The sequence below is a fragment of the Anabrus simplex genome, chromosome 3 (genome assembly GCF_040414725.1).
Source record: "Anabrus simplex isolate iqAnaSimp1 chromosome 3, ASM4041472v1, whole genome shotgun sequence".
Lineage (NCBI taxonomy): Eukaryota > Metazoa > Arthropoda > Insecta > Orthoptera > Tettigoniidae > Anabrus > Anabrus simplex.
Genome location: NC_090267.1, coordinates 90,705,675 through 90,831,340, shown reverse-complemented (window position 1 = coordinate 90,831,340; position 125,666 = coordinate 90,705,675). Strand labels below are relative to the sequence as shown.

Genomic DNA, 125,666 nt, shown 5'->3' with positions numbered 1-125,666 from the left:
TAGAAAGTCGTCGGTTGAATTGTTTTTTATGTGGGTCGTTGTGAGCAGCAGTCTTGGGAAAGGGGAGCATTAAGAATGTGTGTAATGCAAACCCTTCATCTCCAACTAATACGTGAGGGACTGGCAAGTTCATCCCTGGTAGAGGCTTTGCAAGCAGAATTGTTTTTCCAACAAGGAAATCACTGTAAAAGGACGAGTTTTCAAAAATACCATGGTCACTCAGCCTCCCGTAGGTGCCAATATCCACTACTAGGAATTTGTATAAGGGGTCGACTATAGCCAGAAGAACTATGGAAAAATATTGTTTATAGCAGAAGTAATTTGAACCTCTGTTGGGTGGACATTTTCTTTTTACATGGTTTCCCGTCGATGCTCCCTACACAATTCGGAAAGTTCCACATTTCTCGAAATCCGGTCTCAGCTCGTTTCCACGTTTCGGCGGTTGGCGTAGGTAGGTATAAGGGCTGAAATACATTCCAAATTTCTTTGAAGACTTCCTTTATAATTGTTGAGACAGTTGAACGCCCAATTCGAAAGGAAAACGGTAGGAATCGCCGGTTGCCAAATACCTGAAACAAAAAGCTCTGTATCAAAAGCGGCAAAATATAAGATAAATCGTCAGGAAACGACGGAAGTCAATCAATGATTAAATAGTAAAAGTTTTAAGTAGGGTCTTGTCTGCTCTCCACCAAATTAAATGAAAACAAAACATGCAATCAATTGATAAAACAAAAACCCAAGAACTTCAATGCGGGTTTGAGGGTCCCCTAACTTGCGACTGAGATAGTTTATTTATTTTGGAAATACAACTTTACAAATGTGACGAAAAATGAATTAGCCTATTGCAATGTTATCCACTTTTCCATTGTTTCAGGAGATTCCGTAAAAAACAAGTGGAGAAATCTGAGAGACTGCTACATCAAATATAAAAAGCTGGATAAAGGAAGTACTGGTTCTGCTGCATATCCTAAATATAAAAAATGGTCATGGAGCAGCCACCTGCAGTTCCTGGATGATTCATTAGTAAGGCCTTCAGCAAAATCGAATGTTCCATCCCAAAACCCAACATCAGAAATCGGGGCTATGGAAGTTCCCCAAACGAATAGTGCAGCCTCTTCAGGGAGTAATGTTCCTGTGACTGAGGAACAGCAATCACTGTCCACACAAACGTCGCAATCCCCAAACAGGAAGAAAAATTCTAAAGAGCACAGTGATGACGTCAAACAACTAATAAATTATTTTGATACGAAAAACTCCTCAAAACGTCAACCTGATGAAATAGATAATCTTTTCATGAGCTACGCTGCAACATTTAAACGTTTTTCGCCGAGGAGGCAGGTTAAACTGAAAACACAGTTAGCTGAGCTATTTGGTAAGGCTGAACTGGAAGAAATCGATGAACATTATTCATATTCTTCAAGTACTTCATGTTGGAGTTCACTCGGCCCAGATGAAAGATTCTATCGTGATTACAGCAGCAGCAGCAGCAGAGATACCAGTTCAACGATTGGTAGGTGCTCCAATGGTCAGAGCACTTCTGCGGCTACAGAACAACCTGTTTGTACGGAACAATTTTAACCGCAGGAAACTGATCCTCCTACATCAACAATGATCGGAAATCTAAATACAAGAGACATATACGAAGGTGGAGCTAATTGTTTTGCTCAGCAATAAACTGCAAACCCTCTTACTTGACGTCAGCTTTGTTAGCTTGCCAATTTAAACATTCCATTTTATGACATGAGACAAAATATTTGTAATTTTTATCATTAACAATTCATAATAAATTTTGTTCATAAGGTATATTCTAATCATTTTAAATAACTTACCTTAAACAAATTGCCAGCCTTTCTCTTGCAGGAATAGGCCTCCTCCAGTTTGTTGTGAATTTCTTTATAGTCGTTCCAGTAGATAGTATAACATTTCGAAACACTCACGAGACATTCTAAAGTAAGTAAAAAATCTATCTTCAAAACTCTCTAATTCTTGACATAATCTGTGATATTCGCCTAATTGCTCTCGTTGAAAATTTACTTCGTGAATCCATTTCCGCTTCTTATTCTTTCTCATAAGGACAAATAATGCTAATATTTCCTCTTCTTTAAGAAGACCACATATTTGAATATGTTTCTCTTCTGACAAAACGCAAGTAGCCTTTCTAGCTGTCCGCATGCTTTAGTAGGCCGCATTGTGTGTGACATCTCCGGATCGCAGACCGCACTGGGTTTTACGACGTCCTGCCCGTGGTCGCAGCCCGCATTCTGTGTGCCAAGGCCTTTAGAATGAAGTATTGGATTCCTCACGCCAGGACAACTGTCAAAGGTGTCATTCGCAAACGTGTGGCATGTTACAGGTTCAAGGCCGAGAGCTCATCGCAATTGATGGGCCAGCTGCCTGCTGAAAGAGTTAAGCCCACTCGTCCTTTCCTATACAGCGGTGTAGACTTTGCAGGACCCTTCTTCATTAAACAAGGTTCTCCACGTAGTAACAGGAGAGTAAAATGTTACGTTGCACTTTTGGTCTGCTTAGCCACCAAGGCCATTTACTTGGAACTTGTAAGCAATTTAACCACCGAAGCCTTCATTGCTGCCTTAAGGAGAATGATAGCCCGGAGAGGAAAGGTACTTCAACTTCACAGTGACAATGGTTCATCATTCATCGGAGCCAGAAATCAACTTCGAGAACTTCACAAATTATTCCAATCAGAGCAACACCAACGTGAGATTGATAATGTTGGAATCCAAGAAGGATTTACCTGAAAATTCATTCCTCCACGAGCACCAAATTTCGGAGGTCTTTGGAAAGCTGGGGTGAAATCTATGAAATTTCATCTTACTAGAATTACCAAGCACGCTCACTTGACTTTCGAAGAAATGACTACTCTTCTCTGTCAGATTAAATCCATTTTAAATTCACGTCCAATCACTCTCCTGAACAATGACCCAAATGACACCTCCTATCTTTCACCTGGACATTTCCTGATACGAGAACCCATGATGGCCATACCTGAACCAGACCTAACCTTATCAAATACTTCAAGGCTTTCCAGGTGGAATCATCTTCAAAAAATGAAGGGACATTTTTGGAACAGGTGGTCATCCGACTATCTGGGCAGCTTGTAGCAGCGCATGAGATGGAGGTCAGTACAGCCCAGTGTATCTACAGGAACTGTTGTCCTAATTAAGGAGGACAACATTCCACCATTGGACTGGAGATTAGGCATCATTGAGCAAACATTCCCAGGCAAGGACGGGTTGGTGAGAGTCGTTGATGTCCGTACACCCACAGGAGTTTATAGGAGACCTGTGTGCAAATTATGCCCACTCCCAATTGACTAATGACCTCAGGGTAGTGTGTCTTAAATATTTTCTTGTGTATTTGTGCATATGTATTTATCTTTCCCTTGACAGCTTTTTGAGACAGAACTCAAAGCATTACTTTTTTATTTTTCAGGGTATTTAATTTCATTGTTATTGCATTTAATTTGTAACATGTGAGCACATTTTAAGTGGGCCGGTAGGTTACTGCACATATCGCATTAACAATTATATTTAAGTCATTTTATAACTAATTTGTGTTTTAACTTAGCAATATTGTAGTATTTTATTTATATTTGTTGAAATTGTGTATAGAGGGCAGCACTTCGCTTCCGGGACTTTTTTCGGGCGCGAGTGACCGACCAGGGACAAAGAGAAGCGCGTCAGACATGCCGCGAGTAACAAGTGGAGACAACAGTCTCATAAAATAATTGCACAACAGTGCTAACATTTCAAGTGCAGCCAAACCATTGGCACAAAAACAATTACGTCTTCAAGTGTAAAGAATATTTCTAGTGTTAATTTGTGTCCGTATGTACCTCATGTGTAAATATTTAATTGTATATGTACAAGAAGTACTTACAGTACTAGTGTGTTTTTTAGTTCACGTACATCTGAATAAATAAGTGACTTGTGTGCTCTTTATGTTTTATATGCTGTGTTTTCTTAATAACAGTTAAGTGGTCCTCCGAAAGTGTACTTTATTTTTTATATGTGGTTATCATACGCGACCACCAGAGGTAAGGTTAGATCGGAAACAAAACAACAGTTTCATCTCGGTCAAACACATATCGCATCCCATTGCGTCTTAATTTTCCTTTTTATCAAAATTCTCTTGTATCTTAAGTTTTCCTTTTAATCTTGCGACGACTCTAGAAATTTAAAAACCCGTATCAATGTGTTACTTTAAATTATGTGGCTCCGTGCGAATCGATTACGAATCAGTATACGCGTACGTATACTATTACATAAAATGAACACTGGACAATCAGATGAAGAATATTTCTAAAACTTTACAAGTATTCAATGTTGTGTTTGGGATTTCATTTCGCATTTCATTTTTTTTTATTAATGAACGTTTTAATGTCCAGTCTTTCTTCAGATTTTGAGATAATGTTAATGTCATCTTTATTTTTGGTTTTCTTGCCTTATATTATTATGATTCGGGGATATTTTGTGAATAAATTCATCCTACCCCATATTATTGTTTCTCATTCAAGTTATACCTCCATTTTCCTGTCATTTACTTATATTTAAGTGAGAAACTTCGACTTTTAGCCTGGCCCATCGACAACCAACCCACTCTCTGCCCAACCCTGAGTTAGTCGGATGTTTATACAGGAATGGAGGCATCGTCCTAGAGGGTAAATACCCCTGGGTACGGTACAAAATTGATACAAGAATTGGAAATAATTCAAAGGAAAGCAGCACGATTTGTTGTGGGTGTTTTCGAACAAAGGTGTAGTGTTACGAAAATGTTACAAACTTTGAGCTGTGGAGATTTGGGAGTAAGGAGACGAGATGCTCGACTGTGTTGTATATTTCGAGCTATCAGTGGAGAATTCGTGTGGAATGATTTTAGTGGACGAATAAGCTTCAGTGGTGTTTTTAAAAGTAGGAAAGAAGTATGAAGATGAAGTTGGAATTCAAGAGGAAATTAAAGGCAAATATTCGTTTATAGGAGGAGGAGTTAGGCATTGGAATAATTTACCAACCGAAATGTTCAATAAATTTCCAAATTCTTTGTAATTTTTTAGAAAAGGCTAGCATAACATGCAGATCAGTGGTGATTGATTGATTGATTGATTGATTGATTGATTGATTGATTGATTGATTGATTGATTGATTGATTGATTGATTGATTGATTGATTGATTGATTGATTGATTGATTGATTGATTGATTGATTGATCAGTGGCATATGCTGGGCTCAAGATGTGGGCTACCTCTAGACTTAGGCTACCCCTTTTCGATGGTTGGTTTAGTGAACGTCAAGCCTTCAGCGTTTTGAGCTGCAGCCAATAGCGAACGGAGAAGCCAGTTGTGTTGTGAAATATGCTTCACGAGCTTCTGACCTGGCCTCTGCTGGTGCCAGTTCTCAACCCCTGGTCAGTGGATATGGTAGCCTAAGGTTTAGCAAATTAAAGTCCGGCTTTGTGGCTAAATGGATAGAACCTTACTTTTGTCCGATTGCACCGGATCAATTTTCAGAATCAACCACCTCATACTGTTAATTCCTCTGGCTTGGGGACTGGGTATTTATGACGTCTTCCCCATTCATTTTATCCAAATTAGGAGACCACCAGCCCTACACAGATGCCATGCACTATTATTATTATTATTATTATTATTATTATTATTATTATTATTATTATTATTATTATTATTATTATTGTTACGGAGTATTGTGGATGTGCAGAGGTGAAAGAAGGTGCTGGGGCGAACAGGTCTCAAAAAAATACGAAATTAAAATTAAGATAAAATTTAACAAGGTTATATTTTCTTTTCAAGATCAATAAATAACAATAAAAACAGGTACTCAGTAGCCTAGCAAGAATTCGAGAGAGTACAATTACAGTGTTCACACAATTCTTGAGCTATAAGCCCAACCTTATGATATACAAGATTCAACAAAGGGGCAGAAGACCCCAATCATGCTCAGGAGCTTTTGCTCCCAATTATACAGTAAAGCCTCCTCGAGGCACGCAGAAACAAATTTCAAGAAAGAGCGACCCGCTCTTAAGTTAAAGCCTATCAAAGGCCACACCAAACTCCACGTTCAAGCTGTCCTCCAAGGACATATGGCACCCGTCCACCTCCCGAGTCCCAGACTAGCATTATCTCAGGGGTGTCGGTTCATTATTTAAGTCATCAAGTATAAATATAGAGGCATCAGTGAACACGGTAATGAACGGAGCAATTAAAATTAAAATCGGGAAAGCTCGATTGTCCACTTGAATTTAAGGACTCCATGATAGGATTAGGAAGTGACTGTTAACTTTAAAAAGGGTCTCATCTAACTACAATAAAAAGATTATGAGAATGGTTTCCTTTGAAATAATTGCCAGAAGGAGCAGTTTATTACGCCATCCGACGTACGAAACTTTGATACATTTGGCAATGATATTTAAATTTCCACACATGTTACATAAATAAATCACTTGCTATACCGCAAGTGGTATCAATATGTTGCTGGGTTGCTTCTGAAAGAAATTACAAGTGGAGTATAACTTATGGATCGATTCCATTTGAATCGAACCGTTGTTCAAGGATATAGCTTCCTTCTATCGGGAGCCCGAGCATAACCCATGTTACGGTCGGCTTCTCGATTTAACTAAGATGACGTACCCCGGCTATATAGATTTTTCTGAGACCGGTACTCGGACTGGGTAAAGTTTCTCGTGAATTACGAAAAATGGATTACACGGACAGTTCCTATCTTACGATGTCCAGCTGATGCCATACCACTGAATTAGCATTTATATTTTATTTACACATGATCTGAAATGTTACAAAGTAGCCTCAGTAGACTACTGCCACAGATGAGATAACGAGAAGCGGTGGGAAATACCGTGCCGATGACCTCCACTCGCATCGCGAGCGAAGTAAACAAACACACCAAGTATTACTGTAACTCGTCCCGTGCGGAAACCGTACAATAACGAGGTAACAAATGACTATAATATTTATTATTCTTATTATTCAAACTACTCGAATAGAGGGATGTTGTCACCACTTATTTAATCCACTATCGTCAGAATATTCGTTTTTCCACGAAATTATCATCCTTGAAATTATTATTATTATTATTATTTTTATTATTATTATTATTATTATTATTATTATTATTATTATTATTATTATTATTATTATTCTCAACGGTTCCTGGCACTGCCACGTTTGATTAATATCGTCATTATTATGCGGGACGCAAGCACAAATGGTTATTACTGTTATTATTATTAGTATATCCCTCTGATGGTTATTATTATTATTAATGAATAGGTGACTCCAGATTTTTTAATTATTATTATTAACGTCACTCAAGATCTTATTATTATTATTAATGTCACTCAAGAGTATTATTATTATTAATGAACCGGTCACTTCCGCCAAAAATGCATTAGGATATCGTTCGCGATTACAATTATTTCACTGATCAACCAACGACATCATTACTGTTATTATTATGACAATTATTATTAATCTGACCGCGACGATTTGACATCGTCCTAACATTGTTACTATTATTATCGGTTGCATGTTCTCATTTAGATTCCCGTTTAACATCTTTATCAACGCTCATTTAATCAAGGCGGTCCAATTCTTTATCTGCAATATTTATTATTATTATTATTATCACGGCATCATGATTGTCATCACTCGTCATTACAATGATTACAATATACGATCATTTATGTGGAATCTGAACTCTCATTATCCTTAGATCCGTAGTATCTCAACGAATAGCGGTGCAGTCTATTTATTTCGTACATGCTGTCACGGGTTCGAATTCTACCCGCTGCGTAACTCAGTATCTCTCCGTGACACTGCCCGAACATTTTACACTCATTTCAATATCCTAGGTGTCTCTCGTACGGAATTTATATCCCTTTCTATCTCAATATTCCTTGATTCATTTATTTCCCACAGAATTATCAACTGACTTATTTATTCTCTTCTGACATCGTACGACCTTTTATTATCTGACTGTAGATTCTTTAACATTTTTATCTCATTTTGATCTACGCCTTAATTCATTCTCCACAAATAATTGTAACATTTTGAAATTATATTTACCCATATTTGACAATCATGGTTTCGTAACATTAGTCCTACGTGTTCCGGCTACTGAATTGCAAATTTAAGACACGACGTTTATTCGTAAAGAAAAATATTGGACCGTAATTTAAACCACACGTTCATTAACATGTACGGATTATTAGCACCGATCTACATTTCAATATTATTAATTTATCAAGTTAAATTACCACACACTTTAATTCCGAATTAAAAACGACCTCCCGTCATTAAATGATTTTCGACAAACTCAACACCCGATCACTTAAATTTTATTATTACGCACTGCTCACTAAAATTCCAATATCTCATGAATTATTATTATTATTATTATTATTATTATTATTATTATTATTATTATTATTATCGCTTCTCACAAATTTAACAACTTTACTTTGGCATGACAAGGCTGGACTTTCCTTCAATGTCATTACATTACTCGTCAAACTGACAAACACAAAAGCACATATCGGGTCTATTTGACTATGATAACAAAATCAAATGTAAATAAAAAAATATTCTTGACTACAAAGAAAATATGAATGCATGCATGACTTAACGTACTACCCTATATCTACAAAATGTAAACCCACAACAAACTGAATACATAAAAAGACCCGATTATTTACATTGTTATTATTTAATACTGTCCGTGCTACAAATTTAGGATGGGGTCGTTAAGCGACTCATCTTGTTACAGAAGGTAACCAAGTCTAACCAAATTATTCCCATTTTTCCAATCACGCTAACATTTCCCAAATATTATCTACATTTTAGTATTCATCTTAGTTATCGGTAATCCATTGCAGCTTGGCAGATGAGAGGCTCCTTTCGGCCCCTCTCCGCCGTATTACTCCTCCATTCTTGATGGCGTAGTTCCACAAATGATTTCCTGGCACACTACCATTTTTATACTAATACCTTAATTATCACAATACTTCACCATTGACAATGTTAACACTGAAAACTTGACTTTTATAAACAAATTAATACCCTAGACCCAAAAATTTAATATTTTACACTGTTTTAAGCTTCGTCCAATTACCGCACAATGGACATGGACACGTACGACGGTGTGTCGAATTTTACGCCCGTCGCGATTTATGTCGTCCGACGCGATACGCCTGTTTCATACGGCCCTCTTGAAGTGTTCATGATAACGGTTCGATCCTCCTAAGTACAGGCTATTATTCTCTCAAAGTACTGTTCGTCACACAGTATGTTATTTACGTACTTATTGCGGTGCAATTTATATTACTCACTCTTACAATGCAATTAATTGACTTCACTATGAAATTTATAACTGGCAAACACTGTCTTAAGTTAACTACTTTCAGTTCATGTTGCTTGAGCGCGATCACATTTTATAAGTACTGGCGGATGCTCGCGCCATTAAATGTTGAGTTACTGTACGCCCGACGGATTTGAAGTCAGCTGCGAACGACGGTTCAGCTCCAGAGATTCATTTCAAGTTTGGTGGAGAGTATCCCTTGTCCCATATATATGGATGAAGCTTTCCCTCGCGGATTCATTGACGTCATACCCATGAGGGAGGGGGTGGATTTTTAATATCGGCACTTGCACTCCGAATTGGACGTTAAAATTTATATCAAATTAATCCACTCCTCTAGCTTATTTGCTGGATTAAATATGAACTCCTGGCGATCATAGATTTAGGAGATACGGGTGGATTTAGCTCCTCACATTTCGCGCCGTTGAAAGCGTCCCTTACAACGTGGTCTTCGTCCAGCCAATGACATGCAAGCTGTCTGGTTTCCAAGAAATCCAGCCTTCAATTTATTTAATTTGCCAATAATTATTGATTATTTTTCCATGCGTGACATCTAATAAATTCATTACATTGCTCCGTGTACTCACAATAATTTATTACTGATTACTTTTGAAGTTACGAGAATATCTCATCCATCATCTCTTAAGATGGTATCCCTGAGTCTCCATCTAAATTTTCGTGATTGGCCTATAAGTGGTCACGTGATTTAAGTTTCCACATGCGATAACCTAGGCTAGCGAATGTCCTCGCAACCACTGTACTTTTCCATGACGTCACGGAAATTTCCGTCCGCCAAAAATATCCCAGCGCACTACTCATGTTGCAAGATCCCTTTGTGTCAAACTACCCCCTTCTCTTTCTGACCAAGACTTATTTGTGGACTTGTATTTTTCCTGGTCGCCAACTAATGGGGTCCCCTGCTGTGAAGTAGCTAAATGTTGTTGTGTCGAGCTAATCCGTCAGGCTCCAGTCTGTCGTGTTCCTTCGCTCATATTTCAACACTACACAGATGAAATATTTTCAACTACAATTCTGTATTTCAATAAATACCCTTCATAAATCAAATCATGATTGACTTTGGGCCTAAGTCACTCGGGTTCAATATACACAGGGGTAAAAATACTCAACCTACTGAGGCCTATTCAGTGAAGAAACAGAAATATGACATGGCCTCCACAATACCAACTTGAGAGGAGGCGAAACTGCACTCCAAATACGCCTTATTAAAACCTACTTGGCGCTAGGCCTCGAATGCAAGGGCTAATCCCATACTAAAGAGGTGACTTATAGAAGGAGACAATTTACATTACGTTAAGGAAGAAACGGTTGAGAAAATAAGTTCACCTCAACGCAATATGAGTGGGAGCTCGAGAGGGTTAAGCACTCTCTATCCCAATATGTAGTTTAAAAGGATAGAATTGATACCAAGTGTCTTTACATTTTAGGGGAAAGTTTCATGGTAAAAGGCTTCCGACCTGCAACGAGAGTTAAACTGCTGAGCTAGCAAGAAAAGAAGTTATTAAAAGGCCATTACCTGGTGGTTGAACTGCTGCCCGAAGAAAGAGGCGCTTCCCGCCCCCTGCTACGTACTTTACACACTGATAGATGTTACTGAAGTGGCCCGGAGACCCGAAAATCAGCAGTTTATATACCCTCGTGGAAAGTTCGAGGCGTTTCAGGAATGAGAACACCCGCCCATAAGCATTTTATTGGATAATGGCAAAAACTACTACACTAGACGAAAAAGAAACACCTTATTGGTGGAAAATTAATTACAGAAATTCCTTATTGGTCAAATTCAAAACTGGCGGAAAGAAAGGGTTAATATTGCCAACTTAAACAATGACTGAAAGAAATTTAACAAAGAACAAACTTATGATCCCAAAATTTCTCCAAAAACACAGTTCTTTCACTTCGCACTAGGGTGCATAATTGTAGGCCTTCAGTAGTGCCATCTAGAAGAGAATGTCCACACTTCTTGCTACAGATAAAACAAAAACGAATCGAAACTGACATAGTTCAGAACACTTCAAAATTTATAGTAATGACATCTTCTGAGAAATCGTTGAATTAATATGGAAGTTAAAGTTCAGGCTTCCTCCAGTAGAGGTGTTTTAACTGGCGCAAAGTTTGAATTAGCGGCGTGGAGGTGTACCACCCGGTACAATTATTATTATTATTATTATTATTATTATTATTATTATTATTATTATTATTGTTATTATTATTATTGTACCGGGCGGTACACCTCTACGACGAAAGTTCAAATCTTGCGCCAATTGAAACTTCTCTACTGGAGAAACCCGGAACTTTAACAACTGAACTAACTATACTGGTTATCAAAAGATGTCACTGTGTGTTTTTGATTTGCTTTTGTTTTTCGGTGATCAAGAAGTGTGGACATTCTCTAACAGATGTCTCTACCAAAAGCTATGATAACGCACTCTGGTGTAAAGGAATGAAGCTTCTTGGAGAAATGTTGTATTCATAAGTTCTGTATTTACTAAATTTGGTTCCGTCTTTTGTGGGTTGGCAATATTAAGTTTTCTTTCCGCCTGTTTTGAATTTAACCAATCCTAAATTTCTGTAATTAATTTCCCACCAATAAGGTGTTTCTTCATTGCCTTGTGTATAAGTTTTTGCTGTCAACCAATAAAAATTGAGTGGGTGTGTCTACTCATTCCTGAAAGGTCTTGAATTTTCCACGAGGGTATAAAAACTGCTGGTTTTCTTGTCTCCGGGCCACTTCTGTAACATCTAGCTTAGTGTGTGGATATGTAGCAGGGGGCGGGAAGCGCCCCGTTCTTCAGGCAGCAGCTCTTCATCAAGGTAATGGCCTCTTAACATCTTTATTCCTTGCTAGCTCAGCAATTTAACTCCCGGGGAAGGTTCGAAACCTTTAATACGTAACCTATATCTTTAAAAATGTAAGCCTTTTCAATCCTTGTAAAAAAAAACTTCACATAACTTGAACTGTAATTCGGGGTAGAGAGTGTTTTACCCTCTCGAGCTCCCCTTCATTTGAAATCGAGGTGACTACGTTTTCATAACCGTTTCTTCTCTTCCTTAATGTATTAAAGTTTTCTCATACGAGTCACCTCCCTAGCTTGGGATTAGCCCCTCTGTATCGGCCTAGAGCCACTTAGGTTTTAAAATGTATATTTAGGAGTGCAAGTTCACGCCTCCAGTCCTTTCTGTACTTTGGGCCAGTAACTTAACCTGTTGTTTTTTTCTTTCTTTTTCTTCATGCGAAGGCCCTGTAGGTTGGGTACAAGATACCCCTGTGTGCCTTGAGGGCAGTTAGAAGTAAGTTTGTTGTGGCCTTGTAAAATTGAGAGCAGGTCAGCTCTTTCTGGTATTTTGGAAGGTGCCTCTAGGAGGCTTGACATTACTAAGCGGGAGCAAGAGTTCCATGTAATTAAGGGTTTTCTGCCCTTTGGTATTTTGTGGTTGTGAGCTGAGAGCTCAAGGATTGACGAATTTGGGCTCGTAGCCCAGAATTTGTAAAGACCCCTTAACTTGTGCCTTCTTTGTCAAGCTGCATTGTACCTGATTTTCTTTGTTATTTCCCCTAGTGGAAACTGGTCAAATTTTTCTCTAATTTTGGACTTCTTGATCGTGTACCTTATTTAACTGGTTGTTATTTGTTGTACGCTCAAAATTCTATGTCACCATTGTTAAGTTTTGAAAATATAACCTTTGATGAAATTTTAATTCATCTTTCGAACTTGTAGTTAGACCCATTCAAGCCCGCACCTTCTTTCACCTCTGACTTCCACGGATAACTGCGTAACAAGTGGTAGCAGAGCGTGGTTGAATGGGTCTCAATTTAGCCCCTATTGACGGCTAAACATTTCTTTGATTCGAACTCTAACAATTTTCTCCGTCGCTGGAATTTTTCGATTTTTCTAAATTTGTAAAGTGTCTGTCATCATGCCCGGCCCTCGCGATGTCCTCCATTGCGGCTATTTGCGCAAGGAGGAATTAATCTATGAATTAACAATTAGAAATGTTCAGTCTGGAGGCACGGTTGCGGCCGATATCACTAAGCTTAAAGATTCTCTTGATTTGCCGATTACCACCCCAACTTTGGGAGAGAAAGAGATTGATGACTCTCTCCCCACGATCACTGACAATACTACTGAGCTAGCATCCGTAGTTAGTTGTTTTGAAGGAGGGGATCCATCCCCAAATCAACTCAAAAGAGTACAGGCCAGATTGTACCATTTTTCTAATAGAGTTAACGATCTGTTGTCTCTAAAGCTGAATGACATTCAAGGGAAGGAGGCTGGTGCTCTTCTCGAAAACCTTTCTAAATTGTCCAGTAAGGTTACCCTATTGTTAACTGGAGCTGTAACCCCCAAAACCGACCAACCCACTCTGGTAAACGTAGTTAGCGAGGAAGACACTTCTAAAGGAGGAGAAAATAGGAAATCTGCAGGATCTCAACAAACCTCTGCCCCATTAGACAATGAATCCAAACGTCGTACCTCGTTGAATAATGCACCTTCTGGAACAGCTTCTCCGCCACTTAGGCCTCTACCTACTATGTCACCTGGCTTCAGCAGTTTGCCCCAACCTTTAGCAATGTTGCTCAGAGGTATTTCGAAGTTCTCTGTCAATTCCACCAGTGATGTTATTGTTTTTCTAAGATTTTTTGTTGAGTTTCAGGATCACGCTCAAAATTCTATGTCACCATTGTTAAGTTTTGAAAATATAACCTTTGTTGAAATTTTAATTCATCTTTCCAACTTGTAGTTAGACCCATTCCAGCCCGCACCTTCTTTCACCTCTGACTTCCACGGATAACTCCGTAACAATTATTATTATTATTATTATTATTATTATTATTATTATTATTATTATTATTATTATTATTATTAAATACAAATGCTGAATTTTATAGCGGTTGTACCCATCGTTCACTGGTTTAATAGCTTCCTCGGGAGATCAGTGATGGCGTTTGACCTATGATCACGGGTTCGATTTCAACCAACAAAAGCGAACCTGAAAGACTGCATTTCATTTTAGCAGTTGTACCTTGTAACGGTTCAAATCCCTTTACAAGATGATATCTGTATTTTTATTATTTTATTATTTTATCTGTATTTTATTATTATTATTATTATTATTATTTCCGTATTATTATGTTATCTGTGATATTGTTACTATTATTGTAATTATCCGTTTTATTCAATTCGATTTTGCAATTGCCTGTTGCTTGCAAGATTGTACTTAGATGTATGCATATATACGTATGTGTAGTATAACACTCAATACCTGTACAGTGAGAATTGTTGTATATATCAGAGATTGGGTGTGACGTTGGTGCATTGTGCAATATTGTTGGCGATTCTGCCAAGTCATCGCCACTCCATGGCTATGTCATCGTATTTATTTAGATATGCGCGCACGGACTCAGTCGCCGCGGGGCTATTTCACCACTGGATGTAATATCTGTCGCGTAGGTGGGAGTATGTCATTGTTATTTCTGGAGATTACGTAGTTGTGTCAACCAACGTCTATATAAGGGGGATGCATATTGTAGCGTCAGTCATTACTTATACGGATGCAGTACAGTGAAGTAGTCTACTAGATCAAGAGGCCTTAGGTGGTCAGTCAACCAGTGTGAACGAGAGATGGTGAAGACTCAGTGAGCCATTATTGGTCATTGAGAGAGTGAGACCAAATGGTTGGTCCGTCACTTAGTGGAAGACGCGGACGCAAGGCTTACCAAGGAGTCAGAGAGGGCAACCCTGGACCTGCCAAGAGGTCATACCATATTGACTTACAAAGAAGTCAGATGATATGGAGAAGAAGCAGTCGCAAGGATGTATCACCACGTTAGGCGTGACACATCTACAGTAAACACCAGAGCAATGGATTACGTCGTAATTACACTCAAAGTGTTGAAGGTACAGTCAAGTGAATCAGTGAGGGAAATATTTCGTATAAATTGTTAAATGTCCGGTCAAGAAGAATTCAAATTCATGCCTAGTTTCTTTCAGTTGCAATGTCATAATTTCATATTCTCATCTGTTTTATCGCAACAAGACTCACTATTTTTGATATATATTTTAAAGAATATATATTGTTCTATCAAACGAATTCATAGTTTCATTTCATTGACAGTAAAATATCTTAACCTCACAATTAATGGGGAAACCGAACGCCAATCTCCATTTCCCAGAACTTATATGGTATGTTGTCAAAAGTAAGCTTATTACCCCACACCCTAGAGATAGTCAAGAGTCTCATTCTATTATTGCTGTACTGAGTAGCAGCTGGCGCCCTTCAAAGAACGTATGTGTAAGTAAGCAGGTAACAAGTAAGTGTGAGTACAAGGTTCAACAAGTGTGTAATTTATTTAATGAATGTTAATTTTCAGATTTTCCATTTTAAATGAAGATATTCAGATTATCAATATAAATTCAGATTAATATGTTTCAAAAGTTAGTCAGCAAGTTAGGAAAGTTTCAATTTGGCGCCCAACGTGGGGCACGAAGAAATTCAGAATTTGTTCTGAATGACAGCATATCATAGGTTCATTTTGGGAGGAGTATGCAAATTTAAGCCAACGGAATTATTACCGGTAAATGTTAGGAGTGTAACTTTGTGATATATATTTGTATTTTGGGGATATGTCAAGGGATTTGAAGAGGGAAATTAATTTGAGATCGCGTACTATCACTAGTGAACCAAAGATGGACAAGGAAGACAATAACAAGTCATGTGACGACGAGGTCATTGCTTCTGCGGACATCCAAGGTGAGATTGAAAAGACGGAGCAGGTGAGCACGATGGAATTTTCTGAGATAATTCAGGAAAGTGCAGAAATTGAGAAGCATACTGAAACTCAAAAAGAAATCGCGGGGGGACTGAACCAAGATATTTTAAATTTGCTGATGGCCAGATTTACCGAGTTCAGTAATGAAAATAAGAAGCTCAGTGAAAATAGTCAGAAATGTATGGAGGAAAATATTAAAGAGATGAAAGAATTAATTAGTACTAATAATGAAAATTTTAATAAACATATTAACTCTGTGAGTAGCAAAATGGATCAATTAATTAGCAGCAATAACCAAAATTGTAATGCGATCATTAGTAATATAGATACTAAGATATTAGAGATAAATAATCAAACATCTAAATTAGAATCTAAGTTAGAAAATAAGCTAAATGAAGAGTGTGTTGAAATTGAAGGTGAAATGGAGTCGAGTCGGAGCGATCTTCATACTCAAATTGAGCATGTCAAAGGAACTTGTACAGAGAATATCAAAGAATTAAGTGATAAAAGTTCGAGTAATCGGGAAGAAATTCATGAGGTAGTTGAGAAGAGATTGGACAAGATTTGCAATGCAGTTGGGGAAGATACGAGGGAACAGATTAGTAGAAATGAACAAATTGAAAGCAAACTTGTGGAAGTCAGTGAACTGCGGAACGAACAGGAAACGCTATCACAGCAGGTGAGAAAGAGAGAGGAAGAATTGCAGGAAGACGTGAGAATAGTGGAAGAGAATGCTGAGAGAGCAGCGGAAGAAGAAGAAGAAGTTGTGAACTGCCAGGGAGAGATACGGCAGAAAGGTACAAGTGAGACTGCGAGAGAAGTGGTAATAGCGAGTGGTTTGTTCAGTAGGGATTGTGATTTAAACAAGTTTTCTGGAAAACAGTTTAATTCGATAGAATTTGTAAAAGTAGTTGAGAAAAGATTTGCACGTAAGTTGAGGAATAATGCTATTGAATGGGAATATGTGTTGGAGATTTTGTCTAATGTTTTCATTGGTGAAAGTAAAATATGTTTTCGAGTGTACTGGGATAATATGTCTAATTGGGGAGAATTTAGAGAAAATTTCATTGACAGGCTTTGGAAGGAATATGTGCAAGGGCGCGCGCGAGAGAGAGAGCGCATGATGTCTGGGGAAAGTGGTATTGTAGAGAGAAGGGGGAAAATGTTAGCCGTGTATCAGAGGAGAGGGGGTGATTATGATCCGCAGAGGATTAATAGTTGTGCTGATGGTGATAGTGATCAGAGGAGTAATCAGAGAGAATCTGAAGATGGGAGGCGTACGGATTTGAGTTATCAGAGGGATTATGATAAGCCGAATATGAAGGTTATCAAGGTGTCGTTATCGAGCCAGAGTACTTCAGATTCACAGGGAATCGGGTAAATTAAGTGAACAGTCCAAAGGTAGAAGATGAACTGGTATTTCGTATAAGTAGTTATGTAGTGAAAGTAGATTTAAGAGTAGTGTGATTGTGACCTAAGGAATGTTAAGTGAGATATTTAAGTAGTGCCGTAGTCGTAGATCATGCAGTAATTAATGGTAGCAGTAAGTTAGACGTAAGAAGTGTTCTGGTAAGTGATGTAAGTACTTATAATACTGAGAATATGATGTAAGTAGTGAGATAGTAACTCCGATGACGGAAATTGTGATATGAAGAAAGTAAGTGAAGGTACTATTAAATATTTTAACAGCCGTTGGGTAAGTCACTGTGAGTAAATAAAATGATAGCAGTACCAATCATAATTGAAGATATATGTAAGTTTCATCTATGCGTTGTACCAAAACTTGTGTATTCAGTTGTTTTAGGAGCTGACTTGGTTGCAAATCACGGAAGTAGAGTAGACTTTAATTTAGGTAGTGTGTGTTTGTTCTATGAGGAAACTAGGAAAGAAGGACGTGTTAATTATGATGGTCTGAGGTAAGTGTTTGGTAACGTGTGTTCTTTAACGATATATGAGAGGTAAGATGAAGGTGTTCCTAGTGAGAGGAAATGTGTTGGGTGTGTTACGTGCCTGTACGACCAGTATCCGAGGGATAGTCGGTATGAGGCAGTGACGTGAGGTAATTTGAGTGAATTACAGGAGTAATTGTGTTCGATGTTAGGTAAGCATCGAGATGTATTTAGTGGTAAGTGAGGAAGAACACGTATATGAACACAAATTTGTTGTACATGACCATTCATCATTTGTGGGAGGTAAGTACCCCATTCAACTTAAAAATGCTAGTGAAGACTAAGAACAAATAAACATTATGCTGGATTACGGAATATTTGAACCATCTTGTAGCCATAGTATTGATCCTTGAATTATTGTTGCCAGAAGGATGTGATTTATTGAGATATGTAAGTTAATAAGGGCAAAATTGATTCAGTTTGAGTGACAGAGTGCTACTCAGAGTTCCATTCCCATCATCTGCAGAGGCAGGAAATATGTCTAAATTCTTTCTTTTGTATCAGGGGTATTTCACTATTGTGAACCGTATCGGGGAGTGTGCATATTCTTATAAAGATCAGGAAGGGAAGATTGTCGGTATTTATAGTATAATCAATGTAAAGAAGTACTTCACGTGAGATTTGTTGAGGTAATAATAAGATGATTAAATTTTTGTAAGAAACTGGCAAAATAAAACTAACATCTGCGATTTGCGTGTGAACCAAGTGTCGTATTGGTGTATTGGAAGAATAAGTGCTACATTGTCATGTACTGTGTGACAAAAAAAACGGAGAACAGGACATTGGACAGTTAACTGCGATAACAATATGCGAGAACAGTTCTCATATAAGTGATATTTCACAAAAAGTTTTGATATGTTAAAAAAAAAGAAGAATGTAGTGTAATCATTTAAAATTATTTGTATGTGTCAAATTGAGTGCTATGCTCTTGTGAATTGTATGAGAATGGGACACTGAACAGTTATCTACGATGGCAATGTGCGAGAAAAATTCTCATATGTGATGTATTATAAAATGTATGGATGTTGAAAAAGAAAATTATTGTTGTATACTCATTTAAAGTGTTTATATGTGTCAGTGTTATATATAATTTTGTTCATAAATCAATCGATTCTTTGTTCTTCGATTTATTTATGAGGGAGGCGAATTGTAACGGTTCAAATCCCGTTACAAGATGATATCTGTATTTTTATTATTTTATTATTTTATCTGTATTTTATTATTATTATTATTATTATTATTATTATTACTATTATTATTATTTCCGTATTATTATGTTATCTGTGATATTGTTACTATTATTGTAATTATCCGTTTTATTCAATTCGATTTTGCAATTGCCTGTTGCTTGCAAGATTGTACTTAGATGTATGCATATATACGTATGTGTAGTATAACACTCAATACCTGTACAGTGAGAATTGTTGTATATATCAGAGATTGGGTGTGACGTTGGTGCATTGTGCAATATTGTTGGCGATTCTACCAAGTCGTCGCCACTCCATGGCTATGTCATCGTATTTATTTAGATATGCGCGCACGGACTCAGTCGCCGTGGGACTATTTCACCACTGGATGTAATATCTGTCGCGTAGGTGGGAGTATGTCATTGTTATTTATGGAGATTACGTAGTTGTGTCAACCAACGTCTATATAAGGGGGATGCATATTGTAGCGTCAGTCATTACTTATACGGATGCAGTACAGTGAAGTAGTCTACTAGATCAAGAGGCCTTAGGTGGTCAGTCAACCAGTGTGAACGAGAGATGGTGAAGACTCAGTGAGCCATTATTGGTCATTGAGAGAGTGAGACCAAATGGTTGGTCCGTCACTTAGTGGAAGACGCGGACGCAAGGCTTACCAAGGAGTCAGAGAGGGCAACCCTGGACCTGCCAAGAGGTCATACCATATTGACTTACAAAGAAGTCAGATGATATGGAGAAGAAGCAGTCGCAAGGATGTATCACCACGTTAGGCGTGACACATCTACAGTAAACACCAGAGCAATGGATTACGTCGTAATTACACTCAAAGTGTTGAAGGTACAGTCAAGTGAATCAGTGAGGGAAATATTTCGTATAAATTGTTAAATGTCCGGTCAAGAAGAATTCAAATTCATGCCTAGTTTCTTTCAGTTGCAATGTCATAATTTCATATTCTCATCTGTTTTATCGCAACAAGACTCACTATTTTTGATATATATTTTAAAGAATATATATTGTTCTATCAAACGAATTCATAGTTTCATTTCATTGACAGTAAAATATCTTAACCTCACAATTAATGGGGAAACCGAACGTCAATCTCCTTTTCCCAGAACTTATATGGTATGTTGTCAAAAGTAAGCTTATTACCCCACACCCTAGAGATAGTCAAGAGTCTCATTCTATTATTGCTGTACTGAGTGGCAGCTGGCGCCCTTCAAAGAACGTATGTGTAAGTAAGCAGGTAACAAGTAAGTGTGAGTACAAGGTTCGACAAGTGTGTAATTTATTTAATGAATGTTAATTTTCAGATTTTCCATTTTAAATGAAGATATTCAGATTATCAATATAAATTCAGATTAATATGTTTCAAAAGTTAGTCAGAAAGTTAGGAAAGTTTCAACCTATAAAAATAAAACTATATCGCTCCTATAACAGCTGCCCTGCAGTGTCTCCTACAAGGATGTAGAAGGAAACAGGAGTGAAATATCAGTACTCTGTTATCTATATGATTCAGTCAGCAGTATGAGATGAGGAAGTATATACGATGAGTAACACATGGTTGATAGCAGTGGCGATCTGACGGACCGAAGCCTAGCACACCTATCCCCCTCTCGGTCCTAGTTCCTATCCGATATACAGCAGCAAGTCGCTAAGGGATGAGAGGGGAGAGGGACGAGAGTCTCGGCTGCGATATCAGTCTCCGATGCTTAGCTTTCAGAAATACGTGCGACGTTTTTTCTCACTGCTTTCAAGTTTTGAAAATGGAACAATGTGTCAGATGCTCACATTATAATCTGCCTTGGACTTCCATCGTTCTCAATAATTGAGGTTTGGGCTTCACCGATAGCCATGGTGGCCCTCTGTATACGCCACTCCTGAAAACCGTGAAAGTAGTTAGTGGGACGTAAAGCAAATAACATTATTAATATTAATTAATATCGGTGCGAAATTTGGCAAAAGTAGATATTGTTGATATGTTTCGCCATCCTTCCACCATTAGTAGAAACGTTCAGGCAAAGGCACATGAAATGCGAAGTGAAGTAATGCCTCTGATTATTTCTGCCATGCACGACAAATGATGGCTTGGCTACTTTTGATATGTGTACTGACCGTATCCATTATCTGACTCTGATTATGCAGCGTATAGACAGGGAGTGGAAGCTGTTCAGTAATGTGCTTTTTACTACAAAATTTCCAGATACAAAGAAAACAAGTGAAAGTATAATTGAGGAAGTTTACGAGTTAAATATTCCAAAGTGTAGCCTAATTATAAAGACATAAAACATAAAGAAAGCTTTTGAAAATCACAGACGTCTGCCTTATGCTGTTCACTGCATAAATAAAGTACATGGGCACGTATTTGATGAGATGAGATTCCTTATCGAAGATGCTCCAGTATGTGCAAACACAATAAACGCCGAAAAGGTTATGTGAGGTATCTGAACAAAAAATTCGGTCATGCTGCCCAGCTTCAAAATACGATACACCGAGAAGTAATTACGAGGTGGAATAGTCTCTATACGATGTTACAGTCTGTTTTTAAACAGTATGATTTTATGGAGTGAACAGCACAAGGCAGTCGTCTATGATTTTCAAAAGCTTTCATTATGTTTGATCAGCAGTATGTTTTTAAGCAGTATGTTGCGAAATCATAAGGTCTTCCATAAGTTAGATGGCCTCAGTTATGAGATTTCAGAACAAATGCTAGCTTTCCTTAAACCAATCACAAATGACCTGGGACATGAAACAGCACCAACAGTTTACTCAATACTCTTGTGGTTCCATAAATTGCGGCAGCACTGCTCAGTCAGTGAATCAGACTATGAGGTATTTATTAATGGTTGACTTCTGCAGTTTGTTACTGAAGTAATATGCATATAGTCTTTGCATCAATATTATGTTGAACCTTTGATATTACATCCAGGAAATCCGTAAGATACAAGCTCTTAAGTAAAATAGAAAAGGAAATGTCGTATGGCTTTTAGTGCCGTGAGGTGTCCGAGGACTTCGGCTCGCCAGGTGCAGGTCCTTCGATTTGACACCCGTAGGTGACCTACGCTTCGCGATAAGGATGAACTGATGATGAAGACAACACATACACCCAGACACCATGACAGGGTAATTAACCAATTATGGTTAACATTCCTGACCCTGCCGGTAATCGAACCCTGGACCCCTGTCACCAAAGGTAAGCACACTATATATTTAGCCATGGAGCCGGACATCTCTTAAGTGAAAAGGTACATATCTCAACTCTACTAAAAATAGTCACATTACTAGGCCTCCGCTTTGCCACCTAAAAATGTTAGAAGAAGATGACAGGAAGGCCGTAATGGACGCATCTGTGTAACAGATCTGTGTACCAGATTCGTAATATAAGTTGCGTCCGTCTCTGTGGTGTAGTGATTAGTGTGATTAGATGCCACCCCAGAGGCTACGAAATTTGAAAAGTGGTACGAAGGATGGAACGGATTCCATTCAGCCTCGAGAGTTCAACTGAGTAGCGAGGATTCGATTCACACCTCAGCCATCCTCGAAGTGGTTATCCGTTGTTTCCCACTCCCCCTCCAGGCAAATGGCCGAATGGTAGCTAACTTAAGGCCACGGCCGTTTCCTTCCCTCTTCCTTGCCTATCCCTTCCAAACGTCTTATCCCCCTCAAGGTTCCTGTTCAACATAGTCAGCATAGGGTAAACGGATTAAGAAAGAAAATATAATTTGCTATGTGTAGTTACTTAAGTAATTGTATCCCAAAATCCACCAAACACCTTGTTTAGTTAAAATGAGAAGTACCGGTAACTAAACAAGATGTTTTGTCTCTCTGTAGATCCTTCATGTTGCACTGTGCATGCATCGACCAGTCTACAAGAGCCTCCGAAAAAAGAACAATTCATTTTGTGAATAAGCGACGTCTGAGCTACTGGTGACGGAGTAGAGATGTACTGCGATATGAATGCTAGTGAAGATGACGACGACCTACTGCGCTGGTGGTAGGAGCATGAAATCAGTCTGCCCATTCTGTCAGTAATTGCTAGACGTACGTTGTGCATTCCAGCAAGCAGCGAAAGAAACTTTAGTAAGCTGGAGTGCTTTTTACGAGTCGAAGGTATCAGCTAGACCCAGACTTGTTAATAATTAATAATAATCGTAACAATAAATAATTATCTTCCAATTCATTCCAAATTTTGAGCAAAGAGGATTTTTTCCATTAATTATGAGGTTTACATTTAACTTTATGTGTTATAATGCAATTAATTTGCACAGTTTATACACAATGTCTTTGGTATGGCTAGTGGCGAAATATATGGTTTATGCATTAATGATGTGTATTTAGTTCCCGTATATAGAGCGGTAAAGTTTGCTAGCCAGAAGAAATACACGTAGCAGCGCGTGAAATCCATTAACCATTTCTCCCAGTATTGTGTAGAAACATAGTATAAAAATACGAGTTTAATTATTGACATGCTCCTGCCCAGTCATGAGTCCACGATTGACGCAAAAGCGTAATGTTTCGAGTGATAAAGGTTCGCGAGACAAAGAGCAGAGTACGGCTAAGCAAGGACGGAGGGAGGCGAGCATTTCTTCCTGTGAGTCAGATAGCACGGGAAGGAGCGAATATCAAGCGGCATGCTCGAGCGAACATAACTGGCCTCGCCTCTGAGAAGCAAATTCGGTCATAGCCATACTCGGCAAATATGAACCGAGCATAGAACGTGTTTTGCACGACACTATCACCTATACGGCGTCAAATCAAAAGACCTGCGCCAGGCATCATCGGAGGCCACACGCCATTACAGAAAATCAACGTAAGAAAAGTAACACGCATATACACATAATATGGAGGATACTACGCACTGACAACCCAAGGTTAGTCTGACAACCGATGTCAGTGAACATAATAACAACGTGCGATAATGCACCTGCTATGACGATATCGAGGCTGTTAATTACATTTTTTATTTTCAGTTTTTACAAGTTGCTTTACGTCACACCGATACAGGTAGGTCTTATGGCGACGATGAGATAGGAAAGACCTTAATTAAGATATAGCTCCAGCTTGTTCTTTCTTTCTTTCTATCTTAGTCAGTTCATCGTCCAGGGTTGGTTTCTCCCTCGGAATCAGCGACAGATCACACCTCTCCCGCCTCAAGGGCAGTGTCTTGGAGCGTGAAGCTTTTAGTCAGCGGATACAAATGGCGAGGAGGACCAGAACTTCGCCCAAGTGGCCTCACCTGCTGTTCTGAACAGAGACCTTGTGGGGAACGTAAAGGTTGAAACGGGTAGGCAAGGAAGAGGGAAGGAAGTGATCGTGCCTTAAGTTAGGTACCATCCCGGCATTTGCCTCGAAAAGAAATGGGAAACAACGGAAAGGCTCTTGGAGGATGGCTGGGGTGGGAATCGATCCCCCTCTACTCAGTTGACCTCCCAAGGCTGAGTGGACCCCGTTCCAGTCTTCGTACCACTTTTCAAATTTCGTGGCAGAGAAGGAAATCGAACCCGGGTCTCCTGGGGTGACAGCTAATTACACTAACCACTACACAACAGAGTCGGACGTTGAAAGTTGTACCGATGTAAAATTGTAGGAACTCCTCTATCATATCGCCGTGGTTTGACATTGAATGGAGCTTAGAGCGACAAATGAGGAACTATTTTCATTATTTTGGGTTATTCGGGAGCCTAGAAAGAAAAAGAAGAAATGTTGTTAAAAGTGAACATGAAAGTAGGCGTTTAAACCCGCTGAAGATGGTTCCAATGAATCAGATCATATCCTGGTAAAATGTAAAATAAATGCATTTCCATCGTATAATAGTGTAAAGTAGTTTAAAAGTGTACTGAATAGGTGGAATATTATAACGATTCTGTTTTAGAAGTCAGTAAGGAATTATCATGAAGTTTACTATATGTGTAATGTAACGTACCTAATTCTAGTATCTCTGCGTCACCTACCGAGCCATCTGATGAGCTTCCACTGTTCACAGAGAGGATCAACCTCTGCATTACGTCGTCCAGAATTCCTTCCTTACTCTGCACGTGCTCACCTCTCAGCTGCAACATGTTCACTTAAACTGTAATTTTTATTGTTGTGGGCAACGAAACCTTCGACCTGAGCCCAAATGAGCTCAGAAGGTTTGAAATAGCGGTGGTATGGTGGCGGCCGTAATACACTCTGCCCATGCTTTTGCGGCATCTCAACAAATGAGGTTTGACTTGCTTCACAACTTCCAGGAGCTCAGCCTATTTCAGTATCTTTCCTACGAAGCCATTTCATAATCTCAGAAAGTAATAGTGGAGGTGGAAGTGAGTATTATCTTAAGAATCAATACAACTAGTAAAGGCAAAGCCATCTCCGTATAAGCCATGAAGGCTCTGTGAGAGGTGGAAGGTAAAGGGTTCCACTATACGTAACCCCGGCACTTGATGGGGTAGAATGGTTAGCTCTAAGCTCGCCCGCCTTTTCCCCCAGGAATTAAGCTGGTACTCATTTTTGGTGTAGCCTGTGTGAACCTCAGGATCATATGCACCTCCGGAAGTGGAAATCTCATTTCTTAAATTTTTCGATTTCCTGATGGCACGCATTTACCCTCTCGGCCAGTCCAACTAGTCCAGCTTGGAGGTCACCCCTTTTCAACACTAATCAGAAGGGGAAAAAAAGGAAATGGTTCGATCCTTCGAAGAATGGAGCAAATGAAAGAGGACGGCCACGAAGAACGTGAAAAAGAAAGATCCCTTCAGCCTGTAGTGCTGCCTACAGACGGTGAGTGAATGCTTCGAAGCAGTGTATCGATTCATTCAACTGTTTGAGTGAATCGAATCACAGCAACGGCGAGCTAACGGTACACGAGTCACCTGATTCGGAGCAGACACTGCTGAGTGGCTCACTCGCGGATCTGTGCGATTCAGCGCACACATGGTTTATGACATTGGCAGAGAGATGAACTTCCGCTGCAGGCGAGACATTAAGAGCCATGGCTCTCTGAAAGACTCGTACACTTGTGGCATCATAGCGGACTTTCGCTCTCACCTTATTTGAAAATTACACACTCACTTGCATTGCCACTAACAGGAAGGTTTAAATAATAGATGGATAAAATTAATAATATCATAATTTTCCAAAGTAGACAGTAAATAGGTTGTTCTTTTATCAAAAAAGGCTTTCACGGCCGCAGATCTTATAATCACAGGAATAGAACCAGCTTTTGGGTGGTTAGGCCGTGTGCATTATGCAGAGTTTCGTCCAAACGTGCCATTTGGACTCATCAGCTGGAATGGCACGCCTCTCCACGACTCTGCTTAGCAGGACTCTGCATAATGCACACGGCCTAACCACCCAAAAGCTGGTTCTATTCCTGTGATTATAGGTTGTTCTTTTATTATGACTTAGTTAACATTCGACAGTTGATTCCACTCTACTCACTAGCCTACGCTTTGGTTATGAGTCGTGCTCATGACCACTTACAAACAATTATGTTTTGTATTGAGAAGAACCACTCAGCATTCCCTACTTTTGTATGTCGCATTTTTGCACAGGACTTCAATCATCGAACCACAAGGTCGCCAGTTGCACGTGGCTGTTCCTTTGTCACTCTGTCTCGAATGGACTCAAAAACTACTGCACCGATTTCGCTAAACAATTCTCACAGTTTGTTCTTTTTACTCCTGAGAAGGTTCGGAAACTGGTTTGAACGAGATCCGAAAGGTAGTTTTTTATGATGAGTAATTTTCTTTATTATTATAATTACAAAGCCGCACGGCGATTGGATCGACCTTGATGCACAGATTGCCGCTAGGCGATAGCGACTTACTCTTTATCGTGATAGTCCGGTAAGAATGTATGATAGGAGGATGGGAACACACCACCATGTTTTATGAAGTACCTTTCTTGCTAGGAGGTTCATGGCTGTGGCTGTATATAGAAGGATAGGAACACACCGCCATGTTTTATGAAGTACCTTTCCACATCTCCTCCTAAACCACTGGAGAAATTTCAACCGAATTTGTTACACTTATGATTTAGACGGACTGGGTGGCTCAGACGGTTGAGGCGCTGGCCTTCTGACACCAACTTGGCAGGCTCGATCCTGTCTCAGTCCGGTGGTATTTGAAGGTGCTCAAAATACGTCACCCTCGTGTCGGTAGATTTACTGGCACGAAAAAGAACTCCTGCGAGACAAAATTCCGGCACCGCGCCGTCTTTGAAAACCGTAAAAGTAGTTAGTGGGACATAAAGCAAATATTATTATTATTATTATTATTATTATTATTATTATTATTATTATTATTATTATTATTATTATTATTATTATTATGACTTACTATCTGGAGACAAACACTGTGAGGGTAAGCCACCTCTATCACCCCTAGGGGAGGGAATGGCAAAGGAGTGGCATTTAAAGTAATTGAGAATATGGTCGAAACCTTTAGCGGTCGCTGAGATGAAAACAGTCGCTTAAGTGCGGCCAGTATCCAGTATTCGGGAGATAGTAGGTTCGAACCCCACTGTCGGCAGCCCTGAAAATGGTTTTCCGTGGTTTCCCATTTTCACACCAGGCAAATGCTGGGGCTGTACCTTAATTAAGGCCACGGCCGCTTCCTTCCCACTCCTAGCCCTTTCCTGTCCCATCGGCGCCGTAAGACCTATCTGTGTCGGTGCGACGTAAAAAAACAACTAGAGATGAAAACAGTGACTTTCTGGATGCCTTTTTAGTCAAAGTTCAGCCTCCGTTGGCATGGGCGGTGAGAAGAAAATGTCCAAAAATGACCGAGATTATGCATGTACAATATGGGTGTAAGTCCCAGCATAGATCTCAACCAAACTTGGTATATATGACTTACTCTCTGGAAAAATTGCTGTGGGAGTAAGGCACCTCTAAGAGCGGGGGATGGAAAGCGATGAAATAAATATAATAAGAAACGACCAATATTAACGTAGAATCCACAGTTATCGGGGTCGCTGAGATGAATAGTGACACTCTGGATGAAGTCAATGTTTAGCCTCAGCCGACAGGGGGGTGAGAATGGATGAAAAAAATTCTCAAAATTACTGAGATAACGGATGAATGTTCCAGTATAGCTCTCAACCAAACATAGTACATATGTGACTTACTATCTAGAAAAGTTACTGCGGGAGTAAAACACCCCTAGCACTCCTAGGGAGTGAAGTTGAAATACAAAAGTAATCGAAAACAACCGATATCAATGTCGAATCCATAGTTTTCGTGGCCGATGAGTTGAACTATGATAATCTGGGAAGTCATAGTTCATCCCCAGTCGAAATGGAGGATGACATTCGGTGTTCGGTCGTTGTGGAGTGCACACGTATTTACCTAGTCACTGGTGCAGCGGCATTTGGTTTTTCGCCTGTAGATAGTAGAGTGTTTTGTTTTGTGTGTGTAATTTTATAGTTCGTTCTTTGTATTTGTTTCGACTATCCGATAGTGAATAATTTCTTTAGACAGTGGAGAAGGTACTTGACTTCCTGATACTGGAAATGATTCGAATAATGGGGACTTTCTAATGGACGATCATATTAATTATTCTCAAAGAGAGATTTCTCAAGACATCGTACGTAACAAGGATCAAATTCAGCAAGTTCCATTACTTAAATACCCGGTAACTCATCTTGGACCATACATCGTACACGTGGAATCGAATGATACTAACAAAAAATAGGATATCTTCATCCTATGACTCTGGACAGGTTGTTCTATGAAAGACAAATTGGTGAAGTAAAGGAAATACCTAGGAAGGGTAGAAATAGGATTCAGATTACCTTTCAGTCTAGTAAGGCTGAAACGTTTTTCTTAATCATCATACCCTTGTAGAAAAACACTTGAAACCCCCTCCTCGAATATTCATAGAGTAGAGGTAGTTAGAAACGACCCTTTCGGACTCAGATATCTTAACCTATCTACAATCTCCAAAGCCAGTTGTTAAAGTCTAACGTCTCAATAGACTATCATCGAAAGATGGAAAAACTGAATATATCCTCACGGTTATTGTGAAAGTCATCTTTGAAAGGCAAATTCTCCCCAAAATTGTTTCCATTTTCAATGTGATTTTAGAGGTTCAGAAATTTTAAATTTGAATTCTTTTTGTGAAAAAGTGAAATATTTCAGTCATGACTCTCCTTAAACGTTCTTAGATGCTAACTGCTTAGAGATTAGATGAGATTCTACTACAATGAATACAGTAGGCGACCGCTTAATTCGTTGACCTACGAAGATGGAAGAGAAGACCAACTGGCCTTGTCAGGATAAATAAATAAATAAATAAATAAATAAATAAATAAATAAATAAATAAATAAATAAATAAATAAATAAATAAATAAATAATCAATCAATCAAATCAATCAATCAATCAATCAATTAATCAACGTTCAGCCTGAAAACAACAGAAGATATTCCCTATTCATGAAAGCTTAATCTTCTTCATCTGTTAATCTCAATCATATTATTCAGTTTTGGTGATCACCATATTGTTCACAAGTCGGTTTTGAGGTAGACATTTTATTTGTGCAACAAAACTATATAACAACATGATACAACATACATAGGAAGATTGTTTATCGTTATAGTAAGTTTATATTCACGTTTGCATAAATTATGTTATGAATATACCGAAGGAAAACAAATTTTAAAGTAATACACAGTATAATAACGCATCAACAATAAATAAATAAATAAATAAATTTACCTAAGAACTTTTTAGTTTAGATGAGGGTATAAAACACCTGACGAATATCAGTAATCGTCTTAACACTATATAGATCACAATAAGAGCTATAGTTGAAACTAGAAGTAAGAAAGCGATGACATCCAGCAGTAGGTACTGGTACCATGAGAGATCCAGTGCTGCCGATCTCAAGTGCCGAGCACCATTATGTCTCAGTACATATTCTATCCACCAAATCGCACGATCCAGAGATGGTCCCACTTCTTCCCGATACACTGCCGAAAAGGTCTTCATATTCTCACGGTAACTGCAAGAAACGAGAGAAATCATTTGCAGGGGTTTGTAAGGACGGTTTAGAAGAGCTATAGAGAATTACATTCAGGGAAACGGGGTGGACTAGGGAGCAGTGACAAGAGTACAGGGAGCTGGAGGTCAAGTAATGATGATATTAAGTTGTTAGTGTTAAACTTTAGAAGTATTTAAGTTGTTAGTGTTAAACTTTAGAAGTATTGTAAAGAAAGGAATCGAATTAATTTAACAGAGATTATGGATGAGGAAATTTTCTTATTGAACTTGGTGTGTGGGAACGGTAGGATGGGGAGTATTCAAACTGGGGAAGGAAGAATTCGTAAGCAACGAAAGAGTTAAGGATGAGAAACATTAAATTCTAGATGTAAGGATGATCTCTAAAGATATTGTGCCGTATCAGAGCCTTCAGTTAGTGATCCAGCCACATGTTCTGTATTTGGCGCGCGCTTTTCCGAGAGGGGAAACGCGTGAGCATTGAAAGCCAGGGGAAGTTCCACCCAAGGAGCGAGTGCGATAGAGATAACTGTGTGACGGGAACAGAAGAGGGCAGGCCTCGATCGCGTACCACGTGATGATACCGTGTGGGCGAAAATCGCGGATAGCCAATATTCCGCACAGACATTTTATGTGGGAAGCCATCTTAACGGGACGAAAAGGTGAGAAGAGATTAAATTATCATCTGAAATTATACTATGATTAGGAGAACAAATGACACCGCATGCATCTTTGGAATTATGTAGAGAGATTGTCCGGAAGGGGTATACTGAATCACCCGTAGAATTTAAATTACGCAGTAGTGACTCTATCACATAAAGAAAGCGTCCCCACGCGATACACTGAACACGTGGCCTGTCGCGGGGAGTCCCGCAATTGCTTAAGAGTCAGGGATGCTGCTATGATATTACAAGAAAGTTCACGAGTGGATTAGCTTCCGCATACAATCAAGAGCGCACTGCTTCACTGATATTCGCGAAATCAATGGAATAGATTGATATCATCCCTGGGAGGAGTCTAGGGTCAGCCATCTTGTGTCAGTCTTAATAAATAGACTATTCACTGGCGCACCCCAGGTCAGTCGGGAAATAGTTTCGGAGCTTGCTTCACGTCACTCGTCTCCAGAATCAGCTCCTTGGTGCGGGGATGATTTGAGAGATATAAGCTCGTATTCGGAAAACAATACAAAAATGTATGTGTTTGAGAGCGATCAAATATGGAATAAGTTCTATAACATTTAAAATGGATTGGGCATAACTTCTGTACTTGACAGTAGCCCAGAGAACACTATCGAGGTTGATTGTAACATTAAGTTCTTGAGTGGTTAATATACTGAGATGGTGTAACAGTGTCTTCAGTGGAGTACGAGAGATCAACCATGTCCCAAGAAACAGCTACCCAGCTCTGAATCCTCGGTATACCAATGATGATCGTCGCTGATATGGAGGTCTAAAGTCTCCCAGTATGGGCCCACCTGAAGCTCGGATGGAAGGCATCATGGAAGTATTCAGCTAAGTGCATCATTCCGTTTTTAGTAATTATGAATGCGTATCTTGTAAATAAGTCAATAGTATATTAGGATGTATTTAAAAACAGAAAATTATATTTAAGGACTTAGCTTAGGAAGCTTGTTGAGTGAGTTAATGTCATTGATTTGCTAGAAATCATGGTGAAATCGGTGTAAATAATCCATTGTAACCAATGGGCTACAGTGATCACGTAATTCATTTTGGGAGCAGGTTAGATGTACAGTTTTTATTATTATTTTTAGAATAGACACTTTATAATTTACTTTGTGAGTGGATTAGGTTAAAGATTAAGGTGATGGAATATATATAGTAGGCCTATAGTCACTGCATGTAAATAGAGTATAATTAGTGCATGTATTTTTCTCTAGATGTAGGTATGCACTCAATACATTGTTCTTTAAATGTCAAATTAGTAGTAGATTTGTAGCATTAGGTATTTGGATACAGATATGCGGTATGATGTATGATGAACAACGCTGGGATTGGAATCTACAACCTCCATTTAGATAGGGGTTTCCGTAAGGAAGCATTTTATGTTAATTCTTATATTCCTCCGCATTTTAAAGAAGTATAAAGTTCTTATATGACTAATTATCGAGTTTAAAGCACTGTCTTTGTTATTCTTCGGCGTGGTCAGGTCACGAACCCGGGCCTGTACTTTTTGTGTCTGTGTCGGTGTGAATTAAATACTAAGAAGATCCCTGTTAATGATCTAATTAATTAAAGTTGTGATTTGCTGTCTTACCAAAGGGTAGTGCTACGGTCAAATATATATGAGAAATTTTAAAAGCATGTGATTTGTTTCCAATAGAATGAGAAGTTTAGAATATTATGTGGGGTCATGCAGAGTTGAGATTTTGAAAGGGAAGTTGTGAGCGAAGGAAGACTGGTGGGCGTGGTTTCCCATTTGTTTCGTCTGTCACTCTGAAATGTATTGCTGAGGGGAAACTGTATTACAGAAAAGACAGACCCTTGACAAAAATCGTATTCTCTGTCACAAGGTGTTGTAAATGCATTATGTTTGTGTCGTATACAAAGAAATTGTTCGCCCGTAATGAATTTAGCCGATAGGAACCCTTTGCAAATAAAATAGATAGCATTTTTCTTTCAGCAACCCACTACGATACCAGACGACCCATGATTCGAATTCCGGCACATCCAACATGGAATCTCTCGGGTTCCTTTGATCTGGACGGATATATTCATACAGCCAGTGATTGAATGTGTATTTTTAATTGTTTTTCTTCGTGTATCTTGGCTGCTTATACAAGTTTTTTGCTAATTGTTTTACCGCACCGACACAGATAAGTCTTATGGCGACGATGGGACGCTTATACAAGCGATTTGATAGTGTGTTCTGAGTAAATTCTGACTTTACTCACGTAATGGTGTTGGATTCGTATTTCCCTGTCGCGAGTAGTGGACCACTCGATTGTGTATGCAATTTCATTTCATTTTTCTTGTTTGTTTATTAATAGTAAAGAGGGGGCATTAACCACTCAACCAGTTTCAAGTGTTTTCTTGTTTAGTTGTAACTTGGTTCCCTGTGTCGAAGGGAATGTCATGTAGGTTTCGCTGACTCATTCGTAATTACAGTCATTTATTAGATACTAAATTGGAGATCCATCTATCTGAGTAATATTGTCCAACAATTATCTCGTCCGCAAAAATTATCATTATTTTTGTTAATTTATGTATTCAGAGATACACGTACTCGGAGGTATGGTCCCAAAGACTTGTATATATTATATTAAAATATTATTTTATATTGCCAAGGACATTAAAATTTATTTTTTTTAAAGTCATTTTGCCGTAGAATAGTGCGTCCTGAAATTCCTCCACACCCTTAAGCCTGTAAGCTAGATATAAATGGAACGAATGTTATATGAAAGAACAGAATAATGTGACAGGAAGATCTTCGACACAATATGATACCAATGAGACGTACAAGTTTTAAAACGATTGGAAATGAAGTTAAGGTCATATTATGTAACGTACAACTTAGTATTTCCTGTATAGTAGTAGTTGTTGTAGTGCTCATGTCTTGTAGATATCAGTAGAATTTCAGATCTTTGGAGGAAAACCCATGGACGGATCCAGATGCTGTGATTTCTCAGTAATATCAGATCATGATTGCTTATGACGGTATTATGTAGTTTTGAATGTCTACTTTATTTTAGCTGCAGCGATATGAGGACACCAGTATTACATTGTTCTTCATTTCACAGTTCTCATGATTATTTATCTGAGGTTAGCTGCGGATATCATTTCGAATGCCCATGATTGTTTTATTTTAGATTCGACGGAGTTGCACACATCTGAGTAGTGAACACTCAAGTTGCTAGTTAGTGTTAGCTGATATACGCGAGAATTTTAAGATTACATTAATATAATATTAAAGGACAATGTGTTGTCATATTAACGAATAGATATGAATGAATAAGTATTTTCTTTATTTCTCTGCGACGGAAAAAGTAATAATTTAAATAATTATATTGTTCATTTTACCATAAGTTAAGCCTTCAGCAATTTTCATGTTGGCGATAATGATTCATTTGCCCTCGTTAAGTTAATGTTAGATTTGTTTGCCAACATATTTATTTGATTTTATAAAATTGTAGCGCCTTACGAACAAGAAATGACAACCGACAAAGATATGTAAATAATTTTAAAGCGTTCATTAATATATTCAGTATTTAACTGATCCATACCTGTTGAAAGATTTCATTCTTTTTTATTGTTAATTATATTTTGCCAATTAATTGATTTAATTAAAGCGAAACATCCTTCCGATTAAAATTGATTTTCGGTATTGTCATTTATAGATTTAAGAGATAGACTAGCCTCAGATAATTATAAGACACAGATTTCCATAATGATGAAAATGTGCTAATGATTGCCATGAATTGTAACCGGAGTCTGATTGAACCTGTACACCCGCGATTGGAATTTCATGGATCACCGCTGAGAAAGGCCGAGGCATTTCTACAACATTTCTTCGAACCCCAATTACACTTACATTTTCTGACGCCCAAGCATGAACGGTTGCATATGATAACAGAGAAATAAAGGGCTTACGAACGAGGTGCACTTTAAGGAGAGTTAGGATTGGTTGTGGAAGTAAGGAGAAATTGATGAAAACTATTCGGAAATTTAATTTAGTGAAGATCTATTAAAGGAACTATTTAAAATAGTTTATGTTGGGTCCACATTGTCAATACTCTTATAATGACTTTTCTGATGAAGGGAATGCATATGTTTCCTGAAACATGTATGATAAAATAAATAATTTTCAGTCATTAAAAGTGCATTGACAAGATGGGCCTAACATAAACTATTTTAAATCGCTTCCTTAATAGATTTCGACAAGTCAATACAGAGTCAAATAAAATACTATTAAGGTTAAGTTTATCTAGTGAAGATGCCAACTAAGAATAACATGATGAGGAGCATAACTGGTACTCATATGTGTTTTCGTGTAAAATACAAGCGAATAGGTAAATTATGAGAAAAACCGATTTCACGAAAGACTTCCAGGAATCCCTAATGAACCAGGAGAATGTGTATGTTGTGTAGTGGTGGTGTGGGGGGAGAGGTGGGGTGAGGAACGGATTTATAGGAGGTACATGTATTCATTCTGCAGTATAAAAAATTGTTGGATATAAGGATAATATAGAGGTGGAGAAGGTGACCAATCCTAACGAAGTACTGAAATTTACCTATGATAACAAAAATATTTACAATAAGATACAAAAGTTGAAAACTAGAAAATCAGCCGGAATTTTTAAGATTTCTGTTGCTATACTAAATTCCATGGGTTGGAAAATAGTACCATATCTGAAGTAATTATTGTATTACTGTTTGGATAAAGGAGCTTTACCAAAATGAAAGGAGAGCTGCCTCAGTAGCCAATAATTACATACCAGTCAGATTGACATGGACTGCATTCAAGATGTGGTAAAGCGTTCTTTCACATTATATTAGACATATTTGTTTATTTATTAACCGGTTTGACGGAAGCCAGTTTAAGTTTAGGAAATATTATTCTACTGAGACTCAACAAGTAGCATTCCAGCAAGGTAAAGTCGATATTTTAGATTCCGGAGGTCAAATAGACTGTATCGCTACTGACCTGTCTAAGGCTTTTGATAGGGTAAATAATGGGAGAGCAATGAAAATATGAGTGCAATTGGACTAGACAAACGAGTGACTGAATGGGCGTCTAAATTTCTAGAAAATAGAACTCAGAGAATTAGAGAAGGTAAAGCGTTATTTGATCGCTTAATGGCAAAGAGAGGAGTTCCTCAAGGCAGTATAATGGGACCTATATATTTTCTTATTTTTAAAATTATATGAGTAAAGAACTGGAATCAGAGACACCTCAGGTTGCGGATGATGTTATTCTGTATAAATAAATAAGTCACAGGATTGTGAGTTACTGTAGCAATACCTCGACAATGGACAGCAGGCAATCGTAAATGGTTTAAGGGTCACATTTTTAACGCACGTATACTGGTCGATTCTCAGGCTGCTTTGATTGCAATTGAAGACAAATTCAATTTACATCCGATTACTGTATAAGATCACATGTAATACTACAACAAGCATATCTGCATGAAACGGGTACTAGGACATAACGTTACAGAAGGGAACGAGAGGGCTGATTAACTTGAGAAAGAAGCTGCAACCACACTGACTCTCTGTTAATTTATGAAAACATATACGGAGAATATGTGGAATAACCTATAATTAAGTAACTGAAAAGATTAAAGAAATTTGTTCTTTCCGAAGATTCACGATAGACTGTAAAGTGAATTAACATATTACCATATTTAAACACAGTTTATGACATGGCACAGGAAATGTGGATCATATATTGAGAGGTTTAGAATTAATATACAGAATCAATGTACATAAGCCTGTGAAATGCCACAAAATGTGTATAATCTTTCATTTGACTGACCTTTTTCTGCAAGAAGTAGATGTGAACTAGTAATTCACTTAAATATGTGTGATATAAAGCACCTTTTAATTTTGTTTACAACTTGTTTTACGTCGCACCGACACCGATAGGTCTTATGGCGACGATGGGACAGGAAATGGTTAGGAGTGGGAAGGAAACGGCCATGCCCTTAATGAAGGTACATTTTCCTGGTGTGAAATTGGGAAACCTCGGAAAACCATCTTCAGGGCTGCCGACAGTGGGGTTCGAATCCACCATTTCCAGAATACTGGATACTGGCCGCACTTAAGCGACTGCAGCTGTCAAGCTCGGTAATTTTTTATTTCACAAATTTGCTGTTATAATGAACCCATAATTCTGCGATGAAAAATAATTCCAAATATTTACTTCAGCTACAAACAACGTTTTGAGGGTAGCCATGTTTTTATTTCAAGAGTCTGGCTCTCTCGTGGGAACAGAGCTCTCCGTGACAAGCGAGCCGCGAGCTCGTGAAATGCCGGGACACTTCGGTGGACCTCAAGTAATGAATAATCTACCAATTTCGAAAAATCCTCCATAACGAGAGATTTTGGCGACATGGTAAATCCAGAAATAAATGATCGAAATTATTTATAAACCGTATGTGAAGATAGAATCCCCAGGGTAAATATAAATACAGTTAAGCCTGGAGGAAAGTTTGCGTCCTGCTCGCGGATCGGCGACACGTGGCGAGGTCATTTTCATGAAGAATAGCCGGGAAACTCCAGGGCAGAAATAATTCATTTCGCCCGTTGCAATTATGGGAAAAATATGAAATTAACACCATAATGAATTATTAGTCTCTCCGAAGTTAAGGAATAAATTTCAAGAAAAGTGGTCCAGTAGATGTGGAATTAGCAGATTGCGTAACCGAGCGTCTTGGAGAGGGTGGCGTCCCTCGCAGAGGGTATAAAAGAAATCCCCCTCCGCCTATTTTACACATTCTGTCTGTTGGTCTGAACGGTGGAACCCTTGTCGTTCGCCTGCAAGAGAGTGCGGGGTATTGTTCTCAAAGTAACTTGTTTTATATTCGTTTTATATTGGTTCGTGCAGAATATTAAGTGTAAGGTGATAGAAATTTTCCTGAACTGCCGCCGGTGAAAACTTTGAAGGTTTAGATATTTGGTTAAAATACAGTACGTGTTTCTTTCTGTATTACAATTGTGTGTGTTTGATATTTGTCAAAGGGAAGTCTGGAGGTTAGCCGTGAGGTCTGATTTTCTTATCTGTTTGGAACACCTGGCCAGCAGTAGGGTGAACGAAAGCAGAGTCCAGGGAAAATAGTGGCAGTCGCCATTTGAGAAGCGTGCTCGTCGCATGTTAAACGCGAAGAAAGTGCGGTATTTGCGGTGTTAATCAACACCTAGTGTAAAAATCTGTGTAGCTTAAGTTGTATATATAAGAAGATGATGTCAAATATAGCCATTGAGGGCTAAGCACGAGGCCAGCTGGCTAATTGTGGCCAGAATATTCAAGACGGCTATGTTTACAGGGGTGTGACTATATTTTTATCAATGTTGTAGTTAGAATTTGTTTGTCCCAATAAGTTTTCATTGCGTGTGTCGAATATATATTTAATAATGATCAGGCGAATTTGTTACATTTCTGGTCGTCGTGTGAAACTCTTCAGGGCTGTAAAATTCACGTCGAGAAACTATAAAATGCGTTGAGATATTGTTCAAATTGAGTAAAGTTAGGAAGGTGACAACGATCATGTAGTCGTGGTGAATGCCTTAATTTTGAATATCGTATGACTTCAGAAAATGTTGTCGGAATAATAATAATAATAATAATAATAATAATAGACAGCCAGATGGCGTCAAATTGAAATGTCTGCACACGGTAGCTGAGGCCATACGATTATTATTTTTATAATAATAATAATAATAATAATAATAATAATAATAATAATAATAATAATAATAATAATAATAATAATAATAATAATAATAATAATAATAATTAATGCGGGATAACATTTTTCTATGCTAAAAGTGTATTTAACAGATATTTTCAATAAGTTTTGCGTTTGCTTCGAAATCCAGTGAAGTCTGATAAAGTCATTCGTGGGAAGTTAAATTTTGTGACATCGTGTATGTCGGTGATATAGGAAATCACGGTGTGTTATCGTATTCTTGAGGTACGAAAGTTGTAGTAAAATTTAAACAAAATTAATAGGATTCTTATATAAGTTGTTTGTCATGGGAGGAGTGAGGTAAAGTCTTGAAACAGGAAGAAATGGATTGTACCGGAATGATATGTTGGGATAATGGTTGAATAGATGTTCAAGGCAGAGGAAGCCTGTATTTCATGTGTAATGCCAACGTGAGAGGCGAGGAGGATGAATTCTTGAGACAGGCTGTATATTAAATGTGATATTTCTGAGGCAGGCTGTAGTGATATTCCGCTAACAATCCGGAACAGCTGACCGGGTGAAGGTTGGTTCGAAATGAGTGCTCTCTGACGCACGGTATGATTTCATGTTAAAATCCCCCAGTGAAAAAGAAAATTCTGTAGAATATTGTAGCTCTTGGCAGTTAAGTCCAAGTGACGATGTACGTAAAGTCAGCGTAATGAATATTATATTATACGACCATCAAGGGTAGACGAGTATTCTGAATACACGGTTGGTGTTATATTGGAATATTGGATAATATTAAACCGGTATTTTGGCTGTGTAGATTCATTGAATTTCGCTTCACTGGATAGTTATGGATACGGTTTGTCTGGAATAGCGAGATGGTAGGCGATTTGTGGGCCTCGCCCTAGAATTATATTGTGGACTTTTTATGGTGATGATTACTGTTTGGCGATATTTACGTATTATTAGACGTGTGCTGAAAGTCATTATTATTTTGCCAAACTTCATTGCGTATGTCGAGATCGTTTTTGAGTTGTGGATTGCTTGCCAAGCGTTATTTATTTTCAATTTCACGTTTTATTAACAAGATGGGGACTTAGTTGCATTTCCCGACTTGCGTTCATTCTGTGGCAAGATTTGTTTCATTGTGTGCTATTAGCTTCGACAAGGTTTACAGATAAAATATCTAAGGGTGTGGTTGAAGATGCGATTTCGGCTGACATTCTACAGGAAGCGTAGACAACATAATTTCCCCTCTACTATAGATTTAGGATGTCACATGTTATCCTAATGAGTATACTAATGATGAGACGTCCTAGTTTACGCTCAACGATAGTTTTAGGAAGGTGTCTGTATGTACATCGAGGTCAGTGTTAGGGTGTGCAAATAATATGTAGGTCCGACAATAGGTTTAGGGTGTTGGCTGTATATACTCAAGCCTTAGATTAGGTGATTTTGCGAAGTGACTTGAGCGATGGTAGTGTCTGCAGTAGTGTGTGCAATGCGAAGAGTGTTAGCTAAGTAATATTGAGGCCATGTTTTGGCACAGCGCTTACTAGCTGGAAGGTGTTTACCTCAGATTATGGAACCACTAGTGGCATGAACGTGAGGGTTGTCCAATATTGGGTACTGAGCTACCGGTGATTGAATATTTATTGCAGTGTGCCACGCGTGTTTGAGTTCATTGAACTTTAGTATTTTATTTTATTTTATTTACGGACTTAATTGTTTTGTCTTTCTGAGGTCCGAGTGCTTTGCTAGTGTGCGTGTTGACATTTAGCTTATTTATCTGAGACTTGAGTTACGAATGCGGGTTCGATTCGTTAGCCGGGAATATATTTTATTTTTGAATTTTTGTCGTTCTTTCATTTTTATAATACGTAGTTGATTGTAGTCGATCAATTACTTTGTAGTTAGTTTGTTGGGACAAAAAATTAGTAGATGGATCTGTAATGTTGTAAAGGAAAGAATTTCTAAATTTTTGATTTCATTTTACCATGTGGACTTGTAATTTTATTAAGCTTAACGTAACCGTTTATAACCTGAAGGTTGGTTTTATAAGAATATTTTTTCAAGTAATTTACCACTTTTTATTTAACTTCAGTGTTTGGCATTTTTTCTAAATGCCTGTTGAATAAGTATTTCCTGCATTTCGCAGTTTTGTTCCTTCATAATGACGTAACGTAAGATCCTCTCGGATCGAGTTGTTGTTGGTTCCTTCTGAACAGCTGTTTGGGTGATGCACGTTTCAGCATCGGGATTAGTCTATAACTTAAGGGTGTCACGGGATGACAATGCATGGTGGAATTTTATTTTCAAATATGAATGTTGCTGTTAACTTGTAGCGAACACCATGCTTTCCAGCAGTATTTCGCAACCTATCCAAAGCAACTGATAGTCAATTTGGTTCGATTAAGGGTCCATTCTGCGGGTGTTCCCAAATCCGACAGGGTGCTTGACTGGTGGATAAACTTAATTGAGAATAAATCTGGAACTCTATTTGTTGAAGGTCAGATTTTCCACGGATCGTGTGGATTAATTCTCAGTTATCCTTTGGATCAATAGGTACCCGATTTTCAGGTTACTTTTCATTTTTCTACTTTTCGCTGTCCACTAATCTGTGATATTTCTACTTTTCTCCGAAGAAAATTCTTCGATACTGTAAAAAATAAAACTAACACCATGCAATGTGACTGCGTTTGAAACATTAAATAATTAATTTCTTTCTTGATCAAAGATTTTATATAATAAAATTTTTGCATTTTATTGATTCAATAAAAGTTAGTAAGCACATATTTCCTCCCCATTTCAAGTAGTTAGGCTCTCTTCTGTACCCCATCGTTTGGTTAAGATCGTGACCGAAATATTCCCGCTACGACCCCAAGATTTAAGAGTTCGATATTGCTCTACTGCAGCAGCTGTGGCCGACCAACGATGGAATGGTAAGTTCAAGGGTTCAATAAGTCATTCCCTAATTTTTCTATTTTATTTACAAGTCTTTCCAGTTTTAAGTTTTATTTGTTTTTTTATGTATCTATTAATCTAGTTTTGATATATGTAGCCGTAATAAACCGTGTATAAAACAGGCTGCTTTACTTGGATAATCAATAATATTAATAATAATAATAACAACAATAATGGTAAATAGGGTGAAGAGTCACTTTGTGAATTTCACCAAGAGGGAAAGTCTTCTCAGTTTTAATTACTGTGTTTATGGGGTGTTATTACCCCATGAAGATCACTGTAAATACCTGGTTGATAATATATGAGGACAAATCTTCGTACGGGTAATGACATAAATGTGATTGTAAATGGAGGGTATACTTAGGACGAAACATGACGACCTGAGTTCCTGGAATCTAGCTGGAAGCACATCCTGCACCCTGTTGAGTGGACGAGTTCTAAGTGATCCTTGTTTAGTGCGGAGAGGTTGCAAAACCACTTTCATCCATGCTCTTTTCAGGTTTCGGCATTTCTTAGGTCGAGTGCAGCAGACAGTTTGTCAGCTCCGACTAGAGTGGACGTAGTAAATCATATAAGCCGCTAATAGACACCAGGCTGGCGCCGGTGAGTAGTGGTGTGACGCGAGGTCGTCATGTTTTGTCCCCAAGTATACAAACCTTTTCATATGGCTGTGGGTGTATTTAGGATTTCTAGTAAGTACATAAAGGAGAGGGCATGTAAGTTACTGGTGGATCCTCACCAGGATTAGAGAACTAGAAAATGTCCAAGAAAAAGCAACACGATTTGTTATGGGTGATTTCCAACAAAAGAGGGGTGTTACGATCATGTTATAGGGTTTGGTTTGGGAAGATTTACGAATAAGGAGACGAGCTACTCGACTAAGCGGTATGTTAGTGGAGAGATGGCGGCGAATGACATAAGTAGACGGGTAAATTTGAGTAGTGCTGTTAAAAGTAGGAAAGACCACAATATGCTGATACACTTAGAATTCCACAGGGCAAATTGAAATTGCTGCAAATATTCGGTTATAGGAAGAGGAGGAGTTGTTCGATACATTTCCAACATCTTTGAAATTATTTTAAAAATGATTAGGTAAGGAATCTGCCATCTGGACGAATATGATGATGACTGAAATGGACTGGAATCATATTGACGTCCAGATTACTTTTCTTGTCCTTACATCTTCCTTACCTTGAGTCATTAATTAACTTCCCAATGACTTCCAAAAATGTTTCCTTAGTCAAATCTTTGAACTTCAGCTTCACTCCAATTTTAGCAGCTTCGAACTTGGCAACGTCATAAAACTGATCACCTATGAATGGGATGCCAATCAATGGTACACCGTGGTACGCCGCTTCTTGGAAACTCTGGAGTCCTCCTTGAGTGATGAACACACGTATATTCGGATGGGCTGTAACAAGAATTGAAAATATTGTTTTATTAGAAGACATCATGTTCATACTTGTCTGCTTTGAGTTAAATAATTACCTTGCACTTTGAAGTTGGTCAACACGAAACATATTTCCAAATTAATTAGTTAGGTATCCATTTTTCAAAAATGTAAAACCATATGTTATGTTTTACTCGCGCACACTCTTTGTTAAGGAGCTACATATCAAGCAATTCACGTCCGCTTCACCTACCGAGTTCAGTTAAATACGGTTTAGCCACTTTTCCTTATACGGTTGTATGATAACGCTCATTAACCAGAACTCTTAGTGGACACGACGAACTACAAGCAGCAGTTGATAGAAGCACCGGTGTAAGCTCCTAAATGACCCTCAAATTTTGAAAGGTTCACTCTACGTGGGCTATACATACAGACATGCACAAATGGTATCTTATTATAGAAACGCCTCCACAAGTCTCTATCTGTAGCTAGCTACTGTGTCTTCAGTTAGTTCCAGGCCTCTAAAGAGTCAACTTAGTCTTCTACTTCTCTGTCCATCAATGGGCATGTCCATTATTCTCCATGGCAACCTATTCCTACTTCTGTGAACCCTTGAGCAAGGTTAGACAGTTTAATCGTCCCAACATTCCTAAATGTGTATCATTAGCATCCTCCTTCTTCACGATAATATCACGCCCTACTCTGTTTCCGCTACGGAAACTACCGTGTAATATATACACTAGAAAACCCTTGATAACCCCTTTATTGACGAAGTTAGTCATCATGTAATTATTCCTTGTTGGAGGTGGGGAGAAGTGGAGAAAGTCTTAATCATAGATGAAGTATTTACATTTTTGCTTTGTTTTTGTAACCTGCAAACAATCGGAGGAAGTTGACTCAGGAAACGAACAAATTATTTGTTAAAAAGGAAGCCACACTTTCCAATGTCGACTCAGTTAAATGCAACTCAAATCTTCTCAGTCTGTGGAACACACAAGTTCAATGTAAATACTGCACTATAACACACCTGTAAGACACACACTATAAACAAGGAATAAAATACACACTAATAATAATAATAGTAATAATAATCGTATGGCCTCAGCTACCGTGTGCAGACATTTCAATTTGACGCCGTTTGACTCTAGGCCCACTAGATGGCAGACCGTGTAAACCGAAACTCTCTTGGGCGTCTATGGCTGAGATTGAATGAATTTTGTCGGGTAAACACCAAATGTGTCATCAGAGATCTTTTAGATGCCGACTTCGTACGACATGGAGTGTCGAATGGACTTTTTTCCGCCCTTCAAAAATCCGACTACCTCTGCCGGGTTTGAACCCGCTATCTTGGGATCCGTAGGCCGACACACTACCAACTGATCCACAGAGGAAGTTTAAAATACACATTATTAAACAAAGAATGACATGTTTCGTCCTTGAAAAAAAGAACATCATCAGATTCTATTATTAAGATAACTTACTAATTTCAATTTATTACGTGTATGGATAGAAATAAACAAAAATATTTTCAAATATTGAGTGTGACTTGATAGAATTCCTTTTAAGAACGAAACATATCATTCTTTCTTAATGGTGTGTATTTTTATTCCTTGTTCAATAGTGTGATTTTTATAGATATATTATAGTACAACATTTATTGTGATCTTATGTGTTTAACACCCTGGAAAGCTTTTAAGTTACATTTACACCTTAACTGGAATAACTGACGAACTTATGAACAATTATTTTAAAATAATGTATACTATCATAATAATAATAAATTCGTGTGTCTATTTCTAGCCGAGTGCAGCCCTTGTAAGGCAGACACTCCGATGAGGGTGGACGGCATCTGCCTTGTGTGGGTAACTGCGTGTAATTGTGGTGGAAGATAGTGTTATATGTGGTATATGAGTTGCAAGGATGTTGGGGACAGCACAAACACCCAGCCCCGCGCCATTGGAATTAACCAATCAAGGTTAAAATCCCCGACCAGGCCGGGAATCGAACCCGGGACCCTCTGAACCGTAGGTCAGTACGCTGACCATTCAGCCAACGAGTCGGACATAATTTATACTAATGTATTATCTGCAATGATTATGTGCTCTACACGATCGTTCTTGCCGTCATGTGCGATGCTTAACTCACTTTTGCTGATGGAACAGTTTGCTTTATAAGCATTAGACTGTGTTGATCCAATCCATGAATATACACCTTCCTGTTTCGAAGGATATCAACACCGTACCTTATTTTCTCTGTTGGTGGCGTTTTAGCTTCGTCGGCATTGTCCCCAATATTTTATTATAAAATCTTTCACCTACACCACTCACACGTTATGTAGAGTAAACCCACCGAAATCAAATCACGCCAAACCACCACAGTCTTCACAACACAAAGAAAGAAAGAAAGAAAGAAAGAAAGAAAGAAAGAAAGAAATAAAGAAAGAAAGAAAGAATTTTTTTTACGGGTCACTTTAATCGGTCTAATCATTAAAGTCTAATAGTATTAAATAGAGTCAGCTCTTCAGCTTCTTCTTCCGTTCCCAAAACTTCCTCATCCTGTCGGACCTGCCTGCCCTTTGGTTGTCAGTAGTGGTGTACTTCGTTCGTCGAAATGTTATGAGTTTGAATCGTAAGTGATTTTTTCCTTAGAATCCTCTTCTCTTCCTTCAATTTGTAGCGTTGACAAATTTAATTCTTCTAAATCATTCATGATCACTGTGACCCAGGTGTTCTTTGTCTATTTTTTCTACAAGTAACTAAATAACTGCTTCACTAGTCGGGTTTCTGGCAGTTTGAATACATGACAAAAAAAGGCAATTCTCCTTTTCCGCATTGTATCTCTTATGGATTCGCTTTCACTATATACCACTTCATTTTGTTGATTTAGTATTCAACTTGAAGAGTGTGTCATTGGCATAAGTTGCTTTGGGTTTTTGGGTTTTCCATTACTGTTCACAAAGGCGTGCATCATTTTGTTACCTAAAAATGGAGATCCAACAGAACTGTCAGACTGGAGGCCAATCACTATATGTTCAGTCCTTCGTCGTCTCATCGAGAAGGTCTTCGACGCAAGATTAAGGATTTACAGTACATCCAATTTAGCGAAAACCAAAGAGGATTCACCAAAACACCTGGTACCATCATAAACACTGCTTTACTCAGATCTGTGTTAAACTCAGCAAAACAGAACAAACAAGACGTTACTCTGGTCTTCCTAGACATAAGCAAGGCTTTTGACAACGTGGGCCATTTACACATAAGGAAAACGTTAACTTCGTCAACTGCGCCAAGCAAGCTGAGCAATATAATTTGTAAGTTTCAGGAGAATAATACAACTCAGATCCAGGCCAATTTCAAGAAAACGAATCCCATTAAATTACGCCGTGGCGTAATGCAAGGATCCCCATTGTCGCCAGTTATATACAATCTCACAACAGATCACATTTTTCGAGAAATTGGCGAAAAAGGACTATGTGTCATGCAAGGTTATTCTCTTGCCAACGGACTGCAAACTTCAACAATACTAGGCTTCGCAGATCATACGGTTATATGGTTATTGTAGGATAAAAACGAGACTCTACAATAGAACTGACGAAACTAGCTCTACAAATGTTTCGTGAACTTGGTCTAACAATAAACCCTGAAAAATCTAAAGTTATTAATATCAGTAGGGGAGAAATAAATGAAGGGCTCATTACAGTTGAAGAAGGTATGGATATCAAATGTATTTCGAGGAACGAATGTGTCAAATATTTAGGGATAAAGTATGCAGATACCATATTATTTGATCGCAAGAAATCAATGACACTCCTTCAGCAGAAACTCAGCTCGTTACCATCCTGTCCTTGGCTTCATTCGGATCAGAAATTTGCAATTCTAAATTCTACAGTCTACCAGTTCCTCTGCGTTCCTGCATGTAAAATACCACGGCGATTTCTGGAAGATGCCCATAAACTTGTTAAGAGTACACTAAAGGAGATCTTATTCCTTCCTACTGACACTGCGGATTCTATGATTTACTCAGATAAACGGTACAAAGGGTTAGGTGTTTTTAGAGCAAGCTGGGAAGCCTTAATTCAGAATATAAACAGCTGAACATTCTGAAACGGGAGGAGAACCGATATATTGACGCCACCAGAAACCTAGATGAAGAAATTAACAGATGTTTAACAGATTAAAATGTAAATGGTAAAACTGAGTATATGAAGAACAGACACGCTGAGTATGACACCAAGAAACTCAGAAGCAAATTACGAGAATCTGAATTTGAAAAATGGTGCCAGTTGAGTAAAGGTAGTGAGGTAGTGAAGTAAAGTGAGGACAGAAAAGAATGGTTGCATGGATAAGGGTTTGTCTTTGGACACTGATGATGACGAGTGGGAAGGTAGAGGCCGTGGTTTTAATTATGGTACAGGCCCAGCATTTGCCTGGTGTGAAAGTGGAGAAACGAAAGAAAACCATCTTCAGGGTTGTCGACTTTGGGGTTCGAACCTACTATCTCCCAAATGCAAGCTCGCAGCTGCGTGGCAAACTCTTCCTGTATGTTTTATAATTTGCTGTAAAGTAATCTACCATTTTTCCTTTTATAACCCTTAATATTTTATGCGTCCAGGGTAACTTCAGCACCGCAAGGTTATCGTCTGGATTAAGAAACTGTACTTACCCAGTACATCCTGCTGAGGCAGCCACTTGCGTACCATGACGTTGCTTGGCTTTCCTGGTAACGAATCAGACTCCCACTTCCAAAGGACACGCTGTGGTACCTCAGAGAAAGCATCGAGAATATGTTTCAATTTCTCTTGCGGTAGATTTACGCTCTTCACGTTCGAACCCAAGCTGAAGTAGATGACTCCATGCTCTGCACCATCGAGAAAAGTTTTGATGTCCTGAAAGAAAGAAATCTGCAACTTTACATCCGTAATCAAAGATGGATTTAATAAATATGGAACCGAGGAAGATTGCTTTACAAATAAGTATGAACAGAAAGTATAGATTAAAAAATTAAATTAATCAGTCACAAATGGAGGTATGTGATTTCAGGTCATGTCCCATGATTCGGGATTCCAATAACAGTAGCAGCCCGATATAACGCAGTTGTTGGGGGCATACCAGGTGGGCAAAATAAAAGTTGTCCGGTAAATATTTATAAGACTAACGCGGAATTGACACTTGTTAATGAATAGGAGAACTGCCCATCACAGGAAATGCTGGAAATCGTGGTGTCGATGCACCAATTGGTTGCTATCACATTTCTACGCGTGCGCATCATCGCATGCTCTGTCCCGATTACGTCGCTGTGTCATTACATGTGAGTGAGAAGAGCAGACGTGTTCAGTGACCAGTTGAATGTAACACAAAATGTTGCTTACGATAAAACCGCGTGTGTTCATTGTCGAGTGTTATGGGAAGCATGATGCTTGTTTGGGCAAGAGTTTAGGACTGTAAGTGTTTTGGCGAATCCTCAGCAAAGTCAGCAATGCAAAATGGCGTGAAACGGGCTCTGTAACGAATAAAAACCGTAACTCTCCGAACTAAGTAGGACGAAATCTCAACGCCATTTATCTGTACAAGTGGGAATTAAGAGGTCATCGTGTCGAAACTTTACCAGCAAAACTACTTTCATCTGTATCCTTACAAATTTACTGTTGTGCATTCTTTAAAGCGTCCAAACGAACGTTCGCCCATTGATATCTGCGGGTGGCTTTTGAGTGAAGTGCAGTCAGGGCTTTCGGATCAGCAGTTGTTTGTTTCTTCTGATGAGACCTGGTTCAGCCTTTCAGGGTATTTAAACTCACAGAACACGCGCCATTATACATCAGAAAATCCCCATTAAAACGTCGGGAACACGTTGCATAATTTTAAGATTGGTGTGTGGTGCGCAATATCTAGTGTCCGCATTGTTACACGATTCATTCACCAAACTGTCAATGCTGTTTAATCCATACATGGATCAACACACAGAAGATGAATGGATATTTTGAGCAAGACGGAACAACAGCACACACCGCCTTGATAATCTTGTCACGAGTGAATGAGGTGTTTGGTGAGGAGAGGGCAATCAGCAGAGGTTGTGTAATCAACTGGCCACCTCGATCGCCTGATCTCTCTCCCTGTGATTTTTACCTGTGTGGCAAATTGAAGGGTCAGGTGTACTCCAGTAATCCTCACAAACTACAAGAGCTACAGTAGAAAATTGAAAACGCTATTTCTGCTCTCCCTCGGGCAGAGCTGTTACGCATGTTCTACAGTTTGATATAGCGAGCACAGTGCTGCATCGACCGTGAAAGGTGACGATTTCCAGCAACTTCTGTCATGTTCATCAACAATGGCCAATCCCACGTCAGTTCTAATGTAAATATTTTCCAGGCCTGTTTTTTTTTTGCCCAACCTGCGCTTCGCCACGCGTTATAGCTTAACGGCGGTATATCAGAAGGTGGGCAGTACAGTAACAACTGGCAAAGATGAAGGACAAAACAATACTACAACATACTACTGACATACTTGTTAAGGAATATCTGGGGTTGCTTTATAATACGCAGAGTGTTGATTACATGCGATAACATACTGCAGGGGCGGCTTCGTTGGGAAGATGTGTGGGAGCGCATGTTCGACGCAGTTAACGGAAGAAATTCTGTCTCAGCCAACACCTCACTGAAGATTTCTAGACGAGAAGGACCAAAGAATATCTACTCCAACTCTTCGGCTATCATGAATTTTGACAGCCACACAAAAGAGACCTAGTCTTTTTACAAGAGGACCTACGTCTAAGGCATATGTGGAGGTGGCCGCGCAGATGAGTTACTTCAAGGGCTAGGTGGTAAAATGAGAACTGAAGATCGATTGAATATTCCCACTTATACACAGTCTCAGTGAATGTCGTGTCCACTGTAGACGATTGCGCTGTGTACTTTCTACACTCCATGTGTTATTAAGTAACTCTAGATATTCCTCCACAGTCGACACTTGTTAACACGAGGGGAGGTGAATGGTTCCAAGAAAACCGCTGCTTACCCAGGCAAGAGTTCTTAGAAATCAAAAGATGTTCTTCGTTTACACCTACTTTATTTTCTTGTTGGAAAGAGTTGTTTTACAGAATACTACGGATGCCACTGAAAATTCAAGGCATAAACTTCGTTACACATCCATTCGATTTCGGTAACTATTCTATCACCTTAGGAGAATGCACCTCCTAAGTACTTGGATTGATCCATCCGGTCCAGTTTTGAACTCTCTACCGGACATTTAGACCTAACTTAATTCTTCCCAGCCGTTTTATACCTGTCAGTGAAAGATCCTTGTAAACAACAATAGTGCAATATTACAACCTCGTTTAATGTCTGGAACTGATAAATAATTTTGCAGTCCTTACTACGGCCCGAACCTCAATATAAATATCTTTGATACCTGTAATCCCTTCGTCAGGCCAACATCTTTTATCTTCGCTCTCTGTCATTTGCCTTCTCTAGATCTACGGAACATAAACATAAAGTGACTATTCCTCCCGTAGCATTTCAATTGCCTAAACCATACTAAAAATTTGGATCTGACAACCGGTCTTCGGACTAAACTCACACTGTCATTAACACAATTTACTCTTCACCACTGATCACATCGTACTTGCTACATTTGTAGCCATTTTATACCGTTCATCCAAGGATCCATATATATTATATATATATATATATATATATAAACAGTTTTGTCTGTACATTGCTATGAATTTAAAAAGAATGTTATTTCTGTATCGGTCGTGTCTACAGTAACAAGAAAATGCACTTTTTACTTTTACGTAATTTCTGTCTGTCTGTCTGTCTGTCTGTCTGTCTGTCTGTCTGTCTGTCTGTCTGTCTGTCTGTCTGTCTGTCTGTCTGTCTGTCTGTCTGTCTGTCTGTCTGTCTGTCTGTCTGTCTGTCTGTCTGTCTGTCTGTCTGTCTGTCTGTCTGTCTGTACAGGCATCACGAGAAAACGACTGAAGAGAATTTAATGAAAATTGGTATGTAAATTCGGAGAATGCCACTACAATCTGGGCTATAAACCATTTCATTCACGCTGAGTGAAATGATAGTTCAGGGGAGGTCCTAAAATTTAATTCTCAAATATTTAGCTTTTAGTGGCCCTATCGATAAATACTACGTGACTATATATATCATTAAATTGCCGATCTTTATGTCTTAATTTTTATTCTGCTAGTTGACACGTCGCACCGACACAGATAGGACTTTTCGCGACGATGGGACAGGAAAGGCCTAGGAGTTGGAAGGAAGGGGCCGTTGTTTTAATGAAGGTACAGCCCCAGCATTTGCCTGGTGTAAAAATGGGAAACCACGGAAAACCATCTTCAGGGCTGCCGACAGCGGGATTCGAACCCACTATCTCCCGGATGTAAGCTCACAGCTGCGTGGCCCTGACCACACGGCCAACTTGCCCGGTCTTAAAAATTTTAGCGTACCGGTTATGATAAGGGTGGTATTTCGGAGTCGGAAGAAAACTAAATGTGAAGGCCTGTGTTTGAGTCATCAGTCAATATACTGGTTTGATGGAGCTTTCCATGCCACCCTATCCTATGCTAACCTTTTCATGTCTACGTAACTATTGCATCCTACATCAGCTCTAATCTGCTTGTCATATTCATACCTTGGTCTACCCCTACCGTTCTTACCACCTACACTTCCTTCAAAAACCAACTGAACAAGTCCTGGGTGTCTTAAGATGTGTCCTATCATTCTATCTCTTCTTCTCGTCAAATTTAGCCAAATCGATCTCCTCTCACCAATTCGATTCAGTATCTCTTCATTCGTGATTCGATCTATCCATCTCACCTTCAACATTCTTCTGTAACACCAAATTTCAAAAGCTTCTATTCTCTTTCTTTCTGAGCTAGTTATCGTCCATGTTTCACTTCCATACAATGCCACGCTCCACACGAAAGTCTTCAAAAACATCTTTCTGATTCCGATATCAATGTTTGAAGTGAGCAAATTTCTTTTCTTAAGAAAGCTCTTCCTTGCTTGTGCTAGTCTGCATTTTATATCCTTCTTACTTCTGCCATCGTTAGTTATTTTACTATCCAAGTAACAATATTCATCTACTTTCTTTAAGACTTCATTTCCTAATCTAATATTTCCTACATCACCTGACTTCGTTCGACTGCACTGCATTACTTTTGTCTTGGACTTATTTATTTTCATCTGGTACTCCTTACCCAAGACTTCATCCATAACTTCTCGAGATCTTCTGCAGTCTCACTACCTAACCTAGAATTCTGTATACAATGTAGAACTTCGTAGCGAACCACGGGTGCATCAGCTAGTCTATATATATAAAACCAAGTCGGTCTGGAGCGATCAATATATATACATATATGAAGGTATAAAAATGAAAATAGTCGTGAATTAATGAGGCGCTTCCGGACATTCCAGAATCTTACAACTTGTAACCATACAAGCTAATGACCTCATGATCCATAGAAAAATTGAAAATTCTCAAAATTTCCTGAGGGGGGGGGGGCACGCTGGGGGCTATAAATCTTGGGCTCAGCTTAAGAACGCAGTCGTATATATTTATCTAAAGCGATAGGTTTCATGGGCTTAACAATTTTCAAGAAATTCGTCATTTTTACCCCCCTCCTCCCAAATTAAGATGGCGGTACAATCTACCAGGTGAGCTAGAATATTGAAATTTGACGAAATTATAGCTTTTAGCCTTAAACGGAAAAATTCCAAGAAGTTGAAATTTTTCATTTGTTACCCCCGAAAAATGTCGGAATATGGAGGCAATTTTAATGGCGATTCAGACCTTCCTTTCGAAGTATTTGGTGGTTAAACGGTAAGTCGTATCATAAAACGGATGGCACAATCTTGATTCGATTTGGAGTGATCTACAGCTTTGGTCCTACAACTTATTGTCGTATCTCTCTTCCTTATAGGTTAGATTTGTCTGTGTTTAATGACTGTACGTAAATTTTGTTATTTTCACACACATATATTTCATAGTTTGACACACTGATAGTAAAGATAGAATTATCAAATACGGCACACAGTGGACCGCCCTGGATCAATATGTGTACCAAATTCTCTGTTTCTAGCTGTTACATATGTATCCGAAAAGTAATGTTGTTTGTGAAAATTGTACCCAAATTACGCCCTGTTCAACGCTTCTAACTCAATCTAACCCATATATGGATGCGATACGAGAAAATGTCATAGGATTAACGATGTAGTTCAATAAAAGCAGTGTCTTACGTTACTATCCGTTTGTCGATATGAGGTAGCGTTCAGTCTATAAATGAAGTTCTGCAATATTATAAACGTACGTGCAGTTTCATATATCGACCTATATATTTATATTCACTGAAGTCGATTTGCAGCGATCTAGAAACGGGATGTCTGCCATTATAAATAATCCTTTACAAATCGATCGTGAACGTCATTCTCCCTACATCGACTTTGACTGGCAGTAGGAATGGGGACCTTCTCCAACATCTGTATGTCAGGCATAGTTATGGAATACCTATTGTTGTTATGAATAATTCCCTAATAGATTTGACTGGCAGAAGGAAAGGTAGTCTGCAATTTTGTTCAAGACTCCCTTACCCGATTGTGTCTTGCAGTAGGCAGTGTGCACACGGTTATCAACAAATTTACCCAACTAAATTGTGAATGGCATCAGGCAAAGTGGCCTGCTTTTGTAATCGAAACTCACCAATTCGAGTGTGACTGGCAATAAGCTGACTGATATTAGGAAAAGGGGCCTTTCATTATGATGATAAGAGCACAGCTCAGTTTTGACTGGCATTAGGAAAGGTACCTGCCATTATGATGAAAACTCCTCAACTGAAATGTGTCTGGAAGTAGGAAATGGGGCCTGCCATTGTAGCGAAATCTCCCCAAATCGTTTCTGACTGGCAGTAGGCAAGGGGACCTGCCATTATATCGAAAACTTCCCAACTCGATTGTGAATGTTAGTAGGCAAGTGAGCAGTGGCGGCTCGTGACAACATTTTTAGGGGTTTCTCAGCAACAATTTTTGTTCATGTCTCAAATTTAAAAAAGTAACATAGGTGCATACATTATTTCACTAAAGGTTCCTTGTGCGGTTCCTTTTCACAATGGCGGAACCCCTGTAACCGGGGATGTATTTTGTAATAGACCAGTAGCGGCTTTTCAAGTGCATCAGGTACAGCCCAGCTGCACTAACATTTCTCAAAATAATTGTCTATCATTTTCTGCATCCCTACAATTTCTCTTTAAATCCTATTCGTTTAAAGAAACAAACGAAGAGTGATTACTCAACAGGCGTAGCGCTCGTGATTAATTAAGCAAGCACCGCTGTTCGCTTCCTGGCAGTCTGAGTGCAGCCCTCTCAATGCGGGCTGACTTGTGACGTGTAACACAACCGTTACCATGACAACGCGGTAGACCGCCAACAGTACTTATACGGCTGTATTTTGCTTGGTGCAGCCCATTGAGGCGCTGCATGGCACGAGCTGGGACGATATTATCCGAACATACCCGAATATGTAACCTGGGCCACTGCTTAGGGTGAACGCATGCCAACATTGCTGACATTTTTAGTATCTCAATCTCGCGCTAAAACACAATCAAATAAAGACAAATTTACTAGCATATTTTGTCGCGAGAGTTGTGGCTACTGTTCCAACAGCTGTAAGAAGAAGCTTGCTATAAATTTGAAGTTGTGGTGTACGGAGTATTGTTTTAAAGTAAAAATAAATCTCCGTTGTTATCATGCGAATCATGGCCGTGCAGCGGATTAACTGTGAGTGAACTGCAAATAAAGGAATGAAGATATATTTAAAACCTATTTTCATACGGCTGAGAAGAAAATCAAAATTGACCTAAAAATACATTCTGGTTTAAAAACCGAAAATGAAATGTTCTTAAGTATCGAGTACTTTATTTTGGGATATTGGATTTAATCTCCGTAGAAATTGATACCAGATTTCAGGATATGCAGAAGCTCAAATTTCTTTGCTAAGGAGATAGCTCTAAGTTTGTAGAATTTTCTAAGATCCTCCATCTTGATGTTCTACAGAACTTAAAAATCTCTTATCCCGCGATATATGACACACACGTGATAAAAAACGAACTTCAATGTATGTATTCTGATTCTACCTACAAAAATACTAGTTTAGAAGAAATAATTCTGTCGCTCAGTAAGAATGAACTCAAGGACGTGTTCAAAGAAGCATATAAATGATATACTATACCGTCTACCAGCTCCTTAGTTTTTCGTGCCTTAAGCGGATATTATAAACCTACTTAAGGAATTCAACATCCCAGGAGAGGCGGACGGCGCTGGCAACCATATCCCTGGCGAAGTCACTGCTGAACGACTTGATGGATAGAATGCCGTTTTACGATGATATCTTTGCCAAGTTCGCTGCACCGAAGGACCGAAGAATATATTTAAGCAATAGACGCTTCCGAATGTGAGTAAGCCTAATATTTGCCTTTTTAGTTAATTTTTATGTAGTTGTATTGTGCTTGTTAAAGTAAGTGCTTGAAAATAATACAGTGGACGATTTGAAAGCCATTATCTTCCCAAAGCATCACTCCGATACCTGATTTCCTCCTAGTTAGATTATCCTACATACTTATTCAAAATGTACATGTTTACTGCACCCGCCCATGCACCAAACTTACACCCTACGGCTGCCACTGTACTAGACTAATTTCTTAGTGTAGAACAAAAGTAAAATTCACAATACAGTAACTTTACTACACTGTGAATATTGAAGGATGCGAGAACTATTCTTGATTTTTAAATAGCTTGAAGTTCACCTGGGTGTTAGTGTAGAACAAAACCAAACCTCATGGCCTACCAAACGACCGCTGGTCAGCCCGGTGGCCTGCAGATTACGAGGTGTCGTGTGGTCAGCACGACGAATCCTCTCGGCCATTATTCTTGGCTATCTAGACCGGGGCCGCCATCTCACCGTCAGATAGCTCCTCAATTATAATCACGTAGGCCGAGTAAACCTCGAACCAGCCCTCAAATCCAGGTAAAGATTCCTGACCTTGCCGGGAATCGAACCCGGGGCATCCGGGTAAGAGGCAGGCGAGCTACTCCTACACCACGGAGGCGGCTGTGTTAACGCAGAACAAAAGTAAAATTCATAATAACTTTACTGCTCTACGAACATTGAAGTATGCGAGCACTATTCTTGGTTTTCAAATAGCATGAAGTTCACCTGGGAATGACGAGAAGCATAGAAGTAATGTATACCGCATTTACCGGTCGATTTTTTAAAAATAATTGTTTCCGAATTGACCCCAATAGTCCCCACATTATCTCGGTTAATCAGGGTTCTACTGTATCACATGTTTAAAAAAAAAAAATTGTTTCCGAATTGACCCCAATAGTCCCCACATTATCTCGGTTAATCAGGGTTCTACTGTATCACATGTTAATCATTCTCATCTTGGAAATTATACACAACACTAGCACAGAGAATTCAATACTCGCGTTTTTGTGTGCATGAGAACTTTCATGCTTATTTATTTTTCCACTCAAATGAGCAAGTTCTGTGCACCCAGCTGAATTCCATACACTTCTTTCTTTTCTAAAAAATAAAGAGGGCAAACAAAAAAGCGCATTCCTAGATCTACATCCACTTGCGTGTTTCGTACACTTCTCTCTTAAACTTGCGCCTATACTTGCGTTTGCCAGATTTTTTTAACCTTTCCGATAATCAAATCTGCTCTGTCCGGTCCAAGCCGTTTAATTTCTAACTTATCCTGATAGGCTAATATTTCGCTGGTTAAAATACCTGAACTGAATTCATTTCCCCTTTAACAAAGAATGCCATGGTTACAAAGCAAACAAACCCAGAAGTAAAACACAACACTTAGTTTCACCTGAAAAGATTTTCCAATCACAAGGTAAAGCAAACGTCTTCCCGCGATTACGCACACCTGTTCACATAGAGCTAGGAAATGCCTATACAGAATTACTAGCGAAGTCTGCTGGTAATGTAATGCAATAGTAGCTCCTGGGAGGCTTTGGCTAACCGTAGTAGGGGAGGTAGCGGACTTCTGTGGTCAACTGCAATGCTGCCACTGGCTCTAGACGGCAAGGCACGTACCCATCGAGCACAGAATAACATAGAGATGGCAATGCCTACTGCCATGCATTGGCTCGCTGAAACCGAGTTTTGCGCGCATCGCCATGTTGGCATTACCAGCAGTGCTAGTTAATTCCTATCCGAGTCACGTTAATTCATATCAGAGGTTGTCATTTTAAAAGATTTCTGTAACATAATTTCATTGGTTAACGTATTTAACGCAGTAGAAAAGTGCCTTAGTCATAATGATAAGCACGGGACAGTCCAGAAACTGTTTTAATCGCAGTACCGGTAGTTTAAAATTCGGAAATATGAGCTCAAATAGCCTGTTATTATATCAGTTTGTATTTAGCTCAAACGAATTGCTGATTTGTAAGGCGCAGCTAAAAATAATGGAACATTTTCATAAAGACCTACTTTAGAGAAAGAATAAGACAGGTTATGGACCATGGATATTTATATAGATACCATATACAGAACACATCCACGCACAGTATCATACACAATAAAAATATACACAGTCTGTAGGCTACGTTTGCACTGTGAATAGGGTCTAACTGGTCTCAAGTGTTTTGGTACAAGCGACATGGCGGCCGCTTGTGTCCACTGACTTCAACTCAGACGGCACATCGCCTACCCTATGTTATTCTGTGGTCGGTGCACGTACCTTACCGTGCTCCTCGCTAACAGGAATATCTGTGCACAAACCATGACATCATCTGCTTTGCTCATGCGTATAGTCTTCAGAACAATAGCGCATTATCCAGTGACCTCGCTGCACTATCAGTCAAAACGAACAACTGTTGGTGTAACGGAGCTTCGATATAAGTCGAATGCTTTCGCGCGATTGTCGAAATCAGGTCGAAAGAAAGGAAAGTTTTAAATTACCCACGAATGCGTAAATATGTATTAAAACTGGGTGTTCACGTGGTCATGTGCTCCTGAGAGCCCACCGCTAATGCCAGTGAGCCTGCCATTATCATCAAAAATCCGTACCTCGCACATTATATTGAAAACAACGCATGGGGACCTCCCAATGCTGTTTCTCGGATAACACTAAGAGACATGCAATTTAAAAAATCATATTCACTGCATGTAGAAATTTACTTCGATATCCGTATACAATGTAGAATAACGTAGCGAAGCACGGGTACATTTGATAGTGAATAACAAAGATGAATAAGTACAGCCTTATATAACATGTGCAAATGCACTGAATTCTAATGTTTAGTAATGTTCTTACCTGAGGGAGAGGTTTAGTTGTAGTCTGGACGTGCAGCCCAGTAAGTTCCACTACATTTGGAAGCAGCGGTCGTGGGTAGGACAGACTCCAGTGGTTGTTGAGGAGTAACAGGCTGTCGTTAAATTCAGTCTCGTACACTGACGGTGGTGCAGAGCCGAAGTACTTCCTCAGTAAGGCTTCCTGTCCAGGTAGTACCTCCGATCTCCATACGTACATCATCTTCATACAGACGTAGGCATTGTATAAGCGTTCCCAGAATGACATGTGGTCGGAATATGAAGTCAATAAATCTGGTAGGTACGAAGGATTGAATGGATTCCCCATGTTGTTGTAAGATATTGCCATACCTCCTAGAGACAGTACTCCAACCACTGGTGGGGATCCCACTTGGTGAATCAGGCCGAAGTACGCTTGGCTCATCAACCTTTCAATAATCACTAGATCGAATCTTGTATCTTTATTCCTGAAAATATAATTTCGAATATTATTAAATTGGTACAATTATATTTTATCTAACGTAGAAAATATCGGAATTTTCACTTTTAATTAAATTTCTCTTTTAAATGTTATACTTTACCACCATTCAGCAATCTGATTGTGAGTGCGTATTGACGGACGTACATACATGTATACCTACATTACATGTTTTACACTCTATACTGTACCCGACCACCTGTCCTAAAGTGCGCCTGCCTAAACTCATCGGTAGAGTTCGTGGAGCGTCCGGGTGTGTCTCCCAAAACTAGCAGTCTAAATCTTATGTGTAAAATAACATGCCCTGTCTGACTGACTGACTGACTGACTGACTGACTGACTGACTGACTGACTGACTGACTGACTGACTGACTGACTGACTGACTGACTGACTGACTCATCATCGCCAAGCCAAGCCTACTGGACAGAAAGAATTTAAATTTTGGGGATACATTTACATTAAAGTGTAGGTGCTAACTAAGAGGGGGATTTTTTATATGCTGTCGTTAAGGGGGTGAAAAGGGGGTGAATTATTTAAATGAGTATATCAATTCTCAAAAACTTTCTAGTTTAGAGACGTAAAAATTGGCATTTGAAGTATTCGTAATTTTCTGAAAATTCTCTTACGTGAGGGTAAAACGAGGAGAAATCGGGCACAATTCCTTTTCTTTTGAGGGTACTTACATATACAAAAACAAGATAAGATATTACAGACATGAAAATTGGTATTTGGAATCTCCTTTAATAATAAAGAGATAATTTTGAGTTCGGAAAATCCACTTAAGGAGGGCGAAAAGAGATCAAAAATGGGGTGAATTTTTAAAATGAGTAAATCTACAGTACAAAAACTGAAAATTTTTATGAGGATACTTATATCTCAAAAACTGAGGATGTTACAGGCGTGAAAATTGGTATTTTCCATCTCCTTTAAAAACATGGAAACACTTTTTTTCGGAAAATACTCTTAAGTGTGGGGTGAAAAGGACTGAAGAAGGAGTTGAATTCTTTTTGTGAGGGTACTTATATCTAAAAAGCTGGAGATGTTACAGATATGAAAATTTGTATTTGGAATCTCATTAAATGATAAAGAAACGCGTGTTTTTAAATTCTATGAAAATCCAACTGGGGGGGGGGGTTGAAAAGGAATGAAGGAGGAGTTGAATTATTTTTAGGAGAATATTTATATATCTAAAACTGAAGACGTTGCAGACGTGAACATTGGTATACATCTATATGTATAAAATGTGATAGGTTTCAAAAAAATCCCACCCCTAAGGGGATGAAACAGGGGTGAACCCCTAAACACTAAAACATTCATTCCTCCGATACCGTTGACCAGACATAGTTGAAATAGCACTCAATGATTCTTTCTTTATGCACTAGGTGGTAAGCAAGACAAGTTTAGAAACAAATCAGCCCTTAAGGGTAATATGGGGGTTAATACCCTAAATCAAAGATGTTTCTTTCTCTGAAAGCGTTTGACGTACAAGTTCGAAATTTAACATGTTGGTTCCTCCTGTATGTCTTAAATTTTCGATTAAAACCTGATGTTAAAATAACACACCTATACTAGTTTCTTTCTGTGGTGGTGGGAGTGGGGGGCTGGCAACAAAAATATTAATTTCTCTCCTACCGTTTGATACACGGGCTTGAAGTTTCACATGATGGTTGTCCTGTATGTCTTAGATTTTAAGTAAAAGTGGTCTTAAAATAATACGCCCCTAAGGTATTTTTTGCCGAGAGAGAAATCCTGAAAAATAAGTATTTGTATCAATGAAACTGTGTGACATACATACGAGGTTGTAATTTCACATGATGGTTGCTTCTGTATGTAATAGATTTTAAAATAAAAAGTGGTCTTGAAACAATGCGCCCTTAAGGGGTTTTGACAGAGGAGTTGTAGGGCTGGGGCCTGATTACAAAAATATCAATTTCTCTGAAATCGCTTGATGTACGAGGATGGAAATTCACATGGTGATTACTCCCCAGTATCTTAGATTTTGAATGAAAATCGCTCATAAAACAATGCTCCCTTAATTGGTCTTGATTGGGGGTGATGTCCGATGTGGAATATATTTATTTCTCTGAAACTGTTTGATATACGAGGTGGAAACTTCATCATTTCTCCCGTGCGCATCACATTTTAACTAAGAAGTGGTCTTAAACAAACGCACTCTTGAGGAGTTTTGACTGGGGGTGAGTTCTGATGACATAATATTCATTTCTCTGAAACTGTTTTTCTGAAACTGAAATAATCTTGAATTTGATACACAACTGGACGAACATTTTTGAGACTGTATACTATTAATGGTATCTACAAATTCTCGCAGACGTTGAAAGTATAATATTTAAAGGTTTAAACCTCTCAAATTACTAATCACCTTCCACAATCGTAATGCATAAAAAAGGCCTAAATATTAAAGAAGGTTTCATCTCGATTTTATCAAAGATCGGCGGTGCCCTCTGTACACACTGAGTTCTATGTCTTAGATTTTAAATAAGAAGTGGCCTTCATATAATATACACCTAAGGGATTTTGACTGGGGGATGCTCCATGATAAAAGTATATTAACTCTATGAAAACGTTTGAATTACGAAGTTAAACTTACAAACCGTATCCTAGGTGTTAAATACGAATAACACAACGTTTGAAACAATTTTAACCCCTCAGAGCGTTAAATGGGCGTTAAGATCCGAAAGCAGATACATTCATTCCTTCCTCTGAAACGGTTTAACGTACGAAGACAAAAATTCAAATAGCGGTATATATTTTATATCATAGGAATGAATTAGGAAAAAATTTTAACATCCCGCCCCTAAGCTGTTGAATGGAGTTTCCTCCGCAAACGAAATTATTCCTGTCTCCAAAACCGTTCAACGTACAACTTTGTGATTTTACGAGAAGGTTCTTCGTTTGTGCCCTAGATGTAAGATAGCATATACTTCAAAATATTTCTCCTCTCAGTAGTTTAGATGGAGTTTGACTCTCAAGAAAAATATCCATTTTTCTGAAACCGTTTCATGATCATAAATTTTTACATGAAGGACGGTGTTCTATGTCCTAGATGTTAGGAAATAATGTTAAAACTTTCGCCGCCTAAGAAACAATTATACCTCGCTACTGTTCGACGTACACCACCCAAATTTCACAGGTTGACCAATTTTACATCCTAGATGTTGATAATATAGGGGTTAAAAAATTCGAATTCTTCTGTTCGGCGTATTAGGTAAGAAAATTAACAATCATTCCCCCAAAACCGTTTGACGTACGAGCTGACGGTGTATTTTACAGGCTCAGTCGAGATAGACTCTCCAAAATGTAAAATTATTAAAAATAATTTGCAATTTAAAACCGTAGCACGGGTAACTTGCTAGTGTTATATATAAAGGACAGGGATCTGAGAACATAACATTGAAAAAATACACTGACTGACAGAGCAAATGCAACACCAAGAAGGAGTGGTCAGAACTTTATGCCAATTGCAGGGTAGACTGACGTCACTGAGGTATGCTCATGATGTGAAATGCGCCGCTGTGCTGCGCACGTAGCGAACGATAAATGGGACACGGCGTTGGCGAATGGCCCACTTCGTACCGTGATTTCTCAGCCGACAGTCATTGTAGAACGTGTTGTCGTGTGCCACAGGACACGTGTATACCTAAAAATGCCAGGCCGCCGTCAACGGAGGCATTTCCAGCAGACAGACGACTTTACGAGGGGAATGGTGATCGGGCTGAGAAGGGCAGGTTGGTCGCTTCATCAAATCGCAGCCGATACCCATAGGGATGTGTCCACGGTGCAGCGCCTGTGGCGAAGATGGTTGGCGCAGGGACATGTGGCACGTGCGAGGGGTCCAGGCGCAGCCCGAGTGACGTCAGCACGCGAGGATCGGCGCATCCGCCGCCAAGCGGTGGCAGCCCCGCACGCCACGTCAACCGCCATTTTTCAGCATGTGCAAGACACCCTGGCTGTTCCAATATCGACCAGAACAATTTCCCGTCGATTGGTTGAAGGAGGCCTGCACTCCCGGCGTCCGCTCAGAAGACTACCATAGACTCCACAGCATAGACGTGCACGCCTGGCATGGTGCCGGGCTAGAGCGACTTGGATGAGGGAATGGCGGAACGTCGTGTTCTCCGATGAGCCACGCTTCTGTTCTGTCAGTGATAGTCACCGCAGACGAGTGTGGCGTCGGCGTGGAGAAAGGTCAAATCCGGCAGTAACTGTGGAGCGCCCTACCGCTAGACAACGCGGCATCATGGTTTGGGGCGCTATTGCGTATGATTCCACGTCACCTCTAGTGCGTATTCAAGGCACGTTAAATGCCCACCGCTACGTGCAGCATGTGCTGCGGCCGGTGGCACTCGCGTACCTTCAGGGGCTGCCCAATGCTTTGTTTCAGCAGGATAATGCCCGCCCACACACTGCTCGCATCTCCCAACAGGCTCTACGAGGTGTACAGATGCTTCCGTGGCCAGCGTACTCTCCGGATCTCTCACCAATCGAACGCGTGTGGGATCTCATTGGACGCCGTTTGCAAACTCTGCCCCAGCCTCGTACGGACGACCAACTGTGGCAAATGGTTGACAGAGAATGGAGAACCATCCCTCAGGACACCATCCGCACTCTTATTGACTCTATACCTCGACGTGTTTCTGCGTGCATCGCCGCTCGCGGTGGTCCTACATCCTACTGAGTCGATGCCGTGCGCATTGTGTAACCTGCATATCGGTTTGAAATAAACATCAATTATTCGTCCGTGCCGACTCTGTTTTTTCCCCAACTTTCATCCCTTTCGAACCACTCCTCCTTGGTGTTGCATTGTCACTGTCAGTCAGTGTATTCGATGTAAGAGGTATGAACAAAATTTATTAAACTAAGACATGCATTAATCTAAGACCAGTTGAAGAACCAGTAATCACCAGTCATCCCGGAGCAGTTATCACCAATCATCACGAACCAGTCATCACCAGCTGGTTAATTCCAGGCTGTGTATTATGTGTTAATGTCATGCTTTCATAACGTGTGTACAACGGTTATGCCCCATCCCCCCCCCCTCCCTCGCCCATCTCACACCGTCTCACATCATTATCATCCTCTGGTCTTCGCCACATACTTTCTTTCCATCCTTCAGGTCTGTTCTCTTCTATCCTGGTGTATTTCGGTGTATTTTATTTTATTTCATTAATTTCTATTTTATTTTACTACCCAGTCGAGATTTTCTTCTGAAGGTGCAGGGCAAAGTTCATCAAAGGCCACGTGTACTCCTTGTGCCGTTCGCCTGGTGGTACTAAACATAGGCAATGCAAACCCACGGCGTATCACACGTATGGTACCACCTACAGGCAACGCAGGCCTATGGTGACCCTCACATAATGGTACCACTCTCAGGCAAGGCAGACCCATGGTGTTTCTCACATAGTGTTACTAATCACGGGCAACAGCCAACCCGTGATGTTCCTCACACAGTGGTGTTCTTCTCATAGTGTCACTACTCATAGGTGACGCAGACCCATTCTCAACACAGGAGAACCGATACATTCCAGGGCAGTGTACGGCACCTTTTCTCGCATGACATTTGTCTGAGTGGCCGAATGCGCTCCCGCCCCCACTCTCGCCTCGCCACGGTGGATTACACACGATGGTACTAACCGCAGGCAACGCCAAGACCAGTGGTTTACCTCACATAAGGGTAACTCCTAGGTAACGTAGTTCCATGGTGATCTTCACATGGTGTTACTAATCACAAGTAACGTCGACCCATGGTGTTCCTCACGTACTGGCACTAACCACAAGTAGTCTCATGGTTCGAATTTCATCATCCCTCGGTCACCCCTGGTAGTCACCTCTTACGATAAACAAGGCACCGTTGGTGTATTCTTCGTCTGCATACCCCACCCAAGGAGGTGTGCAGGACTAAGGTTACGTAGTAATGAAACGGTTAGCACAGGATAGGGTGGGATGGAAATGCTGCATCAAAACAGTCTATGGATTGACGACCCAAATAATAATTCGTAGAAGGGAGGATGGAAGGGGAACATGGATATGCACGGAGAAGATTATTCTGCCGTCAAACTTCCGAGAGTAGTTCGATATTTACGATACGCAAACCCTGACATGCAAGTTCGAAGTAGGTAGGATAAACCTTGGTGATAATCTGTAATCTGATAATCGTGCGAATATTTAAAAATTTGCAAGTTGTATTTTATTAGACTGACATTTCGGTGGTTAATATTTGTGGATGAACTAACAATTTAATTTCCCTGTTCTATGCAACTTACCGGTAGCCTACGCATTTTGTCACAATTGACTACAATTTGTTATTTCGTGATGCCATTGGCAATTCCGTGATAGTGCCATGGTAAGTTCGTAGTGCTTAAAAAGTCTATTAAAACACTATTAACACCGTTATCAATCAATTAAATTAAAATATCCCTTATTTTATCAATAAACCATTAAGAAACGTGAACAGAAATTACAATTTTTGGAAGGGAGCGCAAGGAAATTAACGACTATAAAACAATTGCCCGTCACAAACATCATGATATCACAGTGTTCTTGTGTTCATTAAAATACAAAATAGAAAACTTTCGTATTTGCAAAACTGTCAAACCGAAACCTACTTACTGCATATCGAGAATGTATTTATATATTCTACGTTCCGTCTCCATGGACAAAGCAAACGGTTTTCCCAGTTTAATGGTGCAGTGCCTGACATCGTCTTCATCTTCAGTCCGTTTAAAAAAACTATTTTAGAGTGGACCATGGCACCTCACACTCTTTCAAAGCCTTAAAAAAGGGTAGTTTATCCTTTACGAGTTTTACTGAATTAAGCAACTTTTCGTTTTTGTATTGGCGGTACTTCGGAGGCATCTAACATGAAAGAGGAATATAAGGGTATGATAAATTCGTGATTAATAGGTTAATTCGTGATATTTTAATTTTAAAAGATAATAGGTTAACATCATGCTATATTAACACCATTATTTATGTAAAAGTAAAACATGGCAAAAGTATGGTGTTAAAAATGCAAGAAATTGAAGCACATGTTATCAACGCCATGCCGGTTAACGTTTTCCCCACGAAATCTGGAAAGCTGCGGATATTAAATACAAACCTACATTCACAATACTATTACAATATGTTCAAAAATGTGGAAATTTTGATGTACACGTATGTTAAATTATAACTTCTTACCTTTCTTCTTTTTGTAGACATCTGTTATGAAAGTAATGCAAGAATTGCATGGTACAAAATGCAACAACATACTTTCCCTAAAAGGCAATAATTCTTTGTGACCCACGCTGGGTGAAACTAGAAATACTGACGAGATGTTTCCAGAAAAAAGACGTAGGCTACAGCACTACCTGTGAGCGAACATTTGTACTTCTGGGACGGATTACTTCGAGAGGGAATTTCAAAAGGTAATAAACGAAATTACCTAGCCTTACCCTATAATTACTCCATAATAATCTCCAGCTTTCTGTGAAGTGTTGACACCAGAAAAGTAAGGAAAAGAGAAATAAGATAATGCATTCTTAATGAGTAGAACACTACATTTCTAACGATTTGGGGCGGTCAAATCTATTAAGTCGTTGTTTCAAATAGCAAATTAATCAACAAATTTGCTGGTTTCATAACAATTAGCTAGAAGGTGGTAGGCTAGATAGTTTACATATAAATATTATAACTTATAGGTAAGATTTATTTATTCTTAATACTTACTTAATAAGGGCCTGGATTTGAGGAGAACCAAGCTGAAAGTCGGTTACTTTGGAAAGCAAGTAGTTGAAGATAGTCATAGTGTCAACAGGATGCATCTTATCCATGGCATGGAATTCCCATTCTGAAGTGAATTTGTAGGACTCCGATACATCAATATCGGTGAAGTTCGCAATAGGAATCTATAAGAACAATTAATGAGGATGCTCAAATATTTGCATTCAACTTATGAATGGAAAGTATTGCGGAATTAAAAATCACCTGTTATTATACTGAAGTTATTTAATACCCAGAATAACATCAGGTTTAATTTTGCAAGGAAATACTTCTGTAGCATTAACAGGAAAGAAATGTGATAATGAACCCTTGTACTTACGTAGAATTATGGGTTCAATATGTTAGTGTTCGTTAATTAGAAACTCTGATCAGCATGACTATGTACAGTGTTACGAATAAACCGTTATCAATTTTATTGCTCTGGTTTATTTCAGGATGACCCTATAAATGCACATACCGATATATATATTATCAACGCAATGCCGATTGACATTTTCCCCATAAAATGCTAAAATTTTTATCTGAAGTATATATATTCTAATAATCAGCCTTGAATGGCCTCACTTACTCGTTGTTTCTGTTTACATGCCTCTCTTTGTCACGGCACAGCAGGCGGTCTGGCCCGATCCTATTACCTTGGGACGGCTAATACTTACTTTCACTTCCCCACGTCCAGTCCCCTCATGCAGCAGCTGTGTGTGGACCACTGGATTTGAACACAGGGTTACGTGCTACACAACATTGGATGACTATTCCTTGGTTCTACTCCAGAACAGTCAGTAATTCGCACAGTCACATGCAGTGAACAACTAAACAGTAACAGCTCAACAGTATTCGACAACAGGACGATACTCACAACAGCTCACACTCATGATAGCGGCTCACGGTGAGATCGTCAGTTCACAGAAATACACAAACCCACAGTACTCCCAGGTGGTACACTGTCTTCCGTTCCGCACATCTTCAGTCCAGCCACTCTCTGGATACTCCAATACCAACAACCACAGATCCTCGTTCAGACCTGGGTGGGACACTAGTGACAGCCAACACCTCTGTCACCGTCAGCCCAGCTACCGAACCCCGACACACTGAGTCTCACACTGACTCCACCACGGAGACCAACACTGACTCCGAGTCCAGCACTAACACTGTCTCCACCACGGAGCCTAATACTGGCTGACTGTCCGCTGCTAGCCTCCGTTTTTATAGCTCGGGTGATGTGAACCAGAACATACGCGAGTTGGCTAGGGGCGGAACATTCCCGTAGAATCTCCAAGAGCCCACAGGTAAAAAAGCCGACGAGAACAATACACGGAAATGCCAGCCATGCCCTCCAGGCCGGCTGACTCACTAGTCCCTTCCAAGAAATACCGAAAGGGGCTGTCACGGAATTCGGACGCGTATTGTGGTGTGCCTAGAGACTTGTCAAGTTGCCTTTTGATCAAGGCTAAATTTAATAATTATTTCGACTCATGGAAATTGATCTAGGAGTGTCTTATATCTTGAGATAATAGTTACGCTGTCCGCCACTGCTGCGCCGGCTTTCGGTAGGCATGCTGTGGAGTCTGTGCTGCCACCTAGGAGCAACCACGGAACTAGACTCACTTTTACTCCTTGCACGCGCGATAATAGGCGACTGGTTTTGTTTTGAAAAGTGAAGACACGACGGAGCTGCTTCTGTGATTACTGTTGGATTTTGACCGGTTTTAAGTGAAGAAAGGAGAAAGGATGTGGGTTGTAATTGACCCTGGGTGATCGCATTGCCAAGCGGTGATGTCCTTATCGCCGTTCTATTTCCTTTTATTAATTTTTTTCTCTACGACCTTAGTACAATCTGTAAGTAAGCATCCACTTTTGTTACCAGGAAATCTGACGATGTGAGAAGGCAACCAGATAAACCCAAGTTAAATTCGTTTGGCTTAATGAAGTACTTAAAAGGATAATATTTTACTGTCTAAATCATATTTGTGCACAAGAAAAGTATTCTGCCGTTACCAAGGAAAGACTGTAATCTAGATCTTTTAATTGTAAATTAATTATCAATTATTTGGGGCTTTGTGTAATTGATTGTAATGTTGTTCAACGTGTTAATTCCTTATAATCTGAAAATCCCCATCAGGGAAGTCATTAAGAGTTGGAAATTGTTTCCTGTCACCATTCGGCTGTGCGTTTTTTCCTTTCTGGCGGGTAGCCATTTTGTGGTCCTTCGTCATGTGACCCCGTTGCCATGACAGCAGTGTTTACATGTGTGTGAGCGTTGCCCCTGTTATTTTGACATTTGCCGTCTCTGGCCTTTGTTATGTGCAGACAACTGACGTACGTTTTCGAGGGGATTGTTGATTTCGGCTCTCGGGATGAGACGTGATTCTGTAATGTGTCTCTATTTCTCCGTATGATTGGCTGTTGTGATTTACTAAAATTTTAATGCGGATAATTTTGGTCCTTGACGACTTGTTCTATCTGTGGATCACTTAAATATTTTATCTGTTTTCTCCTTCCTAATATTTTTGGTGGAATCGATTTATTGCGGATTTCACATGTTACTGCTCCGGTTCTGCAGTTGAAGTGGTCATTAAGGAACATTTTTCACTCTGAAATATTTTGTTGTGTGAAAACCTGGTTTGGAAAAAGTGATCAATTAAGTACCCTATTTTTGTGTTCATTTCTTTCGGTTGTTTCCTATTCCTAGTTTACCCTCTCTGAAGATTTCTTGAAAGTACTGGTTTGCGAGCTCAGATTATTTTTCATTTTAATTGGTTTCCATGTTTTTAATTTTAAAGAACCTGAAGGTTGTATAATTAACTTAATTCCTTTCAATTTTACTTCATTGAATTTGAAATTTATCTTTAATTACGATTTATTAATTTAATTTCTTTTTATTCTCCTCTCTTGATTTGAGGTTAAGCTTTAATTACCATCTATTAATTTTATCCCTTTTATTTGCTATGACGGAAATTGAAATTTAGTTACTATTATTTAACCTTCTCTCAATAAAGTTTGGTGTAATTCGAAAATGAATACTGATTTTAGTCAGTAAGCATTATTTCTCTTTCTATCCACTTGACCTCTGTTTAGCCTAGCTGTTTCCACGCTTGCTACGATCTTCCTTTGGGAAAATTAGTACTGATTTATTTAATTTGTTTCCCTGATCGTGCAACTACTGTTTTGAAATATCTAGCTTGTAAGTTCGTGACAGTATTTTGGTATCAGTTCTCGTGGTTCATTTGTTTTGTTTGAATTTTAATTTTCTCTGTGATTCTATTTCCCTTTTAGTAAACTGTTAGTGGTTTTTTTACCTATCTTGAGAATTATTGGATACTGACTAAAATAATAACAAGGTACATTTTGAAAGTGTTTAGTTCTGAAGAACCTGAAGGTTGTATAATTAACTTAATTCCTTTCAATTTTACTTCATTGAATTTGAAATTTATCTTTAATTACGAGTTATTAATTTAATTTCTTTTTATTCTCCTCTCTTGATTTGAGGTTAAGCTTTAATTACCATCTATTAATTTTATCCCTTTTATTTGCCATGACGGAAATTGAAATTTAGTTGCTATTATTTAACCTTCTCTCAATAAAGTTTGGTGTAATCCGAAAATGAATACTGATTTTAGTCAGTAAGCATTATTTCTCTTTCTATCCACTTGACCTCTGTTTAGCCTAGCTGTTTCCACGCTTGCTACGATCTTCCTTTGGGAAAATTAGTACTGATTTATTTAATTTGTTTCCCTGATCGTGCAACTACTGTTGTGAAATATCTAGCTTGTAAGTTCGTGACAGGGCTACGACACGGCTGGCGCGTAACAGTAAATGGATCACGGTTATCATACATTGAAAATAGGTTATCTAGGGCTCGGAAGTTGAAAACTTAAAAATTGCCTAAAAGTGAGCAAAAACATGCAATCAAAAATACTTTAAACTGGCGAAACGGACGTAAAAATATGATCCAAGTTCATTCATAATTTTAGTTTCAATTACACATTTACTGAGAAACATAGTTTTTTAAATGCAAAATTCTGGTGAGATGTAACATACAGTGCGAACTAAAATATATGAGTGTAATACTTCTTCTTTCAGACAGTATATACTTTTTAAAAAGGATTCCCGTGTTTGTTAAAAAGAGTACTTGCAGGATTTAGAAAAATATCTTTTCCATCTAGAATGATTTCAGCGAGCCCGCAATGGACATCCTGGAGAAAGAATTTTAAATTAGTATAACTGGAATCATATTTAGCTTAACCGCACAAGGGTTACAGGAATCGGAATTCGTAAACCTTACATCAATAGTCATCTCCAAGTTCTTAGATGAAAAGGATCGTCGGTTTTCAGACAACACCTTGTGAAACATTCAGAAAGTTATCTCTACATCAACGGATGTTAAGGGTTCATACTTGAAGCAAGTGATATCTTCCTCTTCAAAAAAACTCGCATCAACATTTTCTCCTTTCAATATTTCACTTATCTTACACATAATATGATACTCCTGGATTCTTCAAGAATTAGTTTCATTTTTTTAATTTAATTTCATTTTCTCTCATTTCAGATAGGGGTACAATAAATGTATTTACTAGATAAATGGTGTTTAAGCGGTGAAAGATGAACTAATGATTCGAAATGAGAGTGGGCAGTAAAAATAGAGTCGAAAGGAGGTGAATTTAAGACCTAAAAAGGTCCAAAAAGGTCAAAAATACAAAAACGCCGATAAAGACTGAAAAGGACAAATGAAACCCAACATTTTCTGGCCTACGATGAAGACTAATTGCACATTTTAGATGTGGATTCAATATTTTAAATTCATCTACATGGTATAATTTTCGATATTATATGTATTTTAATTTAATTACCATTGACCGATTCGCTTGTCGAATCATCCATTATACATCAAGTGTTTTAAATTATCCTTGTTCCAACCATTGGGTACTTTAATAACGGCTGATGATGTCATAAAGTGGACGAAACATGACCTATTTTATTCAGTATAGTGTATGTTATTTTGTAATGAATACATTAACTTACGATTTGTAAAGGTGGAACTTTTTCACTAAAACCATTATAACGCTCATACAAGTGACAGAACGGGCTTATTAAGGAACTTGTTTCTTGCAATGTTCCCAGATATTCGAGTTCTTAACCGTGCTATACATTACGGGTCTACAATTATGCGGGAAGTTGTGGAAATACCTAAAAACCTAACAATTTCAACTGTGTAATTAATACCTGGTTGCCAGATATTAAGGATTTACATAGGCAGTTCTTTTCCCTGCCCTTTCACTATCGTTATTTCGTTTGGGGTTTTCCAAATGAGTACTCTCATCACCTGATAGTTCACTGTAGGCTGTGCTATGGGTCATACTTTCATAACTTGTGTACGCCTGTTATTGCATTATTCTTGATTCCTCACACTCTTGTGTCTTCAATCTCGCTGTAGTACGTCCTACTTTCCACCCCCTCCGCCTACGACTTTGTCCCCAGCCCCTGCCTGACTCAAGGCCATTTTTCTCGTATTTCTGCTACACAGTTTTCTTTCCACCTTCGGATCTACTCTGTTCTTCTCTCCTGTCAGTCTTTCGTTGAAATTGTGTATTTTATTTATCAGACCCTGATTCGTCTGATGACCTTCGTGTTTACTTCACACGCACATGCGGTGGAACAAGAACTTAATTGGAGCTAAGATGGTGTCGTCACCTTCCACTCAGAAGGCTGGCGCACAGTGAGCCATCTGGTGACGAACGAGAGTACCGAATACAGTACTATAGATCACAGCCGACTGTATCCCTCGCAGCGCTCCCCGTATATAGACCGACGGTAAAGCATTCTTAAATTCAAACGTTCATTATTAGAAACGTCTTACGCTTCCTGCGAACTAGGCGACCACGACAGCAGCCAAAGTCACGGCTTTGGTTGCAGATGGTACGGCCAACACAGCGACCAGCAGGACGGCTGATGTTATGGTCAGTTTTGACTCTTGAAATGGAGATTAAAGAGATCGCTGCTTTAGCATATCTTTACTGAAGAAAATACAAAAACAAGGAAAGTTGATGGGTACATCCGCTCTTAAGCTCTAGGTAAACAAAACATTGCTTTTTCTTTATTATCTACAACAGCGGTGGCCAGGAATGTCGCACCTGTGGAGCTCACTGATGTGCTGTGCGATGAGGTGGCCTCATGGTTGCACATTAAGGACACCATCCCTCCGGAACTGCTCCTCCCAGCGTAACCGATTTGACTAGCCATTCGGGGGGGGATACTGCTCTCCCTCCCCACCAGTCAACCAGAGTACGACACCCCAGCCATCCAGTCGTAGCAGTCATCCTTCCTGAGTCCGAACATTTCACACCGCACATTATTTTATTATTATTTGATTGTGGTTTATACTGAACCATATCATAATATGCTTATGTGGCATAATTTTATTTAAGCGCTCAATATAGTTGCGGGTAATGAAGGAAGGATCAGTGGATGGCCGTGCCATAGGCTGTGAGAAAGCCCATAGCGCTCCGGTAGAAACGAATTTCTCTGGTAGACCCAAGCCGTGAGTCGTGACTTCAATCATGTATGATTAAAATCATTGTTTACGCCCAATAGGGCGTACTCAAGCTCACAGCACACTCTGGATGAGGTGAGATTTAAACGACGAGATGTACTGAACATTCGTCACAGACCGAAAAAGTTATTTTTCAGGGCTGGAATCACCTGAATTTTATTCAATTAATTCGCCACTAAGCTAAATTCCACAGATATGACACAACACATGATTAAGATTATAATTATAGAGTAACAGGAGCTGATAAAAATATATGGTTGGGCTAAACTGGGAGATATGCGTATTAACAGGAGCAGGCGTTAACATCTGGCAAGCTCCCACAAAGAAAAAGGGTCTGTTTGCAGGTGGTTTCTCTTAGAGCTGGCAACTCGAGAGACTATAAAATCTGCGCTCTAAAGGAAGGGCTCTCATTCTGCTTTGAACTCCAAGTGTGACGTGTCGTGATTCGCAAACCGACAAGACATTTTCTTTGCGAAGTTTTTATTAAACTGAAAAAGAATTGCTGTGATTTAGCTCACAAGAGATGGTAACGATATGCATTTATAAACAATATCTAACACGTAGGCGAACTGTGTAATTAACGTGTGCGAATTTTTTAAAATTTTACCGCTGACAAGGAATGATTACAATCGGGCAAGTTCCCTTAATTTAGTGCCGCGTGGATCGAACTCATATCTGTGCGGAGGCTATAGTCAAATAATAGACAGTACTGAGTTTTTGATCGTGCATTCGTGCATGCTAAGCGGAGAGGTAGATGGTTCTAACTTAATTCAGCAGTTCTAGATACGACCGACATCAAGGAGACAACAATCATGGACTATCCAGGAGTCGACAAGAGGACCCTCATCCCTGTGCTGTGTACCGTAGTCATGGGCTCAGCACGCAGTTGTGTGAGTCGTCACTGATGGAGAGGTTGCTTGCCAAGTTAAGTCATTTTGTTCTATAAGCATGTGGAGTGATATCGAGATACACTAGTTTAGAGACGATTTAAACAAATAAATTAATATTTAAATGTAAGCCAGAATGGCATGAGTGTTGATTATTTTAGTAAATTTAAATACGTTCAGGGCAGTTTGCACCCTAAGTCCCCGAGCTTTGTGTTCATATATTTAGGTGGGAATAAGGGAGAGAATATGTTGTATATAGGTGTGTTACAGTCATTTGCATTTTATTCCAGTGTGTGTTGATTTTAGATAGAGTTGTATGGCCAGATTCTTCATAAAAACCGAATGGGCTGTACGCCATCAGCGTCGTAATGTTAAAGGGGATTAGACTAGAGACAGAGTATGTTAGGATGTTTTATTGCATGATGCATGAATTTCAGCTGTGAGAAGACGCAACAGTAGATCTTTCAATGTCGAAAGAAGAATGGGTTCTTTAAGTGTGGTGGCAGGCAAATTCATGAATGTACCGGTCGACGAACCGAGGAGTATTTATACTTGGGGCTAGAAAATTACCTATGGATATTTATGGGGCTGAGATGACAAGATATAGGCAATGGAAGCCATGATGTTATATTTTATACGAGATTATGCAAGGCTGTGAGCTGTATTTTTGTTGGTCACAGTTGCGTGCTATTCTGAAGCACCGAAAATGTTGGCGAGGGCCGACGTGTTATTGTTATTGCCAGGTAGAAGCCCTTTTCGACTCAGCTGTAGGCTGAGCGCAGAGAGAAAAAGTGAAAGTTGTTACAAATGACCCCGTTATCCTCGTGATTTCCCTGACCACAGTGCCCAGGTATTTTGATGTTTAGGTTGCCAACCAGATGATTTCCCTGGAGGAAGCCGATGACCTTAGATGTTAGGCCCCTTTAAACAACAAGTACCATCATCAATTATCTCCCTGGCGTGTCAAATGCTAATGCAATGCTGTATCTATGTGTGAGATATGCGATGTCCCCGGCCCGGATATGTTGGGTTCTTGACCCGACAGCTCTACCAACTTCAGTGCACATTCTGTGTGCCTTATTCTTACAAGTGTGGTTAATTTATCTTGTGATTTGTGTTGTTGTGTCCAGTGTGTTTTTTTGTTGTTATGTTGTCTTTGTTTAATAACAGGGAGACATAGCCCGATGGCTATTTTTGGGAAGAAAGGGTCTGACCTTATAAATGCTCATGGGTTCGGACCCATATAATTAGAATATGAGACTATTTTGGAATCGGACGCAGCAGTCCTGAACAAGTGTTTTATATTGTGTCCGAGTGATCGGAATGTATATATGTAGGCCAATCGGGTATTACTGTAGTATATCATGGACGGTTAGAATTTGAGCCCTCGAGAAAAGAACTAGGGACTTAACAAGGCGAGCAACATAACTAAATAAAATGTAATTCAGACATATTCCATGTAACGTGATTTTATTTTGATCTCTCAGGTTCGTTACCCGTCTTGTTTGCAAATGTTTGGTTTAATAATGTTAATTCATGTAAATATGCATGTAACTCTTCTGTGACTGACACAACCAGTGGTCAGTTGTTTAACCGATTTATATTTTTATATTTAGTATGATTTCACTTCATGTTTTAGTTTAACAAATCCATTATATCTGATTACTTGAGTTCGCATTCACTAGATTTATATGTACGTATTACCTCTCCTTTTTTCTTTAGTGTATTGTTTTAGTTAGATATTTTATTGTCCACATCCGGACGTGCCACGCTCTTCTACCTCTGAGCTAGGCCAAAATTAGGACAGGATACGGTACAATACGTCGTATACAATAAACAAATACAAATCCATACGATATTTCCTTGTTTGATGAAACCTGTGACAATATATTCTATATAACAATACATCACATACGTTATGCTAATTTTACCGTATCAACGCTTTGTCGAAGTCATTAAGAAACCAATGTCCGGTACACAGACAAACACAAGCTGTTTCGCAAGCTTTCGTCAGATAAACTGGCACGCAACCGTAGCCTGCGAAATTTCATTACCGAAGAAATCCTCTCACAAACATATGTTGAACCAGATATTTAGAGAGCTTTAGCAACCTCATATTGGAGGCGTGCAAAGTCTACTCGAGGGAAATGTTCGTAAAATTCTTTTGTACTCTTGACGAGGAATAAGTTATCTCGATAGCGTGTGGTAGACTGGAGATCGATAAGAACCATCTGCAAGTGAACAGGAGCATCATCGACTGAAATAGTGAATGGTCTCGCAAATGATCGTAGAAGAGGAGATAGAATATTAATATCTTGAAATCGTTCTGCAAATTGTTTCTTGATGCCTACGATTACTGAAACATACTCATCGAACGCAGCACATTCACGAACAGAGTTCAACGTTGGAAAATGCGCTGCGTTCTCGCACTTGAGCTGGCTTTCCCAAAGTACAAGTTGTCTATAGCACACTTCCACTTTCTCGACCATATTACATATTATATGGTTTTCTCCTTGCATAGCAACGTTGAGAGCATTCGTATGAACGATAATATCAACTAGGAACGCAAGGTGTGCTCTCCACTGAGGATCTTCTAATTTTGACACACCGAGCTGGATAGCTGCAGTCGCTTAAGTGCGGGCAGTATCCAGTATTCGGGAGATTGTAGGTTCGAACCCCACAGTAGGCAACCCCGAAAATAGTTTTCCGTTGTTTCCCATTTTCACACCAAGCAAATGCTGGGGCTGTACCTTGCTAATGGGATGTTTCAGCAGGACAATGCCCGGGTTCACACTGCACGCATCTCTAGAGAAGCTCTCCACGACATCACAACCTTAGAATGGCCCGCCAGATCCCCGGACCTCTGTCCTATTGAGCACGTGTGGGACGTGTTGGGTCGACAACAGGCTAACCGTCCTCAGCCACTCAGTTTGGCAAGAAATACTGTAAGGAAAGGAGTAGAATTAAGTAATTTAATAGATACATATTTAGCAGTAGAATCATATCATATCATATCTAAGTAGTCGTGCGGTGCATTATGGATGCGAAAATCTTTTATCTGAGCTGTAGTGTGTGTCGTAGAGAGACGAGAGGGCAGAGGATTCATAATGGTGAAAGAAGAATGTGTAGGTATGAAAGAGTGAAGGTGTAAAGCTCATCTAGAAACGTAATAGGAAACTTGGTGTTTCTGGGGTGTACGGACCAAGAAGGGATGATGCTGACACATGATTATTTGATAATATAATCAAGTATGTGGGGAATTACACGGAAAAGAATGTCGTTTGTAATATGTGATCCCAATTTACCAATGTAGTAATATTAGCTGGGAAGGTAATGCGAATGACAGAAAGCATGACCAAATATTGTACATAAGTTACACTGGGAAAGACAGCTGAAACAGAAAATGATGAAACCAGCTAAAGTGAAAAATATTCTAGGCGGGGAGCTGAAAAAAACAGATGAACTCTATAAAGAAACTGAAGTGATAGATGGTATATGACATCACGGTGCTCTCTTTACCGTAGTTAAGCATAAATGTCATACAAAGAAAGGCTTTCAAAATAGGACTATCAGGCAGTACCATACAGCTGGCCCCGCGGTGTAGGGGTAGCGTGCCTGCATCTTAACTGGAATCCCGGGTTCGATAACCGGCCAGGTCAGGGATTTTAAATGGATCTGATGGTTGGTTCGAGGTTCACTCGTGCTACGGTGAGATGGCGGCCCCGGTCCTCGGTCTAGGAAGCCAAGAATAACGGTCGAAAGGATTCCTTGTGTTGACCACACGACACTTCATTATCTGCACGTCTTTTGGTAAGCTATGGCCCTTCGGAGCTGTTGCGCCATGGGGTTCGGTTGTAGCAGAACCATGTACCAAATGGTTGTTAGGAGAGTTTTTAAGTACCAGTTATTACCAGTGGAAAATAGTAAATGAAAATGTAAACATCCTACGGGATGAGTTTAAAGTAATTGGTGAGTAGTATAAAAACAAGTATGTACCTTTTAAGATTGTAAGAAATGGTAAACGCCTACTGTATAATAACAGAGAAATAGGGAGAGTAAGAAAGGTGCAGGTTGAAAAAAATAGACTTGTAAATATTTGTGACAGTAAGGAGTAATTCAAGGAACTTGCAAAGAAATTAAATGTAGCAAAGAAGTTAATTAAGGATAACAATATGATATTATTAGCGTTATTGGCAGTCATATGAATTTGAGTGAAAATGTAAAGGCATGTAATGGTAATTTAAGGCAGAAACAGGTAGCCGGAAGAACATCAGGAAACATTGATGAACAAAAAAGGGCATACGCAAGGATTTACGGAGCGAGTTTGCCCTGCGGTCAGCGTCACACAGTTGTGAGCTTGCATTCGAGGGATGGTGGGTTCGAATCCCACTGTCGGCAGCTCTGAAGATAGTTTTCCGTGGTTTCCTATTTCCAATTAATAAGTTTCGAACCGGCAACACCTAGGAAATTCCAACGTGAAGCCGCTGGTTGTAGCAGACATGTTCGTTCAAAAATCATCCGCCCGTTAGTTTGTCGCATTTCACGACTAGGCGACACGTACTCGAAATCAACAAATCGTCGTTGTGCCTAGAAATATCGTTATGTGACAAAGTTGAGAGGAGAAATACTGAAATACTGACTGACTGACTGACTGAAATACTTAGTACGAAAATTCGTTGATAAAGTTCATGCAGTACCGAACCTTATTGGGGTAATATTGAAAGATGCGTTCTGACAATTCTTAGAGGGAGATCCGCTTACTGGCTGCCTGAGTGGGGATAAGGAAGAAGGGGGTATGGTTGCCATGCAAACGGGGGTGGGCCCACTGCGGTTACCATGGAGATAAGACTGCTGGCCGGCTCGTGTTGCCTGGAGTTGCCAAACTCCTCGCTTCTGAGTTACGTACAACAGAACAGAGCGGTCTGAAGCAACGAACAAGTGAGCCGGAAGCGAAGGGAAGGAGAAAGGAATGTAGGAATTTGGCAACACAGAGCAATGGCACATGCAGTGCTCCTTCCACCAGCTCTATCTCTCAAAACAGAATATTTCTACTCAGAGTTCTAAGCTGAAATATTATCACATAGTGGTTTTTCTAGGTGCAACGACGAAATGCTGTAATTTATCGAACTGAAACCATTTAAGATGTAACGTTACCTGTCGCTAAATATAGAAGTTCTGAAGTATAATTTAAATAATTTTCAGTTTATGACAACCCGTCCTTGTTCCGTGTAGAATGATCACATCCCTGTATCTGATCATGTAAAAATAAATTACATGTTCCTACCTTTTGTGGATTAGGACTGATGACGGTGACCTGATGACCTCTGGCTGCCAAAGCCTTCATAATCACCTGGAACGGCAACTGGTGGCTGATGGATGGAGTTGGAAATATACCAAGTATTCGAGCACCATGGCCACAGCCCAGGGAAACGAGCAGTACCACGCCCACGAAGGACGTCACTGAGGATCTAAAACAACAATGAGTGACTGGTGTATTCTTTATTTCAGAGGCTAAATCTGAAATCCATAAAGACTTTCCAATTAACAGAGAAAGGGGACCATGCAACATTATTCATCTATACAATGTAATTTTTATGAAAAAAATGAAATATATTTCTTCACGTAAGTCGATATTTCCCAATTTAATGTAACCTACATGCATCTTCATTGTACAGTGTTCAGTCTGCAAGCCTCCGCAGTCCTCTATTTGTAACTAGGTCAGAGGCATCGCTTACAGTCCTGTAATCGTTAATCATTAGAAACTGAAACTTAGTCTAACCATCCTTGTCTTGGTCTCACTCTACTTCTCTTACCCTCCATGACCGATTCTATTATTGCCCTAGGTACTATATCCTTCAATATTCGACTCGCATGGCATCACCACCGAAGCCGGTTTATGCGTACAGCCTCATCAAACGAGTTCTTTCCTAACTTAGCATTTATCTCCTCATTCGGAGTACCGCCTGCCATTGTTCCCACTTGTTTGTACCAACCATCATTCTCGCTACTTTCGTGCCTGTTATTTTCTTGTTTTTATTATGTATTACCAGGGGGCTACGAGTCGATTCACTGCGAAGTTTGAACACTAATGATTTGGATGTACCCCTGTAGCAACAGCAGTTTCTTCAGAGATCCAAATCACACTTTTGATGGATTTCTACTCTTTAAATAACTGAAAACCTTTACAACTATAGCCCTTTACTTACTTCTCAGCGTCTCAACCTCTCAGCCTTTTCAATTCGATTGAACGCAAAATACACATACAGGTACACAGCAATTACACTAATGATAGTGCTTCATAACTTACATTGTCGGCGGAAATTAGCACGTGCTCCTTTCAGGCGATCATCGAGCAAAGGACGAGACTGTTCTTTCCAGCGTGTTATACTCGAAACTTTTAAATTTATTAAGAATAAAACCTGTACTTGTATGCAATAACGAAGGTAATCAGTTGACAGGTAACTGTAGGTCGTTATTCTGACGATATATATATTGTAGGGTTGTTTCATTACAAAAAAAGTTTGGTAACAAAACTCAGTGTAGGAAGGTGTTCGTAATGGGTAAAAGCCCGTAAAACCATAGTCTTTTCTCAACGTTAGATGCCCTACAGAAGCGGAACAAAGCCGGAAAAGTGGTTTGGAGAGTTTTGCGCAATAATATTCTCTGGCTTTGTAGTATGACGTGTTTTTGTCTGAACCAATAGATTGATTTCAGGAACAGGTGCTCGTTTGTGAGGTGCACGAGTGGATGTTTTGAGAGTTTTGAGAATACCAACACGTCCTAATTTTTACAAGTCAGTTTGGCAACATAGCCAACAAGTTCCTGTGCACTGAACGCCTCTCTACCTCCAGTTGGAAGCAAGTTGCATAGTTAGACGTGTTTGTCCGTGTTCCTGGTTGTTCTCAAAGTAGTATTTTGTCTGTGGTCGTAACGTTAGTATTACAGCAAGTTTTTGTTGTTTACTATTGAAATGAAGAATCCTACGCTTCTCTGTGTAGCGTCGCAAATATAAGAGCCATCTCGAAAACAGTGCTAAATCAAATCATATACAGTAGAGACAATATGCGAAACTCCGCGAGATATCGAGGGACAGCTAATATAGCTCTCTCTAGCGAGTAGACCTGAGAACTACTGATTCTTTGATAAGAGCACGTGTATTTGTGTGTGAAGTTTTTGGTGTTATTATTGCGTTTTCTTTGAGTTGACATAATTAAATAGTAGTTTGTGTCATTCCTTGATATCTCCTCTCAACATGAGGGGAGAGGTATGTAGGCCTACTGTGTTTGGCTGCAGTAACTATGAAGTAGAGAAGAATGCGCGGTCTTTCTTTCGCTACCCTCGTGACAAGAAAATGTAAGTAATATTGTGTTTGCATATATATTCTTCCAGTGACAAAGAGATTTTTATAGTACTTCATAATCTTCTGACCTGCTCGACCCATATTTTAACTAACTTAAAATATAATACTCATATTTTATTGTATAGTGTAGCAGTTAACCTTCAATACCGTTGTGTTGTTGTAGGTGTGATGTGTGGGTTTTGAAATCTCACAGAAGTGATTTCGATAAGGTGTAACAGAAAGAAGGGACGTTACGCTTATATAAGAATTACAAGATCTGTTCAGATCAGTTCCAGTCCAGCGACTTTAAAAATCCTCGACTATGCAGCGAAGGTGTGTTACATTTTTACTCTAATTGTACGTAAATATTCCTCAAAGCATCACTATCGACAACATTTTCATACTATTATCCCTCTTCTCAGATTAAAGGCGGGATTTTATAGATTTTCTTTCTGTTAGTAGGCTTCATGTTGAGAGAAAAATTGTCCAGCTTTTAAATGTTAATTCATTGCATCATGTGTGTAAGGAATGTGCCGATATTTTTATTGACAAGTATCTTAATGTGATGATATAATGGTTTTTAAATGAGAGAAAAGATAAATCTAACCGTAAAAGTCCAGGCAGGAATGCTAAAGCAAAACAAGTGATGCATAAATGAAAGATCAAGCCATTTCACAGCAGTCCATTTCACATCTTGTTTATATGTCTAATTTCAGTCTTTAAATAATAACCTTTTAAATAGTTCTTCATTCATTTATCCAGAATTGCTTAAGCAACTTCGAAATTAATATCTTAATAATACTTTCTTTCTAGACGTAATTTATTTATCCATTTTCGTATATGCATTTCCATTGATATTTGAATTTAGCGCGACTTTTCAGGTCATGTCACTAGCAGCACCACCGTCAAATTGTCTCCCATTTTAACAAGGCTAAATCCGTAAGTGTCGCGTATTGTCTCTACTGTCTTTGATCAAATCCAAGTGCTTCCCCACCTGACGAGTTGGCCGTGCGGTTACGGTCTCGCAGCTGTGAGCTGGCATCCGGGAGATAGTAGGTTCGAACCCCACTGTCGTAGCCCTGAAGATGGTTTTCCGTTGTTTCCCATTTTCACACCAGGCATATGCTGGGGCTGTAACTTAATTAAGGCCACAGCCGCTTCCTTTCCATTCCTAGGCCTTTCCTGCCCCATTGTCGTCATAAGACTTATCAGTGTCGGTGCGACATAAAGCAAATGGCAAAAAAAAAAAAAAAAAAAAAAAAAGTGCTTCCCAAGTATGCCCACCGCGTTTGAGAAGAATGACGACAGCTTTCTGTAGACATTGTCATTGCGCTGTGTGTGCCCAACATCGTACAATGTGCTGTGTTTTGTGTGACGAATAAACAATCAAATCAGACCTATTGTTGTTCAATTTTAACTTCCTAATTCTTGCGACAGGTTACATTATTCAAAGATATAAAAGTTTTTAATTTGTAACATCATGAAGTTTAAATAAATAGAAAAGGAATTCTTACGAGTGGGTAGAATTTGCGTAACTCCTAGATAGCGTTAGTGTTCTAGGGCTAAGGTTGTGTGTGCGTGTTACAGAAAGATGGATCCAGTTAGAGAAAAAGCAAGTAATGCATCGACAGGCGTGGGAAATAGTATTTATAGTGTAGGCTATTATTTCTACTTTGCAAGAACGCAGCAGCAGGCCATGAGAGGTAGGGAACGTGAGAAACGCGACAATCAATCAATACTGTTCTGCATTTAGGGCAGTCGCCCAGGTGGCAGATTCCCTATCTGTTGCTTTCCTAGCCTTTTCCGAAATGATTTCAAAGAAATTGGATATTTATTGAACATCTCCCTTGGTAAGTTATTCCAATCCCTAACTCCCCTTCCTATAAATGAATATTTGCCCCAGTTTGTCCTCTTGAATTCCAACTTTATCTTCATATTGTGATCTTTCCTACTTTTATAAACGCCTTTCAAACTTATTCGTCTACTAATGTCATTCCACGCCATCTCTCCGCTGACAGCTCGGAACATACCATTTAGTCGAGCAGCTCGTCTTCTTTCTCTCAATTCTTCCCAACCCAAACATTGTAACATTTTTGTAACGCTACTCTTTTGTCGGAAATCACTCAGAACAAATCGAGCTGCTTTTCTTTGGATTTTTTCCAGTTCTTGAATCAGGTAATCCTGGTGAGGGTCCCATACACTGGAACCATACTCTAGTTGGGGTCTTACCAGAGACTTATATGCCCTCTCCTTTACATCCTTACTACAACCCCTAAACACCCTCATAACCATGTGCAGAGATCGGTACCCTTTATTTACAATCCCATTTACGTGATTACCCCAATGAAGATCTTTCCTTATATTAACACCTAGATACTTACAATGATCCCCAAAAGGAACTTCCACCCCATCAACGCAGTAATTAAAACTGAGAGGACTTTTCCTATTTGTGAAACTCACAACCTGACTTTTAACCCCGTTTATCAACATACCATTGCCTGCTGTCCATCTCACAACATTTTCGAGATCACGTTGCAGTTGCTCACAATCTTGTAACTTATTTATCACTCTATAGAGAATAACATCATCCGCATAAAGCCCTACCTCCAATTCCACTCCTTTACTCATATCATCTATATATAAGAAAACATAAAGGTCCGATAACGCTGCCCTTAGGAACTCCCCTCTCAACTATTACAGGGTGAGACAAAGCTTCACCTACTCTAACTCTCTGAGATCTATTTTCTAGAAATATAGCAACCCATTCAGTCACTCTTTTGTCTAGTCCAATTGCACTCATTTTTGCCAGTAGTCTCCCATGATCCACCCTGTCAAATGTTTTAGACAGGTCAATCGCGATACAGTCCATTTGACCTCCAGAATCCCAGATATCTGCTATATCTTGCTGGAATCCTACAAGTTGAGCTTCAGTGGAATAACCTTTCCTAAAACCGAATTGCCTTCTATCGAACCAGTTATTAATTTCACAAACATGTCTAATATAATCAGAAAGAATGCCTTCCCAAAGCTTACATACAATGCATGTCAAACTTACTGGCCTGTAATTTTCAGCTTTATGTCTATCACCCTTTCCTTTATACACAGGGGCTACTATAGCAACTCTCCATTCATCTGGTATAGCTCCTCCGACCAAACAATAATCAAATAAGAACTTCAGATATGGTACTATATCCCAACCCATTGTCTTTAGTATATCCCCAGAATTCTGATCAATTCCAGCCGCTTTTCTAGTTTTCAACTTTTGTATCTTATTGTAAATGTCATTGTTATCATATGTAAATTTTATTACTTCTTTGGCCTTAGTCTCCTCCTCTATCTCGACATTATCCTTGAAACCAACAATCTTTACATACTGCTGACTGAATATTTTCTGCCTTTTGAAGATCTTCACATACACACTCCCCTTGTTCATTAATTATTCCTGGAATGTCCTTCTTGGAACCTGTTTCTGCCATAAAATACCTATACATACCCTTCCATTTTTCACTAAAATTTGTATGACTGCTAATTATGCTTGCCATCATGTTATCCTTAGCTGCCTTCTTTGCTAGATTCAATTTTCTAGTAAGTTCCTTCAATTTCTCCTTACTTCCACAGCCATTTCTAACTCTATTTCTTTCCAGTCTGCACCTCCTTCTTAGTCTCTTTACTTCTCTATTATAATAAGGTGGGTCTTTACCATTCCTTACCACTCTTAAAGGTACAAACCTGTTTCCGCATTCCTCAGCAATTTCTTTAAACCCATCCCAGAGTCTGTTTACAGTTTTATTTACCGTTTTCCACCGATTATAATTGCTTTTTAGAAACTGCCTCATGCCTGCTTTATCAGGCATATGGTACTGCCTAACAGTCCTACTTTTAAGACCTTCCTTTCTATCACATTTATTTTGAACTACGACAAAAACAGCTTCATGATCACTAATACCATCTATTACTTCAGTTTCCCTATAGAGCTCATCTGGTTTTATCAGCACGACATCCAGGATATTTTTCCCTCTGGTTGGTTCCATCACTTTCTGAATCAGCTGTCCTTCCCATATTAACTTATTTGCCATTTGTTGGTCATGCTTCCTGTCGTTCGCATTTCCTTCCCAATTTACATCTGGCAAATTCAGATCTCCCGCTACAATCACATTTCTTTCCATGCCGTTTCCCACATAGCTGACTATCCTATCAAATAATTCCGAATCCGCGTCAGTGCTACCCTTTCCCGATCTGTACACTCCAAATATATCAAGTTGCCTATTATCTTTAGAAATGAGCCTTACACCTAGAATTTCATGTGTCTCATCTTTAACTTTTTCGTAGCTTACAAATTCTTCTTTCACCAGAATGAACACTCCCCCTCCCACCCTTCCTATCCTATCTCTACGATACACACTCCAGTGCCGTGAGAAAATTTCTGCATCCATTATATCATTTCTCAGCCATGATTCAACTCCTATTACAATATCTGGTAAATATACATCTATTAAATTACTTAATTCTATTCCTTTCTTTACAGTACTTCTACAGTTCAACACTAACAATTTTATGTCATCCCTACTTGATTTCCAGTTCCCTGTTCCCTTATCACCGCTCCCTAGGCCATCCCGTTTCCCTGAATGTACCTCCCTATTACCCTTCCAAACAAATTTCCTAACTTATATGTACCACTGCGGTTTAAATGAAGACCATCTGAGCCCAGATCCCTATCTCCTACCCACCCTTTAGGATCTAGAAATTTCACTCCCAGTTTCCCACATACCCACTCCATAGTCTCATTTAAATCCCCAATCACCCTCCAGTCAGTATCCCTCCTACACAGTATTCCACTAATAACAATCTCCGCTTTCTTAAACTTCACCCGTGCTGCATTTACCAGATCCCACACATCTCCAACTATGTTGGTACTTATATCAGCTTGCCTTACGTTGTTGGTACCAGCGTGAAACACTACCACCTTCTCCTTCCCCTCCTCCCTCTCTTCTACTTTCCTCAACATCTGCCTCAACCTAATTCCTGGATAACATTCTACCCTGGTTCCTTTTCCTCCACACACTTTCCCCACGTGTCTAACGATGGAATCTCCCATGACCAGAGCCTCAACCCTCCCCACCTCATCTGATCCCCTCCCCTCCTGGTCAGCCCTATCTTCTCTCACTGCTGCAGAAGCTACTTCCTCCTCCCTTTTCTCCTTCCCATGACCCTGTTCCACCTGTCTTTTCCTATCTTCTACTCTACATTTCCCTTTCCTACCTTTTCCCTTCCTCCTACTTCCACGCATCTCAGCAACAGTTCCCTGTCCCTCATCTTCCCTCTGTTGTTCTACCTGGAGTGACTCGTACCGATTTTGCACAGACACCTGTCCTGAATTCTGATCCTGAATAGAGCCCTTAGCCTGCAATCTTCTTCCCCTTAGAACATTAGACCACCTGTCTTCTACAACTCCTCCTTTTCCTTCCCCTCCCTCTTGTACACCTACTGTAACCTGTACATTGTTTGAGGGAGTCCTATCTTCCTTCCTGTCTTCTGTGAGAATCCTAATTATCTCTCTCAAACTTTCCAACTCCTCCCTCATACCCCTCAATGCCTCACCACACCCACAATAAGTACACTCGCGCTCCTTAGCCATTATTTACGGGGGGAAAAAATTAAATTAAAAAATAAAATCATTTATTTGCGAAAAATAAATGAACGAAGGGATATATTGTCTGGGATAGTACACAACAATAAGGTAATTAATATACGACTACACTACAATACTGCTTAGTCGTGCTCTATTTCTTTTAATTCAACAACCCCTAACAGGATAAAAACTGCTGTTAATTACTGAATATCGAAAGTAATACACAAGAACTACACAATTCCAAACTGCAATTAAGCCTATCCTAATTACAACAACAGTATTTTAGTAAGAGTTTCTACGGATACCTCTACTACATCAGTACTACACAAATATTTTACAATAATAAAATAAGCACACTCAATTCTAATAGGATATTACTCGTATACTACTGTACAGTACACTACAGTAATTTTTAAACTACATTCAGACGTATCCTAATTACGATACCGGTACCGTACTGTAGGTCACTACTAAGCACAACAGAAATGAAATTTGCAAGAACTACTGTACTCAAAGATTATCAACGAAGCTAAATGCTTAGACAAATTATTAGTAGTATTACGGTCTAATAGATACACACGAAAGATAACACACGAATATAGCAGGCAAGATACGGCACTATCTAAATGTACTGTATCTATACTACAATTTATCTACACTACACTACACTGCGTTTGGTTAAATGCTTAAGTATCAAAAGGTTTGCCGTACACGAAGAAAAAACACGAATATAACTGGCAAGATACTATCTAATATATTATACCTTATCTTCACTACAATTCTACTGAAATGTGGTTATGTGATTATTACAGCTGGTGGATTACTATTATTTTCCATACTCCACGGAACGGAGAAAAAAAAAAGTGTCCTTAATTAGGCCTGCTGAAAAATACGAGGTTGTCTACAATAATTTCTCAAATATTTCTATCAAAACTACTACTACTACTACTACTCCACGTTCCCACACCTCAAAAAGACAGCACTCGCATGTGGTATTGTTATTAATTTAATTTGTTACAGATTTAATTTTGTTCTTTTATTATTTATTGTTAGTTCTTTGGGTCATATTATAAAATCAGAAGTTTACTGTTTCTCAATTTTAATACGGTATAGATACAGTGTGTTTACTACCGTACATTAGTTTCGTAATTGAACATTCATTAACTTCTACACGGCCAGCATACATACCTTTATTATTATTATTATTATTATTATTATTATTATTATTATTATTATTATTATTATTATTATTATTATTATTATTATTATTATTATATTTCTTTAGCTTCTGAGCCTAAAATTTCAACCTCTCCAATTCGGCCCGCTCGAGGGTTTTTTTCTTTTTTCTTTTTTTTTTCTTTTGTTGGCAAATCTCAATTTTTCTAGTGACCATGGTTCGTAATCTGTTTACCCTCCAGGGTCGGTTTTTCCCTCGGACTCAGCGAGGGATCCCACCTCTAATGCCTCAAGGGCAGTGTCCTGGAGATTCAGACTTTGGGTCGGGGATACAACTGGGGAGAATGACCACTACCTCGCCCAGGCGGCCTCACCTGCTATGCTGAACAGGGGCCTTGTGGAGGGATGGGAAGATTGGATGGGACAGGCAAGGAAGAGGGAAGGAAGCGGCCGTGGCCTTAACTTAGGTACCATCCCGGCATTTGCCTGGAGGAGAAGTGGGAAACCACGGAAAACCACTTCCAGGATGGCTGAGGTGGGAATCGAACCCACCTCTACTCAGTTGACCTCCCGAGGCTGAGTGGACCCCGTTCCAGCCCTCGTACCACTTTTCAAATTTCGTGGCAGAGCCGGGGATCGAACCCGGACCTCCGGAGGTGGCAGCTAATCACGCTAACCACTACACCACAGAGGCGGAGTAGTGACCATGGTACCAAGTTTTAACTTTTTATAGTGCTTGGACGTGCCTGAATAACGCGTGACGTTTAAGACCCGGAGAAATATCGGGAACAGCTTTAGAATTAAAGATATGGCTGGGTAAGGAAACGCTTACACTCTTGTACTTGTCCTTTTTGCTGTCCGTGCTCTTTGAGGAAGCGACTTGACATCTGCACATCTCATAATTCTGTCTCTCTCTGCGCAGTCGAAGAAAATGACTTCCCGGCTGCGTTCCACTTTTCTAGATGATATAACCAGCGGCTTTGTTACACAAGTTGTCCTTGAACGCTGAATCTTGCATATCATTCGCGCACCCATTCATTATATCCACCGAGGACTGTCTAGCATCTCGGCTACTCAATTCAACATTCGTTAAGTCTCAATGTCAAGGACATCAAGTTAGTCCTTTCACACATCATTAAATACAACGCATCGCATAACAAACCACCACCTATCACTTCATCTATATATAAAATCAGAGTTTTGTTTGTACATTGCACAGAATTTGAAAAGAAAGGTATTTCTGTGTCGGTCGTGTCCACAGCAACAAGGAAATGCACTTTGTTAATTTTCTTTCATTTCTGTCTGTATGTGGAGCCTCCGTGGCTCAGACGGCAGCTGCGTCGGCCTCTCACAGCTTGATACCGTGGTTCAAATTCCGGTCACTCCATGTGAGATTTGTGCTGGACAAAGCGGAGGCAGGACAGGTTTTTCTCCGGTTACTCCTGTTTCCCCTGTCATCTTTCATTCCAGCAACACTCTCCATTATCATTTCATAGCATCTATCAGTCATTAATTAATCACTTTGGGTGAGGCGACCCCATCGTACTAACAGCCTATATATGATTCATTCATTGCATCCCTGACCCGGTCAAAGACTGGAAAACAGATTGTAGGTTTTCATTTTCTGTCTGTATGTATGTACGTGCATCACGAGAAAATGGCGGGAGATAATTTAATTATAGTCGGCATGTAAAGCCGGAAATGTATTCACGCTGAGTAAAATGGTAGTTTAGAGGCAGGCCTAACATTCTCAAATATCTATGTTGTTAGAGGTCCTATCGGTAAATTCAAAATAACTAAAGTTTTAAATTTCCGATCATTTATGTCTTATACATAGAGTCTTTGGTGGTGGTGGTGATTACTGTCTTAAGAGGAAGTACAAATAGGCAACCACCCTCTATATAACAGTAATCAGAGAGAAGAAACTAGAAGGGATCGCACACTTCGAAATAAAAGGAATTGGCTAAAGGAAAACAAGGGCTACGAAAGGCATGAAAATGAAAGACTTCCTAGGCCTCGATTGCTCTAATACCGTCGGGGTGGGAACAAGAGTTGACCAAGAGAGGTCGGATAGGATAGATGAAAGTGAGGAGCCTGGCACAATTAAGTGGAAGAAATGCCAGGACACACCTAAGGGCCCTGTGGTTACCAACCCACGCTCCAAATTCAGAACCCCTGGGGACCCCTTTAGTTGCCTCTTACGACAGGCAGGGGATATCGTGGGATTTATTCTACCGTCCCACTCACAGGGGACTGTGGTAACAGTGATATTCATAAATTTCGTTTTTTCTTGCTAATTCCATATGAACGCCGAATCACGAGAAGGCAGGTGAACAAAATTCAATGAAAATCGGTAAAGACGAGGAAAGCACTACAGTCATGGATATAAATAATGTTATTCACGCTGGATGAAATGGAAGTTTAAGAGAAAGGTGCCTAAAATTTAATTTGTAAATACCTATATTATTGGTCCTATCGAAAAGTACTATATAAAGAAAGTTATAGAGAATGCAGTTTCCTATCATTTGTGACTTATACAGTTTTACTGTACCGACTATGATAATAGAACTGATGAATTTAGACTTCTGTTGCTTAGCCCATATCAACTCCGAGAGTTGCTAACATGGAAATATTGCTCAGTTGTGATAATTTTCTTAAGGTGTAAAACCGCGTGGTTATCGCTCAATATCAACAAGGAAAATTGTGAAGATGATTATAAAAAGTGAGAAAAAAGATCGTAAGGGAACGTACGCTTGATGAATAAGGCAGGAGTGAGTCAGTGAAAGAAGGAAAGACTCCCTTTACATTAGATGCCGAATGTCACAGAGTCGGGAGAAAAACAAATTTGAAGAACTACAATATCGGAAGCGCATGAAACTGATCAATAATAACATTATATTGACTATTGTTGTGATGTGATTTGTCTCTCTGCTGCCACTCATCTCCAATAGATGGGATTACAGCTGCGTCTCGAATAAAGTAGCTGGGGAGTTAGATAACATTGCACGTGCTACAGATTATCCCGTCAGTTCGACTCGTGTGCAAAACGACCTCGATAATGTTGTGAGATGGACAGCAGGCAATGGTATGTTGATAAACGGGGTTAAAAGTCAGGTTGTGAGTTTTACAAACAGGAAAAGTCCTCTCAGTTTTAATTACTACGTTGATCGGGTGAAAGTTCTCTTTGGGGATCATTGTAAATACCTAGGTATTAATATAAGAAAAGGTCTTCATTGGGGTAATCACATAAATATGATTGTAAATAAAGGGTACAGGTCTCTTCACATTACTATGAGAGTATTTAGGGGATGTAGTAAAGATGTAAGGGAGAGGGCATACAAGTCTCTCGTAAGACCCCAACTAGAGTATAGTTCCATTATAAGGTCCCCTCACCAGGATTACTTGATTCAAGAACTGGAAAAAATCCAAAGAAATGCAGCTCGATTTGTTCTGGGTGATTTGCGACAAAAGAGTAGCGTTACAAAAATGTTGCAGACTTTGGACTAGGAAGACTTGGGAGATAGGAGGCGAGCTGCTCGAATAAGTGGTATCTTCCGAGCTGTTAGTGGAGAGATGGCGTAGGAAGACATCAGTAGACGAATAAGTTTGAGTGGTGTCTTTAAAAGTAGGAAAGATCAGAATATAAAGTTGAAATTCAAGAGGACAAATTGGGGCAAATATTCGTTTATAGGAAGGGGTGTTAGGGATTGTAATAACTTATCAAGGGGGATGTTCAATAAATTTCCAGTTTCCTTGCAATCATTTAACAAAAGGCTAGGAGAACTACAGATAGGGAATCTGCCACCTGGGCGACTGCCCTAAATGCACATCAGTATTGATTGATTGATTGATTGATTGATTGATTGATTGATTGATTGATTGATTGATTGATTGATTGATTGATTGATTGATTGATTTGCTAAATGGTCAGCGTACTGGCCTTCGATTCAGAGGGTTCCGAGTTCGATTCCTGGCCGGTTCGAGGATTTTAATCGCTGCTGATTAATTCTTCTGACACGAAGACTGAGTGTATTTGTCCGTCCTGACACTCTCCTCATCATAGTCAGACAACATAGCACACTACCAACTACCGCAGAAACACGCAATAGTGATTACATCCCCCCATATAGGGTTGGCCAAGTCCACACGTGCGACGCAGTTTGCACCCGCGACCCCACTGGCGTAGACAAAGCGGTAGGAAAAGAAGAAAAAGATATTGTCTCGTCAACGACGGATAGACTCGAGGACAAAACATGACGACCTCAGTTCCTGGAAGCGAGCTAGAAGCCAGCAGTCAATCACCCTCTGCACCCTGCTGACTTAACGAGTTCTAAGTGATCGTTGTATGGTGTTGAGAGGTTGCCGAACCGCTCACATCAGTCTCCATACTTTCTTCGTGTCGAGTGCAGTAGAAGATTTGGCAACTCCGGCTACAGTGGACGTAGTAAATCCTGTAAGCCGCTAATAGACACCGGGCTGCCACTGGAGGGTAGTGGTGTGAGGCGAGGTCGTCATGTTTTGTCCACAAGTACACTACAGCTAGTTGTGAATAAATCCTTCCACACGCGGTAAGCGTCAGGAAGGGCAATCCGCCGTAGAACTGGGCTAAATCCATACAAAGTGTTGATCGTAGATAATCGGGAAAAGACAAGAAAGAGAAATGTCAAGGACCCAAATGTTCTGACTCCTTGACTGAATGGCCAGCGTTGTGGCTTTGATTGAGAGAGCCCCGGCTTTGATCCCCAATTGGGCCGGTAATTTTTTACTATGCATTGTTGATTCCTCTGTCCTGGGGACTGAGTGTTTGACCTATCTCATCTACACGCATCACACCGCATTACCAACCATCACAGGAACACTCTATAATTAATACTGCTCTCCACGTAATTTGGTGTTAAGAAGGACGCCTGGCCATAAAACTGCGCCAAATCCGCGCGAACTGCTGACCTTAAGAAATAAGGAAAAGGGCCATGAAGAATAAGAAAAGGATGAATGTCATGGACACAACGGATAACAATCGGAAAGAAGCATAAAAAAGACACATTCGCTGATCACGTTTACGCTAGCTAACACTAATGTACATTAACTTATCCCCGCACTAAATGGAGAATGTGCAATAAAAATATTACAATAGGCAGGAGATTAAATAAGCGTAAAGATAAGATACAGACCCACAACTCCTTACTGTTTTGGGGTTAATGTATGGGGGACGGGGGTGAAGGGATTCTTATGACAGACGTTGGGGGTATAATTTTTTTTTGCTATTTGCTTTACGTCGCACCGACACAGATAGGACTTACGGCGACGATGGGATAGGAAAGGCCAAGGAGTGGCAAGGAAATGGCCTTGACTTTAATTTTTTTTAAGTTGCTTTACGTCGCACCGTCACAGATAGGTCTTATGTCGACGATTGCACAGGAAAGGGCTGGGGGTGGGAAGGAAGCGGCCAGGGCCTTAATTAAGCCCCAGAATTGCCTGGTGAGGAAATGGGAAACCATGGTAAACCGTCTTCAGGGCCGCCGACAGTGGGGTTCGAGCCTACTATCTCCCGAATACTGAATACAGGACACACTTAAGCGACTGCGGCTATCGAGCTCGGTTTGGCTTTAATTAAGGTGTCTGGTGTGAAAATGAGAAACCACGGAAAACCATCTTCAGGGCTGCCGGAAGTGGGGTTCGAACCCACTATCTCCCGGGTGCATGTACACAGCTGCGCGCCCCTAACTGCATGGCCATCTCGCCCGGTAATTCAATAATTCTTTGGAAATACCGGTACATTCAAAATGTATAAAATAAATCTCAATTTAATATCTGGCATCGTTGTTTGAATGAATCTTTACCTGTGATCAGGAACAATTTTATTCCATTAGTGAGCAATGGAAAAGCCTCCGTGGCTCAGGCGGCAGAGCGCTGGCCTCTCACCGCTGGATACCGTGGTTCAAATCCCGGTCACTCCACGTGAGATTTGTGCTGGACAAAGCGGAGGCGGGACAGGATTTTCTCCGGGTACTCCGGTTTTCCCTGTCATCTTTCATTCCAGCAACACTCTCCATTATCATTTCATTTCATCTGTCAGTTATTAATCATTGCCCCAGAGGAGTGCGACAGACCTCGGCAGCCGGCACATTTCCTATCCTCGCCGCAAGATGGTGGCTTCATTCATCCCATCCCTGACCCGGTCATTGACTGGAAAACAGGTTGTAGATTTTCATAGTGAGCAATGGAGAATAATAAATTACTTTAAATGTTAATTTTTAATTTAACACTACTTTAACAAATATTGTCTCTTCCCCCCTGAGTTCCACTTCCTTATTTCTCAGTCATGTGATCAATTCACCTTGGTAAAAAATCTCTTTCATTTCATTCCATAAACTTAACTCCTAACAGGAAAGTTGCTACGTATATTGGGTGCAGGGGCGTAGTCAAAGGGCGTTAGACACCTCTCATGGATTTTTTACAAAAAAAAAAAAAAAACAGAAAGTAAATAAATCTTCAGAGACATACTTGTAGAACCAGCAGATCTGTTGAATCCATTTTCTAAGTAGCCTCGAAAGTTGGATTTTAGATTTTAAACTAAACATACCATTCGCTTTAAAACTACCGACGTTGATCGTATTTTCTTGTTCTGTATTTTAATGTAAGATTTTGTAGTGTGCTGTAATCTGAATATCAACATAGGCTCCCCGGAAAAAAAAAAAAAAAAAAATAGTCATCCTAGTGCACACGCGCAGATGCATCGTTAACCCTGAACAGATGGTGCAACGAACGAGTCCCGTGCTCAACCCGCACGCGCTCTCCCTCTGCGTGAGCATAAGGCAGTAGCGATCAGTGAGACATTGTCTCTTCCCCCCTGAGTTCGACTTCCTTATTTCTCAGTCATGTGATCTATTCAGCTTGGTAACAGAGTGGCGAAAAGGGGTAATCTTGTTTGGCCGTTGCTGGATTTGTTGATGTTTCGTAGCGAACTGTTCAACGTATCTACAACCAGTGGTGTGCTACATGTGGCCATGATACACGACGTCAGAATTTTGTTCGGAAAAAGATCCTGAGAGGGATCGGAGACGCGTTTCACGGCTTGTGAATCAAAACCGATTCCAAACCCGACAGGAACTGCTGCAGTCGATGAATGAAGGTCCATCGCAACCTATCAGCGAGAGAACATTGTGACGGGAACTGCATGCAATGAACATCTGGAGTCGGTCACCTGGCAAAAGGCCATTGCTCACACAGGCACATAAAGTTGCGCCTCTTCAATGGGCTAGAAATCATCGAACGTGGAGAGTAGCTGACTGACGTCTGACGAATCACGTTTTTGTCAGTATTCCAATGACGTACGTCATCGAGTACACCGAAGGCCAAATGAAGCTTTCATCCTGGATGTGTGCAAGGTAAGGTTCAAACCGGAGTTGGTCTGTGATGATTTAGGGGGTGTTTTTCGTATCATGGATTGAGCCCGCTCACTAAGATGACCATTAAAACATCGTGGATGATCAGGTGTTGCCTTTCAATCAACATCTGCATGATCAGTAATGCTATTGGAACCCCAATTTTTCGAGATGACAGCAGCAAAGTCTATCGGGCCGGACGCATATGTGACTGGTTTTATGAACACTCCCCCACTGTATTACATATCGGTTGGCCTGCAAAATCACCTGACTTGAACCCAATTGAAAATCTATGGGACATGTTGGAACAGTCGACAATACAATCCCACAACTTGGTGGAATTGCGCGGTTAAATCCTCAGCGAGTGACTAAACCTGGATGCGATGTACTTGCACAGCCTTGTGGACTGACTTCCTAACCGAATCCACGCGGCTATGAAGTCCAGAGGCGGAGTTACGTTGTATTAAATGGTGCTTGTAATGATTTCTCCAGGGGTGACCAATTTTTGGGGGGTAAGCTTCATTAACTTGTATCAGTGTCTTTATAATTACAAGTCATCCGCGCACCGCACGCGTACAAGCACATTCATTGTGTTCTGTCGTCATTTTGTAAATATAACCCCTTTCGGCCGATCCGGGCGACGCTACTCTTTGGTTGTTGTAGCTGTAAATTTCCATTCAGTAGATGTTCTGTTCGAATCGTGCTGTCGACAGCCCTGAAAAAAGCCTTCCTCATTTTCCTTATTTTCATTCCAAACAAATGCTGGATCTGTACCTTAATTGAGGCCACGTCTGCTAACTTTTCAGTCCTAGCCTTCTTATATCCCATTATCGCCGATTACATATCTGAAGTAGTTTGCGTTGAACAAATAGCAAAAGAAAAAACTCGTTCCTATCATTTCTTAGAGACAGTCACAATTAAGGCATGTACATTCATAGAATTGTTTTGAATACACACGAGTGAACAGTTAGCAAGTATAAAATTTCATGAATTATTATTCTGGTGCTTTTCTTCATAGAGATTGAAGTTTATCATCGAGTAGTAAATTATTATTATTATTATTATTATTATTATTATTATTATTATTATTATTATTATTTTGTTTTTTGGTCTTTTGCTTTACGTCGCACCGATACACACATGTCTTATGGCGACGATGGGATAGGAAAGGCCTAGGACTAGGAAGGAAGCAGCCGTGGCCTTAATTAAGGTACAGCCCCAGCATTTCCCTGGTGTGAAAATGGGAAACCACGGAAAACCATCTTCAGGGCTGCCGACAGTGGGATTCGAACCCACTATCTCCCGATTACTGGATACTGGCCGCACTTAAGCGACTGCAGCTATCGAGCTCGGTATTATTATTATTATTATTATTATTATTATTATTATTATTATTATTATTATTATTATTATTATTATTATTATTATTATTATTATTATTATTATTATTATTATTATTATTATGCTCTTTCTGTCTTGTGGGTACCGGACCACTTTGTGAAGTTTCACATATCCATGTGGGTTGTAGTAAGGATATAAAGGAGACGGCATACATGTCTCTGGTAAAACCCCAAGTAGAGTATGGTTTCGGTGTATGGGACCCTCCCAGGATTAAGTTACTTGATTCGAGAACGGGAAAAATCCAAAGAAAAACAGCTCGATTTATTCTGGGTGAAATCCGACAAAACAGTAGCGTTACGAAAATGTTGCCAACTTTGGGCTGGGTAGACTTGGGAGAAAGGAGACGAACTGTTCTACTAAGTGGTATGTTCCGAGCTGTCAGTAGAGAGGTGGCGCGGAATGACATTAGTGAACGAATAAGTTTGTGGCGTTTTTAAAATTAGGAAAGATCACAGTATGAAGATCAAGTTGGAATTCAAGAAGACAAATCGGGGCAAATATTCGTTAATAAGGAGAGAAGATAGGGATTGAAATATTTTACCAAGGGAGATGTTCAATAAACCTCCAAATTCTTTGCAATGATTTAAGAAAAGGCTAGATAAAGAGCTGACAGAGAATCTGCTACCTGGTTAGCTGCCTTAAATGCAGATCAGTAGTGACTGATTGATGATTTCCTTATATACTGCTTAGAAAACGATGTGACCAAAATAGTATGCTTTCTTGGGTTTATCGACGGTTAAAGGTTCCGCATTATTTCGTGGCATGTTTGTATACAACTTCGTACATTTATATTCACAAAAATGTTATATCGATTACCTCTAACACTTTCTCGCCCATAACGTATCATTGATTAGTTATTTTGCAAACGATATCATGACGAAATACGTATAATTATAGAAACGTCTTCGATAGCTTATTTCCCCCTGTGGGTGGCGGCGGTACAATAACACCCATGGTATCTCCTTTCTGTCGTAAAAGGCAACTAAAAGAGGATCAATGGAATCTCACCTTGGGAGCGTGGCTTGGGGTCCACCAGGCACTGATCTGAGTCTAGACATCGCTTCCACTTACTTATGTCAGGCTCCTCACTTTCATCTATTCTGTCCGACATCGCTTGGTCAACTCTTGTTTTTTCCTACCCCGATAGTATTTGGTCACGATGCCTAGGGAGTCTTTCATTCTAACGCCCTTCGTGGTCCTTGTCTCTGTTCGGCCGACACATTCATGTTTTGAACTGTCGGATTCCTTCCATTTTTACCTCTGATTAGTGTTAATAGAGCATGGTTGCGTAGTTGTACTTCCTCTTAAAACTTTATTCACCACCACCAGACACAGCTTATATCGCACCCCGTGGGTAAGAACTGTGTTGTATTAATGAACTTGATCCTGTTTTACCTCGGGCTGACGTGAGCTAATCAAACATTGGAGCTGATTCCAAATCCCGAGATTCGATCCCGGGTCGGTCCGATGGTATTTCAAAGTGCTCAAACACGCGAGCCTCGTCAGTCACTTCAATGTCAGGGGCGTAGAACCAAAGACAAGCTAAAGTACAGAGGAGAACAGTTTCGGAATATCAAAATCACGACTTTGTGAGACATACTGGATATGGCCTATCGTCTATTCTCTTCAATCTGGTGCTCGACAAAGTCATAAAGGCCTGGGAACTTACACTGAAAAATCTCGGAATCAAACCGGTTACAGAACACGGAAGATCAGGAGCATGGCCTTCGCAGATGACATCGCGATCCTAACCACCAACTCTAAGTATGCTGCAGTTGCTGTTCAATCCCTGCACGAGACAGCGGTGAAGACAGGACTACATATATGACACGAGAAGACCAAGTACCTCGAAAGTAAGTACCCCGGGAAAGCCCCTTTGACGACCGTCATTGGAAAAGTCAATCGATTCCGGTATCTCCGTGAATGGGTCCACCCCAATGGTAGAGACAGAACCTCCCTGTTAGACAGATGTGCCAAACTCAACGCAGTATACCAACTGTCATAAAACCGATACAACAAGAAATGCATTTCGATGAACGCCAAAATATGCCACTACAAGACTGTTGTCAGACCCCAGCTTTTATATGCTGCGAAGATCTTACTGATGAACAGGAAAGGCACCATGGACGACCTGGATAAAGTCGAAGGACGTATCCTCCGGGAAATTCATAGGTCAAGAGTGCTCCCGGGTGGAAGCTACCGACTGAAAGCGAACTCTGAACTGTATGTACCAACAGTTGGAAACGGCTGACACTAGCATGCGACGTAGGCGGCTGAAGTTTTACGGACACCTTCTGAGAATGGACAATGGTAGGCTCAAGAAGAACTTTTGAGTCATCAAAATTTACAAGACTAGAAGCACGAGGCACAATGATGTTTTTAAGAAGATTAGCTTCCGCTGGGATTTCTGATACTGAGGTCTCTGACCTCCTCAAATTTTTTAAATAGTGAACGCGAGGTCTTCTATACTAAAGGATATTTAATCTCGCAAACCTCTTTCTCAGGAAAGGAAGGAAAAAAGTATTGAATATTGAGAACGAAAGCAAGCATCCAGAAAGAACTAGTCATAAGTGCTTCCTAGCGTGCTTAAATCCTCAATAAACCTTCTATAATGCTGTAATTATCTTCTGGAAGCAGAAATGTGGTATACTTATTTTTATCTATTTCAGTTATTTTAAAGGTATATACCCATCTGCTAAATTTAAGGATTGTAAATGCCTAATCCCTCTGTCAGTATTGTTAAAGCTTAACTCACCTCATGACCAGAAACTGATAGGTACTGCTCTTCAGCCGAACTGAATGGTTCTGTTACCAAATTATTAAAGTAGCCAAAGACATGAGGAAACTTTTTCTCGTTCCATTATGGTCAAGGTTACCTGCCTTCAAATTACAACAGAAGCTACTTTGAGAGCATTAGAATAAGGAAGTGTATACAATAAAATATTCCTGCTCCATTAGTGTTTATTCTGATGCGTGTAGTTGAGTGCGCAAAGTATGTTCTACTGAGTTATGATCGTTATGAAAATGAAAGCCATTGTAAACAGTGCAGATGGCTTGACACACTTCTTAAAATTAACAACAGTTTATATATTAAATTAGTTTTTAAATATGCTGTTAGTTTAGTTTTCGTATTTTTTAAATTTATTTATTACAGCACCACTGTCCTCTAGATTTTAATACCAAGACGACACAATTATGTGGATTTTTATATTTTACGTTTGTATACTTACTGATGATGGAACTAAGTTTCCGAAAACCGGTTCTGAATTAATATATTTTAACGCGTGCTGATATACTGTAGACTGTCGTTAATTTTAACAAGCGTATATTCTCTACTGAGAGCCTCCGTGGCTCAGGCGGCAGCGCGGTGGCCCCTCACTACTGGATTCCGTGGTACAAAGCCCGGTCACTCCATGTGAGATTTCTGCTGGACAAAGCGGAGACGGGACAGGTTTTTCTCCAGATACTCCGGTTTTCCCTGTTATAATTCATTCCAGCAATACTCTCCAGTCTCATATCATTTCCTTTCATCTGTCATTCATTAATCATTGCCCCAGAGGAGTGCGATAGGCTTCGGCAGCCGGCACAATTCCTATACTCGCTGCTAGATGAGGGCTTCATTCATTGCATTTCTGACCCTGTCGACTGACTGGAAACAGGCTGTGGATTTTCATTTCATGTTCTCTACTGACAATGAGAAGTCCAGATAAATGCTAATTTGCTTTCCCCATAACTACACTAGAAATACCGTATACATAACATTGTATACATTCATAAACACCGCATTATCTGACAGTTTCCTCCCACTCTCTCATACACACCCACAAACACACACGTATCTTCCTTTCAGTGAAATGGAAATGGCGTTTGGCTTTTAGTGCCGGGAGTGTTTGAGGACATGTTCGGCTCCCCACAACCCCAGGTGCAGGTCTTTCGATTTGACGTCCGTAGGCGACCTACGTGTCCTGATGAGGGTGAAATGATGAAGACGACACATACACCCAGTCCCCGTGCCAGCGAAATTAACCAATGATGGTTAAAATTCCCGACCCTGCCGGGAATCGAACCCGGGACCCCTGTGACCAAAGGCCAGCACGCTAACCATGGAGCCGGACTTCCTTTCAATGTAAATACAAAACACGCGGCAATAGAATATCAAAGGAGAAGTTGGAAAATTAATTGCCCAAAGATATTGTTATTTAATCAGTCTGCCTCTGTGGATCAGTGGTAGAGTGTCGGCCTCCGGATCCCAAGATAGTGTATTCAAACCCGGTAGAGGTAGTCGATTTTTGAAGCGCGCAAAAAGTCCAATCGACACTCTATGTCTTACGATCTCGACATGTAAAAGTGCTCTGGTGACACATTTGGTGTTTACCCGACAAAATTCATTAAATCTCAGCCATAGACGCCCAAGAGAACTTCAGGTTATTCGATCTGCCTTCTAGTAGGCCTAGAGTAAAACAGAACGTCGAAACTGACGAGCAGACAGCCAGATGGCGTCAAATTGAAATGTCTGGACACGGTAGCTGAGGCCATATTATTATTATTATTATTATTATTATTATTATTATTATTATTATTATTATTATTATTATTATTATTATTATTATCATTATTATTATTTGCAAAAGATCTGCAGAAATTGCTGAATGGTATGGATATAATCTGACTACTGACGAGATGAAAATAAATGCACGAGTCAAAATAAAAACTAATGGCATGTAATCCGAGAAAGTCCGAAGATGCAGGAAATATTACATTAGGTAATGAAGTTTTAAAGGAAGTAGCTCAACACTGTTAATTGGGTTACAGAATAACGAAACGACGTCAGAAGTAAGGAGTGCATAAAAAAGTAGATTAGCACAAGCAAGGAAGGTCGTTCTTAAGAAAAGAAATTTGCTCACTTCAAACATTGAAATACAGATTAGAAGGTTGTTTTTGAATTACTTAATACTTTCGCCATCAACAATGATGAATAAAAACCAACCAATTTTGAGCTACGTCACCTCTACACGAGAGGAGCAATTCACTGAAATTGTAATAAGGAAGGTTTCCACCAGGCATCCCGCGACTGTGTTTGAGAAATCTGCGGCTCACACTGTTCACTATACCACCTGTTTGACTGCACAAAAAGAACACTTCCTCTATCTCATAATGCAAAATATGAAACCTGGTACTGGCAGTGAAATTCTCTATTTTTAAAGTCGTACGTACACATCGTGTTTAATCTTAAATACTAGCTGATGTACCCGTGCTTCGCTACGGAATTCTCAGAAAGACTGTTTTTGTGGTTTTCCCAACTGAAATCAACATAGCATATTACAATGACGTCAGTAGGAATGAAGTGATTAAAAGCAATGTTATCATAAAAAGTACTCGATAAAATGAAAAACCGCACATTTTCTCTTTTAACGAACAGCAGTAAGCTGCCGATCTAACAGTCCAATGTTCCAGAGCTGGAATGACCAGATTGCAGAAAGTCCCAAACAATTCTCTGCCATTATTCCGTTAAAGGTGCACACTGCTCATTCAAATCACTGCCTCAGGTTAGGGATTGAATAGCTGGCAATGCTGTGCTGAACGAAGGTGTTACGTACCAGTAGTATCAGAAAATTTATGAACGAGAGGAATGGCATGCTAAAGAAGGTAAGGTAAGGGTTATTCTACCGGAAGGCAGGTCCGAACATCCGCAGAGATGTTCCTGAGCCGGAGTTTATGTGCGGTAGGGTGGCCAGTTCCTCTCCGCTCCTCTATTCCCTTACCCCGCACCAACAGCGCGTGGCAACCCATCCAACTCCTGACCACGCCCAATGTTGCTTAACTTCGGAGATCTCACGAGATCCGGTGTTTCAACACGGCTACGGCCGTTGGCATGCTAAAGAAGAGAGAGGTATATTTCCCCATGTACTACCCGTCAATATTCAGACAGGCTGTTACACTCGGTTCCCAGGAGTAATCCCATCTATCGGTGGACAGCAGAGGACAAATCACATCACAACAAACAATGGTCAATCCAAAGTTATTGATCAATTTTATGAGCTTACAATACTGTAGGCTTTCACATTTAGTTTTCTACCGACTCTGTGATATTAGGGCATCCTATAAAATAATTTATAGCGTGGACTGTAGTTCCTTATTCCTTGACATTACTGTGCATACCGATTTCCATTAAAACCTGTTTACCCATTTCCTCGCGACTCGGCGTTTATGGACTTGACAACAAAAATCCAAATTCATGATTATCTTTGTTATCATAGCCGGTACGGTTACAATATGCCAGACAAAAAAGATCGAAACGTTAATTCTTTATAACTTTAGTTATCTAGCATTTATCAATATGATCACTAATAACATAAATTATTAATTAATAAATTTATTATTATTATTATTAATGGCGAATGGTGGAGGATAGGTTACATAGGAGAATAACGGACTCTGTTGTGGAGGGTAAGAGAAGTAGATGGAGACCAAGACCAAGACTTGACTCAGTTTAATTATTTGAGAATTAAATTTAAGGCCTTGCCCTAAACTACCATTTCACTCAGCGTGAACAAAATTCTTTATAACCTACATTGTAACAACTTATTCCCTGACGTTACATACCGATTTTCATTAAATTCTCTTCAGCCGTTTTCTCGTGATGCGCGTACATACATACATACATACATACATACATACATACATACATACATACATACATACATGCATACATACAGACAGACAGACAGACATTACGGAAAATGAAGAAAAAGTATTTTCTTGTTACTATGGACACGATCGATACAGAAATACAATTCTTTTGAAATTCTGAGCGATATACATACAAAACTCTTATTTCTTTTATAAAAAATTAATCGTTTTGAGATGTTAAGCACTGAACGAAATAGGACTCACCTCACCATGATGAATGATAGGCGCGAACTGGCAGGCTGAGCTTTTCTGTAGCCGTTAATGTAACTTTATAGCAGGCCTCGTGCTTCTTAAAAGGCAGCACTATGACTCTGCAACTCTCGTTCCTTTTTCTTCTCCACAGCTGAGGCCTAAACGTCCTTGTAGTGTGCCATTATTACTATAATAACGTCCGCATGGCCCTGACAGTCTGCATGCTGATATGTAATTTTAATTTATTACGTATAAGTACATGAACACAGACAAAATGTGCACTAAATTTGTCAGATTTTTTTTTCTATTACGTATCAAAATCATTGGTATGTTTTATGCTGGTTATCAAAACTATGTATTTTTCTAAATTTTAGCCCCGAATCATTCCGTAAATATGCTTTCATTCGTAAGGCCACAACTAGAGTACGGTTCCAGTTTATGGGACCATTTCCAGGAAACCTGGAAATGATTCAAAGAAAACCAGCACAATTTGTTCTGGTTTATTCTGAAAAAAAAATAGGTAGCGATACGAAAATGTTGCAAAGTTTGGGCTGGGAAGACTTGGGAGAAAGGAGACGGGCTGATCGACTAAGCGGTATCGGTATGTTCCGAACTGTCAGTGGAGGGATGGCGTGGAATGACATTAGTAGACGAGTAAGTCAGAGTGGTGTTTTTAAAAGTAGGAAAGATCACAATATGAAGATAAAGTTGGAATTCAAGAGGAAAAATTGGGAGAAATATTCGTTTATAGGAAGAGGAATTGGGCACCGGAATTATTTACCAAGGGAGAGGTTCGATCAATTTCCAAATTCCTTGAAATTATTTAAGAAAATTCTAGGTAAACAACTGGTAGGGAATCTGCCACCTGCGAGACTGCCCTAAATGCAGATCAGTTGTGGTTGGTGGAAAAGTTCTTTCTATCTCGTCTAATGTTAAAGAGCAGTCATAGAATTCGACTCCTCCGTTTGGGGTGTTAAAAGTTTCATTTTGTCAGGCTGAATGGCCCAGGCGGCTGAGATCTGGCTTGCTGAACCAAAGTTTCCGGATTCGATACCGGCTCCGTTCGGTGTTATTTGAATGTGCTTAAGATCGCCAACCTCGTGACGGTAGTTTTACCGGCTCGTCAGAGAATTCACTGCAAGGTACGTATAATACAAGGTAGGGATCACGAGAGAGGTGCGCAGTAGCAAAGCAGAGCTGTGACGTCACGCAGGACCCTCGCGTAGAATCTGCCCTGAATGAGGTAGAGGTAGTTCGAATAAGAATCGCTGTGCAAGCAGAAGCTAGGTGTTAATTGTACACGATAGTAACATATCTGTGGTATATAAGAAACCGTGTGTGTTTATTTTATGCGATGAAACGTAAAAATCAGTAATAGTGTACACTTTTCAGTATGGTTTGTCATGCGAGTGCAGGCTGCACAAAGCATAGCAGGCACGCGAAGGAACGAAACCCACTTTCATGTATTCCTTAAAGCCACTGGCCTAAATAAATGGTGACAGAAGTAATCAAGACATTATCGAAAGCTATCTTTCTCAGCTTGGAGGGTTCGGGAGACTTCATGACCATCCTCTTCCGACAGCTGTGACGCAAAAGGTGAAATCATTGCTGTCAGCTTCAATGCTTCCGAGGCGATAAGAAATTCCAACTGTTCTCCGGAAGATTATGAAACATTACGTCCAAATATGTTACATTATACTGATGAACTCCATGGATATCGGGGGGGCAACGCGTCCGTCTGTCACCCAGCGGCCCCAGGTTCGATTCCCGGTCGGGACAAGGGTTTTTAATTGTAAATGATTAATATACCTCGCCTGGGGACTGGGTCTTTGTGTCGTCCTTAACCTTCCTTTCCTCACATTCAACACTCTACACTTCCGCAATTGCACTTACCGTACCCGCAGGTTCCTATCATATGGTGAATGTAGTGGCAAAAGATCTACAGAGGTCGACGCCAAGAACAAATATCTTTTTTTTTTTTTTTAAAAAGGCCAGAGTTGAGCCCACAACATCCTATTCTTTACTGGAGGATGAGCAAGGGTTCGTTAAAGCACTTGAAGAGCTAGTAAAACAGGTCGAGGACAGTCGCGAAACCAGGGATCGTGATGAGCTGCTTAAAAACTTCACTGGCTGTATAGCTTTTAGGGTAAAGAAGAAGAACCTCGATACAGAAATAGAAAACAGGTCAACATACAAAAGGTGGCAATTAGATTTCAAAAACGTCTACAGACAGTTTGATGCAGCCTACAGAGAGATGGTACTCCACTGTGGTGCACATGGAAAGAGAGTTCAAATTTTACCACGGGTAAGAACTGAAAGAGGGTTTTAACATCATCACAAATCTTACGGATATCCTGAAGAAGAAATTCCCCGAAATTTATGAGCTTACAAGTTGCTTCGTAAGAAGCCGTTCTTTTATTCGAATGGACGTTTTAAACAAAACGTAAGAAAGACATTCAAGAGACCGGGTTTCAGTTAAAAAAATACCGATAAAAAAGAAAAGCGAAGAAAATCCACTGATGCTATAGAGTGTGTTTGATGTTCTTTTTTAAAAGATATCAGCATTATTCTTTGTGTATAACATGCCTATTTTTTATGAAAGGCTATTTATTATGTTGTATATGAAACCAGTGCTAAGAATGTTAATATACAGGCTCATTAATTTATACAGCCTATCTAATGTTAACGTGGAATTTGTCAGCTCCTGGCACTTGGAGGAGAACATTTACTATACTGTTGGTGTTGTTGACAGTGTATATAGTTTCCCAATATTGTTGTAACAACGGGCATATTTCTTGTAATCATCAAGCTTTAATGTTCAAGTCTGTAACAATTAGAGCCCCCTTGTTATTGTTATCATAGGTAACATGAACATATGGAATGGCCATTCCACTGCGATCACAGTCTTAGCATTGTTACAACCCTTTATACAGATCGAAACACTTCACAAACGCTGCTTGATCCACACTGTATTTGATCTCATATTATTACTCGACTGTAATAGTGAAGTGGAATGCCTTTTCTGAGGTGAAGTTAAAATATCAATGAAGTTATCTTATCTCTAACTTGTGGCTAAAACAAAATAGCTCACAGCTGTGTATTAGCCTAACTCATACAGAAGACAAGGCGCTGAGGGTTCAAGATGACGTCATCGACGGCCAAGCGTGGTGGGGAGACCTGCGCGTGATCCCTACCTCTTACTCTATCTACCTTGAATTCACAGGAGATATAATTGGGGCACCTCGGGGTCTCGAACCCGTAAAAATTGTCAGTGGGTTGTAAACTCGTTATTATTATTATTATTATTATTATTATTATTATTATTATTATTATTATTATTAGTGGCGAATGGAGGAGGATAGATTACCTAGAAGAATAATGGACTCTGTTGTGGAGGGTAAGAGAAGTAGAGGGAGGCCAAGACCAAAACTCAGGTTCTGACTATTTAAAGATAAGAGGTATAGAACTAAATGAGGCCACAGCACTAGTTGCAAATAGAGGACTTTGGTGACGTTTCCTTTTTTGCGATTTTGCTTTACGTCGCACCGACACAGATATGACTTACGGCGACGATGGGATAGGAAAGGCCTAGGAATTGGAAGGAAGCGGCCGTGGCCTTAATTAAGGTACAGCCCCGGCATTTGCCTGGTGTGAAATGGGAAACCACGGAAAACCATTTTCAGGGCTGCCGACAGTGGGGCTCGAACCCACTATCTCCCGATTACTGGATACTGGTCGCACTTAAGTGACTGCACCTATCGAGCTCGGTTTGGTGACGTTTAGTAAATCCACAAATTCACACAATTATGTGTTGTTATTATTATTATTATTATTTATTATTATTATTATTATTATTATTATTATTATTATTATTATTATTATTACTATTATTATTATTATTATCCGTACTCGGCTAGATGCAGTTGCAGTTCCTACTCCGTTGGTAGTAATGACAATGGTATACAACGTACATGTTCCATCGGACTAGGCTCTTCAAAGGCACTACAAGATTTGATCGCTCTGCTATATCCTTCTTTCCTCATGCTGGGACACTTGATTGACCGTAACACACTCTGACATTCTCCGTCTTCCTGTGCTAGGGGGAAGATTCTCGAGCGATTGATCGACCCCTTCGATCTTTGCGTGCCTACTACAGGGGAACCGACACATTTCACCAGCGCACATAGCATATTCTCACACCTGGATGTCACCTTTTGCAGCCGTGCCCTGCTACGGTGGCAAATGCATGATGACTTCTGTGATAGTGACCACTCCCCGATAATTCTATCTGTCTTGAATCAAAGACAGTCCAAACGCTGTTTACTTCGGAGGGCAAATTAGCCAGAATTTCGCAAACGTGCAGTGATGGCCGATGATATGCTGGAGTATGTTGACGACCACGTTTCTTCCATTACTACTGGAATTCTGGCTGCTAAAGAAGGAACAATTCCTTCCGCATCCGGTATCCCTCGCCGGAAACAGGTCCCTTGGTGGACCAATACAACTGCAGCAGCCATACATGATCACCGACAGGCTTTTAAACATTATCGTCGGAATCCTACAATGGCCAATCATACAACATTTAAGCGTCTCCACACGAGGGCCCATTTTTTATTCGAGAGAGTAAGAAAGCTATGTGTTTTCCATGACGGCACATACTCCGTCATCACAAGTGTGGACCAACCTCCGCCGTATTGTCAGAGTACAGAACTTGCCCTCAGTCGCTGGAATCTCCATTAATGGGGATACAGATGCAATTCCTTCAGAGATTGCAGACCACATCGCGTCACATTTTGCAGATATTTCCAGCTCTGGGAGATACGACTCTGCATTTCTACCAATTAAACGGGAAGCAGAGGCACACCATCTACACTTTGCCTCCAGTGCTTCGTATTCCTATAACGTGCCTTTCACGGAATGGGTATTGCGGGGTGTACTCGCGCTATGCAGAGACACGGCTTCTGGACCACACAAAATCCACAAACATTTGATTGACAGATGTCTAAAGGATATCCTCACCCTATTCAACAGAATATGGAGTGAGGGACTGTTTCCATTTCAATGGCGTGAAGGAATTGTGATTCCAAGTCCGAAGCCAGGTAAAGATCCATGACTTCTGGATAGTTGTAGGCTAATATGCCTCACAAATGGCCTTTGTGAGCTATTTGGAAGGACTGTTAACCGGCGTCTTGTATGGGCCATGGAAAAGGAACGTCTCTTGTCTAACTAACAGTGTGGTTTTCGCGCTCGTCGGTCTGCCACCGATCATCTGGTCAGACTGGAGAGCGTCATTCAGGAGGCCTTCCTCCAGAAGGAACACCTAGTCGCTGTGTTTTTTGACCTGGAGAAAGCTTACTATAGCCTACTACTTGGAGATATACGAGTCGCAACACACTACACCAGTGAGGATTTCGGGGAAATTTGTCACCGTTTATTGAGAACTTCATGACCCTCCGGCTCTTTCGAATCCGAGTAGGGAATGCATTTTCTCAATATTACGTGTAAGAAAATGGCGTACCACAGGGATCTGTACTGAGTGTCACACTGTTCGCAATCGCCATTACCGGCATAGTTGCCCCTGCTGGGCCCGCAGTCGTTACATCGCTGCATCTAGACGATTTAGCTCTACATTACAGCTCCAGAAGGGTGGCATTTGCTGAAATGTAGCTCAACAAGCGGCTATTAACCGAGTCGACAGATGGGGCCAGCAACGTGGTTTTCAATTTTCAGCGATGGAAACCTCAATTGTACACTTCTGACGACATCGGCTTGCGCATACGGAACTAGAGCTCCGATTACGAAACAGTGTCTTACCAGTTGTAGACACCTGTAGATTCGGGATCACCATTTTGATAAGAGTGGCACATCGTGGAGGGCTGACCGTGCAGAGCTGCCACGATGGCAACGGTCCTCTCCTGAATGGTCCATGGCAGTGCGGCTTATGGTTCAGCATCAAGATCTACGCCGAGAATTTTAGACAGTGTTCACCATAGTGAAGTTAGAATGGCAACGGGAGTTTTCCGTACTAGCTCCATTCCCAGCCTACACGCTGAAGCAGCCCGATACTGGTGAAAGAAGTCGTGGAAATACCTCCGATAAACAGAGAATCCGTGTTCACCTTGAGTCCACGGAGTAGATCTAGACGTATATCCGGTCACGGAACTAACCACGGAGATACATAAGATGGCGGCGTGCATGCTGGTCGTTACAAGTGTTCTCCGTGCATTAATCATAGTTTTGTTGATAAAAAGTGCCGTGACGTACGCGAAAAGTGTAACAGTGCATTCGGAGAAGTCTTGTGGTGATTTGAAGAAGGTTCACGTTCATCTACTGGAAAAACTGTTGGTAAGTGAGAAATGTTCTCTTAAGTGTCTCACTTGGTGTGGCAGTGAAAGCCTTGGGCTGCTGGCGGTAGGGCGGCCGCGTCGTAATGGGGAAGGCAGAGTTGTCAGACTTCCGATTGCTGGGCGGCCACTGTGGTGCCTAACTCTCGCGCTAATTGGAGACATTGAATTGAACCCCGGACCTCAGCATTGTACAATATGTGAAAGCAGCGGGCGTCGTAATCAACTATTTGTAAACTGCAATAATTGTTCGTAGCAGTCACAGGACATGTGCACAAATTTCTACTTCAGAATACAGGAAATTAAAGAAGGGAGGAAGAACGTGGACTTGCTGGCAATGCGAAATGCCGCCACTAACGAACTCTTTCTTTACCAATACCAGTGACGTTACCAGTGACTCTGTAAACAGCTACAACTGTAAATATGTAAATAATAATCTAACTCTCTTTGCGTTTAACGCACGCAGCATTTTACGTCCAGGTAGAAAAGAATATATTCTCGCTTCGCTCTCAAGCCTAGATCCCTCTGTTGTGTGTATCAGTGAAACATGGCTTTCAGACACAATTAATGACTCAGAAGTGCTACCAGATTCTTTCATCCTGTTCCGTAAGGACCGCACTCTAACCACAGGAGGCGGAGTTCTTATTGCCGCAAAACCAGAGTGTAATCCAACTAGACGTCCCGAGTTGGAGACGACAGCTGAAGCCGTGTGGGTAGAAATTACGTGCGGTAGTAATAAATTCCTTATCGGATCTGTATATCGTTCACCGAAATCCTCACAAACAATGAACGATGCCTTGCTCTCCTCTCTGGATCGTGTGCAACAAGTACAGAATAATTATGACGCAATTTATATTGCTGGTGACTTCAATCTTGAAATTACTTGGTCTAGAAATGCCGCCCCAGTACCAAACAATCCTCTTGCTAATAGTTTTCTCTCCACCTTCTACGACATTTTCCTCCATCAGTTAGTGTTCGAGGCAACTCGTATTACTCAAAATTCCCGCTCCACACTAGACCGGTTCCTTACTAACTCTCCATCATCCGTCCAGTTTCTGGACGTAATACCTGGATTTTGTGATCACCAAGCCATAATTACAACTTTGAGCTACAGAAAACCCTCTCCAAAACTCCACTCCAGAACAATATATAATTTTTCCCGCACCAACTGGAACGATCTTTCCTCTCTTCTATCAAAAAGTCTTCCTATTCCCTTCGCGTCCTTCACCAGCGATATAAATATCAACGAGATCTGGGAAAACTGGAAAAAAGTATTTTTTGAATGTGTCGATCAAGTTGTGCCGAAAGTTTCTATCTCTAATAAGCGAAAAACGCCATGGATCAATAAAGAGATAACATCAGGTATTCGAAAAAGAAATTGTTTATACAGGAAATGGAAGGAAAACCCAAGTGACAGTAGGTGGGAGAAGTACAGACTGGCTAGGAACAAACTCAAATCATTAATCCGTGATGCCTACAGTTCATATATCCACAGCCTTAGTTCCAATAGTAAAGAGCTATGGGCTTTCATTAGAAACAAAAGTGGCAAAAGTGCTCCATCCGTCTTCAAATACAACGGACTATCAGTTTCCTCTCCCCAAGAAATAGCAGACACATTCAATAGTAAATTTAAAAATAACTTCTCCACTGCTGACAAGGATGAAGACATGTTCAGTCCTAGGTCAACCCCTCCCTTTCTGCCCCTAACTAGCTTATACTTCACTGTTAACGAGGTCGCAACAAGTCTTCGGAGAACTAGACCTCATGCTGCGAACGGCCCAGACAATGTGCCGGCCAGAATTCTCCATCGCTGTGCAGAAGCATTAGCACCTTCTCTCTGTGCAATATTTAACATTTCAATGAACAGTGGGACTGTTCCAGAAGAATGGAAGAAAGCAAATGTCGTTCCCGTATTCAAAGATGGTGACAGGGAAAATGTAGACAACTATCGCCCAGTCTCTATTACATCTGGCTTATGTAAATGCATGGAACGCCTAATTGTTAAACATGTGCTGGATTTTCTGAATGAGAGAAACCTGTTGAATAACAACCAACATGTATTCCTCCCTGGAAAATCCTGTACTACACTTTTAACAACAGTAATTGATGAGTGGCAACATTCCCTGGACCAGTCTAATATATCCCAAGTGGACTGCGTAACTCTCGACTGGAGTAAGGCCTTTGATCAGGTACCTCATCAACGACTGTTGTTAAAACTTAACAAGTATGGCATTCAAGGCAACCTGCAGGCATGGTTTCGATCATTCCTGGTAGGTCGGACGCAGAGCGTTGTGTTCAGTGGGGCCAGGTCAAAACAAACCTCAGTCACCTCGGGTGTGATTCAAGGTAGTGTGATAGGGCCGCTGCTGTACACAATATTTACGCTGGATCTGCCAGGTTGTGTATCGTCTTCTATGGCACAGTACGCTGATGACACCATCATTTACAGAGCCATTCGCAATGAGAACGACGTAAATAAGTTACAGTCAGATCTCGATAACGTGGTTCTGTGGTGCAAAATAAATAGAATGTATATAAATGTACAGAAATGTAAATATATCCGCTTTACTAGAGCAAGATCACAGTTACAACACGAAATTTCGCTGTGTGGTAAAAACCTGATGCCTTGTACCTCAATAAAATTGCTTGGCATTCACATCTGCAACAATTTAAAATGGAATAAACATGTTGAGGAAATCAGGTGTAAAGCATACAGAGTCCTGGGATTCATCCGCAGATCTCTACTGGGAGCCAGGAAGAAAGCCGTTCAGACAGCCTATCTGTCATTAGTACGGCCAATACTGTTGTACGGGCTTCCTTCCTGGCACCCTACTACAGTGGAGAACATGACGAAACTAGAGAGAGTTCAACGCCGAGCAGAACGACTAATTACTCAACACGGTCATTTAAATACAGCCAGGTCACTGCCCTCCATAACATCCCTCTGTAAACAAATAGATATTACTTTCCTGAGAAAATCCCTCGCAGGTAACATTCATATAAACCCTTTCAACCGCTTACAGCTGAACTATCGTTCCGCTCAAAGAGGTCGAGGTGTGTCCCTTTTCCCTCCATTTGCAAGAACAGCATCATATCAAAGTGGCTTCTTTAGTCGTTCTGCTCGGTTGTGGAATGAACTCCCACCGCAGATAAAAGAACTACCTGCAGAAAATTTCTGTAAAGACGTAAAACGGATGTATATGTAACAAAACCCTCTGTACAAAACATAATTTATCTACTGTGAGAATGTTCAGTATGAGTGGGAGGATGGATGAAAGTTATGGGGTCCCGAGTGATTGAGACGGTAAATGTGTATGAGTGAGCCGGCCTAGCTAAAATATATGTGGGGTTTCTAGAGAGAGAGAGAGAGAGAGAGACTCTGTGTGTGTGTGTGTGTGTGTGTGTGTGTGTGTGTGTGTGTGTGTGTGTGTGTGTGTGTGTGTGTGTGTGTGTGTGTGACTTGAATGTTGAACAGGTCTTGTGAGTATTACTGTATGTAAATATGCCTATGTAAATATTTTAACTGTATATAAGAACATCATGTAGAATGTAATTGTATATTTGTATATTATAATTTTAAGTGGTGATGGAGGCACTTTTGTGTATATGGGGCTATGCCCTTTCTCCATTCACCATCCCTAAATTGTAACTACAATTAGTGGAAAATAAATAATAATAATAATAATAATAATAATAATAATAATAATAATAATAATAATAATAATAATAATAATAATAATAATAATAATAATAATAATAATAACGTTTGTTCAAGACAACCACCAATATCTATATTTAACTCACGATACAAGTTATCAATTCGAAACCCGACCGGCCGTGTGGCATTCGGCCGGTCTTGGTACCTCTCGTGGTATTGAGTACTAAATGTTCATTGATGGCTTGGATGTAGCAGCAGTTCACGAATTGTGGCAGCGTACTTGAGGAGTAACTGCTGTCTCCTTATTCTTACTTCGTTTCGAAATTACTTCGATTAATAAATAATTCTGTTTTATTTCTAATTTTCTTTCCACTTAATTTGTTCAGAGAGGATGAATACCTAGTTGTACTTTCTCTTAGAACCAAAATCACCACCGCCACCACAACTATTATTATTATTATTATTATTATTATTATTATTATTATTATTATTATTATTATTATTATTATTATTATTATTATTATTATTATTATAGCTCCCACTCTGAGGACCACAGAGCTGAGTGGTTCAGACAGTTGAGACGCTGGCCCTCAGACTCCTAACTTGGCACGTTCGATCCTGGCTCAGTCCGGAGGTATTTGAAGTTGCTCAAGTACGTCAGCCTCGTGTCGGTAGATTTACTGGAACTCAAAAGAGCTCCTGCGAGACTAAATTCCGAAACCTCGGCGTCTCCGAAAACCATAAAAGTAGTTAGTGGGACGTAAAACCAATAACATTGTTATTATCATCATCTTTGAGGACCGGTGGTAGAGTATCGGTCTCCTGATCCCAAAATCGCGAGTTCAAACCCGGCAAAGGGAGCTGGACTCTTGAAGGGCGGAAAACAGTATTTACAAGAAATATAATGAAACTTGTCTTGAAGCTTGATTAATTGCACGCAGTTAATGCTGATATTGAAAGGTAGACTGAAGGACTGTGGCGTATATACATTTATACTGTCGCGAACTTACAAGCTAGGTATTTCACAACAGTAGTTGCACGATCAGGGAAATAAATTAAATAAATCAGTACTAATTTTACCAAAGGAAGATCGTAGCAAGCGTGGAAACAGCTAGGCTAAACAGAGGTCAAGTGGATAGAAAGAGAAATAATGCTTACTGACTAAAATCATAATTCATTTTCGGATTACACCAAACTTTATTGAGAGAAGGTTAAATAATAGTAACTAAATTTCAATTTCAATCAGGCAAATAAAAGGGATAAAATTAATAGATGGTAATTAAAGCTTAACCTCAAATGAAGAGAGGAAAGTGAAAAGAAGTTAAATTAATAAATCGTAATTAGAGATAAATTTCAAATTCAATGGAGTAAAATAGAAAGGAATTAAATTAATTATACAACCTTCAGGTTCTTTAAAATTAAAAACATGGAAACCAATTAAAGTGAAAATAATCTGAGCTCACAAACCAGTACTTTCAAGAAATCTTCAGAGAGGGTAAACTAGGAATAGGAAACAACCCAAAGAAATGAACCCAAGAAAGGGGTACTTAATTGATCACTTTTTCCAAACCAGGTTTTCACACAACAAAATATTTCAGAGTGAAAAATGTTCCTTAATAACCACTTCAACTGCAGAACCGGAGCAGTAACATGTGAAATTCACAATAAATAGATTCCACCAAAAACATTAGGAAGGAGAAAACAGATAAAATATTTAAGTGATCCACAGTTAGAACAAGTCGTCAACGACCAAAATTATCAGCATTAAAATTTTAGTAAATCACAACAGCCAAGCATACGGAGAAATAGAGACGCATTACAGAATCACGTCTCATCCCAAGAGCCGAAATCAACAATCTCACTCGAAAAACGCCCGTCATCTGTCTGCACATAACAAAGGACAGAGACGGCAAATGTCAAAATAACAGGGGCAACGCCCACACACATGTAAACACTGCTGTCATGGCGACGGGGTCACATGACGAAGGACCACAAAATGGCTACCCACCCAGAAAGGAAAAAAACACACAGCCGAATGGTGACAAGAAACAATTTCCAACTCTTAATGACTTCTCTGATGGGGATTTTCAGATTATAAGGAATTAACACGTTGAACAACATTACAACCAGTTACACAAAGCCCCAAATAATTGATAATTAATTTACAATTAAAAAGATCTAGATTACAGCCTTTCATTGGTAACGGCAGAATACTTTTCTTGTGCACAAATATGATTTAGACAGTAAAATATTATCCTTTTAAGTACTTCATTAAGCCAAACGAATTTAACTTGGGTTTATCTGGTTCCCTTCTCACATCGTTAGATTTCCTGGTAACAAAAGTGGATGCTTACTTACAGATTGTACTAAGGTCGTAGAGAAAAAAATTAATAAAAGGAAATAGAACGACGATAAGGACATCGCCCCTTGGCAATGCGATCACCCAGGGTCAATTACAACCCACATCCTTTCTTCTTTCTTCACTTAAAACCGGTCAAAATCCAACAGTAATCACAGAAGCAGCTCCGTCGTGTCTTCACTTTTCAAAACAAAACCAGTCGCCTATTATCGTGCGTGCAAGGAGTAAAAGTGAGTCTAGTTCCGTGGTTGCTCCTAGGTGGCAGCACAGACTCCACAGCATGCCTACCGAAAGCCGGCGCTACAGTGGCGGACAGCGTAACTATTATCTCAAGACATAAGACACTCCTAGATCAATTTCCATGAGTCGAAATAATTATTAAATTTAGCCTTGATCAAAAGGGAACTTGACAAGTCTCCAGGCACACCACAATACGCGTCCGAATTCCGTGACAGTTCCTCCTCCCCCGAAAGACTAACATGGGGTAGGACGAAACGAAGATGATCGGAGATAAAGGAGCACTTCAAATATACATGCAATAAAATTTCTTACTTGACGTTTCTAGGAGAAGCGAGGTTACCGGTTAGAACAAGATCCTTGAGCTTACATGATAAGCTGATAACTCAACAGGCAGTTGAAGCAGATCAACGTGCGTCGAAGTCCATAATTAGATTTGTAGAACAACTTCACATCACTCCATACGATAATGATCTGTTAACACAGAAACAGTCTATTTTGAAGAAGTAATACACCAACCGTTATAGTCACTTCTGATATTTGCACGAGGTTTTATACTAAATTCCCGACGGCAAGAACCAAGTTTCAACAATCTTTGAACAATAATAAGAAATTAATTTTTCTAAATGAAAATTTGGGGCTTTTACCATAGAGAAAGGCACGATTCACATTTAAAAAACCATTTACTTACACCCAGGAAGAAATAGTAAACAAGTAACCCAAGAAATTAGTGCATAAAAATCATTTAACCAAAGGGAAACAAGAAGCATCATGGCCATCGCTACATCATCAGGCATCCAACCACTCCACGAAAGTTACCAACAGAAGAAACAAAGAGATACAAAATAAACCCCAAAGAAGGACCCCAAGAAAGGAGTTACATAGGAAACCAAGAAAAAATTACCCCAGAAAATACTACAAAGACCAAGGACAGGTCTCAAACAAATTCAATTAAATAGAAAACAAAGAAAGTTAAAATATACTTTGAGCATAATAGCACAAGCACTACCAATCAGTGAGTTAAATGATCAATATTTCAAAATCTTCGTTGTACAACCAACACTACAGAATCATTTCAAAACTTGGATCAACATCTCACGGATTCAAGGCATCACAAACAGGAAGGGAAAGGAGAAAAGGATACAACTCAACCAATAGAAGAAAAACACAGAAAGCACAGAATTCAGATCAATGCCAATTCCATGACTATCAGATAAACCATTTTCAAGCAAGAGTAGCTCTGAGCCGATCGATTGGAGATCTTTTTCAAATCAAAATGGTAGGGCTGCGCATAGTCGGTCCTCGACAACAGATCACCCAAGAAATAGCAAGCAAGAATAGTTTACAGATCAACAGCAAACACTCCTCTGAGCATAATAAAGAACATGGAATTAACAGGACAGAAACGGAGCTAAAAGAACTCGGGAGGGAATACAATCCGGAATCTAATAACCAACCTATTATATGGCATCACTAAATAATTCATCCCACAATGGCACATCCAATCAAATCAAAAGGCAAAGGTGAGACCTCAGATTAGATAACCAAGAAGGAAGATAAGGAGCGATGTCCTACACAACGTACACTACCGGATGTCCCTTACAGAACCACTGGGGAAAAGAAAACGCCATAGAGTGGCACATAACATAAATAGAACCATGTAGTAAAAAAAAGCAAACTCAAAATTACGTCGGATTAGCAGGTAACGCAGAGAAACGTGAGATGAAGCAACCAAGTACACGATACCAAGAAGAAATAAATAGCAAGACAAGTTAATTCACTATGAGTTGCAGATACACCTCTTAATTCCTCCCAAAATCTACTGAGACACAGAGGTACAATTGAAAGAAACACACTCCCATACCAAAGTGCCATAGCTACTAAATACTTGACCCGATACTCATAGGAACGACCACAGACAAGACACATGGGTTAACTCATTAGAGTTTAAAAGGTAAACATCTTCCACACCATGATCTTCAGCCATAATTCCATCTCAATAAACATTAAATTAGAATCACTCCACCAAAACATCATAAATCAATGCCCTTAGGCATACCGATTAGGTCCAAGAAAATACATGCTTCGAAAAAGATCCCATTAGCAAAAACAAAATAATACTAACAACCAGTAGATAGGTAAATTGCATAACACCAGCAGTGATCTGCAACTCAAGAATGAAAACAAACCCTAGATACCACTAAGTTTGAAAGTTAAAGAAATTCAACAACCATACTCAAGTAGTGCACAACCCAATTCCATTACACCAGAAGTAGATATTAGAATTCCAATATAGTTTCCACCCAAGTAAGCAATGTAAATACATTTACCAAACAAAAAGATCAGGGAATGTTTCACGCTTAGAACAAACCCAGAAGTGGTTCACAAGGCTAACCAAGGAGAGAACACAAGGTCATTGAGCTATAGATAAGTACAAGGTATCAGTATGTAGGAAATGAAGCTCGATTAAGACACAGAGTCCATGCACTAGGCAAATGAACCATTATCTCCACCACTAACCAACCATACAACATCAAAGCTAATAACCACTCCAAAATAAACAACATACGGCGTCACTCGAATCACTACCAATCCCACACACACACCCACACAATGAAAAGATGACAGATGGAAATCATTCACGCAGTAAACACCCATGATTCATATCACTACAATTACTCTTCAGGATAGCAATGATCAAGTCACATCGCGATAAATTAGTCTGGTGTTCAACATTCAATGCGGAAACAACCAGGACATGATTCCTTAGGTTAAATTACCCACTTATTGGATAGAAACTATCTGAGAAGTACAATTAGCAAGGTAAACACCATAAATTACTGAAATGGTAATTCGGAAGTACACCACACAAGCATCAGTTTTCAAATAAATAATGATGATAATTTGGGAAATAACACAAGAACACTAAAACAGAGAAGATTACCAAAAATTCACGCGTTACAAGTTCCCAATCAGAAAATCATCAATAAGTTACCAAATGAACCATCCGAAAATACTTAACACAAGGCAAATAATAAATTCACTCACCAATCAGTAGTATGCAAAACAACTTCAACAGAGGGTGTTAATTCTCCACCCACGTTACACTTAACAAAAGGTTTCAACAAGAAAAATTACCAGTTAACCAGGTTTAATTTGAGAAAGGTGAACACGCCTAATAGGTTTAGCAATTGGATCACTGACTAAGACGGATACCGGAGTTAGAAACTGCAACAAGGTACAGGGCCCTTGATACCTGGGGGCAAGTTTAGCAGAAAACTTATGGACAGCCTTGCTGATGGGGTAACACTTTACATAGACCTGATCACCAACTTTCAATTCTGATGACTTTCTGTCTTTATCATACCTATTTTTAACCTTTTCGTAGGACACAGCCAAATTTTTCTTCGGCTCATCCCAAATTTTTTGGACATCTTTAGGTTTAGAGAATTCAGGCAACAGATCTTCAATAGACAACAGATTAGACATAGGAGAATATGGAGTATAACAGAACATAAGATCCATAGGTGTCTTCCGGTGAGATTCATGAGTAGCACAGTTGAAGGCGTGGGCCAGCCAATGCAAACAAGAATCCCATTTGCATTGGTTGTCGTGATGATATGCAATCAGAGCAGATCTTAAATTTCTATTTAACCTTTCAGCATATGAAGGGTTCGGATAATAGGGGGTGGTAGTAACGTGGGAGATGGACAATTCAAATAGATATTTCCTGAAAGAATTACTCGTGAAGGAACTAGCATTGTCCGAAACCAGAAACTTGGGAGGACCGAAGGATGAGAAGATGGAATTTAGGCAGTTAATAGAAGTACGGGAGTTGGTGGACCGGGTAGGGAATATCCAGCAAAATCTAGAGAAAGCATCAATACATACAAAGATATGGGTGTTTCCTAGGGAAGAGCGAGGGAAAGGTCCTACGTAGTCTATAAACAACCGTTCCATGGGGCAAGAGGCTTGGGAAGATGACAGCAATCCAATTCTGTTGTTCAAGTTAGGCTTACTAATGCCACAAGATTGGCAAGATTTGATCATCGTTCTAATGTCATGATCCATTTTCTTCCAAATGAAAAACTGCCGGATCTTTTGCCTGGTTTTGTAAGTACCTAGATGGCCACCAATGGGTGAAGAGTGATAGTACTTAAAAATGATGGGTACAAGAACCTTTGGAACAACGATTTTTAGGTTACGGTCCTTTCGACCCATACAACAAAGGACACCTTTAGACAAAGAATAGGGTTTTACTTCCGTACCATCATTAATTGCGTCTATGATCTTCTTCAATTCAGGATCCGACTTCTGATGATCTTCGAACTCATGATACAATAGAGGAAAGCCTGAAAGGATTGCCCCGACACCAACAGCATTGACTTCAAGTTCTCCCACATTAGGATTCAGTTCAGACTCGTCATTCCCTTGGAACATTCTACTTAAGCAATCTGCAATGACATTCTCAGAACCCCTAATATGACGAACGTTGAACTTGAAAGAAGAAATACGGAGCGCCCACCTGGTTATCCTTCCGGATCTTTTGAGCCTATTTAGCACCCAAGAAAGAGCCTGATTGTCTGTTTCCAACTCGAAGTTCACATGCTCAATGAATGGTCTAAACTTTTCAAGAGCGAACAAGACGGCAAGACATTCTAGTTCATAGACAGAGTACTTACTTTCCAAACTATTAAGAGTTCTAGATACATAGGCAATAGGTCTACGCTCACCATCATACTCCTGCAAGAGTACCCCGGCAATAGCCTTATTGGAAGCATCGGTTTGCACAACAAATCCCTTGTTAAAGTCAGGAATTGCCAACACTGGAGCATTGGTCAAGGCAGCTTTCAGAGAATCGAAGGCTACTTGTTGGGCGTTACCCCAGGTGAACTTCACACCCTTGCGTCTAAGACAATTCAAGGGAGCAGCAATTTCTGCAAAATTTGGAATGAATTTCCGAAAAAAATTGACCATACCAATGAAGCGGGCAACACCTTTAACGTCCCTAGGAGGTTTGAAGTCCCTGATACCTTGAGTTCTAGACTGATCTATGGAGACACCATCTGAGGAAACTACATGCCCCAGGAAGGACATGCTAGGCTGTGCGAAGGCAACCTTAGATAGCTTGACAGTAAGTCCAGCCTTCTTCAGGCGTACCAAAACTTCCCTAATATGTTCAAGATGTTCTTCGAAGGTGTTTGAAAAAATTACGACATCGTCCAAATAATTATACACAAACTTGAACTTTATGTCCGACAGAATGGAATTCAGCAGCCTCGACAACACAGCTGCTCCACAGCTCAGACCGAACGGCAGTCTCAGGAACTCATACAGGTTCCAGTCGGTTATAAAGGCAGTTAGGGGAATGAATCTCTTAGAAAGGGGGACCTGGTAGTACGCTTGGTTCAAGTCCAGAACGGTGAAAAACTTCGCCCCAGAAAACCATCCGAAACAAGTGTGGAGATCAGGCAAAGGAATCGATTGGAGTACCATCTTACTATTTAGGGCTCGATAGTCTATCACAGCATGGAAACCGCCAGAGAACTTGGGCACTAAGAACACCGGAGAGGCATATGGAGAGGTAGAAGGTCTGATAACACCATCCTTTTCCATCTGTTCCACAATCTTCTTCAATTCTAGCATACGTGGTGGAGACAGACGATACGGAGCAGATCTGACTGGTTTATGATCTAACAACTCAATGTCATATTCTAGGACATCAGTCAACCCTAATTTACTTGTTAAGACTTCCGGAAATTCTTTACAGAGGTTTCGCACTTGTTCAGCTTCAATTTCCCCTAGATGCCTCAGATCAAGGCAATTCAGATCACTATCCTCGACAGGAGACGGGTAACCTACACACGAAGAAATAGGTATCTTCAATGGAGCATCAACCAAAGCAAACTTAACGTCTGGAGAAAATTTAAAAAAGAAATTCCTACTCTGTAAGTCTAACACTAGACCTACGCTAGACAGAAAATTCGAACCAAGAATTACGTTACAAGTCAAATTAGGCGTTACTAAACATCTGACCTTCCAGGTGAATCTGCCAATCCTCAACTTAACCTTGACTGAACCTAAAATTTTCAAAAACTGAGAGTTAGCAGTGACGCATTTGACTTTCCTAGATTCCAATTCCGGCAATTTACATGGAGATTTCATTTTATAGTACCATGTCGAATTAATTAGGCACACCACACTTCCGGTACCAAGTAAAGCGTTTACCGGTTCATTATTGATTTCTACGGGAGTACAAGTACCTTGGGAGGGAACATGAACAGAAATCTTGTTACACTGATGCGGGCAAATAAATTTTTCAGACGTCCAAGGATTTTCAACGTTAGGTCTGTTACATTCTAACTTGTTGTCTTCTAGTCATTGATTATTACTCTGAACTGACAAAGGGCAGTTTTTCTTGACATGTTGTTTGGATCCACAGGAATAGCAACCACCAGAACGACGTTTAACAACTGGACAAGTGTTCCTCAAATGACCCCTAGATCCACAGTTAAAACATTTCCGAACATTTCCATCCTTAGCAACTGAAGAGACAGTAGGATTCTCAGGTCTAACAGGAGGAGGAAGGTTGACAGGTCTGGTAGAGTCACCATGTTTGATGTCCTCAGCGAATGAGTATGCCTCTTCCAGTTCTCGGAAATTGGTGGGACATCGGGTTAAAGAGAGGTAGGACCGATACGAGGGTGATATGCCTTTTAAAATCCTAGCCACCATCTCGCTTTCCTGAACAGAGATCATAAATACCTTGCAGTAAAATCTCAAGTCCAACACATAAGACAACAAATTTTCATGTAAAAACTGAGTTCTGAAACAGTGTTTGGGAATTAAGCTCTGGAGAGCAAGAGATGGAATGAACTTCCCTAGTACCAGCTCATGGAAAGCATTGATGGATAGGTTCCGTGATATAGCTTCCGAAATCTCTCTTTTCAAAATCCCTTCACAGTGAGGGAATAGAGCACGAAAAATACCCAAATCGTCCACAGAATAAACATTAGCTGACTCCGTCAGCTCCACAAGAAATCTTAAAAACCTGATGCTTTCCTCAATAGAGTTAACAGAAAAATTATTTACTCCTTTAAAAATCTCCTTCAAACAATTAGGAGATGACGCAGAATTAACTCGAGTTAGCAAGTTTTCCAGAACAGAAGTTGTGATACCACAGTTACATGGTTTATGAGGAGAGGATACAATAGTATTTGGAGAAGGTTCAGACGAAGGCGTGATGGAGTTAACTTTCTCAGAAATTCCTATATTACTAACATCTTTGTTGATCAACAAAAGGTCAAGTTCGGCTGAAATGCCCGAAACAATAGTTATTAACTTGATACATTCTGTCATAATTTCGTCCTCAGGCTTAACAGCAAGAATGTCCTGGATGCGCCCAAGATAGTGATGAGCTCTGGCCTTTAACCAGTTCACTTGAGCTCTCGAAGGAGGTAATTCGGAAAATTCTTCCCTAATAACGTTAATTTCTTGCAACGAGTCACATATCACACTTAAAAATTCCCCACACTTAGTTCGCTCAATAATAGACAGGTCAATGGGAACATGAACATTTCCTGTCAGTAAGGCAGCACACTCTCCTATGGTACCAGGTACCTCTAAATTCCGTATCGATAGTTCATATATCAACTCAGCCTTTCGAAGCTGATAGGGAAAAATCACAGTACGAGACATAGTTTTTGGGTAAGGAACACTGAAAAAAGATTACGCCCAATACACACTTCCTTCGCTAAGCTTATTTCCACTAAAGAACAGGTCGATCAACACCCCCAAAGAAAGGTTATGAGCGACGCATAAGAGCCTGCAGGCACCGAGAAAACAATAAGAGATCCAGTAACCTTTACTTCCCGATTAATTTAGGGTATGCCAAACCCATTGAATCATCAAACACAAGACAGGAAGACACAGATGCACGCCAAGACAAATAACAGTGTGAGATGTTTTCACCTTTCTTCATGCAAATAAAATTCTCAGTTACAAGACTGAGAAATTACTAAGAGAAAATCAAATAAAATAACTCACCTGTTGTCAGCCTTATGATTAGATCAAAGCAAATTTCCAGCAGCAAGCTAGCATACCAAGCTACCAAGCCAAAGAATCAGGAATACATAACCCTCAGATACCTCACACAGCAGCGATGGGCTCCCCCAAGATGACAAAATGCACATGGAACAGAAATATATTTGCATTAACACAAGTCGAATCTTGCCTTCCTCTTTACAACTAAGCACTTTCAAAATGTACCTTGTTATTATTTTAGTCAGTATTCAATAATTCTCAAGATGGGTAAAAAAACCACTAACAGTTTACTAAAAGGGAAATAGAATCACAGAGAAAATTAAAATTCAAACAAAACAAAAGAACCACGCGAACTCATACCAAAATACTGTCGCGAACTTACAAGCTAGGTATTTCACAACAGTAGTTGCACGATCAGGGAAACAAATTAAATAAATCAGTACTAATTTTCCCAAAGGAAGATCGTAGCAAGCGTGGAAACAGCTAGGCTAAACAGAGGTCAAGTGGATAGAAAGAGAAATAATGCTTACTGACTAAAATCATAATTCATTTTCGGATTACACCAAACTTTATTGAGAGAAGGTTAAATAATAGCAACTAAATTTCAATTTCAATCAGGCAAATAAAAGGGATAAAATGAATAGATGGTAATTAAAGCTTAACCTCAAATGAAGAGAGGAAAGTGAAAAGAAATTAAATTAATAAATCGTAATTAGAGATAAATTTCAAATTCAATGGAGTAAAATAGAAAGGAATTAAATTAATTATACAACCTTCAGGTTCTTTAAAATTAAAAACATGGAAACCAATTAAAATGAAAATAATCTGAGCTCACAAACCAGTACTTTCAAGAAATCTTCAGAGAGGGTAAACTAGGAATAGGAAACAACCCAAAGAAATGAACCCAAGAAAGGGGTACTTAATTGATCACTTTTTCCAAACCAGGTTTTCACACAACAAAATATTTCAGAGTGAAAAATGTTCCTTAATAACCACTTCAACTGCAGAACCGGAGCAGTAACATGTGAAATCCACAATAAATAGATTCCACCAAAAACATTAGGAAGGAGAAAACAGATAAAATATTTAAGTGATCCACAGTTAGAACAAGTCGTCAACGACCAAAATTATCCGCATTAAAATTTTAGTAA

The 125,666-nt window shown here is 39.7% G+C and overlaps 1 protein-coding gene across 1 annotated transcript; it reads right to left on the bottom strand.

Moving 5' to 3' along the window:
* Window positions 1–29,906: 29,906 nt before the first annotated feature.
* On the bottom strand, window positions 29,907–79,507 carry LOC136866009 (UDP-glycosyltransferase UGT5-like). Its single transcript, XM_068227005.1, has 6 exons — window positions 79,347–79,507; window positions 66,575–66,753; window positions 58,375–58,837; window positions 47,713–47,935; window positions 42,852–43,071; window positions 29,907–30,329 (listed from the first exon to the last, which is right to left on the bottom strand). Exons 1-6 carry the CDS (start codon window positions 79,404–79,406, stop codon window positions 30,044–30,046), a joined length of 1,431 nt encoding a protein of 476 aa, XP_068083106.1. The 5' UTR covers window positions 79,407–79,507; the 3' UTR covers window positions 29,907–30,043.
* Window positions 79,508–125,666: the final 46,159 nt, after the last annotated feature.

What these genes read in the sequence shown, in the direction of transcription:
- LOC136866009 (XM_068227005.1), bottom strand. Translation starts at nt 79,406, where the DNA reads ATGAAGGCTTTGGCAGCCAGAGGTCATCAGGTCACCGTCATCAGTCCT. An exon ending in CAAATCCAGGCCCTTATTAA is followed by an intron (nt 58,838 to 66,574) that starts GTAAGTATTAAG and finishes TTATATTTTCAG; the next exon opens with GAATAAAGATACAAGATTCG. An exon ending in CAACTAAACCTCTCCCTCAG is followed by an intron (nt 47,936 to 58,374) that starts GTAAGAACATTA and finishes TCTTTCTTTCAG; the next exon opens with GACATCAAAACTTTTCTCGA.